The 134728-nt window shown below is 58.8% G+C and overlaps 7 protein-coding genes, 2 long non-coding RNA genes and 1 other non-coding gene across 30 annotated transcripts; 7 read left to right on the top strand and 3 right to left on the bottom strand.

Moving 5' to 3' along the window:
* Positions 1-11879: 11879 nt before the first annotated feature.
* On the top strand, positions 11880-26720 carry MAP1S (microtubule associated protein 1S). The gene is made up of 7 exons (XM_044773841.2): positions 11880-12036; positions 13087-13188; positions 14623-14705; positions 15468-15608; positions 16171-18526; positions 25372-25607; positions 26485-26720. The coding sequence occupies exons 1-7, from the start codon at positions 11919-11921 to the stop codon at positions 26638-26640; spliced, it is 3192 nt and encodes a 1063-aa protein (XP_044629776.1). The 5' UTR covers positions 11880-11918; the 3' UTR covers positions 26641-26720.
* Positions 26721-31963: 5243 nt separating this feature from the next.
* On the bottom strand, positions 31964-35420 carry LOC139046387 (uncharacterized). Its single transcript, XR_011506404.1, has 3 exons — positions 35283-35420; positions 34778-35019; positions 31964-33035 (listed from the first exon to the last, which is right to left on the bottom strand). It is a non-coding gene; the product is annotated as an uncharacterized lncRNA (long non-coding RNA).
* LOC139046388 (uncharacterized) lies at positions 34896-37483 on the top strand. Its single transcript, XR_011506405.1, has 4 exons — positions 34896-35023; positions 35332-35480; positions 36396-36505; positions 37146-37483. It is a non-coding gene; the product is annotated as an uncharacterized lncRNA (long non-coding RNA).
* Positions 37484-39164: 1681 nt separating this feature from the next.
* On the top strand, positions 39165-66564 carry FCHO1 (FCH and mu domain containing endocytic adaptor 1). 11 transcript variants are annotated; one of them, XM_070519420.1, is made up of 30 exons: positions 39190-39232; positions 42320-42405; positions 43900-43944; positions 44139-44221; positions 44660-44737; positions 49016-49107; positions 50225-50299; positions 51412-51553; positions 53608-53760; positions 53974-54078; positions 55099-55197; positions 55280-55376; positions 56405-56449; positions 56547-56625; positions 57170-57194; positions 57523-57580; positions 58060-58238; positions 58317-58341; positions 58693-58744; positions 59259-59359; positions 59677-59952; positions 61945-62057; positions 62161-62248; positions 62405-62513; positions 63228-63383; positions 63695-63827; positions 64599-64798; positions 65377-65432; positions 65770-65934; positions 66297-66564. In XM_070519420.1, the coding sequence occupies exons 5-30, from the start codon at positions 44711-44713 to the stop codon at positions 66317-66319; spliced, it is 2673 nt and encodes an 890-aa protein (XP_070375521.1). In that variant the 5' UTR covers positions 39190-39232; positions 42320-42405; positions 43900-43944; positions 44139-44221; positions 44660-44710; the 3' UTR covers positions 66320-66564. The 11 variants fall into 11 exon arrangements, with proteins under 11 accessions (XP_070375526.1, XP_070375523.1, XP_070375521.1 ...); XM_070519424.1 differs by lacking the exon at positions 44139-44221 and adding an exon at positions 48152-48281; XM_070519425.1 differs by lacking the exon at positions 42320-42405 and having other exon boundaries at positions 39165-39232.
* A 1393-nt stretch (positions 66565-67957) lies between these two features.
* B3GNT3 (UDP-GlcNAc:betaGal beta-1,3-N-acetylglucosaminyltransferase 3) lies at positions 67958-84278 on the top strand. Of its 7 annotated transcripts, none has more exons than XM_070519427.1 (5): positions 68216-69978; positions 71274-74529; positions 79667-79726; positions 80978-81569; positions 82726-84278. In XM_070519427.1, exons 2-5 carry the CDS (start codon positions 74378-74380, stop codon positions 83275-83277), a joined length of 1356 nt encoding a protein of 451 aa, XP_070375528.1. In that variant the 5' UTR covers positions 68216-69978; positions 71274-74377; the 3' UTR covers positions 83278-84278. The 7 variants fall into 7 exon arrangements, with proteins under 7 accessions (XP_044629766.2, XP_070375528.1, XP_070375530.1 ...); XM_070519429.1 differs by having other exon boundaries at positions 68216-69226; XM_070519431.1 differs by having other exon boundaries at positions 68225-69978; positions 71274-71408.
* A 2024-nt stretch (positions 84279-86302) lies between these two features.
* INSL3 (insulin like 3) lies at positions 86303-87544 on the bottom strand. Its single transcript, XM_014840697.3, has 2 exons — positions 87225-87544; positions 86303-86846 (listed from the first exon to the last, which is right to left on the bottom strand). Exons 1-2 carry the CDS (start codon positions 87418-87420, stop codon positions 86641-86643), a joined length of 402 nt encoding a protein of 133 aa, XP_014696183.2. The 5' UTR covers positions 87421-87544; the 3' UTR covers positions 86303-86640.
* Positions 87545-88938: 1394 nt separating this feature from the next.
* On the bottom strand, positions 88939-103776 carry JAK3 (Janus kinase 3). 5 transcript variants are annotated; one of them, XM_070519436.1, is made up of 25 exons: positions 103640-103726; positions 103499-103544; positions 101369-101565; positions 100812-100935; positions 100409-100520; positions 100088-100233; positions 99376-99670; positions 98941-99063; positions 98686-98843; positions 98166-98277; positions 97739-97925; positions 97041-97168; positions 96683-96814; positions 96012-96096; positions 95201-95328; positions 94321-94453; positions 94094-94245; positions 93802-93952; positions 93079-93218; positions 92818-93007; positions 92300-92424; positions 91904-92076; positions 91407-91524; positions 91114-91224; positions 88939-90225 (listed from the first exon to the last, which is right to left on the bottom strand). In XM_070519436.1, the coding sequence occupies exons 3-25, from the start codon at positions 101550-101552 to the stop codon at positions 90118-90120; spliced, it is 3315 nt and encodes a 1104-aa protein (XP_070375537.1). In that variant the 5' UTR covers positions 101553-101565; positions 103499-103544; positions 103640-103726; the 3' UTR covers positions 88939-90117. The 5 variants fall into 5 exon arrangements, with proteins under 5 accessions (XP_070375537.1, XP_070375536.1, XP_070375534.1 ...); XM_070519435.1 differs by having other exon boundaries at positions 101369-101561; positions 103640-103718; XM_070519433.1 differs by lacking the exon at positions 103499-103544 and having other exon boundaries at positions 103640-103776.
* Positions 103777-113806: 10030 nt separating this feature from the next.
* Positions 113807-117029, top strand: RPL18A (ribosomal protein L18a). Its single transcript, XM_014840826.3, has 5 exons — positions 113807-114000; positions 115182-115361; positions 115870-115999; positions 116580-116689; positions 116894-117029. The coding sequence occupies exons 1-5, from the start codon at positions 113983-113985 to the stop codon at positions 116984-116986; spliced, it is 531 nt and encodes a 176-aa protein (XP_014696312.1). The 5' UTR covers positions 113807-113982; the 3' UTR covers positions 116987-117029.
* On the top strand, positions 116320-116452 carry LOC123288384 (small nucleolar RNA SNORA68). The gene has a single exon (XR_006532057.1). It is a non-coding gene; the product is annotated as a small nucleolar RNA SNORA68 (small nucleolar RNA).
* A 5950-nt stretch (positions 117030-122979) lies between the features above and the next one.
* SLC5A5 (solute carrier family 5 member 5) lies at positions 122980-134216 on the top strand. Its single transcript, XM_070519438.1, has 15 exons — positions 122980-123482; positions 124241-124306; positions 124612-124663; positions 124828-124895; positions 125618-125772; positions 126240-126380; positions 126474-126603; positions 127487-127575; positions 128282-128394; positions 128467-128537; positions 128964-129050; positions 129122-129315; positions 131250-131374; positions 132129-132244; positions 133149-134216. The coding sequence occupies exons 1-15, from the start codon at positions 123126-123128 to the stop codon at positions 133311-133313; spliced, it is 1929 nt and encodes a 642-aa protein (XP_070375539.1). The 5' UTR covers positions 122980-123125; the 3' UTR covers positions 133314-134216.
* The last annotated feature ends 512 nt before the right edge of the window (positions 134217-134728 follow it).

The following is a 134728-nucleotide window of genomic DNA, read 5'->3' on the forward strand; positions in this document are numbered from 1 at the left end:
TTTCCTCATCAATGGGACGCCCATATAACTTTTCATCTTTGATCTGTTCGTGTGAGCTACATTCTCTCGATATGTTTGATATGCATTGGTCTCTCCCGTTCTCTGTCTCTCTTACCCACACCTCATCTCTCTTCTTCCACCAAAGCCCTTAATAAATTGATCACTCAGATCCACTTAATTTTTAAGCCCTGGCACCCCATTTCGCTCCCACCAACAGCTCAGCTCATTCCAAAGTTATTTATTTGAGCCATCTCATCTCTCCATTTGATTATGCTACGCTGCCTCCGTCTTTCTCCTGCCTTCTCTTCTCGGCGGCTCCCTCTTCTCCTGGCTCTCCGCACTATGCATCTACATTCGTGTCTTTTGCAAACTCTCTCAGACTCTCTCTCTCTCTCTGTCTTTCCACCTCTCTTCTCTCTTGGCTTCCTATGTCTTGCTCTCCCTCCACCATCCTATGAAATCCACAGGGAAAAATCATTGACAGAGAAGTGATGGGAAATGGTACACAACTGAGGAAAACCACACACACACACACACACACACACACACACACACACAGCAAATGCCACACACCCTTCCCAGTCATCTGAGCTCCTAACCATCCCCAGGGACGCTGCTTTTATCAAAACTTGCCCATCCCCCATGCCAAGAGCAGCTATGGAGACATCTGGGCTTTGGGTGACAAAGTGCTCCCTCTATAGCATCAGCTGAGCTCAGCTTTTTAATGGGGAATGAGCAGAAATTCCTCCAGAAGCCTCAACCCAGGGCAACCCTGCTTGGTCTTCAAATAAATTCCTAATCCTTACTGGGTACATCCTACATTTCTGGCACTGTGCAAAGCTCCACAGAAGGGACAGATATGAATCAGATGCCAATCAATTATTCCGCAAACATTTGTTGGCACCATCTGGATGTTGGCGACTACTCTTGTCACCAGGTTCCATCAAGTGACACGGTCTCTAGCACAAGAATTAGCAACAAACAAGTAAGCATGCCCGGAGGAAGTCAAGGAAAATGATGAAGAAACCAGGGAGGGTCCCCTGACAGAGAGGAATGGTGGAGGAGTGGGTAAGTGCCTCCTGGAGAAAGCAGCACGTGAGCTGAGACTCAAAGGAGGAGAAGAAGCCAGGCAGCGGGGTAGATGAGGGAGGGGCATTCAAGACAGATGGCAAGCAGGTGCAAAGGCCCTGAGGTGGGACCGTGCCTGGTGTGTTGGAGGAAGACTGAGGAGGTTGGTGTGGCTGGAGCAGAGTGAGAGAGGGGGTAGATGGGCGGGGGCTGTGAGGGGCCTGGGGGGTATGAGATAGAGAGAGAGAGAGAGAGACTGAGAGAGGGAGACTGTGAGTAAAAGGGAAAGATGGGGCCTCAACTCTTTGGAGCAGGACATGGGCCCAGCAGGACCTGAGGCTCCATGGGCATCTTGTGGCCTCTGAAGCCTTGCATGCATCCATTTCCCCCAACCCCCAGACCCCTCTCTGATGCTCCTACTGCACTGGTTGGCGGGTGGGGGGGGGGACTGCCCTGTGCCCTGTATGTCAGCACACAGTAGGTGCTTCATAAATGTGAATGAGTCAGTACATGTTGGAGTGAAAGAAGGATAGAGGAATGAGGACGTGAGCAGGCTGGCAGGGGTACAGACTACGTGGGGTCTCCTGGCCACAGAGAGGAGTATAGGTTTTACTTGAAGGGTGATGGGAGCCATGGGAGGGTCTTGAGCAGAGGAGGGACATGATCCGACTTACGATTTTAAGAATCCCTCTGAGGCTGCCCCGGGAGCAGGGAGGGCCAGGACAGGAGTATAAGTGGCAGGAGGCCAAGGCAGCATCCAGGCAGGAGATGGCAGGGCCCGCGGGAGTGCAGGAAGAGCTCAGGGTCACACTGGAGGCTGAGTCTATAAGACCTGCTGAAGGACTGGATAGACGGGGTAAGGAAAGACAAGTGACAAGAATGAGTCCAGGGCCTGGGGCCTGGGCAGCTGGGTGATGGTGGAGCCATCTGCCATGCCAATTGGAGAAGCGGCGGATCTCAGGGCAGGAAACCAAGAGCTGTGCTTTGGACTTGCTGAATTTGAAAGGCCTACAAGGCACCCAGTGGGAATGCCCAGAGCAGTTGGATATTTGAGCCTGAAGCTCTGGGGAGAGGTTGGGCTGGTGACACAAACGGGATAGATATCAACATGAGATGGAGTGTGGCCACATGGGACTGAGTGTAGACAGAGAGTAAAGGGCCATTTGGCTTTCAAGACCAAAACCAAGACTTCAAACCAAGGGGTCCATGCTCCACATGTTTGTCCATCCCCAACTCCTGTCCCTTTTGTCAGGGCAGCAGGTGACGGTAAGCGCAGGGAACATGGAACTCATATGCGTTCTTCTTCCCCGACACTTCTGTCGTCCGTGGCCTTGGGTACTGGGGCAGGGTAGGGGTGAGGGAGCACTTGAGGAGAGGTAGGACGTGAGTCCTGCGTTCAAGGATCTCATGATTGGAGAGGAGAAGAGTACTCACGTGGTTCCTGAAGGCCTACTGTGTGCTTGGCAATGTGCTGGGTGCCCCACATATGCTATTTCCCTTAATCCTTTACTACCCAAGGAGGGTGTGATATTGTGCTCATTACAGATGGGAAGACTGAGTTTCTGAGAGGTTGGAGAGGCAAGGCTGGGATATGAAGTGAGGTTGGCCCAACTCTCAGAATAGGCCGTTTCTGCGACACACATGTTCGTGTAATCATTCATTCATTCAGTGAACACAGCCTGGATCCATACCCATGTCCATGCCATGCCCAAGCTCAGGGGTCCTACTTGGAGTCTGGGAGGCGGGTGTGGGGCAACAGAACCCCATCTCTGAGGTCAGGACTGGGACACAGGAAGGGAGAGGGGCTAGCGGGGAAGGGGGCTCTTACTGGGATGTTAGGAAAAGTTTCCTGGAGGAGGGGAAGCTGGAGAGCAAGGAGGTCTCACCAGGCCCAGTGGGAAGCGGAGGAAGGGCATTCCTGGCAGAGGTCATGGCGAGGGCAACTGCTCTGAGGCTGGACCTCCTCTTGGACCTGGTTGTGACCCTCATGCCGGCGGCGACAAATAGAAATCGATCAGGGCAATCTTGGTTTATTGCCTATAAAACGAGGATAAAAAACAATTGTTTCCTAGAGAACTAATGGTATGAGGGCAGCGCTGACCCCTTGCAAGTTCCAGGTCCTGACCTGCAGACTGGAAAGCACAGCTTAACTGGAGGAAGCGAACGGATTGGATTGGCCTGGGAAGAGCGGATAATAAAAGACAGCAATTGGTCAAGAGGGTGAGATGAGGCGGGACATATAAGGGGGCAAAGGGATGGGACAGGTCCAGACAAAGTGGGGGGCAGGGCTCCAGGCTGGGAGCTGGGGGACTCAGCCTCAAGTCCCCGGAGTGACCAGCAGGGGCAGCACCGGGCCAATGGGCGATCCCAGGGCTGGCGGGCCTCCTGGAGCCTGGGACCCTCTGAAGGGAAGTTATTTTATTTAACAAGCGCCTGCAGTGTGCCAGGCGCTGGGCAGAACTCCACAAATGTGCGCTCATTTAATCCCCGTAAAGACTCTTACAGATGGGGAAGCTGAGAATGAAAACATGAAGTCAGGCACCCAAGGTCACACAGCAGGCAAGTATCTGAGCGGGGATTTGAACCCAGGCAGCCCAGCTGGGGCCCTCAACCCCTACACTCTACTGGCTCTCCTTCTGCCAAGTCCCCTAAAATGATGGTTTTAGAAAACGAAAAAGCAAGGGCTCTCTTTCAATAATTATTGAGCTCTTCCTGTGTACCCTACTCAGGCACCATCTCCCCAGGTGTGTATAATCATTTCCATTTTACAGCTGAGGAAACTGAGGCACGAAGGAGTGACGCTGGGAGCCAGGGTACTGCTATGCCCAACCTAAGAATCCCAGGAGCGTGGAAGACTCGTCCACCATCAGGCCTGGGTCCAGCTCAGGGGAAGGGCCAGCAGGAACCCTAAGACTCTGCCCTCTCCAGCCTCCAGGCCCCTGCTGCCACCACTGCCCCCAGCTAAGCCCCTCAACGTGCCCCAGCTCAGGGCTGCACCTTCATTCATGCCACCTCTCCACGCCCTGCTTCCCCACTCCAGACTGGCTGGAGACCCCTGGACTCGCATCCAGACCGGGTGGAGGGCTGGGAACGCTCCAAGCAGGGGCTTCAATGCTGTCACCTTTGACAACGAGGAAACGGCCAAGGCGTGTGCTCAGACTGCCCAGGCAGTGTGAGGCCAGCTGGGCTCGAACCCAGGGCTGCAGCCTCTAATGTCTCTAGGACTACCACAAAGGCGCTGTCATGCAGGGGTGTCTCTGATCCTTGGAGCCCCGGCCGGGGTCCCAAGCACGCCAGGGTCCTATGGAAATGTTTGAGACCAAGCTACATACACACTTTGGCTCCAGGATGCAAAAGGGGAATGCAAAGTCCATGTGAATTGATGCTTCATTACCTTCAGGAACAGGAGTCAGCTTTATTGGGGTTAAAGTCGGTGATTCCGAAAACAGGCCTGGGGGAGGATCTACCCTTCCTGGGAAGACCCCAGCCAAAACACAGTCAGCTGTCTACTCAAGAGAGCTACCCCAGGCCAGGGGGCCGCTGAAGCAACACGATAAATTGCGAGACTAACCGGGTGGGCGTCTAGCACGTGCCGGGGCTGCTTCTTGCTCTAGTGCTTTACTTGTTTAATCCCCATAGCGATCCTACTAGGTGGAGGCTGTTACTGCACAGGCTCAAGCGATGGGGAAACTGAGGCACAGCGAGGTCGCACACCTGGGGAGGGATACAGCTGGGATTTGAACCCCACCAGGCGTGGGGTCTGCGCCCTTAACCCCTGTGTTGTCCTTAACTTGTGTTTCACGGCCGGGACCTTAGTGGGATAGGGGATGTGTGTACAATGGTGACCGTCTGACTTGGTTCGGATCTGGTTGTCAGGACACAGCACTGCCTAGGAGTCCAGATCTGGACGGGGGTGGGAAACAGGGCCGGGACCCATCTGGGTCCCCTCCTACTCCCTCCCGCCCCCCACCCTCCTCCCACCCCTGGGAGCCGCCCAGACAGGTCGCCTCAGGCTCTGAACCTGGGTGCCAAAGACAGGTGCAGCTCCGCCCCTGACCACGCCCCTGTGACCGCCGCTGATTGGATCGGGGCGGGTGTAACCGCCTCGGCAGCCCTTCAAAGCACAGCTAGCGGCCAATGAGAGGCTCCGCCCACAAGGCCCTTCTTGCGCGGTGATTGGCCCCCGGGCCTCCCCATCTCCTGTCGCATCCTCCTCCTCTAGACTGGGCTTCCAGGGAAGCGTTTAATTCCTCCGACACACCTCGCCTGCTGGCCTTTGCACGCGCTGTTCCCACCGTCAGGAACATTCCTGCCTCTCTCTTCTCTTGGATAAGCTGCTTCCTCTCCCGTTCTCAGCTGAAATGCCCCCTCCTCCAGGAAACTTCTGACCCCCAAGGCTGGGTGGAGACCCCCTTTAGGCCCTTGGCACCTCGTGTCCCTCTTATCATACCAGCTTTGTCTGTTTCCCGATCCAGGCAGCAAGCTCCTTAGAAGACAGGAAGGGGTCTCAGAAGACATCGTCTCCCCATTACCTGGTGTATAGTAGGTGCTCAAGAAATAGATGCTCAGTGGAATAATTGAATGACTGAATCTGGTATCAAAGATTAGGGAGCTCTCGGCCCTCTTGAGAGCCCTGAGCTAGGAGGTCCTGAGCCCGCCGCTGGCCGGGCACAGAGTCTGCCACAGTGGGCGCTCAATACCTGTGTATGGAAGGGAGGATGGAAGGGACGCACGTCATTTCTGACAATGACGCGCTCAGTGGTGGCTCGTGGTACCATTTCGTGGGCCTCTGCAGCCCCCAGGGACCTAAAGCGGTCCAGGCTGTCGCCTCCCTCCGCTCTCGCTCTCCATCCGGGGCGAGGATGGGAGGGGAGGAGAGGAAGGGGCGGGAACTCTGTCCGAAGCCTCTATTGGGTGTGCGGAGCTCTGTCTCGTCCAATCCCCCGTGAGGGTGGAGCTTGGCCGGACCCTGAGCCTGTCCCGGGAGAGGGGAGGGAGTGGCCATTTCTGGGGGCGTCCTTGCACTAATTGGGGGATTGCGGAAGGGCCTGAGGGTTCCCAGAGGGGACTGGATTATAAACGAACAAAATGCAGCCTCCCTCCACTTACCCCCCTCACCGCATCCTTGCGAGTTTACGGAGTTAACTGATTGCAAGGGGGCGCCCAGGCTGCTCCCATCCCCCTTTCCTTTTTGCCCCATGGCGTGGTGTCTAAGAGCCCAGGCCCTAAAACTGAGGGCATCTGGGTTCAAATTCTGGGTTTGGCAAGTGCTGTCTGTGTGGTCCTGGGCACATAACTCACCCTCTCTAGTCCTCAGTTTCCCCACCTGTACAATGGGATGGATACGTGTTAATCTCGTAAAATGCTTGGCACCAGCTCGCTGTCATTTTTACAGTTCACTTTCTGTGTCCCCTCTGCTCCCCATGGCCCTCAGAGTAAAACCCACATCTCTTCCTGTGACTAGAAGGCCCTGCATGGCCCAACCCCCACCAACCTCCGTGGCCTCATCTCCTTGCCACACATCCAGCCACTGTGGTCTTCTTGTAGTCTTCGAACACACGCAGCCTATTGGGGCCCCAGGGCCTTTCCACATGCTGTCCCTCCTCCCCACGGGAGATGCTCTTCCTTCATGTCCTCCTCCTCTTGCTGTCCCACACTTCTGCTCAACTCCTCCTCCTCCCTCAAATCCTGACTCAAGCGCTGCTTCCCCCGGGAAGTCATCCTAGATCCCTCCAGGTCTGGTTGGGACACCCCTGTTCCATTCACAGGTTCCTGCTTGTCTCTAATGCATGGGCCTCCATCCACAGGCCACAGATTGAAATCCTTCTATCACTGCCACATCACCAAGGCCTGTGGGGAAGGGGCAATATGTTTTTCCTCCCATATATCTCACCTGGGGAAACCGAGGCTCTGATGTGGGGAGATGGTTTGGAGCAGGTCCAGGCATTTCTTTGAGGCCTCATGCAACCCAATCAATAGATTTCAAAGCAAAAACATTCAGCACCAGCTCCTTCCGCTCTGGGGGGCGAATTGGAGCCACAGCCTCCTCCCAGGAGACCCCCTGCTGGCCCCCTGAAGACCCCCATGTTCTTCCCTCTGGGGCACCTTCAGCTCCTACCTCTCCTTCCAGTTCTTCCACAACCCCTTGGGGAGTCTGTGTCTGGTTCTGTCTCCCCCCACCTGGCGACTCCTTGGGACCAGGCTGGGGTGAGGTCAGCACAGAGGATTTGGCTGGGGGGTATTTGTCGAATTAATGAATGTATCATCTGCCTAATGAACTCCTGTGCACTCTTCAAAAGCCCAGCCCTAATGTCCCTTTTTCCAGGATACATTTCCTGTCTTCCAAGACAGACCGCTCACTCCCAAGACAGCTCCAGGCCCCACCCTCTAGTCCAGGCCTGAGTCCACAGGGCTGGGGGGCATCTGTAGCCAGCTCTAAACTGAGGTCTCCTTGGGAAAAGGACTGAGACCTCTTGGGAGCTCCAGCAGCACCCAGCACAGGAAAGTTGTTAGGAAGTGTTTACCTAATGGGTGAGTGAACAAAGGAGCGAAGGAATGAATACCTGCTGCAGGACCTGGAGTCAGATGCCCGGGGGCGCTGGGCACTGCGTCTGTCCCACAGCCTTTCCGAACCTCACTTTCCCGTTTATTAAATGTTTGCTCAGAACCTGTGCCTCAAGTGGTTGCAAGGATGAGATGAACTAAGACATAAAGCATATGGCCCTGGGAGACCTCCGGCTGCCTCCTGTCCCCGACTGGAAGTGACTTGCACCCAAGACCAGCAGCTGTGTTTGCCTTCACAGCACTCAGAACAAGAGTGTTGTTAACACATGTGTTTAAGGAATATGGTGAGTTGGTGAGTCAGGCGGGGGAAGGAGGGGAAAAAGGCAAATATTAAAAGGGCTGAAACCTAAGTTGGTGAGGACATTGGGTGGCACAGCCTCCCTCTGAAGGCGCTGGGGAAACAGCCTTACCCCCACGATGCACCCAGTCCACCCCTGGGCATTTACTCAGGGAGAAAGGGGATATTCATCAAAAGACGTGGACGGAAAGGCTCGAAGCAGCTTTATCCAGAATAGCCGAAACCGGAAACAGCCCACATGCCCACCAACAGGTGAAATGAACAAATGGAGAAAAATTGGTACTCAGTGGTTATAATAAGAACAAAACCCCAAGCATTTGCAAGGATGTAGGATGTTAGAACCCTCATTCCCTGCCGGTGGGGAGGTAAGATGGTGCAGCCGCTGTGGAAAACAGTCTGGAAGTTCTTCAAAAAGCTAAACATAGAGTTACCATATGACCCAGCAACGCCACTCCTATGTGGAGACTCAAGAGAACCGAAAGCTGGTACTCAAGAAAAACCTCCGCTCCAATGTTCACAGCAGAACTGTTCACATCAATGACAAGTGGGAAGCAACCCAAACGTCTGCTGACAGAGGACTGGGTGAACACACTGTAGTCCACCCATACAAAGGAATGAGGTGCTCACCCCAATACAATGTGGAACCCGGAAAACATCATGCTGAGTGGAGGGAGCCAGACAGGAAGGGCCACACAGTGTGTGCAATGTCCAGAACAGGCAAATCCATAGGGACAGAAAGCAGAGGAGTGGCTGCCAGGGCTGGAGGGAGGGAGGGAGGCTGGGGAGTGACTGCTCTTGGGGACCCGGTCTCCTTTTAAGGGGATGAAAGTGTTCTGGAGCTAGATGTTAATGAGGGCTTCACAGCATTGTGAATGTACTAAATGTCACTGAATTACATACTTTAAAATGGTTAAAATGGTAAGTTATATATTATACATATTTTACCACAATATAAAAAGAAACAGTGGTGCCCAGGAATACTACACAGCCCTGACGAAGTGCAGATACCTGCTCCTTACCACAACATGAGGAGCATGAAAAGCGAGGTGTAAGAGCGAACACCTGTGTGATCCCATTTATATGAAGTTCAAACCCAGGCAAAAACTCACCTACAGCAACAGAGGTCAGGGCAGTGGTCGCCTTGGGGGACAGGAGAATCACCTGGAGTGTCCAACAACTGCCAGAGGCTGGGAATGTGCTAGATCCAGACTGGAAGGTCATCACCCTCATCAGCCTCTACTTGTGACGTTTGTGAACTTGACCATGCCTATGTTAATCTCAACAAAAATGCTAAAAAGAGAAAAGAATTGTCAGGTGAAGAAGATGAGAGCATCTGGCAGTCCTGAGGGCCGAGGGTTCCATTTTCCCCACAAACGCCATGGTCTGACCCCTCTGGGGACTGGCGACCTTGAAACAGGCATGGAGCTGGGGGTGGACGAAGGCAGGAGGATGGTGACCTGAATCCAACGCCTGGGATTTCAGAAATGCTCCCCAGATTCTTCTTCATCTCTGAGGAGATGCTCCCCACACTCCTCAGCCCAGGGGCCCCAGCTGGGGCACGCTATGGGACAGGAAAACCTCAGGGCTTCAGAACACTCAGAACATCAGCCCCCAGAGGCCTAAGGAGGGACCCTGCCCCCAGTCAGACCCCCTGGTGGAGACACATCATGAAACCCCAGGGCCCTTTATGGCCAGCTACAATTAATACCGACAATCATAACTCACAGCTTTGGGCAGAGGAAGATCATGGACTTCATTCAGAAGGGTCCTGGGTTCGAGTCCTGACCCAGTCAATAAATATACATGAAGGAATAAATGAATGAAAGAATGGCGGATGAATGGGCTTTTCACCTCCATTCTACGAGTCTTTATCATGCACTTCCTGGATGCCCAGCCTTGTCCTGCAAAGGCCAGGCCCCGGAGAGGCCTCTGCCGGGTCTGGCCTTCAACAAGCTCCCATCCTGAGGCGGGGGAGACAGTCTGACACAGATGCTCCCACTGTCATTATTGCTCAGAGCAGTAATACAAGAAACCACAGGCAGCCAGGACACAGGGAAGGCCGCCAAGGGGAAGGGACCAGGATAGAGGAAGGATGCCAGGCCCAAAAGAAAAAGAGGAAGTGGAGAGCCAGAACATTAGACAGCATGTGGCCAGAGACTGTTACACACTGACCAGGGAGGAAGTTGGGCTTGAACAACCCAAATACTGAAGAGTGGGCAGGCTGATCTGCATCAGACCTTTCCGATTCTGTCTTGATTTCTTTTGCATACCTCCAAAGATGGGGAGCTCACTCCCATGGGTGACAGTCCAGTCCTTCCTGGGCATGGGCAACTGTCAAAAAGTTTGATGGAATGTGATTTTTCTTGTAGTGGCTGCCATAGGTAAAAAGGCTGAATGAGATTCTTTGGGGCGGGAAGGGTATCCACGTGAGCCAGGCAGTCAGTCCTTCCACAGGCTGGATCTGGAATCAGACCCACCTGGGTGTTATCGAACACAAACACAGGCTTGCTACCCAATGCACAGGAAGGTCAGTTAACTGAAACGTCAGGCTTGTGGCAAGGAAAGAGGTTTATTATCAAAAGGCAGTCAGACGAGGAGATGGGAGCTAGAACTCAGATCCACCTCCTTGAAGGGAAAAAGGGAGGGGTTTTTATTTGGGGTTTTAGGTAGGGGAGGGGGAGCATGTGGCTGTGCTGGCTGGCGTCTTCAGCCTGTTTGGTCTTGAGCACTGAATCTCTCTTTTTCTTTATCTTCACTTTTCTGGCTAGTTTTCATCCTCAGCCTGCGTTTAGCTTTGTGAGGCTGAATCTCCTTTTTTTCTTCTTTTTTTTTCTTTTTTTTTTTTTTCAAGATTGGCACCTGAGCTAACAACTGTGGCCAATCTTCTTTTTTTTTCTTTCTGCTTTATCTCCCCAAAGCCCCCCAGTACATAGTTGTATATTTTAGTTGTGGGTCCTTCTGGTTGTGGCATGTGGGACGAGTGGCGTCATGTCCGCGCCCAGGATGCAAACCAGCGAAACCCTGGGCCACCGCAGCAGAGTGCGTGAACTTAACCACTCGGCCATGGGGCCGGCCTCTCCTTTTTCTTTTTTCTTGACGTCTGGACCTTGACATCCTGGGAAAGACAGCTCACTCCTATACTAAGGAGGGACAGAAAGACCTGGTTAGTTTTAAACAACAGTTGATTGTGCTGAGTATGCATACCTGCAGTTAGCAAATCTTATCTCATTTTTTTTCTTCTAGCCCAGGGAAGATTTTTAACTTCTTTGTTCTCAGTTTCATGGGTTTGAATCTCTGCTCTACCACTTATGGGCCTGGTGACTTCATCTCCTCAAGCCTTAGTTTCCTCTCCATTCCTCTGAGATGACTGTAATAACAGCGCCTACTTTATAGGTGTGTGCATGTATACAATGAGCTAATGGAGTAAAATGCCTGGCACACAGTAGGTGCAGAGTAAGTGTGTCGCCTTGCTCTAGACCCAGAGTGCTCCAGAACATGGCCCAAACATACATGTACTTTGCTATCTCTAAAACTTTGCACCTGCTCTAATTTCTGCCTCACATGCTCTTGCCCCACCACCCATACCTGGCAAACTCCTACACATCCCTCAAAGCCCTAGCTACAAGATGCCTTTCTTTTCTCTGTTCCAGCCCTGACCTAGGCAGCTGGGAGCATTTGGGAGCATCTGGGTCTGGTTCTGATTGGGCCCACTGTGCTGGGAGGTGAGCCCCCAGAGGGCAGGGATTGTGATCGGCCTGTGGGAGGCGTGTAGTCAAGCTTGTTGAATGAATGAACGGTCACTGGGAGGGCGGGCCCAAAGCAGAGACTCCGGCCTCCCACCCCTTGGGCGCCCGCGCCCCCAGCTCCCCGGTCCAGGGATCGGCAGGCCCGCGGAGGGGCTTCCGGCCGGGGTCTGCAGCCCTTCCGGTCCGGCCCTTTAAGGGGCGGGGCCTGCGGGGCGGCGCTCGGCGCGGCGGGGCGCGCGAAGATGGCGGCGGCGGCTGGGCGTCCGGCGGCCGGGGCGCCGAGCTCGCTGCTGCTCGTGGTGGGCGGCGAGTGCGCGGGCTCGGGGCTGCTGGCCTACGTGCTGGAGGAGCTCGAGCGAGGTCGGGCGGCGCGGCCGGGGCCGGGCCCGGGGCCGGGCCCGGGGCGGGCGGGGCTCGGGGCCTCGCTGTCAGGCGCCGGCGGAGGAGGCCGTCCGGGCCCTGGCGGGGCCGCGCCGCCCACCGGCTGCAGACCGGGGAGGGCCCCGGGCCCGGCCTTGGGCCCCCCGCGGTTGGGCAGGGTGGGCGCCGCCTCCGCGTCCCGCCCGCAGAGGGGAGGCCGGGTCGCCTGGAATCCCCGGGCCCGGGCAGCCGCATCTCCGGGGCGGGGAGCAGGGCTGGCGAGGCCGGGCCGCAGCCCCGGGGCCCACTTTCTGGTGCTCCGGGAGGAGCTGCTAAGTGGGGTGTGGGCGGGCCGGCCCGCGCCCGGGGGGTGAGTCATAGGTGCACCTGCGAGGTTCACCTGCCGCAGGTGGCGTGGCGGGACTGGCGGGCGTGGTGCACCCGCCGCCGCCACCGCGGTCGGAGGGCCTTCACCCTCCCGTCACAGACGGGCAGGGCCTGGGGTCCATCGCCTGGAAAGTCACCTGGTGGCACACACAGCTCGGCTCCCCTGCTTGGAGGATGCTCCCCCGCAGGCCCAGGCCTGCCCTCGCGAGGCCAACAGTCTGGCGGGGAGTGGACCCAAAGTCAGGGAGGAGATGCCGCAAGTTTTAAGCTGTCGGGAGTGCTCAGAAGGATGCAGAAGGCTGAGAGGACAGTGGGTCTTAGCACCTGAAGCGGGGAAAGGGCCTCAGGGCCGTGGGAACAGCGGGTGCAAAGGAGGAGAGGTGGGAAGGTGGCCGGCAGGGTGGAGGAGGTGATGGAGGGGACAAGATGACCATTGAGCGGGGGCGTTCTTGCTGGTGTCCTGAGTCTCTGTAAAATGCCAGGTTACGCTTTGGGTTCCTTGATACAGTGGGGTCAAGAGCACTCGGGTGGTCCTCAGTCTCCAGGCTGTCCTGGGCTGGGCGGCCCCCACCTGCCAGGTGCCAGTCATTGAAACATTCTGGGAGCTGGGGAGCCCAGCTGATTTCCCACCTCGCTTCCCTTGGCACCCCCACCCCCTGCCAGGCATCCGGTCCTGGGACGTTGACCCTGGCGTCTGCAGCCTTGATGAGCAGCTCAAGGTCTTCGTGTCCCGGCACTCGGCCACCTTCTCCAGCATCGTGAAAGGTGAGGCTGGGCACCCCGGTGCCCCCGCTGTTCCATGTACACTCATTCACTGGGCAAGTGTTCTCTGAGTGCCAGCTCTGTGCCAGGCCTGGGGTTGGGTACTGCTGTAGACAACAACAGTAATAGTACAGCGCGGTCTGCCGGGGGCGGAGCAGGGGTGAGCCCTGACGCAGCACTGACTTCCTCAGTCCTCAATAACCCACAAGGCAGGAACTTGTGGTTTTGTCCCCATTTTACAGATGAGGGGTGGGGGACAGGGAGCCCACCCAGGAGGGGGCATTTTGGATGAGAGCAGCTGTGGCTGAGGTGGCAGGTGGAGGGAAGGGCTCAGGCAAAGGGACAGGACACTGGGAAAGTAAGAGGCTGCCGAGGGGCCTGGAGAGTGGAGTGTGGGCCCCATGTGGCAGGAACCGTGTCTGGTTCGTGGCTGTGACCCCTGCACAGGACCAGGTAGACCGTAGGTGCTCAATAGATGGGGAGTTAAGAAAGGAACAAGATCAAGGAGGGGTGGGGATGCCTGGGCCAGCGGCACGTGGCCCATGGCTCCCTGGGGATTCTGGGCTGAGCCTGGGTAAGCCAAGCCCAGTGGCGCCCGCGCCTCCGCCGGCCTGTTGAGTCACCTCCCGGCTGCTGCAGGAGGGGAAGGAAGTGTCCATCACCTCATTGTCCCAGCGGTTCTGGGTGGCTTCCTGACCCCTCACAGGGTGGGGGGAGCTGGAAATCCCATTTGTTCTGTGTGACCTTGGTGGCCGCTAGCCCCCTCCATGCCTTGGTTTTCTCTCCTGAGTGCGGCAGTAGCCTGTGACAGGAGCGTGTGGTAAACTGATGAAGGCAGATCAGCACTGGAGGGCCCGGCCTTTAGCTCCAGGGCCTCGTGCGCCAGATTTGAAACACATCTGGGCTCTGGGGACAGACCACAGTTGGGATCCCGGAGTTAACCCCACTCCCCTCTCCGAGGTCCATGAGGCCTCCCTGTGCTCAGCTCCTCACGCCGCCCTCATTCCAGCCCCACCCACCACTTCCTGACCCTCAGGCACGCAGGGCCGAGGCCTGCGAGGCCGTGGCCTCTTCCTGGTGGACCCTCGTTGGCCTTCCCTGGGCCTTGCTTATGCAGTGGTGGTGGTGATGGTGTCCCCCATAGGGCTGACAGCTGCAAATCGGGCCCCGAAGGCAGTGGAGGCCCTGTTGTCACTGCTGTTTCCAGCGTGTGGCCTGCCAAGGCGGGTTTCCTGTTCTTGCCTCATCCAGGCCTGCAGCTGTGCCATGTGTCTGTTAACCCCCAGATGACCCCTGGCTGGGGTTCCCAGGAAATGGAGGCTTGGAGGGGCTTGGGGCTGCCTGGGGTCAACTCAGGGAGGCCCGGTTCAACCCCAGGACAGCCTGACCCCCTGCACGTGGCCCAGCCCCAAACTCACAGGGCCCAATTCCCCCCAGGCCAGCGGAGCCTGCACCACCGCGGAGACACCCTGGAGACGCTGGTCCTCCTAAACCCATCAGACAAGTCGCTGTGTGACGAGGTAGGGAAGAGCAGCTGCTGGAGGGAGCGGGCTACTGGAACCACGCCATCCCCGGCCTGACCTCCTGTGTCCCAGACTGTGCTGCCCGAAATCCTCTTCTCAACACCCAGCAGCAGCATCTCCTCCCCCGGGAAGCCTCCCCTGGTGGCTCCAGCCTCAAGTTATTCCCTCCTCAGGAGCGGCGATGAGAGGGTGGAGCAGAGGTGGGAGTTTGGGAGGAAAGAGTGGGCTAGGGGAGGTAGGACCTGAAGATGTTTGCGCTGAGCCAGCCCCGGGACTTGTCTGAATCGACTGCAGTGCTTCCGGCTTTTGGGCGTCTGCACCCTTCTCCCAGAGAAGGGCGCGTCCGTGAGGAAGACGAGAAAGAGAGAGCCCTGGGGCACCCCTCCAGAGACCTTGTGTCGTTGACTCCTCTCATCAAAAATACTCCCTTTTGCTCCCTCAAGGGGCTCTGAAGGAGCCAGAGCCAGACACAGATACCTCCTTCATGGCGTTGGGGCTGGGCCGGGAGAGTGGTGGACTTGAGGGGGCCCATCAAGGGTACGGAGGGCTTCCGGGAGGTGGGGGCACTGGAGCCAGGCTTTGTAGGATGAGCTGGGGTTTGTTGGGGGGAGGGGAGTGCCCAGAGGCTACCCTCCCAGCTTCTCTGGCCTGGCTGTGGGGTGGTTATACGTAGATTTGGGACTGGGGGCTGCCCCAGAGTGGGGTGCTGGCTATGTCACTGCACAGAATAAGGCCTTTAACAGTCTCCCCTCCCCTCAGCTCCGGGACCTTCTGCTGGACCCTTCCCCTCACAAGCTGCTGGTGCTGGCTGGGCCCTGCCTGGAGGAGACGGGGGAGCTGCTGCTCCAGACGGGGGGCTTCTCGTCCCGCCACTTCCTCCAGGTCCTGGGGGACAAAGAAGTAAGCCGCCACCTCCCTGGCTCTGAATCCCACCTCATCCTCATCAGGCTGCGTGGCCCTGGCCAACTGCTGTCCCCCTGGGCCCCATCCCCTCCCTCTCTGAGGAATGATGGTGCTGACACGTGTCCCTCCTTGCATGTTGTCGGGGCCCAGTCCCGTCATCCACTACAATGTGTAGTTCGAGGCAGGGGCTGTAGATCAGCAGATGTCCCAGAGGCCTCAAGTGGCACCCCAGATTCTGGGTCCCAGCTGGGAGAGAGCTAGACAGGTCCCTTATGGAGCGCCCTTAGACTGGGCGGGGCAAATGAGGAAAAACTCGCTCAGGCCAGGTGTTCACACTGTAGCGAGTGAGGGTGATGGAAGGGAGGGGGACCAGTGGTGAGGCAGGACCGTGGGCCCTCGAGGGCTGTGGGGAGGGTTGGGTTTTGTCCTGAGGGTGATGAGGGCAGGCGAACGACCCTCCCAGCCCCAGGAGGCAGGGCGGGGATATCCTTGCTCTTCTCCCAATGGGCTGGGTGTCCCCTGGCTCCAGGTGGCCCCTTAACTGCCTGCTCCTCTGCAGATCCTGGATCTCCTGGCCTCCGCACCCCCACACGCAGACCTGCCCAAGCTCACCATCATCTGCCCAACCTTTGGTGACTGGGCCGAGCTGGTCCCCGAGGTGCCCGGCCTCCAGGGCATGCTGCAGCTGCGGTTGAACCCTCCAGCACAGGGGCCGGCCTCTGAGGGCCTGCGTGAGTTTCTGGAGTACGTGGCCGAGGTGCTGGAGCCGCCATCCCCCTTTGAGCTGCTCGAGCCGCCGGCCTCCGTGGGCTTCCTCAGGCTTGCCCGGCCCTGCTGCTACATCTTCCCCGGTGGCCTCGGTGATGCTGCCTTCTTTGCCGTCAACGGCTTCACCGTGCTGGTCAACGGCGGCTCGAACCCAAAGTCGAGCTTCTGGAAGCTGGTGCGGCACCTGGACCGGGTGGACGCTGTGCTGGTGACCCACGCGGGCGCCGACAGCCTCCCCGGCCTCAACAGTCTGCTGCGGCGCAAGCTGGCCGAGCGCGACGAGGCAGTGGCCGGCGGGGGCTCCGGGGACGACAGGCTGCGCAGGCTCGTCTCGCCCAGCCTTGGGGTCGTCTTCTTCAACGCCCGGGTGGCTGCCTCGCGTCTGGTGCGTGGCGAGGATGAGGCAGAGCTGGCCCTGAGCCTCCTGGCCCGGCTTGGCATCACGCCCCTGCCTCTGACCCGCGGGCCGCTGCCCGCTGAGCCCACCGTGCTCTTCCAGAAGATGGGCGTGGGCCGGCTTGACATGTACGTGCTGCACCCGCCCTCGGCTGCTGCAGACCGACCGCCGGTCTCCGTGTGTGCCCTGCTGGTGTGGCACCCCGCGGGCCCCACTGAGAAAGTGGTGCGCGTGCTGTTCCCTGGCTGCACGCCGCCTGCCCGCCTCCTGGATGGCCTGGTCCGCCTGCAGCACTTGGGGTTCTTGCGGGAGCCTGTGGTGACCCCCCAGGACCTGGCAGGGCCTCGGCGAGCTGAGAGCAAGGAAAGTGTGGGCTCCCGGGACAGCTTGAGAAGAGAGAGCCGGATGACAACACCTGCCAGGCCTGCCCAGGAGCGCCCCGCGGTGGCCCGGAAGGAGCCCCCACGGGCTGAGGCCCCTCGCAGGGCTGAGAAGGAGGCCAGGCCCCCCCGGGAAGTGAAGAAGGACCCCAAGCTGAGCACCCCTCGGACCCAGCCGCGGGAGGTGCGCCGGGCAGCCTCTGCTGTGGTCAGTGTCAAGAAGACCGGTGCCCAGGCAGCCCCCAAGCCCCGCAGAGCACCCAACACCCCCCACCCAGCTGTGCCACCAGCGGAGAATGGGCCCCGCAGCCCCCCCAGCTTCCGGGGCCAAGAGGCCAGCCCACCCGCCGAGGCCTGCAGCTCCCCAGCCCCCGCACTGGCGGCAACACCCAGCCAGGAGAGCAGCCTGGAGCTGGGGCTGAGCCCAGCCGGGGAGGACGGCGGCAGCTTCGGGGAGAAGGCACTGGAGCTGCTGCTGGCCACCAGCACCCCCCAGCCATGCACACCCTCGCCCCCCGGAGCCCCCCAGGGCCCGACCGAGGGCAGCGGGCGGCTGTCCCTAAGCCCGCTGCGGGGCGGGGAGGCCGGGCCGGATGCCTCACCCACAGTGACCACGCCTTCGCTGCCTGCTGAGGTGGGCTCCCCACACTCCACAGAGGTGGACGAGTCCCTGTCCGTCTCCTTCGAGCAGGTGCTGCCACCGCCATCCGCCACCACGAGTGAGGCCGGGCTGAGCCTCCCGCTTCGAGGCCCGCGGGCACGGCGCTCGGCCTCCCCACATGACGTGGACCTGTGCCTGGTGTCGCCCTGCGAGTTTGAGCACCGCAAGGCCGTGCCCCTGCTGCCAGCCCCAGCATCCCCAGGCAGCTCCAACGACAGCAGCGCCCGGTCCCAGGAGCGGGCCAGTGCCCCAGGGGCCGAGGAGACACCACCCACGTCTGTCAGCGAGTCCTTGCCCACCTTGTCTGACTCAGACCCCCTGCCTGCCACCCCTGGCACTGCCGACTCTGACGAGGACACGGAGGGCTTTGGGGGCCCTCGCCGTGACCCCTTACCCGACCCCCTCAAATTCCCCCCACCGCTGCCCACCCCACCCAGCATCTGCATGGTGGACCCTGAGATGCTGCCCCCGGAGCAGGCCCGGCTGACAGATGGCCTCAGCCGTGCGCGGAAGTCCCTGGCCCGCCCCAGCCCTGGCACTGCTGCCCCCAAAGCCTCTCCACTGACCACTGCCAAGACCAAGGGGCTGGCTGGTGGGGACCGGGCCACTCGGCCACTCAGCGCCCGGAGCGAGCCCAGTGACAAGGGAGGTCGGGCACCCCTGTCTAGAAAGTCCTCGGTCCCCAAGACCACCAGTCGGGGCCCATCTGGTAAGTACCTGGGAGCTGGAGTCCTGCAGTGGGTTACCAGCCCAAGTCCTCTTATTCTCTGCTTGCTGTGTGGCCTCCGCCACTCCCGCCACCCTCTCTGGACCTCAGTTTCTCCTGTAAGACTGAAGCTCTGGCCTCACTGTTGGGGCACTTGTGGTTCCAGGGCGTGCAGGCAGTGTTGTCAGTGGAAACAGCACATGTGTGAGTGGGCTGCTTCTAGTAGCCGGGTCGGCAAGAGAAGTGGGCGGCACTAATGGCAGCGCTGTGCTTTCTTTAACCCGTTTGTGTTGAGGTTCCCGAGGCCACCTCCCGGTTTGTGGTTGGCAAGGAGAACTCAGGCGTTCGTCGTGCTCGTGGCTGAGGTGTATTAGAACAAGAGGATACAGCAGGAACGGCACAGGGGTGTGCCAGGGAAACCAGGCACAAGCTTCTAGAGCCTTCTCGCGGTGGAGTCGCACCGCGGGTGTAATTCCCCCATCAACAAGCTGCGATGACACGTGTGAAGTGTTGTCCACCCGGGATCTCCTTTGAGATCTCCCAGGGTCTCTGTCGGGGGCTGGTCAAGTCCCAGAATCGCGGACTCCGCAGGAGGGGCGGCGGGTCTTCAGCACGAGTCGCGCCGGCACCGTGCACCCCGACCCTTTCCGGAAGAGGGGGAACCCTTCTGAAGTCGGTTCCCAAACGCTAGCCAAGGGCCAGAGGGTGAGGCTTCTAAGGACAGAGTCTCAGGCCTGCTGTGCTTTTTTTCTCCAGTTTTCAAAAACTGGGATGAAATATACATAATATAAAAGTTACCACCTTGGCCATTTTTCAGCACACTGTTCAGTGGCATTCAGCACATCCCTTTCTTGTACAGCCGTCCCCACCATCCGTCTCCAGGACTCCCTTCATCTGTTGAGACTGAAACTGTCCCATTAAATGCCAACTCCTGGCCCTTGGTGCCCTCCCTTCCGCTTTCTGTCCCTGTGAGTCGGACTCCCCTAGGGACCTCGTCTGACGGAATCCCAGTGTTTGCCCTTCTGCATCGGGCTTATTTGACTGAGCGTCACTCGCTCGGGGCTCATCCATGCTGGAGCACGTGGCAGAATTCCCTTCCTTTTTTGGGCTGCTCAGTATTCCAGTGTGTGGATGGACTGCGCTTCGTTCATCCCTTGATGGACACGTGGGTTTCTTCCAGCTTGTGGACCGGGACGTTCAAACGCCTCTCAGTCCCTGCTCGCAGTTCTGTGGGGTTTATACCCCAAGTGGGATTGCTGGATCATAGGGTCATTCTATGTTGAATTTTTTTGAAGAACTGCCACAGTTTTCCACGTGGCCGCACCAGTTTACATTCTCACCACAGTGCACAGAGTTTCCAGTTTCTCCGAGTCCTCGCCAACACTTGTCTCATGGCTGTTTGATAGCGGCGTCCCGGTGGCGGTGAGCTGGTGCTGCCTTGAGGTTTGATCGGCATTTCCCTGGTGGACAGCGATGTGGAGTGTCTTTCCTGGGCCTGCCGGGCGTCTGTCTCTTTGGAGAGCGTTTAGCCACGTCTCTGCCCGTTTTGGAGTTGGGTTGTCTGTCTTTCTGTGGTCGGGTTATGAGAGTTCTCTACATATTCTGGATATTAATCCCTTATCAGATATATGATTTGCAAATATTTTGTCCATTCTGTGGGTGGTCTTTTTACTCTGTTGGTAGTGTCCTTTGATGCACAAAAGTTTTTAATTCTCATGGAGTCCAGTTTGTCTATTTTTCTTTTGTTGCCTGTGCTTTTGGTATTATATCCAGGAAATCATGGCTTAACCCAGTGTCAGGGAGCTTTTGCCATATGTTTTCTTCTAATAATTTTATAATTTTAGCTGTCACATTTTTCTCTTTGATTAATTTTAAATTAGTTTTGTACATGGTACTAAAGAAGCATCCAGCTTCATCACTGTGGTGTGGAGATCCAGTTTTCCAGCACCAGTGGCTGAAAAGACTGCACTTTCCCCATTGGAAGCTCTGGCACCCTTGTCAACAATCCTTTGACCATATATGCCAGGGTGTATTTCTGGGCTCCCTGTTCTGTTCCTTGGGTCTGTATGTCTGTCCTTGTGCCAGCACCACTCTGTCTCGGTACTGTTGCTTTGTGGTAAGCTTAGAAATCAGGAAATGTGAGTCCTCCAATTTTGTTCTTTTTCAAGATTGTCTTGGCTATTTGGGGTCCCTTGAGATTCCACGTGAATTTTAGAGTGTGTTTTTCTGTGTCTGCAGAAAACGTTATTGGGATTTTGACAGGGGTCTCATTGGCCCTGTAGATTGTTTTGTACGGTGCTGACATCTTAACGATGTGAAGTCTAAACGCGTGAACACGGGATGTCTTTCCATTAATTTATGTCTTTAATTTCTTTCAGCAATGTCTTGTAATTTTCACGTACCAATATTTTACCTCCTTGGTTAAGTTAATTCCTAAATATTTTATTCTTTTTAATACTATTGTAAGTGAAATTGTTTTCTTAGTTTCCTTTTTGAATTGCTCATTGTAGTGTGTAGAAACGCAGCTGATTTTTGTGTGTTGATTTTGCATCCAGCTGCTTTGCTGACTTCATCTATTAGTTTTAACAGGTTTCTTTTATGTGTGTGGAGCCTTTAGGATTTTCTGCATGTAAGATCGTGTCATCTGTGAACAGAGGTCACTTCCCTTCTCCCTTTCAGTGTGGAGGCCTTTTCTTTCTTTTTCTTGCCTGCTGCCCTGGCTAGGATTTCCAGCGCTGTCTTGAAGTGTGAGAGTGGCACCCTCGCCTCGTTCCTGGTCTCCAGAGGAGGAGCTTTCTGTCCCTCACCGTACAGTGTGACGTGAGCCGTGGGTGTCCACATGTGGTTGCTGTTATGTTACGGTGGTTTCCTTCCCTTCCTGATTTGTTGAGTGTGTTTATCATGGAATAGTGCTGGGTTTTATCAAGTGCCTTTTCCACATCACTTGAGATGATCCAGATGGGGTTTTTCCTTCATTCTTCCTACACTGGTTTTTCATATGTTGAACCATCCCTGCATCTCAGGAATAAATCCTGCTTGGTCATAGTGTGTAATCTTTTTAATATGCTGCTGAATTCGGTTTGCTGGTATTTTGTTGAGGCCTTTTGCGTCAGTGTTCCAAAGGGATGTTGGTCTGTAGTTTTCTCTCTTCGTGGTGTCTCTGCCTAACCTTGGTATAGGGTAATGCTGGCCTCGTAGAATGAGTTAGGAAGTGTTTCCTGCTCTTCGTTTTTTGGAACCGTTGAGAAGGATTGGTGTCAGTTCTTTAAATGTTTGCTTGAAGCCCAGAAGGCTTGTGATTACTGATCCAGTCTCCTTACCTAGTTAGAGGTCTGTTCAGATTTTCTATTTCTTTGTGATTCAGTCTTGGTGCGTTTCTTGTTTCTAGGAACTTGAACATTTCCTCGAGGTTACGTGCTTTGTTGGTGTGCAGCAGTCCGTTGTGCTCTCCTAATGCTAATTTCCATAGAACCAGCAGTCGCATCCCCGCTTTCATTTCTGATCTTACTCATTTGAGTCTTCTCTTTTTTTCCTTAGTCCATCCACTAAAGATTTGCCAATTTTGTTAATCTTTTCAAAGAACCAACTTTTGGTTTTGATGACTTTCTTCTGTGTTGTTTTTCTAGTCTCTCTTTCAGAATTTCTGCTCTAATCTGTATTGTTTCCTTGCTTCTCCTGTCTTTGAATTTCTTTGTTCTTCTTGTTCTGTTTCCTTGAGGTGTAATGTGAGGCGGCTGATTTGAGGGCCTCTTTTCAGTGTAAGCATCTACAGCTGTGGATTCCCCTTTCTCCTGCTCCTCCCGCAGGGCTGCTCCTCATCTTGTCTTCAGCAGCTTGACTAGAGTGGGTTTGGGCCGTGTGTCTCAGTCAGTGTGGGTCTGTTGGAGTTCGTCCTGCTTGGAGTGCATCGAGCTTCCTGGGTGTTTATATTCATGTCTTTCCTCAAATATGGGGAACTTTTGGCCATTATTTCTTCAAATGATCCTTCTGCCCTGTCTCTCCTCCTGAGACTCCTGTAATGTGTGTGTTGGTCCTTTTGAGGGTGTCCCACAGGTGCCTTTGGTTCTCTTCACTTTCTTCACTCATTTCTCTTTCTCTTCCTGGAACTCAGTTTCCATTGTCCTCTCATCAGGATTCCTGGTTCTTCTGCCTGTTCAGATCTTGAATGGAGTCCCTCTAGTGAATTTTCTTCATTTCAGTTATTGTGCTTTCTGGTGGCAGAATTTTTCATTTATTTTTTTGTTTTATGTTTCCTTATTTTTGTTTTGTTCATACATCATTCTCTTGGCTGTCTCCACGTCCTCGTTTAGTTCTTTGAGTCTCTTTCAGACCGTTGTTTTTAAAGTCTTTGTCTAGTAAGTCTGCCATCTGGATGGTTTCTTTGATTGATTTTTTCCCTTTGAATGGGCCTTACTGTCTTTCTTTGGGTGCCTTGTGATTTTTTTTGTTGCTGTTGAAAACTGGTCATTTGAATTTAATAATGTGGTAACTCTGGTGATCCAAATTTCATCTTTCCCCAGGGTTTGCTGTGGCTTTTTTGTTTAGCTGTAGTGGGCTGTCTCTGTGCTGGCCATCAGTCTGGGGTATGAATGTAAGGTCTTCTCAGATCTTTCCTGAGCCTGCACCTTTCCCTGGGCACGCATGGTGACTTTCTAAATTCCCGTATATATGCTGTTGCTTTTGAATGTCTAATCCTTAAATGTCTGGCTCCCAAAAGGGGAAAAAGAAAAAAAATGAAGGGGGGATGGGAAGAAGAATAAGAAATGCACAGTCTGGGGTCTGCCCAGTGGCACAGTGGTTAAATTTGTGTATTCTGCTTTGGTGGCCAGGGGTCCACAGGTTTGGATCCAGGGTGCAGACCTACTCCTCAAGCCATGCTGTGACACATCCCACCTACAAAAAATAGAGGAAGATTGGCAACAGATGTTGGCTCAGGGCCAATCTTCCTCACCCCCCCCCCCCAAAAAGGCACAGTCCTTTAAATTGCAGGTAGCTTGCTTCACCCTTACAGGGAGGGGCTGCCAGCACAGGAGACAGATTCCTGGTGCTTCTTACTGTGCCATCGTCCCAGAATCCTCTTGCTGTGTTCTTTCCTGCATACTACACCAAAGTGATATTTCAGTGTGTAATCAAGAGAAGAAATGACTCGATAGTTCCTCTTTCTCTTTCCCAGAGCACGTCTTGAGAGCCTGGAGTGCCCTCCCAGCTGGTCTTGGTCACACGTGCCATGTGGCAGTGCTTGCTGGCCACTGCGTTGGTCAGCGCAGGCCTAGAATTGCCTAGGGAGGGCTGGGGAGAGACCAGTGATGCTGGTGAAGGCAGCACCTCCAGCTCATGGTGCTGAGCGCTCGCCCTGGCCTGGGCCCTCTTCCAGTGCCTGGGGTGGGCCTGCCCTCAAGGAGCTGGTGGACGTCTCTGCTTCTCCCCCCTCGTGACCTGTCCTTGGCTCCTGGCTGCCCCGGGCTCTCGATTCTCTCCTAGCCTCAGCACCTGCTTGAGCTGCCACCTCTTGTCTTTCTTGGGCAGATTCCAAGGGAGGCACCTGATGGGCCCCTGGGACCTTCAGCAGGTCAGGGGTTCCCAGCACAGTGGGAGGGAGATGGTGGCCCCCAGGGCCCGTGGGCAAGGCTGGCCCTGGAGGGTGGGGGTCATCTAAAGTTCTGTTGTCTGGGGCATTTGGCCTCTTTCCAGAGAGGCCACGATCTTGGCCACTTGGGGTCTCCCATTCCCACCACCTCAGGTAAACTGACCCTCCATGCTGGTGTCAGCAGCCTGTCTTAAAGGGCCGGGGTAGACATTTTCAGCTTTGCAGGCCAGGTGGTCTCTGTCCCATATTCAGCTCTGCGGCTGTAGCACAGAAGCAGCTGGGTGAGTGCGTGCGCACTCCAGCAAAACTACTGACAAAGCAGGTGTCTGTCGTGTTTGGCCCATGGGCTATAGCTGCTGGGCTCCCCTCTACCCTGTCCTCCTACCCACGGTCCCCCTGTCTTCTCTCTGCCCTTCCGCCTCTGCCACTCCTGCCTCCCTCACGCCTTCCATGGCCCACGTGGCTTTTTCCTCCTGAGGCTCCACTCAGACCCTCGCTGCCACAGTCCCCAGTTTTGAGTGCGGGCGCCACTTGCCCAAAGCTGGGATTTCATTCATTGTGCACATGCCCTGGCTGCCCTCTGAGCTGGGCGCTCTTCATGGCTGTCAGGCGCCAGGCATCTGGCAGGCTTCCTGCGCCTGAGACCCAGCTGTGTCCTCAGTGAACTGATCCAGAGCGGTGGCCTCGTCCCCCTTGCACAGGCTCTGGATTCAGGGCTGTGGGCGAGGCCCTGAGAGTGGCTGCCCCATCCTGGCTGTCCCTCAGATAACTCTGTCCCTCCCACCCCAGCACTGGCTTTCCGTCGCCCTTGGGGCAGGGATTTTCTGTCTTGGTCGCTGCCGTGTCCCAGCACCCGGAGCCAGGAGGGCTTGGGAAACACAGCTGCACGGACGGGTGCTGCAGAAGCAACGGAGTGTTCCAGGCACCAGCTGCTTTCAGGGCTCAAGCTCCAAGACTGCCTCTTCCAAGAAGCGCTCTCTGATTGCCCCTTCCTTTCTTCCCGGGGATGTCTGTCTCCAGGGACTGGCCAGGGAGGGTCCAGGCGCTGAGGAGGTGGTCCAGGGTGTTTGCAGAGTTCACTGAGTAACTGCCCCTGCCAGGGAGGGCTTGTCAATCATCAAACGCTGAGATTAGGACTCCTGACAAGGAGGGAGCTGCTCGGAGAGGTGCAGGTGGAGCTGGGAGCCTCGTCCTGGGCTCTGGGTCTCGGCCCTTTCCCGGTCCTGGGAATCCACACTGACTCCTGCTCTCTTGCCCACAGGGTCAGCCGGCAGCCGGCCAGGTGCGTCAGCAGCTCCGCCCGGCTCCCCCATCTACCTCGATTTGGCCTACCTGCCGAGCGGGGGCAGCGCCCGCCTGGTGGACGAAGAGTTCTTCCGGCGAGTGCGGGCGCTCTGCTACGTCATCAGTGGCCAGGACCAGCGCAAGGAGGAGGGCATGCGGGCCGTCCTGGACGCGCTGCTGGCCGGCAAGCGGCAGTGGGACCGGGACCTCCAGGTGCGTGCCCCTCCAGGCCTCCAGCAGTCTGGGCGCAAAGCAGGGCCAGCACCTGCTGGTGTCTTCCTTTTGAACCCACACGGTCTCCTGAGTGATTCCCCCACCTCCCAGAGGAGGGCGCGGGGCTCAGAAAGAAGGCGCGTCCCCAAGGGCACACAGGAATGAGGGCAGACGCAGGAGCCCCCACTGTCAGGCCTCTGTTCCTGTCACGTCCACTGCCTCCTCAGTCTGCAGCAATCCCGGATGAGGACAAGGGTGGGGCTGGCTCGGTCACCCCCCGCCCCCCGACCCCGAGGATTGGTCCAGCTGGACTGGTGGGGCGTGCAGTGTCTGTGTGGCCGAGGCAGTTGAAAACTGTCCTTGAGAGTTAGGCTCGCTTGAGACCGTGAGATTGAAATGGAGGGTGAGGCAAGTTTGGGTGGAGAGGATCTTCCGGTCCCTGGCCCCCGCCCAGCCCTGCGCAGGGCGTGTGCCACCCCTGCTCTCGTGCGACTCTCATGCAGCTCGTCGAGCAGCTGCCAGGGAGTGTCCTGGCAGCAGGCACAGTAGGGGCAAAGGCCTAGAGGTGGGAGTAGGCTCGGCGCATTCAAGGAGGTGCAGGGAGGCCTGGGTGAGCAAAGAGGGAGACATGGCGGTGGGGAGGTTGGTGGGAAGCATGAGGGGGGATTCACAGAAGAGCGGCCTGGCCGCCTGGGCTGTAAGAGGGCCCTTTGGGTGCTAGAGGAAGAGAAGGGACTTCAGGGACAGGCGGGCCGCCAGCCGCAGACCTCCAGGCAAGAGAGAACGGGGGCAGAGAAGAGAGGCCTGGGCACGTGGAGCTGGGCCAGGAGGGCGGCGGGCGCTCCCCTCACCGTCGCTCCTTCTGTCCTGCCCGCAGGTGACCCTGATCCCCACCTTCGACTCGGTGGCCATGCATGAGTGGTATGAGGAGACGCATGCCCGGCACCAGGCACTGGGCATCACGGTGCTGGGCAGCAACAGCACTGTGTCCATGCAGGACGAGGCCTTCCCTGCCTGCAAGGTGGAGTTCTAGCTCTGCCCCGCCCCGCCCCGCCTGGGGGCTGCTGCGCTGTCCTGAGACTCACCTGCGTCAGAAATAAACCAGGTCCTCTACTTGGCTGTGGTCCCCGTTCCTTCTGTCAGGGCTGACTTGGCGGCGCCTGGGACGGTCATCGTCACCCCCGGGCCCCGGTCCTGGGGGGCAGCTCCCACGGAATCCCCAGTAGCCCCCAGGTCAGGCCTGCTCTGCCCTCCGTGTCGTAGATGGGAAAACCCAGGCCCAGGGGAGGCGGCGCCTTAGCGGTGGCCGCTCACACAGCCCTCCAGCCCCACTCGGTGACCACGAGTGGCGGTGTCACAGGCCGGAAGCTGGTGCCCCTGCAGGCAGCAGCCAGGCCCCCGCCACAGCCAGTCAGGGGCCGAGGGGGTGGTGAACCCCAGGCTCCGTGCTCCGCAGCCCTCTGTTCCCGGAGAGTCGGTGCTCATGGCAGGAGAGACACTGCAGAAAGGTCTTAAAGTGACATCTGAAGCCCAGAGTGACCAAGCTCCCTTCCCTGAAGAACCCCCACCCAACCTCTCTGTGTGGACGGAGGCCCCGAGATGGTGCCGGCTGCACCGCTGGCACCCTGGGTGCCTGGCAGCCCAGGACGCGTGCCCGAGGTGTGCCTTCCGGCACCCGTGACTGTGGCCAGGGCAGGATTGGGGTCTGCAGGTGTCATTAAAGGGGAGCTTGGAGATGAGACTGCCTGGATGGGCTCCAAATTCAGTGACATGTGTCCTTAGGAGAGACAGGAGGCACAGACGTGGAGGAGGGCCATGTGGAGATGGAGGCAGGGACTGTGGGGGGACACCACCACAAGCCAGGGAGCCCCAGAGCCTCCAGAAGCTGGGGGAGGCGAGGAGGGCCCTCCCTGGAGCCTCCTGAGGGACCGGCCCTGTCTGCCTCTCGGTCTCAGACCGCTGGCCTCCCGCGGGGAGAGGCAGCTCCTGTTTTAAGCCCCCGGTTTGCGGTTTGTGGTGGTGATGGTGGCCCCAGGACACTAACACGCCGTCATCTGTCCTAACTGGTCAGCACGCTGCTGTCTCCCCTGGAGGTAGTGGCCTGGATCAGTTGGCGGAGGGGTGCCCTTCTCCAGCTGTGTCGGACAGCACCTTGGAGCGTTCTGGTGGCTCCAACAGCACACGTTTCTTTCTCTCGGCGTGGGCGGGGGGCGTCCGGGGTCGGGCAGCCGGCAGGGCTGGTCTGGGGAGGGCTTGCTTCCTGGCTTGCCGACAGCTGCCTTCTGGCTGTGTCCTCTCGCGCTGGGAGGGAGAGCAAGCTCTCGAGTTCCTTCTCGTAGGAGCACTAACCCCATCGTGAGGGCCCCCCTCATGACCTCATCCAGCCCTGGGGACCTCTCAATGGCCCACTCCACAGCCCGTGCCGTCAGGAGCAGGGCTCCAGCACGGGGACTGAGTGCCGGACACAAGTCGGTCCACAGCAACCAGAGTCGGAGTCGCAGGGCCAGCGCGTGCTTGGAGAGCTCCACAAAGGGCTGGCTCTGGGGACCTGGCTGCTTCGGGTGGGGTGTCGGGGCTTGACTCTGAAGGCCAGGTAGTCGGGAAGGGCAGGTGGCCATCTAGGCGAGCCCATGCTGGACCCCGGAGAACAGAGGAACCATGAGGGCACCCTGGGTGATGCTAAGGAAGCCGGTGCCCTCAGTTGCCAGGCTCAGCGCACACCTGGCCCTGGGGACAGTGGAGCAGCAGCACCTGGAGCCTGGGGTGGCAGCCTCGCGCCACCCTCGTCCGCACACACTGCCCGCCACGCACGGGAAGTGGCGAGGACGGCTGGCCTGGGCTCGCACCAGCCGTGCATGTTGCCTGGAGACGCCGGCACTGGCCCCCCTGTCGGGCCCGCAGGCCATGGCCCGTTGCCCCTTTGCCTCTGGCTGCCGGGTCAGGATGGGCTTGGTCCGGGGTCTCAGGATGGTCTCTGGACCCACGAGGCCACATCGCCCCAAGTTTTTGTTTTGGCCAAACTGTCAAGTGGTGGGTGCTGTCTCCTGATCTCAATCATTTCGTTCACTACCAGGGAGGTTTTCTAGTATTTATCTATTTTTAATTAGCTGCTTTGATTGTTTATTAGATATTTGTCTTTTTCTCATTTATCCATCAAAATTCTTTTAAAAATTTCTTAAAATTTTTAATTGTAAAGCACACCTAACTGAACTAGAGAAAAAACAACAAATGAAGCCCAAAGTCAGCAGAAGGAGAGAAATAATAAAAATCAGAGCAGAAATAAATACTATTGAAACGAAAAAGGCAGTAGAAAGGATCAATGAGACAAAGAGCTGGTTTTTTGAGAAGATAAATAAAATGGACAAACCACTAGCCAGACTTACAAAGAAAAAAAGGGAGAAAGTCAAATAAACAAAATCGGAAATGAGCGAGGAGAAATAACAACAGACTCTGCAGAAATGCAACAGTTTATAAGAGAATACTACAAAAAACTATATGCCAACAGAATGGATAACCTAGAGGAAATGGATAAATTCTTGGACTCCTACAATCTCCCAAAGCTCACTCAAGAAGAGGCAGACAATTTGAACAGACCAATCACAAGGAAAGAGATTGAAACAGCAATCAAAAACATCCCAAAGAATAAAACCCCAGGATCGGATGGCTTTCCTGGGGAATTCTACCAAACTTTCAGAGAGGATTTAATACCTATCCTTTTCAAGCTATTCCAAAAAATTAGGGAAGATGGAACACTTCCTAACACATTCTATGAGGCCAACATCACGCTGATACCAAAGCCTGACAAGGACACCACAAAAAAAGAGAACTACAGGCCAATATCACTGATGAACATAGATGCAAAAATTCTAAACAAAATTTTGGCAACCAGAATTCAGCAATTCATCAAAAGAGTCATACATCAGGATCAGGTGGGATTCATACCAGGGACACAGGGATGGTTCAACATCCGCAAATCAATCAACGTGATACACCACATCAACAAACTGAGGAATAAAAACCACATGATCATCTCAACAGATGCAGAGAAGGCATTTGACAAGATCCAACAGCCATTTATGATAAAAACTCTGAACAAATGGGCATAGAAGGAAACTACCTCAACATAATAAAGGCCATATACGACAAACCTATAGCCAACATCATACTCAATGGGCAAAAACTGAACCCCATCCCCCTGAAAACAGGAACGAGACAAGGATGCCCTCTATCACCACTCTTATTTAACATAGTACTGGAGGTCCTGGCCAGAGCAATCAGGCAAGAAAAAGGAATAAAAGGAATCCAAATAGGGAGGGAAGAAGTGAAACTCTCGCTGTTTGCAGATGACATGATCTTATATATAGAAAACCCCAAAGAATCCATTGGCAAACTGTTAGAAGTAATCAACAACTACAGCAAAGTTGCAGGGTATAAAATCAATTTGCATAAATCAGTAGCATTTCTATACTCCAGTAATGAACTAACAGAAAAAGAACTCAAGAATACAATACCATTCACAATCTCAACAAAAAGAATAAAATACCTTGGGGTAAATTTAACTAAGGAAGTGAAGGATCTATATAATGAAAATTACAAGGCCTTTCTGAGAGAATTGGATGACGACGTAAGGAGATGGAAAGACATTCCATGTACATGGATTGGAAGAATAAACATAGTTAAAATGTCCATTCTACCTAAAGCAATCTACAGATTCAACGCCATCCCAATCAGAATCCCAATGACATTCTTTACAGAATTAGAACAAAGAATCCTAAAATTCATATGGGGCAACAAAAGACCCCGAATTTCTAAAGCAATCCTGAGAAAAAAAGAACAAAATGGGAGGCATCACAATCCCTGACTTCAAAACATACTACAAAGCTACAGTAATCAAAACAGCATGGTACTGGTACAAAAACAGGTGCACAGATCAATGGAACCGAATTGAAAGCCCAGAAATAAAACCACACATCTATGGACAGCTTATCTTTGACAAAGGAGCTGAGGGCATACAATGGAGAAAAGAAAGTCTTTTCAACAAATGGTGCTGGGAAAACTGGAAAGCCACATGTAAAAGAATGAAAATTGACCATTCTTTTCCACCATTCACCAAAATAAACTCAAAATGGATTAAAGACCTAAAGGTGAGACCTGAAACCATAAGGCTTCTGGAAGAAAACGTAGGCAGTACACTCTTTGACATCAGTATTAAAAGGATCTTTTCGGACACCATGTCTTCTCAGACAAGGGAAAAAATAGAAAGAATAAACAAATGGGACTTCATCAGATTAAAGAGCTTCTTCAAGGCAAATGAAAACAGGATTGAAACAAAAAACCAACCCACTAACTGGGAAAAAATATTTGCAAGTTATATATCTGACAAAGGCTTAATATCCATAATATATAAAGAACTCTCGCAACTCAACAACAAAACATCAAACAACCCAATCAAAAAATGGGCTGGAGACATGAACAGACATTTCTCCAAAGAAGATATACTGATGGCCAGTAGGCACATGAAAAGATGCTCATCATCGCTGATCATCAGGGAAATGCAAATCAAAACTACACTAAGATATCACCTTACACCAGTTAGAATGACAAAAATATCTAAAACTAATAGCAACAAATGTTGGAGAGGTTGCGGATAAAAAGGAACCCTCATACACTGCTGGTGGGAATGCAAACTGGTGCAGCCACTATGGAAAACAGTATGGAGATTCCTCAAAAAACTAAAAATAGAACTACCATACGATCCAGCCATCCCACTACTGGGTATTTATCCAAAGAGCCTGAAGTCAGCAATCCCAAAAGTCCTATGCACCCCAATGTTTATTGCAGCACTGTTTACAATAGCCAAGACGTGGAAGCAACCTAAGTGCCCATCAACAGATGAATGGATAAAGAAGATGTGGTACATATATACAATGGAATACTACTCAGCTGCAAAACAGAACAAAATCATTCCATTTGCAATAACGTGGATGGACCTTGAGAGAATTATGTTAAGTGAAATAAGCCAGCGAGAGAAAGATAATCTGTGTATGACTCCACTCATATGAGGAATTTAAAATTATGGACTAAGAACAGTTTAGCGGATACCAGGGGAAAGGTGGGGTGGGGGGTGGGCACAAAGGGTGAAGTGGTGCACCTACAACATGACTGACAAACATTAATGTACAACTGAAATTTCACAAGATTGTAACCTATCAATAACTCAATAAAAAAAATCTAAGTAAAAAAAAAAAAATTTTAATGGTGCTGAAAAACATAAAATTTATCCTCTTAACCATTAATAAGCTTTTGTGTTGTTTTTTCCCAAATTTACCTTTCAGTTTTGTTCATGAATAGTTTTGCTGTAAACATTTTATTTTTATGGTTTTCAAACCACAATCTTTAAATGTCTGTCTTTTGTGCCCTGAGAGGCCTTTCCCACAGTTGGCACAAATTCTCCCATGGTCTTTTCTTTCTGTTTATAATTTCAACTTTTATTTTTATCCATCTAGGACTTATTTTGGGATGGAGAGAGACGTGGAGATTGCCCCAACCCCAAGGGCCTGGCTGACGCTCCCTACCCCCGAGTGAGCGCCTGTGTGTGTTGGCATCTGTCTCTGAATCTGCTCTAATTCTGTTGCCAGCTCGACCATCCCCTTGCTGCTTTCACTGGTGTAACTTTGTGTCTTAATAGCACATCAGGCAGGTTTTTCTCCTTAATTTGCTGTGTTTCCTCCCTGAGCCCCTCTCGCGCGCTCACTCTCTGGGGGTTCCAGTCTGCGTGGACCAGGCTCTCCAGACTCGCGCATGGGAGACTGTCCACGTCTGCTGCTGGTCAGCAGTGGATCCCCAATGAAAACACCTACAACCGCTGGGCAAGATGGTTGTCGTGATTAATGGATCAGCAAGCAACCAGAAGATGAGCAAGAGAGGCCACAGGTCCATGCAGGCAGGGGCCCAGGAGGGAAGCAGCTTTCATGTCAGACGAGGCAGGTTTGGTCTCCCATTTTCACGGACCTTCAAGATGGTATGTCTGACAAGTCGAGACCTCGAAGGGTGAAGTAGAAACCAAAGTGAGATCTTCCCGGGAATGGACAGGAAACTTGGACACCTCCGACCCTGCCACTGGGAGCGGGAGGGGGAGAATCGAGTCTGTGCTCTGTGACCTCACGTGACTTTGCAACTCCGTTATCTGGGTGTCTGAAGCCACCAGTGGACAGCGTGGTTTAAAGCAGTGCAGGGTGGTGGTGACCCTGGGGGTCTGCTGGAAGAACCTTCAACTCGTGCCATAAGGAATTCCCCTAGTCGTCCCCTGGGAAGTGTGAGCCAGCATCGGAACTCACAACCCATCAACGGGAGTGGGAGCCAGCAGAGACACCAGCAGTTAAGACCTCCAGTGTTGGCATCGTCAGATCCAGAATTGGAGTGTTAATCCTGAAGTGTGAAGGAAAAGAAAGAGGCGGTAATGTTTGCAGAAGAGCTGAATAGAACTAAAAGAAATTAAAAGCTAATTGGGATTTCAGACACTGGATTGGGTTAACAGTGGATATGAGACAGCTGGAGAGAAAGCTGGTGAGCTGGAAGATGGAGGTGAGGGAATTTCCCAAACACTGGAAGAGAAGCGGGAGGTTAAGAGACGGGAGAGAGCAGAAGCCAAATTTGGAAGAGGATGAGGGTGGAGTTTTCCAGAACTGATGAAGGACATGGGTTCACCAGTATTCAAAAAGCCAGCCAAATCCCAAGCAAGATACACAAAAAGACAACTGACGGTGCGAAAAACCAAAGTTGACCAGAGAGTCAGGAGTGACAGCCCGAGAGCTGGCTCCTCAGTCCCAGAGCAGGGACACAGGACGCAGAGGGTACCATCTTCGAGGGGCTGAAAGAAAACAGCAGCCCAGAAATGTTCACCCAGCAAGACACCTGTGGAGGAGGAGGGAGCAATGAAGACTACTGGACAAAATTCTGAGAGAATTTTTCAGGCAGAAAGAAAAGGACCCAGGAATGAGGGCTGACATGCAGGAGGGACGAGGAGCACAAAAGTGGGAAATATGTGGGTTCAGCTAAAGAAACATCACCTCCATTAACAAGGATTATAATGTTCACTGTGTGTACGATTAAAACTAAATTTAAACAAGAATGGCAAATAAGAGCCGAGTGGAGTGAGGTTTTACCGCCTTTGTGTTGTTCGAGGGGAGGGTAACGTGTTACCTGGTTGAGCAGAGCAGGAATGTTAAGAGTTACAGTGAACACCAGGAGAATACAATTAGTCTATAACTTCCACTCTAATAGGAGGGGAAATTAGAATGAGTTATTTGGAAATAATCCCAAATAATCCTTCCATGGGGAAGCAAGTACAGATAGCCCAAAATAAGATGATGGAAATAAATAGAATTTGCCACCAGTAATTACAATAAATGTAAATGGACAAAAAACCTCCAGTTGAAAGACAAAAGAGTGTCAAGCTATATTTTAATTCAAGTTTTATGCTATTTACAAGAAACATCTAAACATAAAGCAGTTGAAAATTTGAAAGTAAAGGGTGAGAAAAAATAAACCTGGCAAATACTGAAGAAAAAAACCTGATATAACTATTAATATGGGTATATTTTTGGTATATTACTGGAAGTAAAGAATATCAAATCAGACTTTTAATTCACTAAGAAGCTGTAACAGTTCCAAACTTGTGTGCACCTGGTAATGGAGCCTCAAAATGCAGTGAAGAAGCACCGGGGGTCATAAGTTTACATTTTTTATGACCTGTTAATAGGTGTTCTGACATTGATTCATCCTCAGTTCCTAGAAAGAACTCCACTTTGATTGTATTTTTATTTGAATAGGTGGGGGTAGCTCTGGGCTCTTGCCCTAAGTCCCTGGTGCCTTTCCCCTGCCCTCAGATCTCGGGTGCTGCCAGGACCCGCGTCACCCTCGCTCAGCAGCCCAGCAGGACAGAACTTCCACCACCCGGAGTATCAGGTGACCAGATGGGAAGGGGACGTGGTGAATCAGGCACCAGCTCCTAAGGGCTTCCACCTGGAGGTGACATGCCACTTCTGTTGCTTCATGGACCAAAGCAGGTCCCGTGGCCCTGCCTAGTTCAGGAGCTGAGAGGCCCACCCTCCTTGGAACCTGGAGGGAGAAGTGGAAATAGTGGTGGAAATCAACTAATGCCTACTGACCTCCAGAGAGCGAGTTCTGTCCTGGGTGGGCAGGGTGGGCATGCTGTTTCCCCTGAGGAACTGGGCAGTGAATTGCTCTGGCGGTGTGAGCCGTGCAGTCTCTGTCCAGACCGCTCAGCGCTGCTGTGGCAGCTGAACGACGGAAATGGCTGCGTTCCATCAAACTCGGTTGACACAGAGGCTGTGGTTTGCCAACAGCGGTCCAGGGCATCCTCTGACTCTCCGACTCTCCCGTCTACGTGCTAAGTACAACAGTTTGGGACCCGGGGGCTCCCGCTCACTTCCCTTTTCTCCCTCTTTCCCCTCTGTCTCCCTCCCTCCCTCCCTCTCCTCCAGTCCCCCCTGACAGCTGTCTGGCCAGCCGCTGCCAAGCACGCACTAAAAATAGCTCAGCAGCAGCCGAGGCACCTGGGGCCCTGGAGCCTGGGCAGGAGCCTGGTGTGTGACCTTGTCGGGGCAGTGGCTCTGCGCCACCCGCGCATGGCAGCCCCGCCCCGATACTCACCCTGAGCCACAGCCGCCCCCTGATTTCTCTGTGTTGCTTCCACACCCAGATCAGCCTCCAGGCCTTTGCGCCACCGTGTCCTCCCCGTGGAGTGCCACATCCAGCCATTCATCAGTCAACAGATACTGGATGCTGCCTTCACAGGGCAGAAAGTGTCAAGTGAGGGAGCAGACCCAGGAGACGACGGCCCGCAGTCAGGTGCGGTGGGGCAGCACCAGGCGCCAGACGAGGCCCCCCACACCGCCTAGGAATGAGGGACAGCTTTGTGAGGATGCGAAGTTTTAAGCCATGTCAGGGAAGAGGGAGGGCACCCCAGGTCCGGCTGTGGGCCCCGCAGGCACAGAGGCTTGGTCTTTTTGAGGAACCGAGAAGAGACTGGTAACACTGAAGCTCCCGGAACAAGGGCCCTGCAGCTGCCTGGACACCCCACTGAGCAGCTGGGACTTCCTCTTCAGGGGCTGGGGGAGGGGCGGGGAGCTGCGAGCTGGCCAGGAGCAGGCCAGGTTTGGCACGTGGGGCTGGGAGAGATTCTCGAGGGGGAACGGAGGGGAGCTGGGGGGCCATCCCCAGCAGGAGTGGCGGGGAGCTTTTCTGGGAAGATGTGGGCTCTTGGGAGGTGGGGATGGAGGAGGGAGGGGTAGCCTCTCCCGGGAAGAACAGTGCAGTAAGCTGCCATCTTCCAAGCCCCGCCTGCTGGGGCGCCTCCCCCAGGAAGCCTTTCCTGCTCTCCCTCTGGTCCCCACCCCAGCCCAGGCCCTCCTGTGTCTCTTCCTGACCCACCCCCTTTAAGATAGCACCTTGTCCACCAACAAGTCAGCCTCTTGTGTTCCTTCTAGTCTGTGGCCTGGGTTGCTGCTGGGACAGGACACAGTCGGCACCTGCCTGCATACAGGCAGTATGTGCCTTTACCCACCCGGATGCAGTGGGTGCTCAGGAAATACTGGTTGTGCCCCAGCTTGGCAGTACTGCTGGGTGACCTTGGGAATGTTTCTTAACCTCTCTGGGCCTCCCCTCCCCACAATCTCAGAAAAAAGAGAATTGGCCTGAACTTCCAGGTGGCTTCGGGATGTACTGGCAGTGACTGGACCCCTGGGTTTCCTTCCCCGACCCCAGACAGGCTGGCTCCACATCCTGTCCTCCCATCCACACCGCGTCTTGGAATTCAAGGGCACGGCAGCGGAGAGCTTTGTTACCAGCGCACCTGGGTCAAGTCCTGCTCTGGTGTAACTTCGCTGTGGGACTTGGGAGTAGCCTCTTTTCTGCGAGCCTGGGTCCCCTGCCTGTCAAACATGAATCCACCTGCTCCCCACCTCGCCCCTGGCCCAGGCTGGGGGAGGCGGCGTGGGAAGCGTGAGCTCAGTTCAGACCCCACCTAGACGCAGTGGGTGCCCCCAGGGCCCCCCTGGGGGGTTGGCTCTGGGCGGGAAGGACCCGGGCTTCCAGGTGGGGACTGAGAGCTGCCTGACCAGTCAGATGAGCTGGGAGGGAACAATGCTGGCAAAGGCCCTGAGGTTCACTGGGATTGCATAGGCCTGGAGGCCGTGGGGCCTTGACTGAGGGCGCTGAGCACTGAGGGGAGGGTTGGGGCTGGAGAAGCAGGTGACCATTTTCTCTTTGAAAACCCCGCATGAGTGCGGTTAACATGCTGAAGCCGCTGTCCGGCTCCTTGCAATGGGACAGCTCAGCAAGTGGGGGGGGGGGGGGGTGCTGGTGGCAGCCAGGTTCCTCTCTGTTGGGCTGCTACAGACAGGCGGCGGGGAGGCTGGAAGGACCCATTTGGTCGTGGATTAGATGTGGAGACATCGCGTGAACTCATGTTTAACAGTGTAGAGAAAGTATTTCTCGATCTGTGCATATGCCCAGGTTCGCATGCACAAGTGCATCCTCTGCGTCCTCTGTCAGCGCGCGGGCCGGGAAGCAGCAGCACCCAGCACCCTGCCGCCCAGACCCGGTTGCTAACATTGTCTCCAGTGAGAGCCACCAGGGCTGCTGCCGGGAGAAAAGGCTGCGTAGGACTGGGGCAGGAGACGGAGAGACGGGCTTGGAAGGTTTCCAAGTGACAGAGTAAGGAAGTGCTCAAAGAAAAAGACCAAGGATGCGCCGGGGGCGTGTCAAAGGGACATGAAAGCCAGCTGAACCAGCTTCCAGTGGCCACAGCTGGAACAATTTGAGGAAGAAAATCAATAAAGTAGTATTGATGATAACCCAAAGTGTAAAATAAATATCCATGAGTCCATACTGATGTGAATGATTGAATAGATAATAAACGGGGAGAAGGGACGCATCTCCCACACAGAGGAATTCCAGATGACTTGTGCAGATGCTCCGCCCTTGAGGAGGAGCGTTGTGACCCCTGACCCCTTAGCTGTGGGCTGTACATAGTGACTTCCTTCCAAAGGGTACAGCATGGAAGGGGGGACAAGAGTCACTTTACACTGGAGACACCTGACAGATGCCACCTCAGCCAGGTGATCAAGGTCACGTCACAGGGAAGCTGTGTTGATGGCATGTGCCCTGGACACGGTATGACGGTATGACGAGAGGGGCACTTCACCTCTGTGCTCCTCCTCCCCAAACCCGTCCCCCAGTCTTACCACGAGAAAAACACCAAACAGATCCCAACTGGGGGCATCCTACAACATACCCGCCCAGTCCTCCTCAAAACTGTCAAGGTCATCAGAAACAAGAAAGTTCAAGAAACTGTCTCAGCCCAGAGGAGCCTAAAGACGTGATGACAAATGTCGTGTGGGATCCTGGGACAGAAAAAGGACACTGGGGGAAACTGAGGAGAGCCGAATAAGGTCGGGAGTTTAGTTAACAAAATGCCCCAATACGGGCTCACTAATTGTGATAAATGCACCATACAGAGTAAGATGTTAATAACAGAGCGAACTGGGTGCGGGGGCCTCAGGAACTCCGTCCGTACTATCTCCACAACGATTCTGTACACTGAAAACTGCTCTAAAACTAAACAGGGATTGCCTGGGCAGGAACGGAGGCGACCAGAGGCTCAAGTAGGGAGCTGAGGCAGCATCCAGACTGGAGAAGACTGGGCCTGGCCCCGGGCCACCACGGGGTCAGGAAAACGGGCAAAATGTCAGTGTTTCAGAGACAGGGGCCAGCAGGCTCACTGTGCTGAGGAAGGGAAGAGAAGGCCCTCGGGGCAGCCAGGCAGCTGGCCCGGTTCCTGGGCTGCCCCTGCGGACCCGGGGCGGAGAGAGCAGCCGGTGGTCAGCGCAGGCTTGAATGGGGGCCAGCAGGCGCTAAGACTCGTTTTATGAGGGCCCAGGTGAGGGGGACAGACGGGAAGCTTTCAGATTTGTGACGGGACAACATTCTTGGGGACGGTCTTCCCAGCCCCGGGACCAGATGCTGAAACTGCCCTCATAAGGTTGCAGACTGGCTGTATGGCCTCCAGGTAAGTCCTCGCCTTCTCTGAGCCTCAGTTTCCAGTTTGTGAAATGAGGATCAATAACGTCCTTCTCACAGGGTTGTGAAGGGCGTCAAATGAGCCCTGCTCAGTGCCTAGCACACAGTGGGCGCTCAATAAACTGTGGTCACCCCTTGCGCCTCCCAGTCTCAGGTGAAAGGAGCGGCGCCTGTGGCTTTAAATTATGCAAATGAACTGCGGGTGGTGGAAGGAGGGAGCTTCTTTTAAAAAAAGAGCCTCTTCTCCGGCTCAGCCAATCAACGCACTGGGCCCGCGGAGCCGGCCGCCCAACGGCCCAATGGCGGGCTGCGCCGACCCAGAGCCCGCCCAACCCCCGGGAGCCGTCGTGGGGGGGTGGGGCCTCTCTCGGCCACGCCCCGGGGGCGGGGCCAGCCTGCCGCCGCGCTGCAGCCGCGGAGGGAGGGAGGGAGGGAGCGGAGGGGCGGGGCGGGGCGGGCTCCGGTGTCAGCGGCTGAGTCGCAGGTGGCGGCGGGCACGGGGCTCGGCCCGAGCTCGGGAGGTGAGTGCGGTCTCCGGGACTCCCCCGAAACCCCCTGGCCCCGGAGCCCCCCGTGCACACCGCGCCCGGCAGCCCTGGTGGCCTCGGGGGGCAAAGGCGCGGCGGGGCGCTAGGGATGGCGAATAGGAGGTGGGGGCTGCGCGGCGGGCGCCCCGGCCGCCTCCCTGGTGATAATCGGGGGTCCGCGGAGCGAGATAGGGACCCGTCCCCAATTCCCCCGTCTCCTGACCTGGAACCAGAGCGTGCAGGGGCCGCCTAAGACGCGAGACCCCTCCCCAAATCCGTTTATTCTAAGCCTAAATCTGGGTCTAAGGTCGGGGCTGCAAAGATGGGGGCGCCGCTCCCTCTCCAGCCTGGGACCCAGGACAGTCGCAGTGGAGACCACCTCCAATTTTTCTGCTCCCATCTCTGGCCTGCAGACCCCAGGGGACCGAGATGAGGAACCCTCTTCCCGTTTTCTCCACTATAAACCCCAATCGAGGCCTGGTGAGGGAGCTGGGGGTCCCCTGACCCCTCCTCTAGACTGTCCTATCCCAGCCCCCTCCACAAGGATGGGGGTGCATTTCACTGGCACCCTCTGCAGGGACCCCAAGGTTGGAATTCTGAGGAGGGGGTCAGCGTGGGTCCCTTGCCTGGCAGGGACTGGCCAGGCCAGGTCTGGAAGGGCCTGGATCACGGACCTGGGGGTGGTCCCTGCCTCAGTGGGGGGTGGGCAGTGAGCATCTGTTCCCCGGGATTAAAATAAATTGAGGTAAATTAGGATCTTGCAGGCTGACTGCCAGTGGGGTGTGGAGGAGGGTTGGAGGGTGGGCAGCCCCTCCATCTGCCTTGGATCCTGAGAGTCGCCTGCCCCAGCCGCAGTGGGGACCAGGAGGTGGCTTCGAGTGGACCTGCCTCACTGGTGACCTTGGGCAGGTGACAGCACCTCCCTGAGCCTCGGTTCCCTCTTTTGAAAGTGGGGTTGGGGCGCAGAGCCTGTATCCCACAGATTCTGGAACCCACCCACCCCATCTTTTGACCATGTCTGACTCCACCCTTTTGCTTAAGATGTCGCTGGTTTGGGGGTGAGAGAGAAATGGATTTGGAGCCCCCCATATGCCTTGCTGGCCTCTGACCCTCAGTTTCCTGCACTGCAAAATGGGTTGCTGGTCAGTCACACGCTGGCCTTGCTAGAAGGGCTGCTCTGCCAGACAGTAAAGCATACTGCCAAGCTGCCATTGTGAGAACAGGGGCCCCGCCGCCCTGGTCGCAGCGGCGGGACTGCCCAGGGCACGCCCTGACCCACATACCGTCACCCACGCCAGGGGCGAGCCGGTTCCTGGGCAGGGTCCTGGGTGGGAGGAGGCGGGAGGTGCCCAGCCAGCCCGTTCCCTGCCCCTTGGAGCTTGTCCCTGTGGTGGGCTCAGGGCAGCCCTGGGCTGGGCGGCAGACACCTCCAGCTTCAAAGCCGGCGCCCTGCGTGTGGTTTGGCCCCCTGCGCCTTGGCCTGTTCTTCCGCGAAATGGGCTGAATCTCCCTTGGGAGCTCGGAGCTGACTGTGGGAGGGGGAGTGCTGTAAAGGCAGACGTGGTCATTATAACCCTAATTACAGTATTGGTGATCATAAACGGGTACACAGCTGGAGTCTGCAAGGGTGTTGCCTGCTGTGCCTCCAGAGGCGGGCAGTCAGGTACACAGTTGGTGCTCAATAGGTGTTTGCCAATGAAGCAATGAAGAGGGAGGGGCCCAGTGGGGAGGACTGAAAATTCCTGGGCTTGAGCTCAGGTGCCTGCTTGACTGCCCAGTTGCTGTGTAAGTGGAGCCTGTGCCCCAGTTTCCCTGTTGGGGTGATGGCTGGGATGAGACCCTGCCTCAAGGTGCTGTGGTGAGAATCAAGGCAGACAGTGCAAAGGGTCCCGGCCCTGGTGTCCAGGCGAGAGTGCAGGAAACACAGGACAGAGCTGCTCATGGAAACCTCGCAGCACCTGCACAGGCCAAGCGCCCGGTTCCTGAAAAGACAGAAAACCCCCCCAAACTGGCCCTACTGTGCGCAAACTGGAGTCCGGGGGCAGCAAAATGTCAGATCCTGTTTCACGGGCCCCTGGAGGCCCAGAGAGGTCAGGGGCAGCCCAAGGTCGCCCAGCAGGAGGTCAGGGGCTCCGGACGCCTGGCCAGGAGCACGAACGAGCCCTGCCTTCTTTGGCGGTTCCTGTCCTGTTGTATCTGTTCCCAGGCCTACTCGACCACTCAACCTGGCTCAGAGCCCTGGGTTTCTGGGAATGGGTGCTTGGGAGGCAGGATCTCCAGGCACTGCCCGGGGCTCATGTCAGACACCCTCGGGAGGACTCTGTTCCCTGCTTCCAGCACCCAGAGGATGGGGGCATCCAGGTCAGTCAAGAACCTGCTGTGTGACCTTGGGCAAGTCCCTGTTCATCTCTGGGCTTTGCCCTGGTGCTGCAGAGGCCAGGAGACCTGGGCCTGAGCAGGCTGACTTCTCCATCAGATGCGGTGACCACGGTGTCTCGGGTATAGTACTTTTAGGAGTCTATGAAGATATTTTAACTTCTTTTAAAATCAGAAGGAAACACATGAGCTTTGGGGTCAAAGAAAACATGTTAATATATGATATCAACATATTCACCTTTGTTCCAGTGCCGTTGTAAATATAGTTAAATTTCTTTTTTTAATGGAGGAAGAGACCCGAAGCAATAGTGCCTCGGGTCCATGAGCATCCTAATGCAGCCCTGGGTGGGCGTGTCGGTGCTGCCCTTCGCAGGCTGTGCAACCTCGGGCAAGTGGACTCCCCTCTCTGAGTCTTGGTTTCACCTCTGTGAAGCAGGCATCATTGGTCCACCTTGGGATGACGAGATGTGGAAAGCTTAGCCCAGGGTTGCGCTCAGTTTGTGGGTGCTATGATTTCACAATTGTTGTCACGATTGTCATTTGTTCGGTACTAATAGCCCCAGGCTGCGGACCTCACATCAGGGGCCTCTGTTTGCCCACGGCCCTCGCAGCTCCAGGGAGGTGCCAGGGGTGCCGGTCTGGGGGAGGCGAGGTGGCGGTTGGGCAGTGGGCGGGGCGGGCTGAGCTTCCTGTCCCCCAGCACAGGGGCCGCGCTCGTGCTGACGGAAGTGGCAGGCCGTGTGGCTCTCTCCTGTGCCCGCCGCGTCCGACGGCGCTCGCTGCCCTGTCTGGTGAGTTCGAGCTCCCGGGAGGCCCCCTTGCCCCTCCTCACCCCTCAGTGGCAGGAGGGAGGCCTCTCTGCCGGGCCCAGGTTTCAGGAGAAACAGCAGGTGTCACTTCCTGGGCCGGGCCTAGCTGTGCAGGCCACCCTGCGCCCCCGGGACGGCTCTGAGTTGTGGGGTGGGGTGCGGGCGGCAGAGGAGACGTGGAGACCCGGGGCCACATGTCATGGTTCAAACAGGAGTTCTTTGGCAGACAGGCCAGGGACACAATGACGGTGAGCTGGGGACCGTGAGTGACCTCTCTGGGCCTCAGTGTGCTCCTCTGTAAAGTGGGGCTGGGTCTCTGCCCGAGCAGGGGGCGCAGCGCCCAGCCTGGCTCCGTGGGGGAGGGGCGGGCCACCGGAGCCGGGAGCACAGTGGTGAGTCCTGGTGTCTGGGCCCCCAGGGTCCTCCAGAGCAGCACCCTGTGGCGGGACTTTCTGCATCTGTGCTGTGCAGCAGGACGGCCCCCAGCCCCATGCGCTGCTGCGCCCCGGAAGCAAGGCTGGCACAGCTGAGGGGCTGGGCGCTAATTGTGTTTGAGTTCACTTGGTTTAAAATTAAGTGGCCGCGTGGGGCAGGCGGTCCCACATGGGCCAGGGCAGCTCTGAGGGGTGTGGAGATGCTCAGGGTCTAGGTCGTGGCCAGAGACTGAGAAATGAGATGGAATTTCAGGTTCTCCCCCTCAGGATGTCGGCCCAGCATGCTCCCCTCCAGACTGGGTTTCCTCAGGGGCTGTGCTGGGGCCTGAAGTCGCTCAGGGGCCCCGGCACCACCCAGCAGCGGGTGATGGTGGGGAATGTTGGATGAGTCAAATAATATTTTGCTTGGTGAACTCCTATTCATACTTTAAATCCTCAGCTCCCATGTCCCCTACTTCAGTCCAGGCTCCTCCAGTCCTTGTTTCTCCATTTGACCCTGCCCTGACCCTGCAGGACCATGGGGTGTCTGTGTCCAGCACTGTTCCACTAGACTGGGGGCTCCTCAGGGACCAGGCCCAGGGCTGAATCAGCTCAGGGAGCCTCGCATTGTCCTGCCCAGAGTGGTCACGTGGTGGGTGCCGGGTGACTCATAGAAGTCAAGGGACTAGGGGCTAGAGGATAATGGGTCAAATTAAACTCACTTTCAAGATTAGGTAAACTGAGGCTCAGTTCCAGCAGCCTTGTCCAAGGTCCTTGCTCAGTCTTTTCCCGATGAGGCCCAGGGAGCTTTCCCGGCCTGCGCTCGCCATCCCATCCCGGCTGCCTCTGCGCCCTGGGCTCCCAGCTGCTGCTGAGCTGCCCGAGGGATCATGAATTATGGATGAGGCCTGGGGCTCCAGTGAAGGTGACGAGCCAGCCTCCAGAGCACGCCAAGGACACTGAGTGTCCTTCCCTCCCTGGGTGGCTCAGCCCAGCCCTCTCTGCATGGCGGCCTGGGGTGCCCCAGCAAGACCCCTTCGAGGTGTTCTGTCTTGTTTTGCAGATGGGGAAACTGAGGCACAGAGCTGGACAGTGACTCAGACACCAGGTGAACACTGGCTTCTGGGGAGCAGGGTTGGGTGTCAGCTGGGTCACCATGGTGAGGGGTGAGCTCTCCATCCCAGGAGTGTGCATGAGGCAGGCACTGTTGTGGAGGGATTCAGACACCCTGAGGGGCCCCGACCCCCAATGTGGCCTACCACTGCCCCAGTGTCCATCTCTCACCAGACCCTGTTCCCGCAGGAGCTGCCCAGCGTGGAGCTGAGTGCTCAGGTCTGGACTCAGCTGGCCCAGAGTACAAGTCACTTCCTGGCTGTCTGACCTTGGCAAGTGGCTTCCCCTCTGAGGGGTGGGACTCATACATGAGATGGCCCAGAGCTTTTCTGCCCGGGCAAGAGCTCATCCAGTAAACACCCCCCACCACCAAGTGAACTCCTATTCATACTTAAAAACCCAAACTCCCATGCCCCTTCCTCTAGTCTGGGCTCTCCCAGCCCCTATCCCTCCACCTAGTCCAGCTTTGACCCCACTGGACTAGGGGCATCTGTATCCAGCTCTGTCCCCCTAGACTGGGGGCTACTTGGAGGCGAGGCCTGGGGCTGAATCATCTCAGAGGCCCTGGCATACTTCTACACTTGGGGCTTTTGGTTCTTCCTCCATCCTTTCTCTCCCTCCTCCACAGAGAGGACAGTTGGAATTTCCCCTCCTCAGGCTCTCAGCTGGCCGTTACTCTGCAGCTCAAACTTGCCTCTCTCTCTGGACAGGCACCAGGCACTAGACAGAAGCCTGCAGGGGTCTCCACAGAGGCCATCGGGATGTCGTATTTTGGGGAGCATTTTTGGGTAAGTAAGACCCACTCTTATTTTGATGGGGGTTCCTGGCAGAGCTGTGGAGGCTTTTATGGAAATGGGGGAAGCTGGTGGCTTGTGGGCAGAGTCTTGGGCAGGTGGAGGGTCTGCAGGGCGTAGAAGTTAAAGTGTGAAGAGTCAGGCTGGGTTTGAATCTACACCCCCAGACCGCACAGGCCTTGTGACCTTGGGCAAGTCACACCTTGAACAACAGGGACCTGAGGTCCGGAGGACTCTCTCACCTGAAGTTGCAGGCAAGAGAGTGCAGTCAGGGCTGGGCGGGACCTCCGGGATCCGGCTCATTCCAGCTGGGAATTCCCACGTCTGCCTCGGCCCTGGAGAGTTGGGGGTTTTCTTGACTCCGTCTCTGGGGGCCCCTGCCCCTCTGCCCCCAGGTGGGGGACCGCATGCTGTGACCCCAGGGCACCCAGGGAGGGGGCCTTGTTCTCATTCCTCCCCTCCCTCTCCCCCTGCCACCACCAGCCCAAGCGCAGCCACCTCTGCAAGATGCTGGGGCTCCCTCCCGGCCCTGACCCCAAGGAGACCCCCAGTCGGGGGGACACAGTGCCAGCCAGACCCCGCCAGGCCTGCCTGCAGAGTCAGCCTGGAGCCAGCCTTAGGGCCCAGAGGAGGAGCCGGCTTCGAAGGCTGCCATGTTCAGGGATGGCAGAGAGCCATTCCAGGCAGGGGAACAGCCTGGGCAGAGGCCTGGAGGTGTGACACTCGGTGGCTAGTTGAGGGAACAAGGACTCCTCCTTCAGGGCCAGGCTAATGGGGAGCCACAGAGGATGTGTGACCAGGAGAGTCAGGGAAGGACCAGGGCAGAAAGCCCCTTCCCCAGTTGCAGGCCCTGAGCTTGCGAGAGGAAGCCCGTTGCTAGGCAACTGGTTGCCCCTGGCAACAGGCCGTCTCCCTCCCCAGCTGGGGCTCCTCTTACTGGCACTTGCTTTCTTAAAGGGGCCGCACCCCTTCCCACCTTTGGAGGGCCTGATCTCCACCTCCTCCCCAAGGGTCAGGGTCCCAGGCTTTGCCTCTGAATGGCTGTGTGACCCCGGTGAGGGGCTGCCCCTCTCTGAGCCTCTGTTGGTGCCTATGTGTAAGGGGGTTGACCATTTGAGGATCATTCATCGCCCACATTTTGGAACCCTGACAGCAGCACCTACATTTATTTTAAGTTTCTTTTAATGGCATGAGGCACCTACATTTATTTTAAATTCTTTTTAATTGCATGAGGCATGCAAGCTCGATGCAGCAAATTCAGATCAGCAAAGAGAAAATAGCAGCCACCCCCAGGCCGTCCCCAGCCAAAGATAGCCTGGTGCACAGTGGGATTTGAACTGGGCTCTGCTGGGATGACTTTGCATCTCAAGGCCTCAGTTTCCCCATCTGGGAAGGCAGAGACACTCTCACCTCCCCGGGACCCAGAGAGTGCCCCTGGAATATCTGTTTCTTTTAATCTATTGTTTGCATTGGTGGGTCTTTGCTGGATGACGCTGGGGCCCTGGCTGGCCTGAGAGAGGCTCATCAGGAAAGATCAAGCCAAACAGGGATGCCCCAGTCCTGTTGGGTCAAGGCAGGGCTGGAGGCATAGAGGACACTGGGGAGCCATGGGGGAAGTGTGAGCGGGAGAGAGACCTGATCAGGCTGTGTTAGAATGATCCCTCGGGGCTGGTGTGGGGGCGAGACTGGAGTCCAGAGGTTCCGATAGGAGACACAGGCCAGAGACAGCCCCTCCCAGGACCCTCGGCTGCCAGCCCAGCCCGAGGGAGGCAGACACTGCTGGGGGCTTTGCCAGGCCTGGGAAACGGGCCAGCGTTTGGCTCCAAGTCAGCCCCAGATGCTGGCCTGGGCGGCGGTGCCTGGTGCGGCCTCCCCCGAGGATCCCCTGGGCAGGGTGTGGGGCTGTGGGCTGTTTGCTGTGCAAGAGGCCCTGTGTCCGGCCCCGCCCCGGCCTCATCTCGCCAAGACCCATGGGAGTTGGGCGCTGTCATTGTCCCCATTTGTCAGATGAGGTAACCGAGGCCCAGAGAGGTGAAGTCACTGGCCTAAAGTGACCCAGTGCATAGAAGGAGGATTTGGCAGTGGAACCGTGGAAGTACAGCACTAGACTTGAGCAGAGAAAAAATATATTCCTGGGGCGCTGGCGGGATGGACAGTGGACACTCAGGGAAGTGGGGTGTGAGGAGGGTCTGAGAAGGTTCCTGAAGGAGGCGGGCCTGGCAGTCACCCTTGGGAGCTGGCCGGGTTTGGATGGGTGGGCAGCGGTGCGGGCTGGCAGCCGCGGACACCGGGAGGGCACAGCCTTCGCACTGTTTACTGTGTTGCTGGTGAGGCCAAGAGGAAGCCGCGAGATGAGGGGGGAAGGCAACTCCAGACGAAGGACTATGCATTTCAGCAGCTGGTGGGCAGTCGGGAGCCATTGATGGTTCTAGAATGAGCGACTGTGGGGAGGTGTGGGCTTGATGCTGTCCTGGGTCTGCGCGATCTTGCTGCGGTTGCTCCATTGGTGCAGCAGGACGGTTCCGGGGCTCCCTGGACGCAGGTCACCGCTGTCTGAGAGGAGCACTGCGGAGACCCTTCCCGAGCCAACGGGGAAAGTGAAGAAGCAGTTACCACTCATTTATATGGGACAAAAGTTTTGAGCCTTCTCAGACCCAAAACATCACCCGCCTAAATAAAGCGAGAAAAAGCCCAGCCGCTCGGGACGCGGCTCCAAGCCGGGTGGCCGCTGCCACCGTCTCGCCTCGCGGGGGCCGGGCCCACACGCTGAGCGCCGTTTGCGCTGTTCGTCTTTTTGGGTAAAAGCGAGAGTTCCCTGGGATTGTCCCGTTAGCAAGGACAGGCCCTGGGCTAGGTCCTTTGCAAAGGCCAAGTGGCGTGAGGGAAACTCGCGGACGGCGGGGAAAACCTGTCTCTGACGGGGACCTCTGACTGTCGCCTTCGGGCGTCCCCGTCCCGGAGGGGGACCCGCAGCTGGAGAAGGAGGGAGGAAACGGCCAGTGCAGAGGGCCTGCTGGAGCTGCGGGGCCGCCCCGGGGCCCGGGCGGGACTCAGCGCATCGCCTCCCTCCGGAGCCGCCGCCGTCAGCCCTAAGTGTGGGCCTCGTGCCCTGCCCGCGGCTGGTCTTCCCTGGGGACGGGACCTGGCCGGCGTCAAAACAGAGCTGGTGCCTTGTTTGTGCCCTCGCGGTGGCGCGGGGGCCGCTTTCCATTTGGAATAGTGGTAGGAGTGGCCCTTTTGAATCAATGTATGTAGAGAAGAAACATGGGTGAATTTAAAGGAAATGTTAACTAACACCGTGAGTTAGCAAAAATTAGAGGTGCCCGTGGGACCATGATGCGGCTCGTCTTGGTGTTTCCTTCATCCCCATGGGAGAGGTAGATGACTCCCTGCCCCCGTCCTAACCAGGAGCCACTAAAGGTTCACAGAGGGCCGGTGACTTGCGTGGATCGCAGTGCTGACGCCAGAACTGGGAGGAAAGAGGGTTTGTGAGGCAGCAGCAGGCACCCGGTAGCAGCTCTGTTCCCACCAGCACCAGGTAACAGCAGATTAACCCATTTGTTCACTTAGTCAACGAACTCAAATGGCCTTCCTGTGCTCTACCCTGTCCTGGACATTGCTGGTCATGAGAGAGGTGTCAGACCCAGACCCTACTCTGGGGGTCTCAGAGAGGGCGTTTCCACGTTGAAGAGAACAGAAAACACAACTACAGTTAGTTAAATAACCGGGGTTACAGCAACTCACAAAAGTTGAAAAGTTGTGGGATGGTGATGCTTCCAGGGTTAGTTTGATCCAGCAACCCGACTCAACACCGTTTTTTTATTCAGACTCTCTCGGGTTCAGCTTCTTTCCAAAGTTCATGGTTCCACTTGGCTTCCAATAGTTCCTGTGCCCACATAATTCCTCTTTTAAGGAAAGATGCAGACAGAGAAACACAGGGGAAGAGACTGATTGAGGCAGAAAAAAAGAGGCAGAGAGAAAGATGGAGACACAAAGACAGACACACTGAGACAACCAGCGAAAGAGAACGTCTCTCCCTCAACTATGGGACAAAAATTCCAAGCTTCTTTCTGATTCGACCAACTTATAGCCCATGAACCAATTCTTGTGAGCAGGGGGAAATGCAACGGGTTGATTGGCTCAGGCCTGAACTAACTACTACAGCCAAGGGGATGGACTTCTGCTGGTTGACTCCTGTCCACGCCCCTGTTGCTCGGCGACTCTGATGCCGTCTCCACCCCCTTCCTCAATCTCCACCCCCATCCCCTGCAGGGCGAGAAGAACCATGGCTTTGACGTCTTGTACCAAAGCCTGAAGCAGGGACCCGTCTCCACCAAGGAGCTGGCCGACTTCATCCGGGAGAGGTGAGGTCCCCGTGCCCCACCCACCCCGCGGCCCTGCCCTGGCCCCGCCCTCCTTCCCCTGCCCCGCCCACGTCAGGCCCCGCCCACAGCCCTGCAGCCACTGCCCTGCCCTGGCCCCGCCCTCCCTCCCCTGCCCCGCCCATGTCACGGCCACGCCCACAAACCTGCAGCCACGCCCCCTCACGGCCCTGCCCTGGCCCCGCCCACGTCACGGCCACGCCCTGCCCGGTCGGTCGGGATCCCAGCGGGCTGCGGGAAACCAGCGGTTCTCAGCACTGTCGGCCTCAGGCCCCCTGTAAGCAACACTCCCCGGGTTTCTAACGCCTCCTGCTAAAGAGACCATACCATGACCCACTTACGAGGGAATTTTGAAAACTCGATCTCGTGCCCTGAGGATGATAAAACACGTGTGTGATGAAATAATCTATATTTCAGCATGTAAATACATGCTCCGATGTCCGTGCCCCAGAAAACATGATAAACTCAAATTGCAAGACAGCCTCTGCTGCCCAGCACCCGGTTGCTGGAGACCCGTTCCTTCCGGGCGGTCCGCGTGTTCATCGCCAGCTTTTTCTCTTTGTGGCTGTCAGGCGGGCCGGCCGAGCCGTACAGGACGGGGCCACGCTTTCTGTCGTGGGCCTGGAGCACCTGGGTCCATCCGCTGTTACCCGTGGTACCCCATGGGCGCCTCTCCCAAAAAGTGCCCTCGTGGGTGATCGGCTGTAACTGGCACATTGCCGCCCCAAACAAAACTGAGGTTCTGTTAGTCAGGAGGAAACCGCGCGCGGTCAGCATTTAGCAGTGTCTGTCCAGAAGGAGAAAGGAAATATGGGTTTGTCTCCTGCAATTAGATGAGACAGAGCATATGAAGTATTGATAATATGTGCTCAAAAAATATTCCACCTGCTGCCGCGACCGCCGTTAGTGAATGCATTGCTTAAGGATGAAAACCTCTCCCATGCGTTTCTAAAACGCCGCCCCCTGCCTGAGGACTGTACCATCCTCCCTGAGAGCCACTGCTCAGACGTTTGAGATGGAGAAACTGAGGCCCAGGGGGGCGGGGCCTCTTCCAAGGTTGCCCGGAGCCTTCCCCATCTTTTCCCATCGTCCTACCCAGGGCCACCATAGAGGAGACCTACTCGAAGGCGATGGCAAAGCTTTCCAAGCTGGCCAGCAACGGGACCCCCATGGGGTGAGTAGGCCGTGGTGGGACCCTGGGGCGTCGGGAGCATGTGCCGGGGGGGGGGACATCTCCTCAGGTGCAATGTGTAGAACAGGGGCCGTCCTTCTACTTACGGGGCTAGCTGGACAGAGGACCGCATCTCGTCCGTTCTCTCAAAACTCATTCGTTCATTCATTCATTGAACGAATATTTACTGAGCATGTACTGTGGGCCAGGCACCGATCTAGGCACCAGAGGCCCAGTGCCAATTACAACAGATAAAACCCCTGGTCACTTTTATGCTGTGTACATCTGGTGTGTGTGGTAAGACAGATGTTAACCACACATGAGCAAAATCCTTCCTGGGGTGCACGTGCCAGGAAGGGAAGAGGAGCAGGAGAGACCGGGCTTCCTCTGTGAGGGGCCCTGCTTCGTCAGTTGAGACCTTAATGATGACAAGGAGTCAGCCACGGGTGTCCAAGGGACAGAGACCCACTCAGGCGGCTCAGCCAGTGCAAAGGCCCTGAGGCAGTAATGCACTTGGCATGTTCAAGGACGAGTCAAGAGGCTGGCACAACGGCAGGGCCTGGACAAGGTGGAGATGGGGGGTAGGGGATGGGGGGTGGGATGAAGGTGGACGGGGCCACGGGGCCCAACACACAGGTGACTTTCAGACAAGGATGTGATGTAGTTCCACTGGTATTTTGCAAAGTTCCCTGTGGCTGCTGTGGGGCAAAGATTCTGTCAGGCAGCAATGGAGGCAGCAGGGAGGGAAGGCAGCCCCTCCTGCTGAGGTGGGAAAGCCCCTCAAACTTGATTTGGGCGGGTTGGGTCTCAGCTGCCCACGAGTAGCAGGTGAGTCCTGTAGTCCAGTGAGGACTCCAGGGCCTCAGGGCCTGGATTTACATCCCAGCTCTGATGTTCATTTGCTGAGAGGCCTTGGGTGAGTTATGGAGCCTCCGTGCCTCAGTTTCCCTCTCTGTCATAGGCCTGCCTCGTGTGGTTGCAACAGGGATTAAATGAGATAATATGTGTCCACGCTTAACAGGGCCCAGTAGGTACCTGAGCCAATGCCGGCTGAGCTGTCTGGCCCTGGGGGGTTGGGCCTGCTGGGCCTTGGGTACAACTCCACCTGTTTCCAGGACCTTCGCCCCCCTCTGGGAGGTCTTCCGTGTCTCCTCGGACAAGCTGGCGCTCTGCCATCTGGAGCTGACGCGGAAGCTGCAGGACCTCATCAAGGACGTGCTCCGCTACGGGGAGGAACAGCTCAAGGCTCACAAGAAGGTGTGTGCCACTGTGCCGGCCAATGGGGGCTGCCCATGGCTCTCGGGATCCCAGGCCTCATGGGGCCTCAGGACCTCCGGCCCCTGTGCCTCTGAGAATTCGGTTAAGTCCACAGCATCAAACCCGCAATCTCACAGACCTGAGCAGTGCTGAGTTTCAGACTCTCAAAACTGTAGACCAGGGGTCTGCAAACTACGGCCCGAGGACCGGATGGATGCAGCCTGCCGCCCATGTTTGTACAGCCCCAGAGCAAAGAATGGTTTTTACATTTTTAAATGGTTGGGGAAAATATCAAAAGATGATTTCATGACACGTGAAAATTATGTGACACTCAGATTTCAGAGCCAGTAAATAAATTTTTATTGGTTCTGTCAGTTTAGAAAGCAAATTTAGCTATTTTATCTCACAATGAGTTTATTCACTAATAGCCAAAAGAATTGCAATTCTGGCTGTGCATGCTGTGGTGAACCACAGGCAAATCCAGGAAGAAAGGAGGGGAGCTGCTTTTTAGAGAAAAGGGGAGAGCCGGGAAGGGATGCTCTAGAGGAAAGTTCACTGGGAGAAAGTGACAGTTCACGGGGCAACGGCTTCTCATTCGTTGAGCTGTGGCGTTTCTCATGGCTGGGCTGTGGCGTTTCTCATTGGCTGAGCTGTGGGGTTTCTCATTGGCTGGGCTGTGGGGTTTCTCATTGGCTGGGCTGTGGCGTTTCTCATTGGCTGAGCTGTGGCGTTTCTCATTGGCTGGGCTGTGGGGTTTCTCATTGGCTGGGCTGTGGTGTTTCTCATTGGCTGGGCTGTGGCGTTTCTCATTGGCTGGGCTGTGGCGTTTCTCATTGGCTGGGCTGTGGCGTTTCTCATTGGCTGGGATGTGGGGTTTCTCATTGGCTGGGCTGTGGGGTTTCTCACTGGCTGAGCTGTGGTGTTTCTCATTGGCTGGGCTGTGGCGTTTCTCACTGGCTGGGCTGTGGCATTTCTTATTGGCTGGGCTGTGGGGTTTCTCATTGGCTGGGCTGTGGGGTTTCTCATTGGCTGGGCTGTGGCATTTCTCATTGGCTGGGCTGTTGCCGGGTGGGGAGAGAAGTCTTCCTTCAGTAGTAAAGTAGTTGTACTTCCTGTCTGAGGGTAAGTCCCTCTCTTCCTGTTTGCTGTAATTGATGATGTCTGAGGGGTGAGAGCGCCCCCTGCAGGCCTTCCCGGCTCCAGTTTGGTTAAGGTTCTTTTGCTAATTTCCACGTTTCATGGCCACGTCGCTTTGAGACCATGTTGTCTGTGGCTGTTTTCAAGCTGCAGTGAGTCGAGTGTGACAAGCCCAACACAGTTACTGTCTGTCCCTTTACAGAAAAAGTTTGCTGACCCCTGATCTTGAGCTACAGATCTTGTTATTTGACATTTCTGGCCTCTTGCAAACCTAGAATCTTGGAAGGTTTGAGCCTTAGACTCTCAGGATCCCAAGATGTTCGAAGCTTATAATTCTAGAGTCATAGATGCTTTGCATTTCCAGAGCCTGAGAGCCTGCAATTTTTAACCTCATTAACAAAGGGAGTTGGTAGTACTTAATGCCACTGAACTGTAGGCTTAAAATGGTTAAGATGGTAAATTTTATGTTATGTGTATTTAGCCGCAATTTTTTTTAAAGTTGGGGGACAGTGAAGTTTTCTGCGGGCTGATACGCAACCGTATGGGGAGCGGACTATTAGGTGCGAGTTAAGCAGCAGGGGCTGCTGTCGCTGGTCATACAGAAGGGGCGGACCGGGACATTTGACTGTGCACGGACGGTGATTTCTGGAGAAGTTTTCAAGGCATGATGGGGGCTCCTAGGCAGGGCCTGGGAGGCTGGGGATCAGCGGCGGGAGGTCAAAACTGAAAACTTTCTGAAATATGAGTTATGTGTAAATATAAAAAGCTTATGTTTAAAAAGTTAAAAATTTTGAAAATGATAGAATCCTCAGAAAAAGTCCTCTTGGACTCGCACAGAGCGTTTGGGAGGCTGGGAGTTTCGCAGGGTGCCCCCGAGGTGCGCTCGGCACCCACCGCCCCGCTGGCCGCCCCTGCAGTGCAAGGAGGAAGCCGTGGGCACGCTGGACGCCGTGCAGGTCCTCGCGGGCGTCAGCCAGCTCCTGCCCAAGTCCCGCGAGAACTACCTGAACCGCTGCATGGACCAGGAGCGGCTGCGGAGGGAGAGCACCAACCAGAAGGAGATGGACAAGGTGGGCCCGTGGCCGCAGGGTCCCCGGAGTCGGCCGAGCGGCAGCGGGGCTGCCTGGTGGGGGCGGGAAAATGTGTCACAGAGCGATGGACATTGACCCCGCGTGTGTCCACCACACCCGGGCGCCCCAAGGAGTCTCCCTGCCGGGAGCTGCGGCCACGCGGAACCGCCCCGAGTGTCCCCTCCCGACGCCGCCGCCTCCTTCGCCTCCTAGGCCGAGACCAAGACCAAGAAGGCGGCGGAGAGCCTGCGGCGCTCGGTGGAAAAGTACAATTCGGCCCGCGCCGACTTTGAGCAGAAGATGCTGGACTCGGCTCTGGTAAGACCGGGCATCCGGACCTCGGAGAGCGACGCGTTCCTGGGCCCAGCACAATGTGGCCTCCGGAACGCTCGACCCCCAGGAGGCTTAGAATCACAGGCCTAAAGCGGTAGAACCCGAGAGCCGGTTGGCTGTCGTTCTGTTGTTGACGCTGTCATTATTTCAAAAGCCAAATAATTTTTGTGCCTCGGTTTCCCTGTCTGTAAAATGGGGACAGTAACAGCACCTGCCTCATCGCTGCTGTGAAGATTTAATGTCACTATATGGAAAGTTTTCAGACTAGTATGCCGTGCATAGAAACCACTCTATAAGGTATTATTATGTTATTATTTCTATTATTGTTGAGGAGGTTTTTGAACAAGACAGGGCAGGGTTGAGAAGCTTAGAGTCTCCTGACATTTCTTGGTGGCTAAAAGGCCTGGATTCTGGTCCAGCCTCCATTCCTCACCAGCTGTGCAACCTTTAGCAAGGCATTGCAACTCTCTGGGTCTCTGTCCACCCGAATGTATGAAAAGCAGATTGCAATCTCAGGATTAGGAATCAGCTTTTTCCCTCCTGATTTTGCAAGTGATAAAAACCTTCATTCAAGCTGACAAGGAAGATTATAGGCTCAGGGAACTGAAAAGTTTGAGAGGAGAGCTTCAGGCATGGCTGGATCCAGGTGCTTAAATGGTGTTGGCAGGAAGTTGTGCCTCTCTGCTTTTCAAGTCTGTTTTCCTCCCTGGGGGGCTTCACTCCCAAGCAGACATGCCCTCCTGGGTGTGTGTTTATATGTGTATGTGTGCAGCAAAGTGGCCCCCATTGGCTCCCACATGCATCCCACCAACTCATTGACTCAGGGTGTGAAAGTGCCTGTTTTCCCATAGTTCCAGCAAAAGTCACAGGGCAGACTCTCATTGGCTTTTCCCCAAACCTATCACTGATGACAGGAGGTTGGAACGTTCTGATTGGTCAGGCTGGGTCACATGGCCACTCCTCCCGGCCTCCACTTTCCTGTCTGCCCCTCCCCTCCTGCCTTAGCGCTTCCAAGCCCTGGAGGAGACGCACCTGCGGCACATGAAGGCGCTGCTGGGCTCCTATGCCCACTCGGTGGAGAACACCCACGTGCAGATCGGGCAGGTGAGTCGGCGCGCGGGATGGGCCCGGGCTGCTGGGCAAGGGGGCCCAGCCTCGCCTGGTCACGCCGGCCGCCCCCACCCAGGTGCACGAGGAGTTTAAGCAGAACATAGAGAACGTCAGCGTGGAGATGCTGCTGCGCAAGTTCGCGGAGAGCAAGGGCACGGGCCGCGAGAAGCCTGGTGAGCCAGGAGCTGGTGAGGTCAGGCTGCGGGCCTGGCTGCAGGGAGGGCACAGGACTCAGGAGGCAGGAGAGTCAACCTCGCTGGGCCTCGGTCTCATCATCAGGAAAATGGGCTGATGGCAGATCTAACTCCACAGCCCAACAGGAAGAGGGTCTGATGCCTGATCTTGTGTGTGAATCTCTTGCAACCAGATACCAGAAGGGCCTTGAATGCCAGGCTCAGCTGTTCTGGCTCTACCCCAATGGCCCAAGGGAGCCATTGAGGGTTGTTGAGCAGATGGCCCATTTGAAAAGGCCTACATGCAGGGTCTGGGAAGAGTTGAGAACAAGTTTGGGGTCACATCTTGGTTTGTGTCTTTTCTTCATCTCTCACTGTGTGACCTTGGACATCTGTCTTGACTTCTCTGAGCCCCAGGTTCCTCATCTGTAAAGTAGGGGTGATAATGATCCCCACCTAATGGTGTTGTGAACATTCAGTCATTTGATGCAGGTAAAGGGCAAAGTGTGTGCCTGGCACATAGTAGGCACTCATTAAATGCTAGCACGTGGCTTATATCCCCAAGTCTAGTCAACCACGGAAGTCTGTCCTTTCTCTCTCCTGTCTCTATAGTTCAGCCCCGGCTCAGGCCACCTCTCCTTGTGTGGGCCTCCTCTCTTGTGCTCCTCGGGCTCCAGATCACCTTCCATGGCTCCCCATTGCCCTTAGGAGAGAGTCCCAGCTCCTCACCCTGGCACTTGAGGCGCAGCCCAGTGCACAGACTCGTGGTCCAGCCCCTGACCCACCCAGCTTCCACCCAGAAATGCTGGAATGCCTGGAAGCGACTCAGGCATCACCCGTTTTAGTCCATCCCCAGGTGGCACCACCTGGCCAGGGCCAGAACCCTTGGCCCGTGCCCCTCAGGACCATCGCAGGGACTGGTTTGGCATCTGGGCTTGCGCAGCAGACGCTGTCCAGCGGCCAGGGGTGCATGCTGCCCCTCCCGGCCGGCCTGCCCCGGCTGAGCCGCCCCGTCTCATTTGTCCCAGGCCCCCTGGACTTCGAGGCGTACAGCACAGCAGCCCTGCAGGAAGGCAAGTACGTCTGGGCCGGCCGCCCAGGCTGCGCGGCGGCGGGCGGGGGGCGGCCTGAGCGCGAGGGCGCCCGGCTCAGCGCCCCCTCTGTCCTCAGCTATGAAGCGGCTGCGGGCCGCCAAGGCCTTTCGCCTCCCGGGACTGAGCCGGCGCGAGCGGGAGCCACCTGCAGCTGCGTGAGAAGCCCCCACCCGGCCCCGGCCCAGGCTAGCCCGGGACCCCCCCTGCCCAGGCTAGCCCAGAAGTCCCCTGCTTAGGGTAGCCCAGGAGTACCTCTGTCCCAGGCTAGCTCAATAGTACCACTGTCCGAGCTAGTCCAGAATTCTTCCTTTTGCCAAGGCTAGACCAGGGGCTGCCTTTCCCAGACAGCATCAGGATGACCCCTGCCCTGGCTAGCCCAGGATGCTTCTCTTTGCCGAGGCTAGCCCCATAATTCCCATGCCAAGCCTCACCCCTGCGTTCCCTACCTTCTCAGGACAGCCGTTCAGACTAGCTCCAGGGGTCCTCCCCGTCCAAGCTGTTTGAGAACACCCCCTGCTCACCAACTCCAGATTCACTGCCCCCGCCCAAGCGAGCTCCAGGGTCCCACTGCCTACAGGGCTAGCTCAGGACAATGTCGCAGCAGGGGCCACCCCCAGGGGCCACGGCCAGAGTCAGGGCTGAGGAAGGGACCAGGTGAGGTGGGCAGGCCAACACCAACATCTGTCTCTCCATCCCCAGAGACGCCCTGGAGCCCGGGTCAGGGGTGAGTGCAGGGGGAGGGCCGCGGGGCTGCCAGCGGGAGGGGTCAGCCCCCACTGCCCCAGCTCCAGGGGGCCAGGGCCTGGGTCACATCCCTTCTTGGCTGTAACCTCCCGTGGACCACGTGGGAGGACTGACGTCCCCACTTGGCCTCAATCCCGCCCCGCAGCACGGGCAGGGGCATGGTCTGTGCCCCAGGAACCCCCAGCCCGGGGAAGGGCATTATTGCCATTGGGCTGGTTTTCAGTCAGAGTCAGGGCCCCGGGGGCACGTGGCAGCGCGGGATGGGGGAGGCTCAGCCAGGAAGCCTGACTACCGCCTTGTCCCCCCAGACGTGTGCAGAGGTGGACGAAGAAGGTTTCACTGTCCGGCCTGATGTGACCCAGAACAATATCCTGGCGCCCCCTGGGGGCAGTTGTTGGCACAGCAAGGACAAAGCTCTGTCCACAGTGATTCCCTCCACCATTAGCAATTCTGTGTACACCATGGGGGAGCCTCCAGTGTGGATGAAGCAGATCCAAATGCAGATCCCTCCCACATGGGACCTGGGCTGGGAAAGAGGGAGAGAGAGGAGCTGGGATACCCCAGAGGGGGAGCCAAGAGGGCTTCCTGGAGGAGAGGGCACCAGTGTTAGAGTTTAGCAGCTGGATAGGAGTTCACTAGTTCGGGCAGGGTGTGCTTGTGCAAAGCCTTGGGTGGGAGTGGGAGTTGGGGTTGAAAAACATGGTGTCAGGGCCGAGGGGGCCAGAGGGGAGGGGTGGGGCTGTGCAGGGCCTTGAAGGGTTTGAGCGGGAGGGGATGTGGTCCATTGAGGGCCTCCCAGTAGGAGCCCCAGGCTGGCATCTGCTTGGCCCTTGACCGCAGCGCAGGCACAGCCGAGCCCTCCCGCTGCTCGTCCAGCGACTCCGACTTCGACGACGACGAGCCCCGCAAGTTCTACGTGCACATCAAGCCGGTCCCGGCCCGGGCGCCGGCCTGCAGCCCCGAGGCGGCCACCGCGCAGCTCCGGGCCACGGCGGGCAGCCTCATCCTCCCTCCCGGCCCAGGGGTGAGGCGGGCGAGGGGCGCTCCAGGTAGGGCTGGGCGGGGTGGACGCGCCGGCCTGATGCCCCCTCTTTGTCCACAGGGCACCATGAAACGCCACTCCTCACGTGAGTAGCCTGTTAAGGGTCCTTCAGTCTGGGGAGGAGCAGGCGGAGGAGGGGCGGGGCCTGGAGTGTGGGTGTGGCGTCAAATCCCAGCTCTGCCCTGTGACTTGGGGCAGGCTGCCGACCCGCTCGGACCCTCAGTCTCCTATTCTGTAAAATGGGGTCATTATGAACATTAAAGGGGAGCTGAAAGGGGCAGTTGGGGCCAAGAACGAAGCCCAGCCTGGGGGCAGGCTGCCTCGGGTTTGAGCCCCCCTCTGCCTGGTCGGTCACCTCGAGCAGCTGGCCGGGCGGCCTGTGCAGCGGGGGCCCTACAGGCGGGGCGGCGGGAAGGCTCAGGGGTGTCTCTCGTAGGTGACGCTGCTGGGAAACCACAGAGGCCTCGATCCGCCCCGAGGACTGGCAGGTGGGCTCCGTGGGGTGGGCCATGGGCTCACGCGAGGCCAGGTGGCAGCCGTCCCTTCCCCCCTCCGCCTGCCCTGCTGCCTGCCCACGTCTGCCGCCCCTTCAGCCTCGCCCTGGGGGACTGAGCCCTTAGTCACCGTGCCGTGGCATTGGGGAGCACCTGCTATGTACTTGTGCTGTTCTGGGCTCTGGGGCCATGTGACCAAGACCCCTTCCCAGAGTCGCGTTCTGGTGGCTCAGATTTTAAGAATAGCAAGTAAGTTCGAGGATACCAACACTTCTGAGTGCTGTGAAAAGCTAAAGCAGGCGATGTGAGGAAGGACAGGGCTGGGCAACTTTAGTTGGGGCAGTGGTAGAGGGCCTTTCAGGGGGAGATTTGAACAGGGGCAGGAGGTGGCCACAGGGAGAGCCGAGAGGGCCGAGCTCCAGACCTAGAGCAGCGTGTGCAAAGGCCCCGAGGTGGGAGGAGGCCTGGAAACAACGGGACTCTCCCCTCTCGTCCCCTCCGGCCCCAGCTGTGCAGAGAAGCTGCAGTCGGATGAGCAAGTTTCCAAGAACCTCTTTGGGCCGCCCCTAGAGGCGGCCTTTGACCACGAAGATTTTACAGGTGAAGGAGGTAGGGGCTGGGGGCGTGGGCGTGGCCAACGGGAGAATGGGTGGGGCCTTGCAAGGGCAGGCGGCCGGGCCAGGCTGGAGGGAGGATGGGGAGTCCTTTGCTTTGGGGGTCAGTGGGAAGGTAGACGGGTCGGTGTGAGGCTGGGCGGGGCCTTGCGGGAGCGGGGGTGGCTGTGGGTGGATGGGCGGTGTCGGCGGAGATGCAGGCGACCAGAGGGCGCGGCTGGGGGCGGGCCCTCCCTCGGCGTGGGCGTGGCCTCGGAGGCGAGGGGGTTGCGTGTGGGCGGGGTCTGGAGCTGGCCGCCCGCTCTCCTCCAGGCTCCAGCAGCCTCGGCTTCACCTCCAGCCCCTCGCCTTTCTCGTCCTCGTCGCCCGAGAACGTGGAGGACTCCGGCCTGGACTCGCCGTCCCACGCGGCGCCCGGCCCCTCCCCGGATTCCTGGGCCCCCTGCCCGGGCACCCCGCAGAGCCCTGCTGGCTGTAGGGCACCGCCCCCGGAGTCGAGGGGGACACGGCCCGTGCAACCGTCGGACTCGCCCCAGCCCCTCGCGCCATCCCCGGGCCCCTGGGGGCTGGAGGCTGTGGCCGGAGGAGGTGAGTCCAGCGCCCGAGTTATCCGAGCCCTGGGGGGAGGATTGAGCGCCTGCTGTGACCAGCGCCCCAACTGGGGCGCTCAGCAGGGACTGAGGTGGCAGAAACCCCGACCCTCGCAGGGACAATAATGAGAGGGATATTGAACAAGGCAGGAGGTGGCAGGTTCTGGGCAAGGACTTGGAAAGGTAGGGCCTCTCTAAGGAAGGAACATCTGAGCTGAGATTTGATGGAGATGAGGACGTTCCCAGAAGAGGGCACAGCCCATGCAAAGGCCCTGGGGTGGGACCAGGCTTGAGGAACTGCCAGGTGACCTGTGTGGCTAGAACAGAGTGATGAGAGGGAGAAGGTGACGGGCTGTCAGCAGGGCCTGGTCGTCCCTGGGAGAGATGTGTCTTACCCCCAGCAAGGTAGGAGCCATGGGAGGGAGAGCTGTGAGCAGCTGAGGGGCCCTGGCTCAGGTTGCCCGTCGTGCCTTCTGCCGGCATGGGGGTGAGGGCAGGAGCTGGAGCCCAGGGAGGTGAGTCTAGGCAGGTGGTGATGGGGTCACTGTGGGGAAAGACAGATTCGGGGTGAGAGCACAGAGGAATCAGGGTGCACAGCCCGAGGGCAGCCGGCAGGACCCGGGAGGGACAGGGAGGGTAGGGAGGAAGAAGCTGGGGGGGCATGTCGAGGCAGGGCCTTTCCCTGTCACGTGGACCGTGGACACCGAGTTCCGGGAGGCCAGGCTGAGGCCCCCGTGGGCAGCTGCATGAGGAGGTCATCAGAGCTGAGGGGAGAGGAGAGGGCCCAGCGCGGCGTGGGGGAGCGGCCCAGCGGGGCAGTGGGCTCCTGGGGCCTGAGGCAGAGGGAACGTGGGCTGTGACCACGAGATCCCAGCGCTGGTGACAGGGTGCTTGGCGCTCTCCATGGTTAAAGAAAACCCCGGCTGGAGCCAGGTCAAGGGAGGTTCAGGGGGAGTGAGTGTAGACCACGAGTGTGGACAAGTCGAGTCGTCGAGCTTCACTGTACAACAGGGATTCTCGGGGACGACCCGGTGGCACAGCCGTTAAGTGCACACGTTCGGCTTCGGCGGGCTGGGATTCGCCAGTTCGGATCCCAGGTGCGGACATGGCACCGCTTGGCACGCCATGCTGTGGTAGGAGTCCCACATATAAAGTAGAGGAAGATGGGCACGGATGTTAGCTCAGGGCGAGTCTTCCTCAAAAAAAAAAAAAGATTAAAAAATAATAATAAAATTAAAAAAAGAACAGGGATTCTCAGCTGGGCTGATTCTGCCCCCCAGGGGACACTTGGTAACATCACCACTGATACTCGATGGTCCTCACTGGGGGGGTGGGGGGGGCGGCGGTGCTACTGGCCTCTGGTGGGGGGAGGCCAGGGATGCTGCTCCCCACCTTCACACACACAGCAGCCCCCCTGCAGAAGGGACCCCGAGTGTCAGCTGGGCTGTTGGGAGGCCCTGGCTGGAGGGCAGCACAGCCTGGCCTGTAGGTGGGACGGAGGTGGGTGAGCCCGCGGAGGTGGATGGGGCAGAGCAGACGACCCAGGGAAGCGGAGCGGGCGGGCCTTGGGTGTTATACCACGATTAGTTAACTTAGAGGAGTGAGACTCAGACATGGGCCCGGGTAGGAGGCCACGCTCATACTCTCAGAGCACGAAGGTCACAAAATTGCCTGATACTGGATAAAAACCCTCTGCCAAATTGCCCTGTAGCATGCCTGCCTCTGAAGCATCCAATCCTTGCTTGCATACCTCCAGGGACAGGGAGCTCACCCCTCATTGGGCCACCAGTCTGGTGTCTGGGCGGTTCAGGGTTGTGGATGGCATCTGCGGTCCTGTCTGACACCTCTGAAGCCCCAGGACTTCAGACCAGCAGGAGGTCTCCCGAAAATAAGCCCAACTCCCAGCTTTTGGCTGAGTCCCTCCCCTGGGGAGGCTCAGGAGGCACAGGGCAGTGTCTCAGCCATGTCTGTTCTCACACTCACTCCCCAGACCTGATGCCTGCGCCTGGCGAGCTCACAGCCAGGGACGGCCTGGCAGCGCCACCCCGGAGAGCCCGCTCCAGGAAGGTGTCCTGCCCCCTCGCGCGCAGCAGCGGGGACCTGGTAGGGTGTGGGGCGTGGCAGGAGCCGGGCTGGGGTTGCCCCGGGCCAGCATCAGCACTGCTCCTGGGGGGTTCACAGCCCAGTCTGTCTCCTTCCCTTCCAGTCTCGGTCCCTCAGCCCCTCGCCACTGGGCTCCTCGGCCCCCAGCACAGTTCCAGAACGGCCCAGCTTCTCCTCCCAGACAGGCCACGGTGCGTGACCCTCTCAGGGCTCGGTTTCCCCTTTCTGCTCTGGGTGGGTGGCTGAGAGGTATGACGGAGGCCCCACTGGCAGAGGGCGGGTTCCGGGGCCTCATCCTTGTGCTCACGCCGTCTGTCTGTCCCCCATTTCCTCCCCACCACACCCAGGAGTCTCCCGGGGCCCAAGCCCTGTGGTCCTGGGCTCCCAGGATGCCCTGCCCGTGGCCACTGCCTTCACCGAGTATGTCCACGCCTACTTCCGGGGCCACAGCCCCAGGTACGCAGTAAAGGGGGATGGTGCAGACAGTGACAGGGCAGACAGAGCTCCCGGAGGGCTATGCGTCTGGGTTCCACCAGGAGCAACCTTTCGGTGTGCTTCATGACCTCCTTTCCCGTGGGAGGGCCTCGAATACTGAGCAGAGCAACCAGGTCCCTGCCCCAAGGGCAGTGGAAGCCATGGAGTGCATGTGAGCAGGGCTAGGCATCGTTGTCACAGTTTAGAGGAACTCCTCTCAGGTCCCTGTGGGCATTGAACTGAAGGGAGCAAGACCACAGGGCAGACCCATGGAGGGGGCAGGTTAGGGGTGAATTGAGGGGCCACGGATCATCTGGGGGTGGCACCCAGCAGCAAAGACCTTAAAATCAAACCACAAAGAGGAGGAGAGTATTAGACATGAAACCCAAGTTGAGGACAGTTACAAGACTAAATGTTTTGCTTTGAGTTTCCTGGTGGCCTAGGGGAAAAGAGAACTAGGGAAGGAGGAGTTCCTGCCTCCTTCAGCCAGTGTGGATTTTTCCTGGTGCCTGGATTGCTGTCCAGCCAGGGAAACAAGGGGAGGAGGTTGGGGATGAGGGTGTTGGGCATGGTCATGACCTTGCTGCTTCTGAGGGGCTGGGGAGCCACAGGCTGCAGTGGAGCTGCGAGAAAGGGTAGGCTGAGGTGCCAGGCAGAGCCCTGAGCCAACACTCCGTCCCCTCACCCCCACCCCAGCTGCCTGGCTCGGGTAACTGGGGAGCTGACCATGACCTTCCCTGCCGGCATCGTGCGTGTGTTCAGTGGGACCCCACCCCCGCCGGTCCTCAGCTTCCGCCTCGTGCACACGACCCGCATTGAGCACTTCCAGCCCAATGCTGAGCTGCTCTTCAGGTACAGCGGGAGGAAGAGAGGCAGGGGCAGAGGGTCCCAGAAACTGGTGGAGGCTAGGAGCTCCCCAGCTCTGAATTCCTGCTCTGCTTTTTGGGATTTGCTGTGTAGCCCTGGACAAGTCGCTCTTCCTCTCTGAACCTTCCTTCCCTTCCCTCCTTTGCTCCCCACCCTGTCCCTTCTCCGGGGTCATGCTTTGCTGGGCCCAAGCGTGGGAATCCACATCCTTAGGAAGCCCCTGGGGTAGCCGGCTGCTGGGGGCCCTGGGAAAGCATCTCCTGAGGGTTGGAGTGAATGATTTCTGGTCTCTGCAGTGACCCCTCCCAGAGCGACCCTGAGACCAAAGACTTCTGGCTCAACATGGCGGCTCTGACGGACGCCCTGCAGCGCCAGGCAGAGCAGAACCCGGCTGCCTCCTACTACAATGTGGTGCTCCTACGATACCAGGTGGGATTCCGAGTGGGCCCGGCCGGCCGGGGCGGGGCAGAGGCGGGGCGGGGCGGGTTGGAGGAGCTGAGGCGAGGCGGAGTGGAGGAGCGGGGGCGGAGCGGGGGGGCGGGGCAGAGGCGGGGCGGGGGCGGGGCGGAGGAGCGGGGGGCGGAGGGGCGGGGGGCGGGGGGCGGAGGGGCGGGGGCGGGGCGGAGGAGCGGGGGGCGGAGGAGCGGGGGCGGGGCGGGGGCGGGGCGGGGGCGGGGCGAGGGCGGGGCGGGGTGGAGGAGCTGAGGCGAGGCGGAGTGGAGGAGCGGGGGCGGAGCGGGGGGGGCGGGGCAGAGGCGGGGCGGGGGCGGGGCGGGGGCGGAGCGGGGGGGCGGGGCGGGGCGGGGGGCGGGGCGGGGGCGGGGCGGGGCGGGGCGGGGGCGGGGCGAGCCGCAGCAGGGAGAGGCCGGCGGCTCGGGGCGGCAGGCGGCTGGGCAGGGAGGTGGCGGTGGGGGCCGGGCCGCCTCCTGCGAGGGCGCCGTCGTGCCCAGCCTGCCCGGCGCGGGGCCGCGGGCCCTTGTTAGGGGAGGCCCCGCCCTGCTGTCTGCCGGAAACGCGGGGCGATGCAGGCTGTGAACGGCAGCGCCGCCGGACGGAGCAGGGGAAGGGCCCTGGGGGCGGTGCCTGCGGGGCAGAGTTCGGTCGGCTGCAGGGCGGCGAGCCCGCGTCGCGGTGTGGAATAGTGCCTGTGGCGGGACGGCATGGCGCTAGCCGCGTGCTCCCCCCGTTCTCGCCCCCCAGTTCTCGCGCCCGGGGCCGCAGGCCGTGCCCCTGCAGCTGAGCGCGCACTGGCAGTGCGGGGCGGCCCTCACTCAGGTCTCGGTGGAGTACAGCTACCGGCCTGGGGCCACGGCCGTGCCCACGCCGCTCACCAACGTCCAGATCCTGCTGCCTGTGGGGGAGCCGGTGACCAACGTGCGCCTGCAGCCGGCCGCCACTTGGTGAGGGTGTGCGGGAGGCCAAGGGAGGCTCGGCAGTGCGGCCAGGGCCCCTTGGAGCAGCAGCTGGGGTCTGCCCTAGGCCTGCCTGCCCAGAGCTCTCACGGCTTACGTGAGGGTGCTGTTCCTGACAATGAGAATGTCCCGCACCGAGAGCTCCAGGGTGTCCCGCGTGTGGTACACGCTCTGCCTGCGGGCCCTTAGTGGTCCCTCCCCTACGGAGGCTGAGGCCTAGGAGGCTGGGCGCTGGCTCAGGCTGCCCAGGGCTGCCTCCCACGCGGGGCTCGCGGCCGCGGCTCTTCCTCCCAGTGTACCGTTCCCCTTGTTTTGTGCAAAGGGCAGAACCTGCCACGAAGGCAGACTTATAGGTCCAAAGGCATCACCTAAAGATGCTTCGAGGGTGCAGGTCCCTCAAGTGCCAGCTGTGCCTTAACCCACCCCCATTTCACAGATGGAGAGACTGAGGCAAGGGGGGGGACCTGGTTTGCTCAGGTCGTGTAGCCAAGAGGTGATGGAGCTGGGACCCCGGGCTCCCAGTGTTCTCTCCAGGGGAGACCTGACCAAGCTTCTCTTGATGCCAGGAACCTGGAGGAGAAGCGACTCCTATGGAAGCTTCCAGATGTGTCCGAGGCAGGGGGTGAGTTAGGGTTGTGCTGAGGGCTCAGGTGGAGGAGCTTATATACACTGAGGGAGAATTGGGGATGTACCAGGAGTGGGGCAGTGTGGGCATCCAGACAGGCTTGACAGGGTTCTGACAACATTGTGGGACAGGGCATGCTGGGGGCAGGCAGGTGCAAAGACCCTGAGGCAGGACCTCTTTGCAAACCACACACAGCCCCATGGGACCAAAGGAAAAGGGTGCGGGGGTACAGAGGCCACAGATCGACAGGCTTGGGTGTCAGGTGGAGGAGGAGCCCAGGTCACAGCGGGACCAGAGCTGGGGGATGGGCCCCACTGACCTCAGGCTTCCCCAGGCTCCGGCTGCCTGTCTGCCAGCTGGGAGCCGTGCTCAGGGCCCAGCACACCCAGCCCCGTGGCCGCTCAGTTCACCAGTGAGGGGGCCACTCTGTCGGGCGTGGACCTGGAGCTGGTGGGCAGCGGCTACCGCATGTCGCTAGTAAAGAGGAGGTTCGCCACAGGTATTTGCCCGCCCTGTGGCCACGCCGGGCCTGAGCGCCGCCCTGTGCTCCTGAGGGCTGCGGCGGGGGAGGCATTTGGGGTGCTTGGGCAGGAGAGGCAGTGTTGGGGCCTGGAGACCCAGGATGGGGGGCACGGGTGGGGAGGGGTGGTCAGGGCCCCACTGGGAGGATCAGGAGGGGCTGTCCCCTGGGGGGAACAAGAAGCCCCACTGCCACCCCACCCCCACCCCATTCTCCTGCCCTCACAAGGGGCCACCCGGGCCTGGGGCTGTGGGAACAGTGAGTCAGGGGTGATGTGAGGAGAGTTGGGGGACCCCAGGGAGGGGCAGGGGACCCGCTCCCCTCACTGCCCCGCCCCACAGGGATGTACCTGGTGAGCTGCTGAGCCCACAGAGGCCCTGGCGGCTGCTCTGCGCTGTGTCCTGGTGCTCGCCCACAGCTCCCTGCCCTCCGCGGACCCTGGGGCCCCTGACTCCGCCGACGCCCCGCCTCCCTGGAGAGGCGCCCGCGGCCAGCCTGGCTGGGCCTGAGATTCACTCCTGCTCACGCCAGCGCCCACACAGGTCCTTGGACTTTTATGTTCTTTGAATAAACACTTTATTTTCTAATAAAATAAACGACAAGCCTTTTCCTGCTTCAGGAAGTTTCTTTCATGTCGTCAGAGAGGAGAGGAAGATCACGGGTGGGTGGGGATATTTAATATTCCCAACTTCCCCCCGCCTCCCCACCCTGAACCTGTGTGCAGTGATACCGAGGGAGAGAAGCCAGACCAGGGCACTCCCAGCCCCATGGACCCCTCCAGTCCTGTGGCTCGGAGCTGGGCCATGGAAGGGATGGAGACTAGAGGAACCCAGAGTGGGCATTGGAAGACTTCCTAAGGAGGGGACATTATAAATGGGGCTTTGAGGTATGAGCAGGAGTTTGTAAAATGAGGTTGGGCATCCAGGCAGAGAAATGGTGAGTTGTGGGTTCCATGAGGAAGCAATTAGTCAAGCCACAGGTGTTGACTGAGCACCTGCTGTGTGCCAGGCAATTAGAGACACGGCTGTGAGCACAACAAAGCTCTCGGAAGCCATGAAGGTGTGAAGCCAAAAGGCCTGGGTTAGAACCTGCTTGGCCCCTGTGGCTGTGTGACTTTGAGCAAGCAACTTGAGCTTCCGGGCCTCAGTTTCCTCATCTGTAACCCACTCACCCGGTGGCTGCGTGGGTCACACCCTTGAAGAGAACCTGGTACAGAGGAGACTCCCCTGCAGTGCTGGCATGTTTATGGTGTTGGGGACCCAGGGTGGAGCGTGGGCCCCAATGCAGGTGGGCAAGGGATGGCCTGAGTGGGGCCCAGGACAGGTGGGGTGACCAGCATACTGTGGTGAGGAGCAGGGCTGAGCTCGGGGCACAGTGCTGGGTCCTGGTGGACATGTGGGGACCCTGGGGCCCTGACCCTGAGGCCGTGCAGATCCCAGGGAGCAAGCCGGGCCAGATGGAGCTCAGCGGCAGCAGCAGGATTCAACCTGGCCTCTCTGACCCTCCTGCCCTGTCTGGCGAAGGGGTCTGCTGGGCCTCTGTTTCCTGTCTGGGAAGTGGGGGTCCTCCAGCTGGGAGAGGTCTGGGAGCCTCCTCAGCTCTGTGCATGAGGGGTGGCATCCAACGGGGCCTTCAGGCAGTGACAGCCCCAGCACACGCACCGCCTGCCTCGGGCGGGGGTCAGCGGCGGAGGCCAGCAGCAGGCCGCTGCAAGTTCACAGCCCATAGCCCCATGTGGCCCTGAGCTCGAGGACCCCGTCAAGGAGCCTAAATCAAACATCCGATCCTGAGGGAGGGTCCCCTCCATCCTAAGTCTTTGCACACACGTGTGCATGCGTGCACGCTCAGTGGCTTTGGTCCTTCCCGGACTGCCCCTTTGCCGGTCCCACGTGGCTGAGTGGCTCGAGTGCCATCTCCATGCTGTGGCCACTCCCTGCGGGTCAGGGTGTGTTGCTGCCACCCTGGGCTGCGGTGTCGTCTGGCATGGGTTCTCATCCTCCTGATCAGTGGCAGGGAAATGGAACCTCTAGTGGGCTATTTTCTTGTCACAAGTGAGGCTGGGCAACGTCTAACCACAGAGGCACATCCTGGGCGGGGCCTCCCGACCCCAGGGCCTTGGCTTCCCAAGCTGCTGCGACGTGTGCCAACCTGCGGAGGGTGAGTCCGGGGGCACCCGTGTAACGGTCAGGGGGCTGTCATAAGGCGGTTTACGATACCATGGTCTCCTGCATCGGGGAGGCCCCAAAATCTCAGTGTGGGGCACAAAGCCATTAGATCACCTGCCAGAGGCCACCCCCAGTTGGTGAGTGACCAGGTCAGGAATTTTTTTTAATCGAGGTGAAATTAACATTACAAAAAATTAACCATGTAAAGTGCACAATTCAGTAGCATTTAGTGCATTCACAATGTTGAGCAACCATCATCTCTATCTAGTTCCAGAACATTCCATCACCCCAAAAGGAGACCCCTGAGCAGTCCCTCCCCATCCCCCTCCCCCAGCCCCCCGGCACCCATCGATCTGCCTTCCGTCTCTGTGGATCTGCCTGTTCTGGACTTTTCACATAAATGGGATTGCACGCTGTGTGGCTCGTGTGTCAGCTTCTCTCACTCAGCGAGAGGTTTCCGTGGTCCCTCCTTGCTGGAGCATGTCTCAGGGCTTCAGTCCTGTCTGTGGCTGAGCTCTGGGCCCTTGTGTGGCTGGAGTGCATTCTGTCCAGGCATCATCCGCTGATGGACGCTTGGCCTGTTTCCTCTTTCGGCGGCTGTGAGCAGTGCTGCTGTGAACGCCCGTGTCCGAGTCCTCCGGGGAGATACCCCGGAGTGGAAGTGCTGGGTCAAGCGATGATTCTAGCGTGGATGTGAACCCGGCAGGCACCAGAATCCACCCTGGAAGCTTTTGGAGCCACCCCGGGGCCTCTGCGCCTCCGACTGTTGAGCCAGCAGGCCTCAGTTTCCCAGCAGCAGGCTGGGCGTGCCCTGAGCTCACTCACTCCACCGGGCAGGCCCCTTCTAGCACCCAGAGATCCGGATTCGTGTGCAAGTTTACAGTTTCCGGGGCGACGACTCAGGAAGGGGCCCTGGCGGGCGTGAGGATGGGCGGGCCCCATCCGGTAGAGCCGGCCTGATTCCGGCCCTGCCGGCGGCCCGTGAACTCAGGGAACCCGCAGGCCCCACGGGGACTTGAGGGTCTTGAACATCAGCCGGGGCGCTGGCCCTCGCAGGGGGGAGGCGGCTTCAACACGCTCCAAAGTCGGAGCGTTTATGGCGGCAGGTGGGTGCGTGCGCGGGGGCCACCGCGGCCTCAAGTGCCCCCATCGATGCGCCCCCATCCGATGCAGTCGCCCTCCACACGGGCGGGGCAGAGCCTGGCTCCGCGCTGACCTTGCTCCCCAGACCTCTCCCAGCGAGAGGAGCCGGGACTGAGTGCCTCCATTTGACAGATGAGGACACTGAGGCACAGCAGGACCCGCCTCTTTTTCTTCCTCGGGAAGAAATAGGGATGGAGGAGGAAGTGGGGTGGCTCGAGCCACTGCCTGGCTCACCCCTGTGGACTGGATCGCCCCCACCCCGGAGCTGCCGACCCCAACGCGTCAAGGCTGGAAATTTCTAAAGTCAGACGCAGCACAGGGCAGGGTTCGAATCTTCACCAACTCCAAGAGTCTTCAAATCTGCCTTGCAACTCCAGAGCCTTTCCGGATGCCAGCCCGCGGCCTCCGCCGGCTGTGGGCTCAGGACACGTTTTCGGGTTCTGGAATCTTCGAACGCCCTGCAGAGACCCGAAGAGCCGCTGGGTTCAATCTGCCCTCTGCCCCCTCGTCATTTCTCGGTGGAACACACGCTGGCCCGGCGCCGCGCGGGGCCGAACCTCCGGGCGGGAGGGCTCGGGAGCCGGGGCCGGCGGCGGGGGGCGCGGGCGGGAGGGGAAAGAGGCGGGGCCGGGGCGGGGCGGGCGCGCAGGTGAAGCCGCCCGGGGCCGGGCTGGGGAGCGCAGACTGGGCTCGGAGGCCGGACAGTTGTCTGCGGGTGAGTGTCGGGGGCCCCTGGGGACCCGGCGGCCCGGTAGTCGGGGGGAGTCGGGGCTCTAGGGAAGGCCCGGCAGGTCCCTGGGGTCGGTCTCCGCCGCGTTTACCCAGGAGATGCCGGGGATCCTGGCGCCCGGGTCTCGCTCACCGCGCTGCCCCCACCCATCGGTGATGGTAGTAGCCAGCGTGTCCGAGGCCGGCCGGGGCGGCCTGGCGGGGAAGGAAACAAGGAAGCCCCCCTCCCCTCGCCTGGAGGGCGGGCGGTGACCGAGGCGGCCCCGGCTCTGGCCTCCCTGACCCCGGCTCTGTCCCGGCGCAACGGGGCGAGGCCCGGGGTCCCCGCTGTCCTCCCAGGAAACGGCGGGACCGGCACCGGGGAATTGAGGTGCTCTGGCCGCGCTGGCCATTACTATTACTGTTGTCGTTATTGTTGAGATTATTAGCCGACTGATTGGAAGGGTCTGGGCAGGAGCAGCACACGGCTTCCCAGGTTGGGTTTATTATTGTTTCTTAGCGGGAACCACAGCTGACTCGCACCTCGCCCTGTTGCCGGCAGCCCTGCCAGGCGCTGGGCCATGTGTGCGCCTAAGGACCCAGCTCCTGACCCCCCTCCCCGTGCAGGTCTAGCGCCGGCTGTGTGGCTCGGGCAGGTCGCTCCTGGTCTCTGAGCACCTCAGTTTCCCCTCCCTGAGGTAGGACAACACCCGGCTTCTGTGAGGCAGCCTGAGGTGTTCGTCCAGTGGAAGCTGTTATGCTGGGGGGCTTCTGGCCACTGGGGGATCTTGAGCGAGGGCCGTTAGATCTCTGAGCCTCAGTTTCTCTGTATGTCAAGCGGGGCTCGGGGTGCAGGACTGTGGTGAAGGTGAGGGAGCTGAGAACCGCTGCCGCCTCTCCGGGGGCTCCCAGGGGACGGCAGTGTCACCACAACTGTATCAATAATAGTAATCATCGCCATCACAATTCTGTCGTCAGCCACTTTTCCAGGCTCCTGACCAGCTTTCTCTCCGGTTCAGAAGTTTTTCGTGGCCACTTTTCAGATGTGGAAACTGAGCCCCGCCCCACATGTCCTGTAGTCCAGATCTGGGATTCAGGGCCCAGGGGGAGCTGGCCAGATTTGGGGCCAGCCCTGTGGCAACCGATTCCTCTCACGCCCTGTCATTTCCCAAGGCTGCTGCCACACCAGATGGGGCTGAGGAGTCCAAGGAAGAGGTGTGGCCCCTGCACCAGGCAGGGGGGCCGCTGGCCTGGGGGAGCAGCTCATGTTCCTTCCCCATGTGCCCCCTCCCTTCTCCCCAGGCTGCAGTGATTCCTGCCCGGTACTCTGGGTGTGGGGGAACCAAGAAGACACCTTGGAGCGTCTCTGCTCCAGGCCAGAGCTCTGGGAATCCAGACAAGCCGGCTTGGCCCAGGGACTCAGCCCAGGAGGGGGAGGTAAGGTGTCACCAGCCCAACTGCTCTTCCTGCCACAGGGCTCTAGGCCCAGAGTAGGACAGCGCCTGCCCCCATCCCCTGTGAGCCAAGGAGAATGCTCATTGTGGGCCCTTCTCCTGATGGAAGTCTGGCCCAGCTTGATTGCCCCCCCATGATGGGGATCTCACTACCAACATAGTAGACGAAAGGAAGCCCCACCAGGTGGTAGTTAAAGGCAGGGACGAGGCTCCCACTTGACCTTCCTTGAATGAGTTCCTTGCTCTATCTATGCCTCAGTTTCCCTATCTATAAAAGTGCAGGTGTGGAGTGTTAACAGCAGATGATGGAAAGGCCGCAGGCAGGACCTGGCAGGTTAACACTCATGCCCACTGTGCAGCTCGTGTTCTCATTCGTGACACACTCCTTTGTGTGAGAGAAATGATGTCGTGAAGACTGCAGGGCTCTCAGTCCAGGGGCTGGAGGACGGCCCTGACCAGCTGGAAGGGGTGGGGGCCCTCGGGGAGGCCTCAGTTCCCCCATGCGCCCTGGATCACGGGAGGAGCGGGAGGTCGAATGGAACGTACGGTCTGCCTGCCCTAGCCTCAGTTTCCCCATCTAGGAAAGGAGGCCAGATATGTCCTTTGACACTTGGCTGGGGCAGGGCTGGCGTGTCACCAGCTACCTGTGTGCAGCCTCAGATCCTTCCTGGATGGGCAGTTTTTGTGGCAGTTTTGCTGGCTCATCGTGAGTCATCGTGATCGCCCTGGGACCTGGATGCAGAGGATAGGAAGGTCTAAAGGGTAGCGCCACTGGCCGCGTCCCACCCGCTGTCCACACCCAGCCTCACCTAGGTGAATACTGGGTGGAAGTTTGCCTAAAGTCCTCTCGCATATGGCGCACTAAGCAGGGTCTGGCCCTCACGAACCTTTCTGAGGATTATCTTTATGGGGCTTTTTCTTCTTTTTTTTCTATTTACAAGCAACTTACACTTCCTGTAAAGAGACTAGCTTCTCAATCTTGGGAGCCCAAGCTGGTATAAACCGGAGCGGTCCAGCAGGTCAGGCTTGAAATCCCACCAACCCTCCTCAGCCTTGCTTGGCTGTGTGACCTCTGGTAGGTGGATGCCCTCTCTGTGCGCAGCTCGCCCATGTGAGAACTGGAACCTAGGGCCCCCCCAGGTGGCTCAGTGAGAGTCGCAGGGGCTCACACCCTCTCGTGCAGGCGCCCCTGACTCCTATGCCAGACCTCGCTCTTTCCCCCAAAATTGTCTGCTTCCCTGTCTCTCTGTCCCCCATTAGTGTGTCGGCTCCACGGGCAGGGGAGTTTCTCTCTGTCACCTTGGTTGTGTGCCCAGAGCCTAGGCCAGGGCATGGCACCCACTGGGTGCTCGGCCCTCGCTCGGAACAGCCACAAGTGTGCAGCCAATAACGGTAGCAGCTGCTGATGCTTTGACTATCATCGTTGTCGGCGCTGCGTAAATGTGTAACTTGGTGATAAGACCACTGCCGGCCCAGCCATTCTCAGGACCCAGGTCGTTATGCACACAAATGGGTGTGCTTTCTGCTGTCACCCCCACCTCTCACCCTGCCTTATGGCAGCCCCAGCATGTTCCAAGCCCCCATTCGATCCCAGCCGAGGGTTGAGGGGCGTGCCGGAGCCATGAGGCCGCAGTGATGCTCATGTTCAGCCCCTGCCGCCATCCAGCTTTGCGGACGCGGATGCTGAGGCCGGGGCCAGGCCCTGATTTGGAAATAGACCCAGCGTCGGGCGCCCAGGCCTGCGGTTCCCGGAGCTGGGGATGGAGGAGGCCTGGGGAGGGCTCCAGGACTCACTGTCTCTGGGCCTCAGTTTCCTCATCTGGGAAGTGGGAGCGTTGATGTGAGGGGGCCTCCAGGTCAGGGGCAGGCAGGCCCGCAAGTCTTGAAATAGAGCGGGGTGGGGGCGGGGCCGGGCCCTGAGAGGCCCTGAGATCGCCCGGGCTGCCTGACATCCTGAGCCCCGCTGTGTCTCAGCCTCTCTGCCTTGCTGGTCTCCCCCGGGACGGTGACAAGAACAGGGTGAGGAGGACGGTACCTGCAGCCACGTGTGCCTGGGGTCTTGCCAGGCCTTGGCTGTCACCTGAGGGTGTAGGCAGAGGATGTGGTGCCAGAATTCTGTCACCAATGGGGGCCCCAAGTTAATTCTGCTGAGCGGTCAGCCTTTCTGTACATCTTGTGCCTCATTAAAAGTCAAAGGTCACTAATATTTAGGCCCACGTATATGCGACGAATCGTGAATATCCAGGGACCTGTCTCAGTGCCTTGGGACTATTTAGTAGCTTGTTCATATTTGTTGTGATAATATTCATTCATGCCTCGCGAATGTGCTGCAGCCATTGATTGTCACCTCACAACTGTCACGCTGTGGATACTAGGCGGCCACATGTTTAGCGGCTCATTAATATTCAGAGCCTCAGTGACGCCGGCTGCTCGCTGGCAGCGCTGCTCTGCTGCTCGAGTGTCCCGGTGCCATGGGCGTGCGGCTCTTCAGCACGTGGGGAGCTGCTGGCTCACTGCCCCTTGGTGCCCCCCAGGCTCCCCCAGGTGCTTGCTGGCCGAGCAGCCACATCCTCCAAGGGGCCTGGGGGCTGCCGCCTCTGGTGGGGCTGGGCTGAAGGGAGGCACGAGGAATGGCCGATATGTGGGTCATCGTTAGTGTTTCCCTCATGCAGCAGACACCTGTGAGTGTCACGTGGGGCCACAGCTGTCGGGGACAGGACACCCAGCCCGCCTCTGGGGCCCAGCACGTTGGGAGCTGCGGAGGAAAGCAGAGCCGGGGTCTCCCTCAGGAGGGGACCTTGGGCTGTGCGTGGGGATCAGGGAGGAAGAGGAGTCCTGGGGTGGGGGACAGGGCCGAGCTGGGGTTCACAGCACTGGGATGGCTGGGGTGGCCAGGGCTTTGGGAGCCACACCCGGCGGCCATGCCGGGAGGAGGCTGTTGGGTCTCTGCCAATGGAAACAAGTGACTTCCTTGTGCGCTGGAGGAGGTGGGCGCTGGTGACGACTGTGAGCGGAAGGCAAACAGCCCCGGGCAGGACCTGTGCAGGCGCTAGGGAGGGTCCCGGGAGTCGCTTGCCCGGTCGTTGCTCTGACTCTCCACCGAGGTGAGATGTCCCATCTGAGGTGCGATGTCCTGTCTGAGGGGAGGAGCACAGAAGAGGCGCTGCCGCCCCCTCCCCCCCCAGAGCGCTGGGCAGATGTGCTGGTCCGCCCCATGCAGGTCGGCCTCCCTGGCTTACACACCATGGTAAACAAAGGCTGCCACCCAGTCTCCAACTGGGTGACCTGCTGCCCCAGAACGTCCCCATGGGAAAGGCTCAGGGGCTTCTCACATTCTGTTCCCTCAGTCCTTCCTTTTCCATCCGCCACATCCGGGCTCTAACCATCAACAACTCCCTCTACCATATTCTTCTGAACTCACTCACTGCACTCTCCTGGGCGGCCCTTGTCCGCACCCCAGATTCTTCCACCTGGTTGCTGCCTGGCCTTTCCTCCTCCCTGATTGGCCCTCCTCCCTCAGTGGCCACAGAGGAGCTCTTAAAAGTCTAAGTCAATTTGTCCCTCCCCTGCTCACACACCCTCCATGGCTCCCCATTGCTCCTCACTGCAATGTTAGAGGGTCTCCATGGTTTGCCCCATGTCCTCCCACTCCCCCGGCATGTCTGCCCACCCTGCCATCATCCCTCTCCTCTCCCTCTGCTCCAGCCACGCTGGCCTCCTCTCTCTGCCTTCAGCTCCCTCCACTTGTGTCTACCTCAGGCCCTTTGCACTTGCTGTGCCCTCTGCTGAGAAGGCCGTTCGCCCCCTGGCTCTGCCCAGGTGATTTCCCATCATCCTTTAGGATGTCCCCAGGCTGGTTGGGTCCCCCCATGGACACTTCTTTCTAAAACAGCATTTGTCTCAGTTGTCATTAAACAAATCACTTCTTCATGTGTTAATATGGTCAGAGAGGGGCTGGAGTGGTTGTGGCTGCATCCCCAGCGCCCTCCATACAGCAGGTGCTCAGTAAACACTCTATGGCCCCCGGGTCAGTGCAACAGGTGAAAGGATTGGACTCAGCACAGCCTGGACCCCCTTGCCCGCCTGCATTGGGGGTGGCCCGGCAGTGGGATGCTGGCCACCTGGGCCCCGGGTCTCCAGCTTCCGCCAGATGTTTGGTGAAGTTCCTTGTGACAGGTTCTGGAAGGCTCAGGGTCTGGACGGGAGGGCTCCCAGTGACTCCACACGGTCGGGAGTATGGGGTGGGCGGAGCCCGCCCATCAGAGTCCTGGGTTCCAATCCTGCTTTCGCTGAGCCTCAGTACCCCCCATCTGCCAGCGGGGGCTCTTGGGGCCCCGAAGGAGCCAGGACGATGAGTCAAGGCCACCGAGTGTCACCGCACAGCCGGTGTGCCAAGGCTTTGACACAGGTGACCCCGTTGTGTGTGGGCGTGTGGGGTTCTCAGTCCTTGGGGGACCTGAAAGGAGACAGACTTGGAAGAGGGAGCACCTCGCCCGTTCAACTCAGGGCAAAGGGCGCCACTGGATGAGGAGTCTGACCGCTCTGCCCCTGAGTAGCCCCCGGCCCCCAGGGCACAGCACACCCCTCAGCCTGGTGCTCAGTCTTTACAGGGTTTGGCCCCACCCTCTAGCCTCAGAAATCAGCCCCTCTCCACAGTCCTTTTCAGCAAAATAAACCACGTGCGACTCCTCTCATAGGTCTTGTTTTCCTTCCCTTCCATGCTTTTGCATGTGCTCTTTCTTCCATCTGAACTCCCCTTGGTAAACTCTTATGCATGTGTCAAAGCCTCAGCTTCAATATCGTGGTTCCTTCTTCCAGCTCAGCCCTCATCCCACGGATGGCTGCCTCTCTCTTGCCCACCTCCCTGAGCTCAGCTTCCCCATCTAGAAGATGGGAGTGGTGATTCCCCCAGACTTATTCAGACCCCAGGGGTTTTAGAGTGACCAGCTCTCTGGGCTTCACAAAGCCCAGTCATCCCATTTATGATGAGACTGGGAGGTGTCCAGCAGGATCTCAGGTGGGGTCAGGAAATCGGTTTGGGGCCCCCCAGCCCCTGCAGCAAAAGCCTAGAGTTGCTCCTCTGTCACCTGGAGAAGGTCCAAGACAGCGAGAGGTGTGCCCTCCTTGGCAAGGCCGAGCCCGAGCCCAGCGTCTCCCACGCAAGTGTGGGGCCAGCCCTTCGGACAGCGGGACCCGTAAGGACAGGTTGGCGACTCCCCGTGGCAGAGTCCACAGGGGCGCCCAGCAAGCTCTGTTGGGCCACTGAGTCCTCGGGCCCCCTCGGGCTTGCTAATGGGGAGCCTGGGGTTCTTTCTCATGACAATCAGCGGATGTGGGACATTGTGAGGATGGCAACATTTCCTGCTTGAGGTTTTAAGGGGTCACGAGTCAGCCGGGCCTTGGTGGATGGAAAAGGGAAGGAGATCTTGGAGGCCTTGATAGAGGGCTAGAGGAGGAGGGGAAGCTAGCCTCCGGCCCACACCCAGCTCCAGCCCAGACCCCAGGCAGGGGCCGCCTGCGGCTGGGAGGGGCTGGGAGGGTGAAGGAGCCGTGGGGCCCCTCCCTTTAGAGAGACTACAGACCGGAGGAGAAGCTGGGAATGCAGGCAGAAGACAAAGGGTGTTTCATATGCAAAGGGTTCTTGCAAATAAACAAGAAAGGAAAACAAGGAAAAGAATAGGGATGAATGGAATTGATTAAAACCAAATGGCCACCCCCAGAGGCTGTATTTTGTCCTGACACCCTGATCCCAGGCCTGTGAGCCTGTAGTCGGTTAGTGGTTAGCCGCCTCTCCTCATGCCCTCCCTCCCCCTACGGCCCGGGTTTGGCTGAGCTGTAAACACTCCTATTTGCTGAAGTATCTTCCTTAGCGTTGGAGCCCTTGTTTGGAACTTACAAAACACATTCCCGGAGAACGGACCCTTGGCCATTTGGGTTTAATTTTCCATTTAATAAATGTATAATAAATATATAAATAATAAATCTCATCAATACGCCGTGTGATGAGTTTGCATGACCCTGTGCAGGGAGGGGGACGACCCCCTGCCCTCTGAGTCCTGATTGGTCCAAGAACTAAATTGACGGGAGACAGGTTACCAGGAGAAGGTCACAGCTGAACAACGTATACGTGGGGGAGACCCAGGAAAACTGAGTAACTCACCAAAATGCTGACACCGCCGCCTTAGATCCCATCTCCAGCTGAGGACAAAGGAGGAAGCGGGGAGGCAATGCAGGGGGAGACGGAAACGCCAAGGTTTGGCCAACAAACGTTCGCTGGCCGCCCGTCGGGTCGGTGGGGCATAGACTGTGTGCTGAGAGACAGCTTGGGTGCAGCTGTCACCGTGGGCACCCCCGGCGAGCACCTTCCAGAGCAGGCCTTCTGCCTGAGACTCTTAGGCAGTAAGAGACACGTTTTCGGGGGGCCGATGCTGACGCCCATACCCAGATGGAGGCGCCGTCCTCGCCCGACTCTCCTCTCCCAGCCCCTTCCAGTCCCCCGTCCAGGGTCTGCGGTTTAGAGCGGGATTCTCCACCTTGATGCTGTTGACACAGGCTTGTTGTCTTCTGAGGTGGCCCCTCCGGTGGCCCGCAGCATATTCCTCTGTGGCCTCCCCCACGCAGTGCTGTTAGCGGCCCCGAGTGTCCACCCCTCCGGCATCTGACACCAGAAATCTCTGCAGACTCGGGGCGTCCCCTGGGGCGGGGGCACACGTGAAAGCCCTGCTGGCGCCACACTGCACCCGGGCGGGGGTGGAGGGCCCTCTGGGTGTGGCAGGATGACAGTGCTCTGGCCCCGCTGGGTCCCCAGGCGCTGCAGGAGAGGCGGCGGCCCCTCTGGTCGCACCGTCTTTGTGAGGACTTGCTCTGTCCATGGCAGCTCAGAGCCTTCATGCATCCTCAGGGCTCCGGATCTGCCTGGCCTGCCGGGAGCGCCCCTTTCTCGCCGCTCACCCTGGGTTCAGCCTCTCTGCAGCTCAGGAGGGTGTCCTTCTAGGAGTCAGGTCCTCCCCGCATCATATTTGTCAGTTCACAGTCTCATCCTGAGACGACTGGCCTTTCTGTCTCCCTGACCTGCCCTCCTGAACCCCAGGCTGGGGATGCCTCAGGCTCTGTGGCCACAGGCAGGTCCCGCAGTTGCTCAGGTTCTGCCGGTTCATTCCCACCTCAGGGCCTTTGCACCTGCTTTTCCCGCCCCTGCAACATTTCCCCTCGACCTCCTCCATGCCGGCTCCTCCATGCCACTCACATCCCATCCAGACCCCCTTCCTCCCATGGCTTTCATCACCTTGCATCATTTCTTGAGGTTTCTGTTTAACGTTTGTTCCCCTTTGAGAGTGTGGGTTCCACATTGGCAGGGATGTTTGGCACCCTGTGCCGTTCACCCTGCGTCCCCAGCTCCCAGGAGATGCCTGGCGCACAGGAGAAGCATGGTCAATCCTGGCTTCAGTGAGTGGATGTATGAATTCATTCCAAGTCAAAGTGTTTTCAGACACTGTGGCAACCCCGCAGTCATTCACTCATCGTTCACTCAACACGCATGCATTGCGCAGCCTGCTGTGCACCCAGCGTAGTGCCAGGCCAGAAAAAATGGGGAACGACACTGGCCACCTGGGGCTCGCGCTCTGGTGGGTGGAGGGTGAGAAACAACACTTTTAAAAGTTCCATCGTGTACTTGAGGAAGTGAAAAATGCTGTGGAAGGAAGGAAAAATAGAACACGGTGGGAGTCCCAGCTGCCAACGAGATGGTGTGTCCCGAGGCGGCCTCCCTGAGAATGGACATCTGAGCAAGAACAGGAGGGAGCGAGGGAGGGAGCTGCATGGAAATGTGGGGACTCAGGCAGAGGAAACCGACCATGCAAAGGTCCTGAGGCAGGACTGTGCCCAGCGTGATCGAGGTTAAAATCCCCACAACAACACTCTTAGGGTTATTGCCTCCACTTTAGATTGAGACTCAGAGAGGTTGAGCTTCTTTCCCAAGGTCACACAGTGGAACGTGTGGGGTGGGATCCAAGCCCTCTTTAAGGGAGACATCTGGCTGGAGAGGCCTTGGCCAGGTGGTGTGCAGAGACAGGGACAGGCATGTTGCAGAGAGGGCCTCCTGGACCTCGGAACGGGGCCCTGTGCTGGCTCTAGGTGGACATGGGAAGCCACTCTCTTCCTCGTTCCCGGGCAGCAGCTGGGTGGGGTCACTCGTGGCTGGAGGGGCCTACAAAACACACTGACTGCCACACACTGTTCCAGGTGCCGTTGTGGAGACCAGGGAGACCCCAGACCAGCACAGTCACCCCGCGGGGGCCTGAGGTAAGTGCAGAGGTCCACATATTCATTCAACTAACACTCCTTGAGTGCCCACCAGGCGCCAGGTGCTGGGAGCTCCCTGCCTGCCTGCACAGCCCTGTGAGGGGAAGAATGCTCAGATGCCCCTTTCCTTTATAGCTCAGGAAGCGGAGGCCCAGGGTCTGGAGGGCACACAGCCAGGAAGGGGTGGAATTGGGACTTAAACCCAGGAGTTGGGCTCCAGAGTCTGCAGCTCTATAGGGTGAGCCAGTAAGTGTGTGCCGAATGAGTAAGTCCTGCCTTGAGTCTAATCCAGCACTTTCATTCTGCACTCAAAAATAGATCCTCAAGTTCAGGGCTGGAAAACAGCACAGATGCCACCTTTCCAGATAAACGGACGTTGAAGGAGTCCAGGGAAGCCTGAGAAAGGGATCTGGACAGAGACTAAGGGTTCTGCCTAGATATAGAGGAGGAAAGCTTCCAGGAGGAGGGGATGTTAGAGCTGGGGTTTTGAAGGATGAATAAGAGTTTGCCAGAGAGAAACTTAATGAGTTTATTTTTATTCATAAATTTATTTATTCAAATACTCCCTGCTTCCCTCATGCATCTCCCTCAAGCTCAGTGCCTCCAGTCTTCTTGGGAGGACAAAGTCAGACTCAGACACCCCTGTAGGATCAGGACCAGGCCAGAAGGGGAGATAGGGCAAGAGGTGCCAAACAGGGAACCACGACTCTTCCTGAGGAGCCAAAGAGGGCTTCTCAGAGAATGGATCATTTGAGATGGGTTTTAAAGGACGAATAGGAGTTTGCCAAGGAAGATAGCTTTGTTTGAGACATGCTGGGCCTGAGAGGTCTGTGAGACGCCAGGTGCTGTGCTCTGGTCACAGGACCAGTAAAAATAGTCAAGAAGAATAGGTGATGATTGCATCAGAATCCCAGCTCAGAGTTTCCTGGAGGTGCAGGTGAAAAGGGACGCAGGAGGAATCCCAGCAGCTCTCAGCTGATCAAAAGGGAGCTCCCTGCCTCCTTCAGGGAGGCTCCTGGGCCGTCTCTGAGGCAGGGTCGGGAGGAGGGCCAGTTTGGATGCGGGGCCGGGTTCTGAGCACACTCAGAGTCGGGGGTCACGTTGGCACCTGTGGGCGACTGTCAGAGCCAACGTGGGGTGCTGAGGCGGGGCGGGGGATCCCGACATTCCACCCGCCCGAGCAGCGCCTGGCCACCGCCAGGAGGGGGACAGGCGGCCCAGCCGGGGCGTCAGGGAGCGTTCTCTCCGCAGGAGCCGCCCGGGGTCCCCAGTCCGCCCCAGCCCGGCGACCAGGATGAGGCTGCGGACCGAGGTGGCCCTGGCCGCGGGCCTGGGCGCCTTCGGCCTCCTGGTGCTCTGGAGTCTGCGCGCGCCGTCGCCGCCCTGCCGGAGCCCGCAGCCCACCCCGGGCCCGCCCGCGCCCCCCGCGCCCCGCGCCCCCGGCGCCCCCCGCGCCCCCTGCCGCGCCAACGCCTCGGCTGCCGCGCAGCCCGACTTCGCGGGGCAGCCGCAGCAGGTGCGCGACTTCCTGCTGTACCGCCACTGCCGCGACTTCGCGCTGCTGCAGGACGCGCCGGCCAAGTGCGCGGAGCCCGTGTTCCTGCTGCTCGCCATCAAGTCGTCGCCCGCCAACTACGAGCGCCGCGAGCTGCTGCGCCGCACGTGGGCCCGCGAGCGCCGGGTGCGGGGCGCGCCGCTGCGCCGCCTCTTCCTGCTCGGCACCGCCGCCGACCCGCGGGAGGCGCGCAAGGTCGACCGCCTGCTGGCCCTGGAGGCGCGCGCGCACGGCGACATCCTGCAGTGGGACTTCCACGACTCCTTCTTCAACCTCACGCTCAAGCAGGTGGGCCAGCCGGGCGGACCGGGCCCCTCCGCTGTCCTCAGGGTCTGCGGCCTTCTTCCCCTGGGGCCGGGGAGCTGGGCAGGGGGGCCTGAGCTCCCAAGCCGCGGTCGAATCCAGGCTCCCTTCCCTGCTCCCTGCTTGCTGTTCACCCTTGTTGATCGTTCACCCCTTTGTGCCTCCATTTCCTCGTCAGGGAAATGGGATAAGAATGGGACCCCCGCCTCTGAGGGCTGCTGTGAGGGTCCCAGAGCTGGCGTGGCTGGGCCCAGCCAACCACAGCAGTTGGGAGAGGGTGGAGGCACAGGACCCATCTTGTCTGTCTGATCCGGCTTGTCTCCCTGTGAGGCCTGGGTCGGTGCAGCAGGTACTCAGGAACAGCCTTCTTGATGCACACGTGGTGGGAGGTAGGGAGACTCTGCCCCTGTGGGAGGATTGGAGGCTCGAGAGCCCCTCTGGTCGGGTGGGGCAGCTGGGTGGAGCCTGAGGGGAAGGAGCCCGGGTGGCCCCCTCATCGCTGGCACAGACTGGTCTGGACTCAAGACCTGGTCCCCCCTTCTCTGTTTGTGACCTTGCTCAAGGCACTGTCTCTGGACAGCCTCCATTTTCTCCCCTGTAAACGGGGTTGAAGACCACACCTGCCTCCTAAGGTCGCCTTAGGGACTCAAGGCGAGTGCCACCTGGCAGGGGCGGGAGTTACTGTGGCGCATCCTGGAGCTGAGGCCGCGCGGGGCCGGGCGCCCAAGTTCAGAACGCAGGGCACAAAGGCATGCCGTAAAGGGCGCTCGAGGAGCCAGAGTGGCACCTGTGAGGCCGAGACCCCACCCTGGGGGCTGTGGAGATGGCCCTGGAGACAGACACAGTCCCCACCCTGTGACCCGGAGTCTGGGGGCGGGGTAGACGTTAGGTCACAGGCACACGAGTAATTGTTTCCTGCAGATGTGACCGTTTTCCAGCGCTTCTCGGTGCCGCACAGCGCGTGGTCTCTGCCGACCCGCAGCGTTCCCGCAGGCAGGGCTGGGAGGCTGGGAACTGAGGCGGAGAGAGGGCCAGCGGGCTGCTGAGGCCCCCGGCAGTGTGGGGCTGCGGCCTCGCCCGGGCCGGCTGCGCTGGGCGGCCGGCGGGGACCCCAGGTGACGCCCGCTCCGCTCGCCTGCAGGTTCTCTTCCTCCAGTGGCAGCAGACGCGGTGCGCCAACGCCAGCTTCATGCTCAACGGGGACGATGACGTCTTTGCGCACACGGACAACATGGTGTCCTACCTGCAGGACCACAGCCCCGACCGCCACCTCTTCGTGGGGCAACTGATTCGCAACGTGGGCCCCATCCGGGTCCCCTGGAGCAAGTACTACGTACCGAAGATCGTGACGCCCGACGATCACTACCCGCCCTACTGCGGCGGCGGCGGCTTCCTGCTGTCCCGCTTCACTGCGGCCGCCCTGCACCGTGCCTCCCAAGGCCTGGAGCTCTTCCCCATCGACGACGTCTTCCTGGGCATGTGCCTGAGGCGGGAGGGCCTGGAGCCCGCCTCGCACAGTGGCATCCGCACCAGCGGCGTCGGGGCCCCCTCAGCAAGCATGTCCTCCTTTGACCCCTGTTTCTACCGGGAGCTGCTGCTCGTGCACCGCTTCTTGCCCTACGAGATGCTGCTTATGTGGGAGGCGCTGAGCCAGCCCAACCTCACCTGCGGCAAGCAGACCCAGGTCTTCTGAGGCAGCATCGGGGCCCCCAGCCTCTCGGCTCCTGCCTCCACCCACCTAGGAAGAAGGAGCATCTTCCTCCCAGGAGGCTGAGACCTTTGTCCTCCTGAGGGGGCCAGGCATACGGGAGTTCCAGGGAGGGTTTGACGAGTGAATAGTCTGGCTGGCGAACTCCTACACATCCTTCAAAACCCACCTGGTACTGCTTAGACCAAGTCCCATCATCCTCCCTAGACTCAGCTGGAGGGACCATCTCTTTCCCTGCAGCCAAGGGCAGAAGCACTTCTGCTAGGGTTCCAGCTGCTATTGCTACATCTGTCCCATTTGAATCAAGGCCCCCCCCTCCCAGCTCCAACCTTGGTCTGACCCATGGCCAGCCTCTCCACGGTAGTGAAGCTGCAGTGGTTGAATGGAGGGTGAGTCCTGGCCATGGTTCAAGGCCACTTGGGAACTCCTGGGTCCGCATGCCGCTGGAGCGAGAAGCGTTTTTCAGCCAGAGAAAGAGGGGTTCCATCCTCGACCCCTCCCCTGGCTTTGGACTCTCAGATGGTGGGAGGGCCAGAGAGGCCATGAGCGGCTCTGTGCGCCCTGCTCGTGGTGTCACTCGAGTGGCGGGAGTGGCGGGAGCGGGGCCTCTGGCTGCTTCAAGCTCTGGCAGCTCCAGGTCCCTGGCAGGGCCCGGCACCCACACCTGTGCCCCCAAGAATCCAGGCAACAGCCCGGGGCCAGAAGGCTCTGCACGCACCCCAGGCCAGCACACACACTCCCCCAGTGCCTGGAGAAGTGGGCGGTCAGGCCTTGGGTGGCCCTCAGCTCTCGGGACCCAGGACTGTCCCCCCCATCGCGTCTTTCCGATTGGGGAGATCCAAGCGAACTGGTGGCCCCAGCCCTGCTGGGTTCAGGCGGTGTCTGGGGCTGGGCTTCACAGGCGTTGGGGCGGTGGTGGGGGGACCTCAGATGGCGAGGTGAGGACTGGGGAGTGGGTCCTCAGGGAATAAAATGTTTTGTGAAGATCTGGAGGTCTGTCTGTCTTTTTTAAAAAGTCATTTACAAGTTGTAACTCAGATGGGTCCACATCCACCTGTAAAGGTTTCCTTTCCAGTAGGAGATATACCCCAGTAAGAAGAGCATGGACGCAGTGGGGGCCGCAGGAGTTTCTATCAGGCAGATCTGACCTCATCCTGCTCCTGCTCACACACCCTCCGTGGCTCCCTATTGCCCTGGGTCATATCCCCCAGGACTGATTCTCACTGCTAGCTGGACAGCAGACTCAGGAGGGAGGCCCGGGGGGACAGCTCCTGGCTGCACGGCCTCCTCAGCCTCCTGGGCCTCCTTCCAAATCCACCCTTGCCGCCCGCAGCCACCCTCGCCTCGCCAGCTCTGCTGTCCTCTGGGCGCCTCCTTCCCTGCCTTCTTCAGGGATTTCTTGTGCGTTTACCGTGTGCTGTGTGCTCACCCTGGACTTCTCCTCCCAGCCCCACGGGAAAGGTCGGGGGAGACTGACCCACCTCAGAGGGAGGAAACCAACCCATGGACAGTCACATAGGAAGGTACTGGAAGGGGTCAGAGCTGAGAAGAATTGAAACAAGGTGGCTGGACACACGGCGAGGGGATGAGCATTCACCAGCAGGTCAGTGCACTGGGACTGCAGAGGTGACATTGGAGTGGGGGCGTGAAGGAGGAGGATGTGGCCTTGGGAAGACCTGGGAGAAGGGTGTTCCAGGCAGAAGGCACAGCATGTGTAAAGGCCCTGAGGTGGGATGATTTGAGAGCATTTGAGTTGCAGTGAAGAGGCTATGGCTGGAGCTGGGTGAGTAAAGAGGATATGGAGGAAGAAGGGACATGAGGTCACAGATGCTGGCCACACAGGGATTTGTGGGTGGGGGTGATAAGAGATGGTATAATTTTGAGGGTGATGGCTCCTTTGGAGCAAGGACATGACATGATTGACTTTGAGGTCTTAAGAAGCCCTGTGGCTGCCGCAGGTACTGCTGGGAAGGGAGGTGGAGGCCGGGGCGGTGTCCCAGCAAGAGAAGGCGGGCCTGATGAATTGAGGCGGCAGGGGGTTCTAGCCAGTGGATCTGACCTCATCCTGCCCCTGCTCACATGCCTTCCATGGCTCCCTGTCACCCTCGGGAGAGAGTGCTGCTCCCCTGCTGTTCTGGACCGAGTAGTGTCCCTCACAAGTTCGTGTCCACCTGGACTCCCTGAACACGGCCTTATTTGGAAGTGGAGTCTTTGCAGGCGTAATTAAGGTGGGGACGGGGCTGAGCTGTGCCTGGCTCGGGGGGTCCGGGGCCAGCGGAGCGTCCTGGTGAGAGACAGAAACGAACACACGGAGACACAGAGAAGAGGCCACGTGGAGAGGGAGGGAGCGACTGGAGGGACACAGTCACAGGCCACAAAGTGCCAAGGATCGCCAGCAGCCACCAAAGGCTGGAGGGGGCAGGCGCGGATTTTCCCTCACAGCCTCTCAAAAAGACCCTGCCCTGGCAACCCCTTGGTTTCTGACTTCTGGCCTCTAGAACTGAGGGGGAGTTGAGCTTTGCCCTCTTAAGCCGCTCAGTTTAGGCTCATTTGCTATGACAGCCAGAGGAAACTGACATATGTGAACGGATCACATAGTAAAATGCTTATCATTTTTATGAGGCGGTCATTTCATACAATCCCCATCTCAGGGTGAAGGGAGGATGTAAGTGAGAATAGTCAGAATTGGATCAATAAACGTCCTCTGTGACTCATCCAGACATCTGTGTGTGTGTCCACTGTAAGTGGAGCTTAGGTGAGGTTCCGGCCCCCACGGGCCTCAACACAGACCTGGGTTCAATCCTGCACCTGGCCATTCCCTTCCTGGCTCACCTTGGCAACCCGCCATCTCCCTAGGCCTCTGTTTCCCCACTTTGTCTGGTGATGACTCTCGAATTGTTATCAAGTTCCTGGAAGCGTTGGCAGGGTCACAGCTGCCAGGGGACAATCCCACAGGAAGGCTGACCCAAAGCTTGTCCCCTTTCCTTGAGAAAATGAAAAAAGCTGCTTCGGATTCTGCAGTATCTTATTTATTCACTATGGGGAGACAGCAACAAGGGGCAGAGCACATGCAGGGAGGGTGGTGCCCAGGGCTCCGTGGAGAGGGGCACACTCGACCCTCAGGGTCTGGCATCTCCGCAAAACTGAGGATCCTCCAGGCCAGGGAGGGGTGTGGTTTTTACCCGAGTTGGCCCCACCGAGGACAGATGGCCTGGGAGAGGTGGTGAGCTCCCTGTTCCAGGCGGTAATCAACAACATCCCCCCAGACGTGGGGCTTTACAGTGCTGTGTGACTTCAGGAGCTTGCCAGACCAGACCCCCCCCACCCCAGGCCACGCCCCAGGAGGGTTCAATGGGGACAGAGGGTCAGCAGGTCCTGTCGGGTGCAGCCGCTGAGGCAGCAGTGGTGGGCAGGGTTGGCGGCAGCTGCCCGGCGGTGGTGGTGGTGGCGAGAGGCCTGGGGCAGCAGCTGTGGGGCGAGTAGCAGCAAGGGGTCCCCATCGGCCGCCAGCCCGTGGCGGAGACCGCGTCCTTCCAGCCACTGCAGCAGCTCACCTGGGGACAGAGGGGAACTCAGCATGGATGGGGGGACCCAGAGACCCCCCCGTGCTGTGTGCACCCGTCTGATGTGCCTGCACAATTTAAAGGGGCGCCCCAAAACCCAACAATCAAGATCAATCACATTTTAATGCAATATTTTTAAAAATCAAAAATTCATGAAGATCAAAATCCGGAAATTGAAAATAAAGGCGCGACCTGACGGCGCACTTGCAAGACCGCCTCGCTCGCCCGGCACCCATTTCTGGGCACGGCCGCACCCTCCGCGGGCTCGTACACACCCGCGCCGCCAGCCGGTGGCCCTGGCCCTGCCCCGGGCGCGCCCCCACCCCACCCGGGGACCACAGGGCGCAGTCCTCGCCCGCCCCCACTCACGGTCGCCGCCAGCCACGGGCCGCCCGTCCTCGGGGGACCAGCGCGGGCCCCCGCACACCCGCACCAGCGCCCGCACGAAGTGGTGGCCGCACAGCTTCTCGGGCGCCCCCGGGGCGGCCGCGCCCCCCTGCGCCAGCGCGAGCGCCAGGCCCGCGCCCAGCAGCGCCAGCGCCCAGGTGCACCCGCGGGGTTCCATGGCGGCGGGAGGCGCCCGGCCCCGGCTGGGACCCCACTTATAGGCGCCCAGCCCGGCCCAGCTGGGGGCCTTGGAGGGGGAACACAGCGTCCCGCAGGACGTCCCGGGACAGGGTCAAGGGCCGGGTCAGGGCGAGCGTGGTGCAAGCCGACACCCGCTTTTTCTCGTTCTTGGACGCAAGTGCCTGGCTGAGGTTTGAAAGCCAAGCAAGGCTGCGCTTCAGAGGCCCGGGCTCGACCCATCGCGCCGCCCCGGGACACGGCGCCCGCCAGACCCTCTGTCCCCGAGAGCATGGGCGACTCCAGTACGACGGCTGGGGCGCGAGCTTGCTCTCCCCGCGCTGAGAAGCCCGTTCTTGTCGCGCTCCCCAGGAGAGCCGGCGGGCCGCGGAGCCCCCATGTGCACGGCCCGCGCTCCACTACCTCACCGCGGGATCCCAGGGGTGCCCTGTGTCCCCAGGGGTGCCGTGTGTTCCCCGATCCTGTGAGTAATAAACTTTGGTTTTCAGGGTTCCCTGGTGGCTCCAGGTGAAGGGCGTCTTGTAGTCGTAGCGCCTCAAGGGCTGGTCCCACAACACTGAGGGGGCACAGAGCAGCGAGGGTGTCTGTGCCCGGCCGGGACCTTGGACGTACCTCCCCCAGGGGTAGCACTGGCCGAGGAGTCTGTATTTTTTAAAACCATTTTGAAGAGGTGAAATATGTAAACCGAGACAGAACCATTCCAGGAGGTGTGAGCGTACCCAGCCAAGGGAGACCAGGGACATCCAGACCAGTTGTCCTTATTCCTGTACAAAGAAGGAAACTGAGGCTTCAAGAGGACCCCATGCTTGCCCAAGGCCCCAGGACACGAGGCGGGGGCGGGGGGTGGCTGGCACTGTCTCTCCCACATCAGGGTCTCCTGGGCTGGCCTGCTGGAGCGCAGAGAATAAAGCTGGCGCGATCGCCCAGCATCTCCTTAGGCCAGCCTGGTGCCCAGGAGGCCTTTCGACCCCATTTTAGCAAGGAGGGAAACTAAGGCAGAGAGCAAGGAAGACGCGCGGCCCAGGGCCGGGCGCCTGAGCTGAAAGCCTGCCTGCGGAGCCTGGGGTGGCCCCGAGTCCCCACCAGATGCACGCTCTCCTGACTGTCGGCGCCCGACGCGGGCCTCCCCTGCTCGCCGTCGCTCTGCAGCCCGCGCCCACAGCCCTGAGGCGCACGCAGGGCACTCGCGCCCCCATGTTGGACCCCTGCCCACAGCCCAGACCTCCCACCCAGCCTTGCCCTCTGACCCCACAGAGCAGCCTGTTCCCTCCAGCCACGCGGAGCCTGTAATCAGCTCCCCAGGACAGAGCCAAGGCCAGCAGCTGCGGGCGGGAAGGCTGCCGTCCTCCAGGGCCCGGGCCAGTGCCCCGCCCTGCTGTCCGGCCTCCCCAGGCTGCCCCCAGACCCCACTGTGGCCCCCATGGGTCCCTACCTACATTCCTCCCCAGCTCACCCCCCCAAGGTTCCCCAACACCCAAGTCCAGCACAAACCATTCTTTCCACTTAACTCCTTTATTCAGTCATCAAACGCTCCAAGTCCCCTCTGTGTCCACCCCAGCCCAGTCCCCAAGAGCCTCCAGGTCAGAGGAGACAAAGCTGGACACAGACATCACCCGAGACCTAGGATCAGAGGGAAGAACAGGGCTGGTGGGGAGCGGTGAGAGCATGCCAGGGAAGGCTGCAGGGAGGTGAGAGCTGGCGTTTTGAGAGATGAATAAGAGTTTTCCAGGAAGGCAAAAGCGGCAGCAAAGCCTTGCAGGCAGGTGAGTGAGTGATGGGGGCTCAGCCTGCACAAGGCACCTTCTCACAAGCCCCAGAAGTTGACTCTGCACAGCATTGTTGCTCTGCCCCTTGTACACGGGACAGAACTGAGGCCCAGAGAGGGGAAGCAACTCGCCCACTGTCACTCAGCAAATAAGTGACAGAACCATGCGCTCTGACACGTGGGCTTTTAACCTCTATACTCTGAAGCTCCTCACTCTTGCCATGCTGTTCCCTCTGCCAAGAATGCCTTTCCTTCCCTCCACTGCTGAAAAGCTCTTGTCAGGCTCCAGTGTCATCAATTGAGTGACTCTCAAGTCAGGACAGAAAGGGCGCCAGGGGACGGGCGGGGAAACTGCAGTCCCACAACACAGGCACAGTTAGGGTGTGCCGGGACCCCAGCCTCCCCCAGCCCCGTGCACGGCCCCAAACCGTCACACAGTCTCTCCCAAAAGCTAGTTTCCGACCAGGCAGCTGGTCTTGCCCTTGGCTTCCTCCAGCGAGTGGGGCGGGGGGCGGGGGCCTGAGAGGAGACACAATCTGTGGGACGTCCCCACCGGAAAAGAGGCAGGAAGCTCCAGAGGCCTGGGGAGGAGGCGCAGACGGGAGTTTCAGTTCGCGGTCTCCATTCCGGGGGGGCGGGCTCAGCGGGCCCCACCGGTGCATGTGTCTTGAATCTTTACAAGCTCCAAAGGCCACAAGGCTGCTGTTGTTCCCCAAGCCAGGGGTGACCCCCAAATGCAATGTCACTTGCCGCATGGGGGTCTCTATGAAGCGGAGGCCCAGAGAGGGGCAGCTCCCTGCCCAAGGTCACACAGCCAGTCCATGGATACCAGAACCCGGAGGTCTATGTGCAGGAGATAGGAAATGACAGTGAGCCGGCTTCTCCCCCAACAAGCAGGGAAGGCTACGGCTGCTACCCCCGGCTCCCGCTCCACAGCGCCTCCAGCTGGGGGCCCAGGGCACTGAACGGCGGCCGGTCTTGTGGGCTGGGGGCCCAGCACAGCTTCATGAGCTCATGAACCTGAAGGGGTGAGAGGAGACAACAGGGTCACCTATGAGTAGTGGGAAGGACATGACTCCTGTTCACAGTTTTAAAATATAAATTAGACTGTCTCTCCCCTGCTCCAGAGCCTCCCGTGGCTGACTCAGAACTAAACCTCGTCCCATCCTCTGCCTCCCTCCCTCCATCACCTCCTGCTTGTCCCAGGCAGCCACATCTGCTCCCATCTCGTTATTCAAATACACCAAGCTCATTCCCACCTCAGGGCCTTTGCACCCGCCGTGCCCTCCACTGAAAATGCCCTCTCCTAGCTTTCCTCATGGGTGGGTTCCTCCTCCTCCAGACATCAAACCCTCTGAGATGCCCTCCCTGACCCTCCCATCATCTCTTCCTGGTCATCTTTGCAGACAGTGATCACCACCAGCATGCTCTCGTTAGCCTCTGTTGATTACCAGGACAGAGTAGTGTCTGTTCTGTCTCCTCAGAGCCTGGCACACAGTTGGCGCTCAATACGTGTTTGTGGCCTGAGCAAATTAACTGATGAATAACCAACCACATGTTAGACACCTCCGCAAAAGTTGTGATGATAAACCGGAAGAGCCAGCACCACACAGTGAATGCCGACGGTGTGCGGGGCTGGGAGCCCAGCACCGGGTAGGCGTTAGCTCTTCCGGCCCCTGCACCGGTAAGGCACTCTTATCCCCGTTTTGGAGGTAGGCAAACCGAGGCTCTGAAAGCGTGTGTGACTTGCCGTACAACGAAAGAGCAGCAAGGCAGAGGCCAGGCCCCTCGGGCCTCGGGCCCCCGCTCATGCTCTCCAGCAAGAGGCCCAGAGGGCCCAGCTCGCTTGGCCAAGACCCAAGGGGAACCTACAGCGTGGGAAACTGAGGCTGACCCCGCAGCGCTCACCTCGGCGGGGCAGGCAGGAGGCGCGGGCAGCCTCTGGCCCTCGGCCAGCAGCTCCAGGAGGCGGCACAGGGCCGGGGCGTCTCGCTCACAGCCCATCATGCGCAGGAACTCCTGCGGAGGGAGCGCGCGGTGGGCAGGGGTCAGCCTCGGCAAGCGGACCCTCCCCACTGGGGCCTATGATGCTGGGACCAGGGCACCCTCAGCAAAGCGGGGCCGCGGGCACTGGCCGGGCGGGGACTGGCCACGAAAAGGGCGGGGGAGGAGGGTGCTGGGCCCCGGGGGCGCCGACTCACGGCCGAGGGGCTGCAGCTCTTGTCGCTGTACGTGAAGAGCTCGTACAGGACCACCCCGAAGCTCCAGACGTCCGACTGGCGCGAGAAGATGTTGTCGGAGAGCGACTCTGGGGCGTACCTGGAGGGCCAGGCAGGCCTTGGGATGCGAGGGCGGGGCAGAGGGCGGGGAAGGGGCAGCCTCCGGCTGGGGGCGCTGGTCAGGGTGGGCGGGGGCTGTGAGGTCGGCCCAGCTGCTGGGTCTCAGCTTCCCTGACTGTGGGACGAGGGGATTCTCCAACCCTGCGGCGGGCGAGGGCGCGACCCCGGCGGGGTCAGGGTGGAGCCGTGGCTGGGGGCGGGGCCAGACTCGGGGTGGGCGGAGCCAGCGCACCGGGAGGCGGGGCGTGGCCTGGAGAGGCCGGGGCCGTGGGAGGGGCAGGGCCGGGGGGCGGGGCCAGGACAGTGCGGAGGAGGGGCCCGGGGTGGGGAGGGGCGCGGGGCCGAGGCGGCGTCCCCACCAGAAAATGGGGCTCTGGCCGGGCTCGCGGACCACGTAGTAGTCTTTGTCGAGCGGCAGCAACTTGGCGAGGCCGAAGTCGGCGATCTTGACGTGCGTCTCGCTCTCCACCAGGATGTTCCGAGCTGCCAGGTCGCGGTGCACGCAGCGTTGAGAGCCCAGGTACTCCATGCCCTGCGGGCGGGCATGGGGACGGACCCCAGGATAACTGGGCAGGGGCCCCAAGCCTGACCTGGAGTCCACCTCCACCCCCACCGAGACCCCAAGCCTAAGCCTAACCCTGTCCTGAGGCATGCTGCTCCGCGGTCCTGACCTTCGCCCACTCAGCCCCACCTCCGACCCGACCTGCAGCCCAGACTGCAGCCCTCAGCCGCCCGCGCTGCCCGCGGCCCCGCACCTTGCAGATCTGCGAGGCGTAGAGGAGCAGACGGCCGGCGTGGAGGCGCGCGCGGTGCCGCTGCAGGAAGTCGCGCAGGCAGCCGCTGGGCAGGTACTCCATGACCAGCCGCAGGCTCTGGCGGCCTGCGGGAGGCGGGAGGCGGCAGGAGTCACCGCGGCCGCTCTGTCTCCTCCGCCTCCCCATCCTTCCGCGGCCCTCCGAGGGGACCTTGGGCCCGCCCGCCTCAGTAATTGCTGTCTATGAAATGGGAAGGCAACAGGGACCCTTACCGCTAAGGTCTCTAGACTCCAGAATGGCTCATGTTTCAGGTGCGGAAATTGACGCTCAGAGAGGTTAAATTGCCTGCCCGAGGTCACCCAGCTGCTAAGGGACAGAGCTGGAACCCTACCCCCGCGCCCTGGATCTGGATAAGCCGGAGCGCCCCGAGCGCCCCCGCTGGTGTTCCCAGCGCCCTGAAATGGCCCTGCAGGAGGACGAGGATGCGGCATGTGAGGGCAGGCCCTCGGGAGGCTCGCCTGGGCCGTAGCTGACGCCGCGGTACTTGACGATGAAGTCGCTGTGCAGGGCTCGCAGGATCTGGACCTCCCGCTGGAAGTCCCTCTGCTGCTCTGGCCCGCTGTGCTGCAGCTGCTTCACAGCCACCAGGGCGCCTGTGTTGTCACCCAGCGGGTCATAGCGGCACAGCTCCACGCTGCCGAAGTTGCCCTGGGGGACAGCGGGGCTGGTGTTCACGTGCACGGGTGCCGCCCCGCCGCGCCCCCCTGGGCCCCCCTCACCTTGCCCAGCTGCGAGATGTACTTGAGGTGCCTCTCCTCATAGATGGTAGGGTCCTGGCAGGCATAGAGCTGGGCGCCATTCCACAGCCCGTCACGGGGCGCCAGGGCACCAGGAGTGGGGTCCGAGAGGAGCTCGTAATCTGGGGAGCCCAGGCAGTGAGCAAGCCCTGCATTGGCCCTGGGCCCAGCTCCTAGGCTGACTTGCTGTGTGGCCTCGATCTGCATGCTTACCCTTTCTGTGCATTGTGGCAAGGCCACTGCAAGTCAAAAAGTACTTTATGGAGACAGAAGGGCATTTTCCAGACTCCACTGCTGTGAGATGTGGTCACTCACGTGACTGAGCTCAGGCTGATGGGGAGACCTGCCAGGGGCACCTTCAGGCGTGGCCCATGGAAACCTAGCTTGGGACCCACACTCTCTCTCCTGTCTGCAAAGGATCCCACAGGCACCTGAGGCCACGGGGTGGGTGGAGCCACAAAGGGAGAGCTGCCCGCTGACCTGGATGCCCTCATCAAATGAGAACTAAACATCCGTCATGCTCAACCTGGAGCTGTGGGGCCCGTTTGTCACAGCAGCTGTCGGGCTCATGCTGACCGTCACAGTCTCCAACCGCCCCAACCTTGCCAGGCGCAAGGGGCAGGCTCTGTGTGCGGCCGTGGCCTTCTCCCCCGGGACCCCGTGTGACGGGCCAGCCCTGCCCACCCCGTCCGGCCCAGCAGGCACCTGAGGTGATGAGGCTGTTCAGGTCACGGATGATGCCGCGGAAGGAGGGCCTGTGGCCCCGCTCGTAGGCCATGCACTGCTGGATCAGCAGCGCCAGCTCCGTCCACTTGGGGGCTGGCAGCTGCTGCCGTTCCTGGTAAAACTGGAGCTTCTGAGGGCGGGAGGAGGGCTGGTCAGCCCCAGGGTACCCTCAGGAGGCCCCCCAGACCCACCCGCCCAGCCTCCCCCAGCTGGACTTCAGCCCACCCTTCTGGCAGATGGGGGCTCCAGAGGCCCCTGCTGGTGCTCTGACCTTGGCGGGGTCCAGCATGCTGATGGGCATCGTGACACCGCTGAACACCTCCCAGACTGTAGCACCGAAGCCCCACTTGTCAGCCTCCAAGCCAAGTGTGTGTGCCTCCTGGAGACACTCAGGGGCCACCCAGGGGATCCTGTCGGTGAGCACTGGGGCGGGGGATGCGGTCAGGGATCTGCATCCTTGCCCCACCAGGCTCCTCCCTCCTGCACCCCCACACTTACTCTCCAGGCTTAGCACAGCAGGGCTGACCCCAGGGTCACTCAGCTTGATGAAGGGCGGGCTCCCATCAGCCCCCTCCCGAGCCAGGAGCACCTTCCGGGCTGAGACATTGCCATGGGGAAGGCCTTTGTCTTCCTAAGAAGGCCAGGCACAGGGAAATGCCAGGGAGGGTTTGATGAATGAGTATTCTGGCTGGCAAACTCCTACACATACTTCAAAGCCCACCTGGTAGCACTCAGACATACGCCAGCATCTTCCCTAGACCACTGGCAGCCTGTCTTGCCTCCTCTAGTCCACCCCCTATGCTGACCTGACCCTGTCCATCCCCTTCTTAAACAGTGCTCCCCACACCGTGGCTCTCCACGGCCTTCAGGTCCTCAGCCTGGCATTCAAGGCCCTTTGAGATCCAGCCCTTGCTCACTCTTCCCATGAGCTTCTCTCTTCCCTTCTCTTGTGCCCCACCCTGGTCTCCTGCCCACTGAGCTGCCTGATGCACCCCAGAGCACGTGACACACCTCTAAGCCACGGACCTTTGCCCAGGCTGTTTCCTCAGCCTGACATGCCCTCCTTTCTTTCTCCTCCTGATGAACTCCTGCTCAACCTTTATGGCCCCAGCTCCAATACTCCTCTTCTGAGAAGCTTTGCCCAGCCTCCTTGCTCCCAACTCCCCCTGAGACCTGTGGACAACCTTTCTTCTGATGATGAATGTGGCTGTTCCTTTCTTCTGCTCTTATACCTCTGAACCTGTACCTATGCTGTTGCCTCCGTCTAAAATGCCCTCCACTTGCACCCTTGCCAAACTCCTATCCATACTACAGAGCCCCATCCCAATTACCCATCCTCTGTGTAAATGGAGGGTGGAGCAGGCAGAGGAGCACTCACCAGATAGTTGAGGGCATAGGCCAGCTGTTTGATCACCTGCAGCTTCCAGCTGGCCGGCACCAGGTGGCCGCACTTGCGCAGATATGTGTCCAGCGCCCCCAGGCTGACAAATTCCTGCACCATGATGCCTGGTGGCAGCAAGGAGGGTGGGGTTGGGAGGCAGGACTGCTCTCTGCTCATCAGGCTCCATCCCCGCCACCCCTCAGGGGTCCCTCCAATTCCACTCTGACTGCTCGCTCCCTGCTCCTCCTCCTGCCCTACTTGCCTCTCCTCCCCCTGCCCCTCTTGGGACCATTTGCCTGAAATAATGCCCAGGAGGGGCCGAGCACGCTCCAAAGCCATGTCCTGCCCTCTGCATGTCCTGTGTCTTCTGCTCCAACCTCCCTCTGCCCTCTCTTCCCTAACTCCTACTCATCCTGCCTTCCCAGGGTGAGTGCCCGGCCACCCAGCTGGGCCAGCGGCCTCCGACCCCACCCCCGACCCCCGAGCCCTGCGCTGCCCCCACGCGAGCCTCTGTCAGCCTGTCCAGGCGGCCCGGGTGGTGCTCTGGGCTCCTGAGCTGAGCTGATGGAACCGAGGCTTGGCGAGTGACGCAGCCCTTGCCGCGGTGCAGGCGGCACACAGCCAAGCAGGACTGGAACCTGGGTCTGTCTGACTGAGACAAGTCTGGAGGGCTGGGTACCAGGGCAGCCTGGAGCTGCTGCCCAAGGAGTGGCGCTTGAGGAACAGGGGCGCAGGGCACGGGAGCCTGGTGGATGCGGGTTGCTAATGCTGCACAGACGGGCAGGGCAGGGCGGGGCGGGGCGCTCACTGTCTCCAGCCATGCACACGCCATGCAGGAACACGAGGTGCTGGTATGACACTTGGCTCATCAAGCTCGCTGCTTCCAGGAACGACTGGGAGCGGGAGAAGGGAGAGAAGAGGCGTGGGCCCCTCCCACTCCGTGCTCAGACCAAGAACCCCAGCCCTGCTGCTCACAAGGCTTCCTGAGGAGGAGACCTGCCCACAGCCTGCTGTGGCCCTGGAGTTCACCACTAGTACCCGCCACACTGTCTCATGATGTCCCGATGGGGCTGCAAGTCCCCGCTGTAGTTTACTTTGAGTCTCTCACGGAAGCGGGAGATTTGGGGTTTGAGATGGGCTGCAGACTTCCCCTGGGGGGTCCCTGCTGGTGACCCCTCCACATCACTCCCCTCTCTCTTTGCTCCCTCCTCTCTGGCCACTGGCCTCCTCGCTGTTCCTTAAACATGCCAAGCTCGGCCCTGCCTCAGGACCTTTGCACTGGCTGTTCCCTCTCTCTGGTGTACTCTTTCTATTTGCATCTAAATTCCCCAACCCTTCCAAATTTCATGGTTTGGAAATGCTGTGGCTACAATTCTGTTGTTTTAAGACCTTGTGTGGTTTTAAATTTCCCTGAATCCATGACCCTCTCTCCAACCAACCCTGACCCCAGAGGCCTGCCCCCGACCCCACCCCACTCACCTCCATGCAGTTCTTGTGCTTGGCATCCATCACTTTCAGCAGCACCTCTGTCTCCCGGGCCTCCCCGTCCACGGCCTCGTGGCGATGACCCCGGTAAATCTTGGTGAAGGACCCATGACCCAGGTTCTCGTGCTGGAGGGTGAGGGGGCAGCAGGAGAGGTGAAGAAGGGGTCTCCCGCAGGGTCCCAGCCCCTGAGCTGGCCCGCACAAGCACAGGCGCTGGCCCCATCTTACAGATGGGGAACCAGGAGCACAGGGATGTTACGTCACATGTCTGAGGCCACACAGCAGATGTGGATGTAGACTAGGTCTCTGAACCCCAACTATGGTCCCGCCCCCATTTCCTGGGGCTTCTTACCCACTCCAGGCTGTCAGCTGGGATCTTGTGAAACGTCATCTGACTCAGCTGGCAGCGGGATGGGGGTTGAACCAGGGATGGCGTGGGTGGGGTGCACCCTCTCCGGACCACAATCAGATTGGACTTTTCTACAGGGAGGGAGTGGAGGAAGAAGGCCAGAGGTCAGAGGTGAAAGGTTATCAAAGGGTTGCTGGCTCCCTAGCCTAGTTTGGGGGTCTCCCCCAGAAGCCAACCTTGGGCTGAGGACTCAAGGGGACATGGTTTACTTGACAGGAGACTCCAGGAAGCCACAGTGGGTGGGAGGGGAATGAGACAGAGGGAAAGAACCCTGAAGGGGGCGCCAATGAGCAGGCAATGCTGTGGGCAACCCGGTGTCAGTCCTGCTAGGGATTGTGGGGGACTCTGGAGAACTCACACCTCAGAGTCGTTCCCAGGGGTTTGTCTGAAAGTGAAATTCACCCAAGAAGAGGCAAGAGCTCGAGAGAGATTAAGTGCTAGTGACATCACTTGGCTCCAGCTGTGCCTGGATCTAGCCATGCCTGAAGGCAGCCTCTATCTGATAAGCAAACAAGTCACCTTTCCTTCCCCAAACCACCTTGGCCTGCAGTCTCCACCACTTGCCACAGAAAAGCTATGCCACACACAGAAAGGCAAGGCCCCAGATCGATCGCTCAGCTTAGGGGAGAGGGCAAGCTCACCTTTGGGTTTAGGGGTGCAGCAGGAGGTGAGGTTCAGCGCGACTCCGTCCACATGCAGGCCACCATCCCAGCAGGCTGCCAGGAGTTCTCGAAGACTGCTATGGGGACGCCCGAGGCCAGCCAGGGAGAAGGTTCCCGTGGGGTCGCACCGGATGAGGCAGCCCTTGTAATCAGGGCCCAGGGGGGTCTGCAAGGAGGAGTGACCCCTGAGAGGGTGAGGGCAGCACCCTGTCTTCACTACCTCTTCCTCAAGCACCACAGGCTCTTCTGACCTCCAAGCCTTTGCATATGCTGTTCCCTCCACCGGGAACGCCTTTTCCCTCCCCTTCTTCAGGGAGCAAATGCCTACATCTTTCAGGTCTCAGCTCCAATGTCACCTCCTCCAGGAAGCCCTCCCTGCCCCCCAGGTCTGTGGTGGTGGACCGACCTGGACACAGACAGTGAGGAGGAAGCTGTCAAAATCCTGGGGACTGCGGCGGAGAACGTAGGAGCCAGGAAGTGAGCCCCCAGTCTTGAGCTTGTTAACTGCAAAATCCAGGCTGTGGGGAAAGGTGAGAGAGACAGAGAGACGGAGGCAGAGTCACCCAGCCGGGCCTGGGTCTAATCCTGGTCTCTCTGAGGCCTGGGACCCTCCCCAGGTGCCATTCCCTCCCTCCTCCCCACTTATGAAGTGAGCTGGAAGTCGGGGCTTCTGCCCGGGGATCAAACTAGAGGCTGCAGGTGAAGCCGGCGCCGAGCATCCCCAGGAAACGCCCTGGGGCCCCGCGGGGTCGGAGAGAGGGACGCGGCGGCCCTGCCGCACTGCGCGCCGCCTCTGCACCAGGCGCCGGTCAAGACCCTGCCCTTCGTCCAGGGAGGCGAGGACACGGAGGCGCCACGCGGGGAGGCACCGCGATTCGGACCGGGTGGGTCGGCCGCGGAGGGCGGGCCTGGGGGCGCGTCCTCACGTGATGGGGCCGTGGCACTGCTCGGCCACCTCCTCGAGCAGCCGCGGGGGCGCCACCTCCTTGCAGAAGAAGTGCCGGGAGTCGGCGGTCAGCCGGAAGTAGCCGTCCACGAGCGCCACGAAGGACAAGGCCGCGGGCAGCCCCGGGAACTCGGCCTCCTGCGAGGACCCGCGTCAGCGCCCGCTGCGGCCCCGGGGCGCCGGTCCCGCGTCCCCGCCCTCGGGGTCAGGCGGGAGGGGAGGGTCCAGCACCCACCAGGATCTGGTTGTCTGTCCTGGTGACGGTGACCAGGCGGTGCTCCCCGGCTGGGCCAACGCGCGGGGCCTGCTTGATGCTGATGTCCACGATTTCTGGAAAGTCGCAGAAGGGCTGGAGGGCCTGGGGAGGAGGGGGACGGCTGAGGTTGGGGGTCCCGCCCCCTCCGAGCCCCCAATGCTTTTCGCAAGCCTAGACGCCACTAACCCACACCCACGAGCCCCGCCCCTCTCAGCCCCGCCCCGCCCCTTCTTTCAGTCCCCTCCCCCGCCCATCCCCAAATATCTCCCAGCAGCTCCCGCCTCCTCCCTCGACCCCCAGTGAGCTCCGCCCCCGCCCCGCCGGGCCCTCGCGGAGCCCCCCACAGCCTCGCCCCTCCTTCGTCCCCGCCTCCTCGCAGCCCCGCCCCTCGGCCCGCCCAGCGGCCGCCCGCACCTCGTCTCCGCCCGGGCTCCAGGCAATGCCGCTGCCACCAGCCACGCGGAGCAGCCCGGGCGCGTCCTGACCACCAGCAGCCCCGGGGAGGCCCACGAGGAAGGTCTCGGCGGCCCCGGCCGGGTCCAGCCGCTCCAGGTCCATGATGTACTTGGCCATGAGCGAGTGCCTGTCAGCCTGGCAGGCGACCACGCGGCGCAGGGCCCGGCGCACGGTCCTCCGGATACGCTTCCGAGTCACGAAGCTCAGGCCCTGGATCAGATCGCGCAGGCCGGGGGGCAGGCAGGCCTTGTAGCTGCGAGTGGGGTAGCGGGCCCTTAGTGCGGGGAGGGGCCTCCTCAGGGCCGGACGAGGACACACAACCCAGGCTTTAGTTGAGGGGCTTGGGTGTGGCCTCAGTGTGGGGGCAGGAGACGCACATGGAGACACACTAGGGGGCACACATGCGGGAAGGACCTCAGTGTGGGGAGGGTCACTGGGGCCCACAGGACAGACAGGGAACACACAGGCCTTTTAGCTGCGCCTTTTAGCTGCAGGAGGCGGGGCACTGGAGTCTCCCCGGGGGTGGGTGGTGGGGGAGGGGGGCTGGGTCACGAGGACGCACTGCAGGCTCCAGGCTCGTAGGTGGGGAGCCCCTACATGGGGGGCCTGGTGGAGCCACGTTCGCTCACTCCCAGGTGGAGGCTGGGCGCCACAGCCTGGAAGCCCTCACCTGACGGTCTTCAGCAGCTCTTCAGGCCGCTGCGCCTGCTCACGGGCCATCCGGGCCAGGTCCAGCACGGCCAGGCTGAGACACTCGCCCTGTTCCTTGAGGCCAAGGCCCACGGGGAGGCGGCCGCTCAGCAGATCGTTGCGGTGCTGGGGGCCAGTCACAGCCCAACATGAGCCCTGATGTCACCCTGCAAACCCCTGCCCCGGGCCAAGGCCCCACTCCTGGGCTGCCGCAGGGAGGATCAGCTGAGACTGCCCAACCGGGAGCCCTGATGTTGCCCTGCGGACCCCACCCCTGGGCTGAGCCCCACGCAGCCCCTACCTGCGCGAAGAGGTGCTCCAGGACTGGCAGGTCAAGGATGGCGCTGGCCAAGTCCTTTCGTAGCCCGAAGCGGTGGCACTTCTCTAGCCCAAACCAGTTGGGAAAGTAAAAGCTGTGGGGAGAGGGGAGATCCCTGGAGTAGGGGCATGGGGAGGGAGAGGACTGTGGCAAGACCTCGCTGAGCCCAGGTTGTGACCTTGAGTTGTTGTGTGACCTTGGGCAGGCAACCCATCGTCTCTGGCCTCAGTTTCTCATCTGTGAAATGGGCAGTGCCCCCCAGACACCCACTAAGAGGTGCGGGGAGATCACAGGGTTTCAGGGTCCCTGTGGTTTTCCACGCCCACTTCTTAAGCCCCCAGCAAAAGGCGACCCACCTCTGTGTCACGGGGAGGGTCGTTCCTACCGGAGTCTGTAGACAAGGACCTGGGTGCCCGCATCCTCCACAGAGAAGATGTGGCTTGGGGGGAACCAGCAGGACAGGTCCTCGGTGGCCAGAGCAAAGAGGGAGTGGTACACGGGCAGGATGGCTGAGGGAACACCCCCGTCAGCTCCCCGTCAGCTCCCCGTCAGCTCCCCGTCCGGTCCCCCCATGCAGCCCCGCAGGCTCTTTCTCACCTGCAGCTCTGACACCATGTCCCACCCCTGCTCACACACACTCTGGGGCTCCCCATTGCCCTTAGGAGAGAAGACATGCACTCAGCCTACTTCTCAGGGTCCCTGCCCCTCTCCCTGGAGCATCTCTTTCCACTGCACATTTGGCCCCGAGCGATAACCACCGTTTCCGCTGATAAGCCGTGCCACCTCTGAGACTCCGCATGTGCCATTCCCTGCGCTCCCTCCTCCTTTACCAAACTCCTACGCCCTCTCAGAGCCCCAGCTCCGATGCCGGCTTCACTTAGCAGCTATTCCCTCTCCCAACCTGAGCCCTCCTTCTGGCCAGCCTTCTAGGGAGATACTCACCACTGGCCTTAGCAGCCCGAACACACAGCTCTTCAGCTGAATGGTCCCCAAAGGAGAAGGATAGGCGCTGCGGGGGCCCAGGGCCCCGAGGGGGCAGCAGCACATGCAAAGCACCGGCCTCTGAAGACGAGAGGCTGCAGGAGCGCTGAGCGATCAGGGGCGTCTCCTCGCTTGGTGGCTCCATGAGCACAGCCTGCCTGGACACACAGAGGCCACCTTCAGTTCTGCCAGAGGGGTCAAGGCTACACAGCTCGGGGTGGGGGGCAGAGCAGGTGCCAGGTGGGGTAGAGATGGTGCCAGAAAAAGAGGGAGGAGAGAAGGACAGAGACATGCAGAGAGAAAAAAACAGAGATGGAGAGAGGAAGCTGAGTGTGCAAGGTGGGTGAGGAGCCATAAACCCCAGGTGAGGGCTGGGCTTGGGACCGGAAGATATTCTGCACCCAAATTTGAGTGAGCTCACACCCCACAATCTCATCTGCGCCCAGGGCAGACATCTCCAGTCAATCTGCAGCCTCCACACATCCCTGCTTCCAGCCCCTGAACCCAGGCAGGCGTGAACAATCAATCACAGGGGTACAAATGGGTACCAGCTCCTGGGCATGGTGGCTAGTCACTCCCTGTGGGTCGGTCTGGAAGCTTCTGCACCCAGTGTGAGGTGTGCGCAGGGGCAGATCCAGACTGATGACTTAGTCAACAACGGTCTCTGTGTCTGTCGCCCCCACCCCTCCCATCTCTGTCCCCTCGGTCGCTGCCGCCACCTAGGCCCCCACAGCAGGAAGCCCTCTGTAGGATGGGCCCAGGGGGAAGCTGCCCCTCTTCCTCCCAGGAGTTTGACTCCTGCCAACCGCCAGCTCTCTCCCACCCTGGGGGACTCCGGAGCTCGGGACCCCTGGCTAGGCAGAAGAAGGGTTGGGTTTGTTCCAGCCCGGTGAGGAAAAGAGGGCAGATGGACAAGATCCACTTAAATTGACCTGAATGAAGAAGATACAAAGCGGGTGTTGGGTAAAATCTTTGCTCCAAGATAACAGTAGGGGGTGGAGGGTGCAGTATTAATGAGGTTTCAACACACCCAGATTATAACGCGGGGCCTGGGGGTTGGTGAAGAGCGCAGGCTCTGGATTTAGACCCCAGCGCCCCCATATCCCGGCCGCGGGACCCCGGCTGCGGACGGGCTGACTCCCTTCGCTCCTGGGCGACACGGCTCGCTGAGCCCAGCCTGAGGCGTCCCTGCCTTTAGTGCGCAGTAACTGGCACCGTCCTTGAGACTCGCCCCCCAGCGCTGGACAGACGCCGCTAAAGCAGACAGGAAGTGCCCTTGGCGCGGAGTGGCGGCCACCGGGGCGGCGGCGCGGGCAGAGGGCTGCCCTCCGGGGACACCCCGGTATCCCCAGTTCCCCGCCCAGGAGTGGAAACACCCGCAGCCCTGGGGGCCCTGTCACTGCCCACAGAGGTGACCACTGTCCTATTGCTAACAGCCGGGCTCAAGTTGATAAGTTAATAACCGTCTTCGCGCTTGATCTAAACAGAATCACCGCGCGTGTCTTCCGTTCAAAATAAATCTTAAAGAAATAGGATTTTTAAAAAACTATCGAAAGTGAAAAAAAAGAAAGTCAGAGGTGGTGTTCGGGGCCCAGAAAAATGCCCACGTTGGGGCAGCCGACGGCGCAGCGGCTAGGTTCTCGCCTCCTTCGGAGGCCTGGGGTTCACGGGTTCGGATCTCGGGCGCGGACATACACATCGCGCGTCACACGCCGCTGTGGCGGCGTCCCGATACGGGATACAGGAAGATGGGCCCGGGTGCTAGCTCGGGGACAATCTTCCTCACACAAAAAAAAAAGAAAGAAAAAAATAGAAAATGCCCGCGTTTTAACACCAAAATTCCCACATCCCTGGATGGCTGGTCACCCCACGCTCCGGCCTGGGGGCTGGGAGGGTGGGGCGGGAGCTGTCTGCTCAGGCCCCCCCCCCCCCCCCCCCCCCCCGGCCTCCCCGCGAGCTCCCGGACATGCGCAATGATTCATTCAGGGCCGGATTGCTGGGAATGGGAGGCCTCTTTTTAGCCGGACAAAGTGGGAGCCCAGAGAGGGGAGCGGTTTGCCAGAGGCCACACAGCCAGCCGCGCCAGCTCACGTCCGTCTGGCAGCTTTCCGTTCGTCTGGCAGCTTTCCTCGGAGGCCTGGAAGGTGAACCGGCCTTTGTCCGCAGCCTCGACCTTCCCTGTGGCCCCCACCCCGCGCCCCCGCCCGGCCCGGCCCGGCCAGCAGCTCTTACCTGGAGGCTGGGCACCTGGCCGAGGACGGCTGGGCAGAGCCCCGCGGCAGCCGGAGGAAAGTCCCACTCGGCTCCTTCCTGTGTGGGGCCCCTCGGCTTCCTGAACCGCTGTCACTTATTGAAAGTCATGGCCATGTGGGCGACGGGGGTGGGGAGGCGAGACGCAGAAAGTTCCGGAAGCCTCTGCAGCACTGGCCCTGCTCAGCTAGGCGGCTGGAGACCCTAGACGGAAGGCAGGGCGTGCCAGCACCGAGAAGGGCCCGGGTCACACGGGGGCTCAGCAGGCTCCAGACTCAACGCCCCAGTTCCTCCAGCCTCAGTTTACCCATCTGTGGCATACGTGGGTTGGGCACCCAACAGAACGAATTTTGCACCCAGGGAAGGGAATTGGGCTGGATCTGCCCAGGAAGGAGGGGAGGAAGTTGCCCCAGACAAAGGTCAAGTTCCCCTTCGAGGTATTCCTGCGAGAGACCCTTCTCTCGGGGGGTGACGGCCCCTCTGTGCTCACTGCCCGCGCCCAGCTCCAGAGACCCTGTGCAGACCAGGCAGCAGCGAGCTGGGGTCTGAAGCAGGCCGGGGAAGCAGCGCAGCGGGGGAGGCTCCGCAGGGCAGAGGCGGTGAGGGAGGACTGAGCTCAGCGGTTCTGGAGCAGAGAGGAGGCGCGCACGGCGGGAAGAGGCGAGGAGGGAAGGGACGCAGTGCGGCCAGGGGCCGGGGCTGCCTGGTGGTCTTCTTAATGCTCTGGAGGCTGTCGTGAGTGGAGGAGGCAGGAGGCCGGGCCAGCGTCCGGGTGAGACCTGGGACAATGTCCTTAGTGGGATACGGACGCCAGAAAGCAGAGCCCTGGGGCTAGATTTTAGAGGGCTCTTTCATCTCTGTAACCCATCACAAGTCCTGGCACAAAAATGGCTCTGGTCTGTATTTTGTTGACTTTAATTCAATCACCCACAGACACTTATTGGGCACCTCCCGTGTGCAGGGCATTGGAGGCACAGGAGCAGACAGAGCTGACCTGGTCTCTGTCTGGTGGAGCTGACAGTCTAGTGGGGGGCATGAGGGTAAACAGACTATTACCCATTCACTGTTTCAGTGGCATTTCGGGCCAGGCTGCTAGGAGGGCTTCCTGGAGGAAGTGACTTGGGTACTGAAATCTAAGGACAGGTGAGATTAGCCGGACAGTGATCTGGAGGTGTGGGGACTTCTGGCAGAGGGTGCAGCCCAGGCAAAGGCTGGGAGGCTGGACAAGGTCAGAGTGTCCTAAGGGGCAGGCTGGCAGGGACTGCTGAGCTGAGAGTCATGTGGGGCAGCAGTAGGGCTTCATGCGTGGGGGAGGGACACGGGCCACGTCTTCAGCACAGCAGACGCTGCATCCACTTGTGGCAGGAAGTGCTGCCTGGAGGCGTAGCCTAATCTTCTCTTCTTCCTGGGCTGCTTCCGCAGAGAGGGATGTATCCCTGGCCTGGAGACAGAAGCTCCTGCCCTCCAGGAAGGACGGCCAGTCTCCAGGCCCCGGAAAACCCCAGGCTATGATCACCATGGTATGCTGAGAATACCAAGAGGAACAGGGTCAGGACCAAGGTGGACCCTCAGCCCAGAGCCAGGTGTGTCAAGGCACCACAAGGAGGCTCCGGGGTCAGAGCCAGAACCTGTCCAGGAAGGAAGTGGAAACTCCAGTGATGCAAACATCCCACTTTTCTACCAGCAAAAACCCATAAATACAAAGAATAAACAAATGAAACTGGAAATGCAGGTGAATGCATGTCGTGGATAAAATATCTTCATTATATAAGCAACTCCTGGAAAGCAATAAGAAAATGCCAATAACTTAGCAGGACATGAACCCAGAAATCACAAAAAATGAAGTACAGATGGCTCTTAAACCCAGAAAAAGATGCTCAGCCTCACTCATAATAGGAGAAATGCAAATTTAAAGTACAGTGAAAGCATACAATCATTTCAATGAATACAGGAGAGATCTGACAAAATTCAACACCTATTCATGATGAAAAGCAAAAAACCTTTTAGCAAACCAGGTATAAATGGACACTTCCTCACACTGATAACGGGCATCCACAAAAAAATCTACAGGTAACATAACATTTAATGGGAAAGACTGAAGTGTTTCCTCCTGAGACTGGGAACGAGATAAGGATGTCTGTTCTCACCACCTCTGTTCAACATGGTTCTGGAGGCCAGAGCCATTGCAATAAGGCAAGAAAAATAAATACAAGTCATGAAGATTGGAAAGGAGGAAGTGAGACTCTCCCTATTTGCAGATGACATGATTGTTTATGTAAAAAATCCAAGGGAATCCATGACAACTGCTAAAACTAAGGAGTGCATTTAGCAAGTTCACAGGTTTAAAAGTTAATATATAAAATCCAATTGAATTCTATACTCGCAGCAAACAATTGGAAAATGAAAAATTTGTTTTAATCCCATTTGCAGCAGTACCAAATAAGGTAGAAAGCCTAGGGATAAATCTAACGAATGAAGTCTAGGACCTTACTGTTTAAGAGCTGCAGATACTGCCGAGGGGATTCATGACCTAAACAAATGGAAAGATGCACCCCGTTCACGGACTGGGAGAGTCGGTGTTGTCAAGATGTCAGTTCTCCCCAAACTGATCTGCAGAGTCAGTGCAGTTCGAATCTGAACGCAGCAGGATTTTTTTAAGGAAGTGGCACTGACTTTGAAATTCATATAGAATTACAAAAGACCTGGAATAACCAAAGTGTTTTGAAAAAGAAGATAAAAGTTAGAGGACTTCTTCTACCTGATTTCCAGACTTATTGAGCTGCAGTGCAGTAATCAAGACAATTTGGTACTGGTGAAAAGATAGACTCTTAGATCAATAAAACATAATAGAGAGTGATACCTGTATAAATACAGGCAGTTGACTTTTGACAGATACTAAGGCAATTAAATGGAGGAAAGGGATGTCTTTTCAACAAATGTTGTTGGGACAACCAGAAATTACACAGAAGGCAGTTAACACCAACCCTTACCTCACACCACACACAAAATTATCTCAAAACGGATCATAGGCCTGAATGTGAAACCTAAAACTATAAGACTTCTAGAAAAAACACAGGAGAAATTCCTTGCAAATTTGGGGCAGGCAAAGTTTTCTTAGCTAGAAAAAAATGATAAATTAGATTTCATCATTTTGCTCTTCAGAAGACCCAACTGAGAACACAGAACAGCAAGATGCACATCCGGAGAAAATACTTGCAATGCATTTATTAAACAAAACACTTCTATCCAGAATAAATAAATAGGTCTTACAACTCAATCATAAGAGACGAACAACTCAAAATGGAAATGGGCAAAGGATTTGAAAAGGCACTTCGCCAAAAAGGATAGATGAATGGCCGATAGGCACATGAAAAGATGCCCAACATCCTTAGCCATCAGGGAAATGCAAATCAAGACCACACTGGGATGCCCCCTTACACTCACTCGAATGGGCAAAGTTAAAAAGACAGACAATAACCATGTTACGATGCACCACCGATGGGAATGCAGAATGGTGCAGACGCCGCAGAAAACGGCTTGACAGTTTCTGAAAGTTAAACAGTTACCATATGACCCAGATCCACTCCTAGGCATTTAGAGAACTGAAGTGGGCATCCACACGAGGACTTGTAAACCAACATTTACAGCAGCTTTGTTTGCAGCAGTTGTAAACTGAAGACAACCCTAGTGTCCGTCAGCAGGTGGCCAGCCTGTGGTGCAGCCACACGGTGGAACAGGACTCGGCAGTAAAGGGGATGAACCGTCGGGCCACAGAGCAGCACGGACCACCCCCGCAGCATCACGCTGAGTGAAAGGAGCCCAGCGCAAAGCTCCCGTAGCGAGTTCTGGAACCCGCAAAGTACTCTGAGTGACAGCAGATCAGGGCTGTCTGGGAATGAAGGTGGAGAGAGGGAGGCACAGTGCGGGGGCGCAGGACTCGTGGGCGGTGATGGATATGTTCATGATCTTCATTGTAGTCGGGCTTCACAGATTCACACACTTTTCGAAACTGTGAAAAATGTGCATTTAAAATGTGTGCAATTTAGTATGCTCCCATCGTACTTCAATAAAGTTGAAAAGATGGCAGAGGCGGGGAGGAAGGAAAACAAGGGGTCATTTCCCCCATCAGACTGATACAGATGGAAAGTGTGAGCACTCAGGGTGTTCTCAAGGGTCTGCAGGAGCGCATCCCCATCTGTTGCTGTTAGAAGTGGAAATGGCCCAGCCCCATGGAGAGCGCCAGGTGGGAGCTGAAGAAATGGCCCTGGGGCCCAGCGAGCCTCCTAGCAAGTGAACCCCCCAGGAGTGAGGCCTGCCCGGGGCTCTTCATCCACAGTAGTGCTCTGTGTCGGCAGCTGGCAGGGAACAACCTAAAGGCCCAGCCACGGGGCGTTCACTGAGTAAGCTGTGGTCTTGCTCAGCCTGGAACATTATGCGGCTGCACAGAAGAATAACGCAGCACAATACAGACGATGTGCGAAGACTTCCAGACACTTTGTGAAGGAAAAAGCAAGGCGCGAACCCGCCAGGGCAGAAGCTTTGGTGTATGGAGGATGAGAAGAGACAAGAGGGTTTCCTCAGACCTGCGTAGACTCTCTCCACAGGGGAACATAAGTAACTTGTTCCCTTGGTGGCCACTGAGGGGAACTGGGGAGCCATGGTGGGTGAAGGAGGGAGACAGTTTATGTCATTGACCTTTCGTGCCTGTTGAATCTTGTATTTGTTAATAGTTTGTAAAAGGTAAGTGTTTGATCAAAAAAGGAAACCTGTTTAATGGCATGGGATGGGAGAGGAAAACGGAGTTACTGGAGCTGCTGTTCAGAGGTTGACCATGAACCAAAACAACCAGACTGATAATGAGAACAGTGAACACACGTGAGTGCCAGGGCGCCAGGCGCCCACCCGGCTTTGTACACTCAGCAGCTTAGTCCTCAAGACAATCTCGGAGGTGTGGACTGTGATCCCCATGCACAGAGAGGGAAACAGGCTCCAGGAGGTCAAGTGACAGGAAGGAAGAGGCGCCAGCGGGCTCTGCTTCCCCTTCTCACAGCCCCGGGCCTCCCCCACCCCGTTAGGCTGAGGAAAGGGAGAAGGGGGTCTGGCTCCTGACTGGGGGGCTGCCCGGAGACCACAGAGACCCTTCCTCACTTTATGTCTCTCTCCCCAGCACACAGCACGCTCTGCCGCGGCACATTTTTTTCTGATCAATCTTTTTTGTCCATTTCCCCTATTAGTATGTTACCTCCCCCGGGGCTGGAGTTGTTGGTTGTCCCCGTCACAGCTATGTTTCCAGCGCCTGGCACACAGTAGGTACTCATGAATGAATGAATTCTGAGGAACAGCCTTAGGAGGGTCAGGAGGAGCGACAATCAGGGACAGGAGAGGAGGGGGCAGGAGACCAGGCCCGGGGGGCGTGGCATCTGGGTGCAAGGGAGTGGGTGGCTGGGAGCATCTTGTGGACAAAGGGACAGGAGCAGAATCTCGGGCGACTCGGGGTCTTTGGCAGAGCGCTGGGAGGACGCAGGTGCCGGAGCAGGACGGGCGGAGCTGCGGAGGTGCCAGCGGCCTGAGCTCTTGCGCCGACCCAAGCTGGGGCGCGGCCGCGCAGCCCGGACGAACGACCGGGCGCCTTCACGGTCTCGCGGAGGAAGGAAGACGGGGAGGCCGGGGACGCCCGGGAGGCCTGACTGAGCGCTGGGGACCCGGGTCGCGATCGGATCCCCGCGCGGCAGGGGCTGGGCGGGGCCGAGGCGGCACCGGGCGGGGCCGAAAAGTCAAAACGCCCCAGCTTTTTAACAAACTTTAGGCGGAACACACACGCCCCCGCGGTCCCTCCTCTGTCGCTGCGGGAGTCGCCCCGACCCCGGCCTCGGGGACAAAGGCGCCAGGCCCCAGGGCGGGGGCTGCGCCTGGGACTGTCCCTGTCCCCTCCCGCCCCTCCTCTCTCCTTTCCGTCCTCCTGCTCTCCCAGGACTCGATTTGTGCCCCAGGTCCTGCCCTGCGTTTTCCAGGACCTCTTTCCACCCGCCCTTTCCCTCCGCGCAACCTAGGGAAACTGAGGCCCAGGGCAGTGAGTTCACGCAGGGCCCCTGCCTCCCCAGTCCAAACAATTATACGCCGTATAAACCTCACAATCCTACAAGCTGGGGACTATTATTAGCCTCATTTTACGGAGGGGGAAACTGAGGCCCAAAGCGGCGATGCGCCAGGAAACTATCGGTGGGATCCGAACCTGTGTCCTCCCCACACCAGCGCCCCGACTGTTGGCCTCGGCCGGGCAGAGCCAGGCAAGGGCTCTGCTCCCACCTAGTGGACACTCGCGGCACCGCCGTTCGCATGGAGTCGCCTCTCGCCTGGCGCCCCGCCCGGGAGGAGGCCTGGGCCAGAAGGCGGCAGGCCCGGTCCCTCCGTCACGCTCCTCTCCCGCCAGCTTCCCGACTTCACAACCCAAGCGTCCACCAGGAAGGCGCTGGCTAACTAATCTCCTCCTGCCCTGTTGGCCTCGGGACTTTAGTGCAAACAGAGCTCGTTAATTCCAGCTCACCCAGAAAACCACAGACCACAGATAAGGTAATTCTGTAATTATAAAAGACAGCGTACATGCAGACTGCTCCTCCTTCTGTCTCCCCTGCTTTAGGAATGCAACATATTTGACACGAACAGCACAACAAAGGTGGGGGGCACAGCTGTCTTGGAATAAGCAGATGACACCAGGTGACAACTCTAATCCACAAACACAGGTGAAGAGAAGCAGAAATGGGAAAGGAGAAAATTAATATAACAAACTCCGTAAATATATACTTGCTCTCCTTTATTTTCTCAGATTCTTTAACAGACATACCATTGCATGGAGTAGTAACGTAACAATGTACTGTAGGGTTAGACATATGTAGCTGTAACATGTATAACGATTATAGCACAACAATAACAACAATCGGACAAAAAGCTGGAGAGGAAAGGAGCTATAGAGAAATACCGTCTCTGTATCTCCAGAGAATTAAGGCAGCATAAATCCGATGGAGATTCTAAGTCGAGATGTACCTTCAGCCCTAGAGGCACCACTAAGGAAATAACTCAGAAATATAGTGAAAAACTCATTAAAGGAATTAAAATGTTACACTAGAAAATAGTCATTTCATGCAATAGGAAGCAGTAAAGGAAGGATGGGAAAAACAGCACAAAAGACGGGAGACACAGAGGAAACAAAGACGAAATGGCAGATGTCACATGAAGATGCCAGTGCTCCCCAAAGCCATCTACAGGTTCAACACCATCCCGGTCAGAATCCCAGCTGGCTTCTGTGCAGAAACTGACAAGCTGATCCTAAAATTCCCATGGAAATTCCGGGCACCTGGAATAGCCTTTTTGATCTTGAAAAAGAAAGTCAAAATTGGAGAATTCACACTTCCCAATCCAAAACTTACTACAAAGCCACAGTAATCAAAACAACGTGGCAGTGGCAGAAAGACGGACATACAGATAAAGGGAACACAATAGGAACTCAGAAATCAACCATTTGTTTTCGACAAGACAGTTCAAAGGGGAAAGAAGAGTCTTTTCAACAAATGGTGCTGGAACAACTGGATCTCCACATGCAAGAGAATGAAGTCGAACCCTGTCTGATACTATATACAAAATTAACTCCAAGTGATCAAAGACCTAAATGTAAGAGCTAAAACCGTAAAATTCTTAGAAGAAAACATAGACATAAGCTTCATAACCTTGAATTAGACAATAGTTTCTTAGATATGACACCCAAAGCACAAGCAACAAAAGAAAAAATGATAAATTGGACTTTATCAAAATGAAAAAGTTTTGTGCCTCAAAGGACTGCATCAAGAAAGGGAAAAGTAACCCGCAAATGACAAAATTTGCAAATCATATATAGGTAAGGAACTATATATCTATAGAAAGTGTGAAGAATTCTTACAACTAATAATTTTTTTAAAAACCTCACTTTAAAAATGGGCAAAGAAGATATACAAATGCCTAATAAGCACATGAAAAGGTGCCCAACACCATTAGCCATCGGGGAAAGCAAATCAAAACCACAACGAGATACCACTTCGCACCCACTGGGATGGATATAATACAAAGTGGTGGTGAGGATGTGGAGAAGGTGGAACCTTCATACACTGCTGATGGGAATGTAAAATGCTTCAGGCTTTTTAGAAAATAGTCCAGCAGTTCCTCAAAAGGTTAAACATAGAATTACCACATGACCGAGCAATTCCACTCCTAGCTATATACCCAAGAGAAATGAAAACATACAGTGACACAAATGGCACATGCAAATGTCATTATCTCCGTATTCACAATAGCCAAAAAGCGGCAACAACCCCAATGTCGATCACTGATGAATGGGTAAGTATAGCCATGCAATGGAATATTATTTAGCAGTAAAAAGAAATGAAGTCCTGAGCCCCGGTACAAGGTGCACGAGCCTTGGAAACACTATGCTAAGTGAAAGAAGCCAGTGACAAAGACCTCATTTTGTGTAATTCCAATTATGTGAAACGTCTAGAATAGGCAAGTCCATAGAGGCAGAAAGTAGATTCCTAGTTGCCTAGGGCTGGGGGAGGTGGAGGCAACGGGAAGTGACTACTAACTAAGGGGCTTCCTTTGGGGATGACGCGAATGTTCTAAATTTTATGTTGACAGTTGCACAATTGTGCACATACTAAATACATATGTACGTGTGTCTGTCAACGTACACAGTTGAATTGTACCGTTTAAATGGTGACTTGTATGGTATGTGAACTATATCTCAAGGAAGCTGTTATTAATTTTTTTTTGAAAGATTAGCATCTCAGCTAACAACTGTTGCCAATCTTTTTTTTTTTCTGCTTTTTCTCCCCAAATCCCCCAGTATATAGTTGTATATCTTAGTTGCAGGTCCTTCTAGTTGTGGCATGTGGGACGCCGCCTCAGCGTGGCTTGACGAGCCGGGCCATGTCCACGCCCAGGATTCGAACCAGCGAAACCCTGGGCCGCCTAAGAGAAGCGCGCGAACTTAACCACTCAGCTATGGGGCTGGCCCCTACTTTTTTTAATTAAAAAAAGAAAAGTGCTATTTGGACTTAGGTGTCACCTCACCCAAGCGCCCTCCCGCGTGAAATAAACCCTCCGCTTTATCCTCTTTCCTCTTTGTTTCTCTTCACAGCCTGACATCTGAGTTGTTTCTGGTTCTTTCCTTTCCATCATCGGTCTCCCCTCCAAGACAACCTCTTTTTTTTTTTTTGTATAGATTTTCTCTATTGACATTTTGCATACAATGAAATGAACAAATTAAGAGTACATTTGCTGAGTTTTTTGATAAATGTGTGTATCCACATAACCCTTATTAAGATGTGGCACATTATCATCAGCCCAGCAAGTTCCTCCGTCAGTTGATCCCTGACTCTACCCTTTCAGAGGCGACCACTGTTGTTTTTTTTGCTGAGGAAGATTCACCCTGAGCTAACATCTGTTGCCAGTTCTCTCTCTCTCTCTTTTTTTGGTGAAGAAGATCAGCCCTGAGCTAACAGCTCTTGCCAGTCTTCCTCTTCTTGCTCGAGGAAGATTAAGACAACCTCTTTTTGCCCCAGCAAATTGCTAAGCCCGAAGCCCCTCAAAGGTGGGGGCTGCACCTTGATCAGTTCCAGCGCCCCACTCCCACCCCGTGCTGCTCCAGGATGGGGTTTGAATCAGACCCCCATCGCAATAAGAAGTAACATTCCAGCGCCTAATGAAGGTTAGCGCTCGTTAATTGTTGACTGCTCTGTGCCCGGCGTTTCACATGGGTCATCTCATCTAATTATTGTAACATTTCTAGGGGAAAACATTAGTATTATTCCCAGTTTACAGATAACTCTCAGGTCCGTGGCCTGAGACCTCCCTAACACACCTCTGGGGAAGAAGAGGCCTCGAGTGGGGAGAAGCGGCGCGATCTCATCATTAGCATCGCGGCCACTCGAAGCTCGGTTCTAGGCATAAGCGTCCGGGAGAAGCAGAATGTTCCAATCGGCCGCCGACACCTCCCTGAGTGCCTACGACTCCCGGCGTGCCGCGCGCGCAGACGCCCCCAAACGGCCGCGGCGGAACAGAAGGGGCTAGCCGCGCTGCCTCTTGGGAGTTGTAGTCTTCCCGTGAAGCGAGGCGAGGTTGCGAGAGGTTGGTGGATCCGGAGCCGAATGAAGAAGCAGATCTTGTTGAGCGCGGGGTCGAGAAGCCAATGGGCGCGCAGCTTCGGGAGGGAGGGACCTCCGGCAGAGAAGTCGTGGTGAGCGGCTGCGCGAGGGCAGCTACTTCCTTTTGGGGGTGGTGGCGAGCGTGGACAGGGCGCCATGAAGGCTTCGGGCACGGTAAGATGAGTGCGGCGGGGCCGGGGGCCCGGCGACGCGGCGCCGGCCGCATGAGGGCCCCCGGGAGGTTGCCGCGGGCCGCGTCGGGGGAGCGCGCTCCCAGCTGGGTCCCGCGCGGCCGCGCGCCGCCGCCCCGGCTGCAGCCAACATGGCGGGCGCCGCGTGGGGAGGCCGGTGCGTGGCCGGCCGGCTCGGGGATCGCGGGGGCGAGGGAGGCCGGGCCACCTTTCCAGGGCCAGGGGCAGGTTCCCGCGGCGGGGAGGCTCGCGCTGCGGGACCTTGTCGAGCCTCTGAGCCTCAGTTTCCCCATTTGCAAAGCGGACCAGGGCGAGGGCGGCAATAGTATTCCCTTCTCTGAGAATGGCTGTGAGAAGTAGGAGGGAATTATAGACCTGAGCTCACGCGGGGAGTGCGAACCTGATCTTTGCAAGTGCTGGGTGAGACCAGGGAGCGTGACGACGCAGAGGTGGAAGAGCAGATCCTGGGGAGGAACAGGGCGAGCGGGTCATGGACAGCTCGCCAGCCTCAGTTTCCACGCTGGGAAAGAGGCCGATGAGTCTCGTTGAGAGGTGTAGGTAAGAGCCCAGTGTACCATATTTGCGGCTGTCTTCTATTAGTGTTAGTGAATTGGTGGCGAGTCATTTCCGGAGGTGGCTTTTTCCAGCCGTGTCACAGGCCTTGGGCTGCAGCAGGGGAAACTGAGGCAGCCGCGAGCTGAGGGCAGCAGTCCCGGGAGCCCAGGGCGCGGGAGGGGAGCTGGATTCTTGTCCTGGTTGTGCCTGGAGTGGGCCGGGGGGTCCCTGTCTCTGGATGCCAGAGTGAAAGAGGATGCTGGCGAGATGTGAGCTGCGAAGGTGCTCTGGAGGAAGGAGTCTGCCTGGCTGTTCTGGGCCTGAGGCGGCAGGTCTAGGGCTCAGCTTTTCTCCCAAGTAAAACGTGGGGCAGGGCAGCAGGGTTGACAGCCCCCAGCCTTCATGAGCCAGGGCAGAGGGTGCCCGGGCATCTCGGTGAACCCTCCCCGCCGGCACTCCCTTTTACAGAGAAGGCTCGGGCGGTGGCGTGACCCACAGTCACTTGAATTCCACACGGAGGCCCTGAGATGGGATTCCCTTCTCAGTCCCCTGATCCAGCAGTCACCAGGTTCGCGTGCTGGCCTCGCCTCACCTGTGTTTCTGTTTCAGCTGCGAGAGTACAAGGTGGTGGGGCGCTGCCTGCCCACCCCCAAATGCCACACGCCCCCGCTCTACCGCATGCGAATCTTCGCCCCGAATCATGTCGTCGCCAAGTCCCGCTTCTGGTACTTTGTGTCTCAGCTGAAGAAGATGAAGAAATCTTCAGGGGAGATTGTCTACTGCGGACAGGTAGGGGTGTCAGAGACGGTGTGGTCCGCAGTGCATTCACACCTTCCCACGGGGCATACCTCAGCTTGTAGGCTCACCAGACTTCTCAGTGACTGGTCCCGTTCATGGTGCTGGTCCGCTGTTCAGGCCCAGGGAGGGCGTGGCTGGTGTGCTGGGCCACCTTGGCTGAGGCTGCGGCCCTCCCTGGGCTTCGTCAGTGAGGTGGGAGAGGTGCTGTCCCCGGACACATTGTGTTGATGTGCTCTGGGCACCACGAGGCTGCGCTGGGCAGCCACTGGTTTGCAGCCCAGACAGACCCAGGACAGTTGTGTCTGGGAGGGGCCTGGAGCTGTGCTGGTCGCCATGGGGGCAGCAGCCAGGCCTGGACTGCTTTGCACCCCTTGCTGTCACCGTGCCATTCCCTGTGGACAGCAGGTTCCCTCCGATGCCTGAGGTGCGGGGCCTGGGGGTGGACAGCGGGGGCAGGGCCCGCCTGCTCCCACCTCAGCCGGTCTCCTTGTTCTGGCAGGTGTTCGAGAAATCCCCACTGCGGGTGAAGAACTTCGGCATCTGGCTGCGCTATGACTCCCGCAGCGGCACCCACAACATGTACCGCGAGTACCGGGACCTGACCACCGCAGGCGCCGTCACCCAGTGCTGTAAGCCGCCTGCCCCAGCGGGGTCCCTCTGTTAGCCTCATGTCGCAGGCATCTGCAGCTCAATTTGACACACGCACTCAGGCAGGACAAATGCAAGAGGCTTCTGGGGTGGTGGCGTGAGGCGCAGGAGAGGTGTTTGCTTGGGGTGGGGAGCAGAGAGCAGGCCACAGGCCACCTTTTCCTGGCACCTGCAGCATGGGATGCAGGGGCCTGCAGTCCACCACCTCAGAGTGTGGACCCTCCCTCGTGGGTTGTGGCTGGGGCCTGGTGCTGGCCGCCCCACGTGCTCCCGGGGTGGCGTGCCTGCCAGACCCAAAACCCAGGCACCTAAACCCAAGAACTGCTGTTTCTTGTAGCAGCGGTTTAAACACAGGTGCTAACAGCAAGCGGATCCTGTCGCCTTTGAGGGGCTGTGGCTGTGCCCCTCAAAGTGAATTTGGAGATTCTACACCTCTGGTGGCCAGAGGCTGCGGCTCCCCTGTCCTCAAGTTGGGGCCCCCAGGTGGACACATGGTGGCAGTTTTGGGGAATGCCCAGACCCCAAGCGCACAGTCACCCAGTACACTCCTGCTTCCTGCAGACCGAGACATGGGCGCCCGGCACCGCGCCCGGGCCCACTCCATCCAGGTGATGAAAGTGGAGGAGATCGCAGCCAGCAAGTGCCGCCGACCAGCCGTCAAGCAGTTCCACGTGAGTGCCCCTGGGCCCTGCTGGGTGGGCTGGGCTGAGGGGCCGCCCTGGAGCGCTGCGCTGGCCTGGCTGCCCCCCAAGCCTTAGGAGACGCACAGGCACCAGGTCTGACGCAGGAGCCCAGTGGGGCGGCCGCGCCTCGGTGGGCCCGGAGGACGCGTTGAGAGGCCTCCCTACCCTCACTCGGCTCCTTGTCTGTGACAGGACTCCAAGATCAAGTTCCCGCTGCCCCACCGGGTCCTGCGTCGCCAGCACAAGCCCCGCTTCACCACTAAGAGGCCCAACACCTTTTTCTAGTTGGGTCTCCTCGGGTCTGGTAAATAAACTCCTTGGAAGCCTGCGTGCTTGGACACCTGTGTTCTGTCCGTGCCCTGCAGAACTCAAGAGGGCGCGGCCGCGCTGTGAGTGCTCTGCTCCGGGAGAGCTGCCCGCTTCACGTGGGGCCGGACACCTGGGTCCAGAAGGGGAGCCCCAGGAACAGCGAGGGCCCCTCCCCAGCTCCATCCTGCGGGCACGGCTCTCCGGGCTTTGTCTGGTGAGGGCTCTCACGGGCGGGTCCTGGAGCCAGGAGGCTCCAGTTTCAGAGCCGTCACACTCTGCTGTGAGTTTTGGGGTACTCCACAGGTCTGGCCCGCACATCTGTCCTACCCGCCTGGGACACAGGCCCCAGCTGCCCACAATGCTGCTGGTGGGGAGACAGCGGTAGTCAGACACCGGGGGGCAGGGTGACAGGGTTGGTTCCTTCCACCTGGGGCCTCTCCCCCGGCCTAGAACCCCCGTCTTTGGTTCCAAGATCCTCAGAGCAGACATGGGGATGCCCAAGAGGGCTATGGGTCTGCTGTGCTGGGTTCTCTTGTGTCCACCGGCTGGAGGCCCCCTGATCGATCCCAGGGTGTCCAGGGCTCCCGTGGGGGCCGGTCTCCAGGGAACCGCTGGAGGCTGGGAATTCCAGGCACAAAGCTAATCCCACCTGGGGGGCCGCCCTGGCCGAGGCCCAGCTGGGAGCTCAGGCCTGTGCAGCCCTGGCCCCCTGAGCCTTCGTGTCCTTGTCAGAAGGTCAAGTACGTGCCACATTGACTCAGTTGACAATACTTGGAGGCAGCACTGTGCCTGCACCGGGAGCCCAGGTCAGTCAGGACTCGCCTCGTGTTCAGAGGCCACCCTGGGCTCGGGCAGGAGTTGAGGCACAAAAAGGCAGTGGGATGGGGCCTGGAAAGCCCCGGGCAGGAGCACAGCCCCCCATCCCCAGTCACCATTAGCCTGGGCTTGATCCGTTTCCAGGAAACCAGGTCACGTAACACCCCCCGCCCGTGCTTGGAGGGGTTCCCGGAGGGAGGCCTGGGGCAGGCTCGGGCCCAGCTCCCTGCCCACCGGCAGCTCTGCCTGCTGTTAACCACCCCTGCCCAGCGCCCTGCATGGACTGCTCTGCGGATTGGCACTGGGTCGGCCTCACGTTGGCAGCCCACACCTCTGTTCATGTGATTTGATTGGTTCTCTGTCACACTGCGTCCCCAGGAGGGGTTCAATAAGTGTGCAACCCAGAAAAGGGCAGTGATGGCCCCTGAACACCCCTCCACCTGTGTCTGCACCACGTGGGGTGACATATGGACTCGTGGGCCTGGCCTTGCTGCCAAGGCTGGGATGCGGGCCTCCGCATATCACTCTCCCGGCAGCCTCCAGTAAGATGGCCTGTTTTCCTGCGGCCTTGACCGCACCGTGAGTGAGCAAGCTGGAGTTGGCAGCTGAAGAGAATCCCCTTTGTGGGTTTCAGTTTTTTGTTTCTCATGGAGGCACTTCCCTGGTTTAAAAATAATTTGAAAGAGGTTTGCCCATTTCTCTGCCAGGCTGCTGGTGGTTTTTTGTTTTGCGAAAGCTCTTTAGTGGGGCGAAAACCTGAAAATCTCCCTGTGTGTGTTCCAAATTGTTTTTTTCGGGGCACTGTTTGATGTTTAAGGTGTATTTAGGGAGTGAGGCTAAAACTTGTTTAATTTGTGCCTACTTGGTTTCATTAATCATCTGATTTCTGGTAGAAACTCCTAATTGCCCCAAGTATTTCTTCTCTCCTTCAGTAGTAGAATTCCCATATTTAGATGCCACCCGGAAAAAAGTTTCCCAGCCTCCCTTTTGGTTAGTGGTGGCTGTATGATAGTGACATGCCATTTCCAGCAACTGTCCATCAGGCTGGAATGTAGCCCCAGTGGCTAGTGCTCCAGCAGCCATCTTGGCCGTGAGGAAGCCATACAAGAGCAGCAAGGCAGGGGCCGCCCCGTGGCCAAGTGGTTAAGGCCACACGCTCCACTGCGGTGGCCCGGGGTTTCACTGGTTTGGATCCTGGGCGCAGACATGGCACTGCTCATCAGGCCATGCTGAGATGGCATCCCACGTACCATGAGTACAAGGACCCGCAACTAAAAATACACAACTATGTACCAGGGGTCTTTGGGGGAGAAAAAGAAGAAAATCTTTGAAAGAAAAAAGCAACAAGGCAGAAAGAGCTTGGGTACCCGACCTGTGTCTGGGAGTAGACCAGGAGGGAGGAGGACCCCGAGGCCCGCTTAAGCCAGGCAGGTCCTGTCACTCCTGACTTGGCCTGGAGTCTGGGCCCTGCTGGCTGAGCCTGGGGCAGTGACTGCCCACTCTGAGCCATAGTTTCTTGCTCCGTAAAGTGGGGGTGGTGACCCCTTAGGTCTGGGGATGGGAGGTCTTAAGATGAGCTAAAGGTTGAGAGGCCAGGAGGCTCATGTGGGAGGAGGCACCACCAGGAACGCCGAAGGCCAGAGCCCCAACAAGGCCCTCTGTGTCACCGCGAGCCCGCCTCGGGCTCCACCAAGGCTCCTTTACAGCCTGGGAGCCAGCTGGGAGAGCTCTGCCACAACCAGCTGAGAGATGGGGTCACTCGTTAGTGAGGGGCTCTTGAACCAAGGACAAGTGAGCCCTCAGCTCCCTAACCAACTGCTCATGCACCCACCTGCCATCTCTGCAACGTGTGTGCCCACAGACGCTTCTACATAACCAGCCACCTGGCAGTTCCCGCAACCCCTGCTCAGAGCGGCTGTCAGGATGCGGGCTGGAGGATGCTGGCTGGAGGCGAGGACCACGGAGCTGAGCCCTCACTCTCCAGAGGGAGCTGAGGGGCTGGGAGGGAACGGGCCTTCCCAGGTGGGGCCCACCACTTGGATTGCTGACAGCTCTGGTTGGCTGGAGCCCAGAGAGGAACAGGTGCTACCCAGGCTCACCCAGCCAGCCCAGTGGTGACAGGGCAGGAGTCCAGAACCCGCAGGGCTCCTGTAGCCCTCTCCCACGTTGTTGGGTGCAGAGGCACTCCCAGGTCCTGTCCCTGGGCTGGCCCGGGGCCAGGTGTCACGCTCTGGGGTGCAGACCTGGAGAGCTGCCTCCCCGCACCTGCCCCTGAGTCGGGACTGTGGGGGCAAGGGCAGGTGCCACGGCAAGAGGAGATGAGCTGGGGCCAGGAGACCCGAGCCGGATCCTGAAACCGAGAGACTGTGTGGTGGAATGTCACGGACATCGACAGCGCCAGTAATAACGGTTTGGGGTGATTGAGTGCAGGGTGGAAGTTTAAGCACAGATCCCCTGCAGTTCATGGTGGAGCCAGACAAAGGCACTACCTCTCACCCCTGCCCCAGGCCCGTCTCCAGGGAGACACAGGGCACGGTGGTGCCCAGGCAGGGGCTGGGCAGCAGATTCCCTCGCAGCCCCTGACACTCCTGCCCCTTCTGCTGGGACTGCAGCTGCTGGGCCCCAGGCATGGCTCTAGCCCTCCGCCCCACCGAGGTGGGTACACAGGGCCTGTGCAGCGTGTGTGTGGTGGTCCTGCCTGCCCCTCCCATCCCACAATGGGAGCTGTACACTCGGGGAAGCTGCGACTGCTCCTCCCGCACCCCGCTCCCTGCCCCGTCTGTGCCGCTGCCTCAGCCCCCCACCCCAGGGCTCCCAGCTCTGGGCCTCCTCTTACGTTCTGGGATTCCAGAATGTGTTGCGAATCCACCCATTTTGCCCCACCCCACAGCTCCCACCTGCGGCATGGTGGGCTTTTTTCAGAACCTAGAAATCTCCAGGTCCCTCATTTGCTCTAAACTCTCCAGTGGCCACCCAGCACCGTCAGAATAAAATCCACACCTCTACCCTGTGGCCCTCCCCCTCCTCACTCACCTCTCCACTCACTCTGCTCCTTCCCACCCCAGGGCCTTTGCACTGGCGGTTCCCCCTGCCTGGAAGGCCTTTCCCCAGCTCTCTCCAGGCCCAACTCATTCGCTTCCTGCAGGTCCACGCCCCTCCTCAGAGTTCCCCTCCCAGAGGCCCCACATAAAGTTGCTCCCCAGGCTTCTCCATCTCTGACCTTGCTTCGCTTTCATCATCCATCGGCTTCTGAAATGGGTGTTCATCTGCTCGCTTGGTCAGTGCCGTGAGCCCGTGCACAAGGTGGGTCCACCTGGATCCTGCTGTGTCCCCAGTGCCTGGCACAGGGCCCTGCACACAGTAAGCATGCGACGAACAGGTCTCAGTCCCTGCGTCAGTCTGCAGCCGGGACCCACCCCACCTCCCAATGGTAGGGGAAGGGGGAGCTGGCAGGGGCCGGTAACCCCTCCTGGGACCTCTCTGTGGACATAGGGCCGGTTTGCCTGGTTTTTTGCACAATTTGTATATATTTGCATTCGTTTGCATGGCTTTACAGGAAGGGTTCTCCGCCTGGATTTCCCCTTCCCACCCGGGGGATGCAGAGCAGCCCAGCCTGGAAAAATGACGGAGGAGGAACTCGGTGTCCTCCCTACCTGCGCCACGGGCGGGCGGAGGGTGCGTGCCAGCGGGCAACAGATGACCGTGTGGCGGCCGCGGTCTTGCAGCCCCAGGGGAGGGGCAGGCCTGCCCTGGACAGCACGGGGAGAGGGAGAGAGAAGACAGTCCCAGGGACACACGGGGGACTCTGCACCCAGCTGGAGAGGCCTATGTAGGGCAGAGGAAGCCGCCAGAGGGTGGCAGAGGCTGGGGAGGACTCCAGTGTCCTAGCGTTTCACCCGGCAGATCCTTAGATCTACCCGGCTTGTGGAGGCTGAGTCAGGACTCGAACTCAGAGCTCAGAGCCTCCGGAGTCCAAAGTCCTTCCCAGCTGACCAAAGGAAAACCCCAAGATGACCTGGTCTGGGTCCCTTGATGGCGTGACCCCAGGCAAGGGACTTCCCCTGCCCGGACCTCGGTCTCCTCGTTTGTGCGATAGGGACGTGCAGACACCGCCCCCCCCCCCCCCCCCAGGTAGTTGTGCGTCTGCATTGATTCGGTGCGTGGCCACTGACAGCCCCTCCCCGAACGCCGGTAGACGCTGGGCGCCCGGCACGGGGCTGGCGCTCCGCGCGTTCGCGGGAGGAACCCACGAAGGACGAAGAACAAACGAACGAGCTGCAGACTCTGCGCCAGGCTGCTGTTACGCTGGTCCCGTTCATCCCTCAGAGGCTGGGGCTGTTCTAGCCCTGTGTACAGAGGGGAAACTGAGGCCCGGAGAGAAGTAAAGACTTCTTTGAGTATGTTCACACTCGGGACTCGAACCCCGATGACTCCGGCTCAGCCTGGCCTGAGGGCCGTGACGCCCCCCCAGTCCCACCCCCCGCTAGGCTCTAGAGAAAAGGCTGGGTCCCGGGGCCGGCTTGGGGAGTGGTTCACGCAGAGCCCGTTGTCCTTATGGGACGATACAACCCTGAAAGCGAACCCAGTCCTGCGGGAGAGGGGGCTCTCCACAGCCCAAGGTGCAAAAGCAAAGCGAGGACTTGAATGCTGAAGCCACCGCTCCTGGCTATGTGGCCTGGGGTGAGTGACATGCCATCTCCGAGCCTCAGTTTCCCCACCTGTCGACGGGGGAAACTAACAGCCCATGGTCAGGGAAAAGTGCCCCGGGAAGCAAGGGGGCATTTGGAGCCTCCCCGCCCCCACCCCCAGCAGCCACTCACGTGGCCTGTCCCGACCTGCCTGACCCGGTCCCGGGCGGAAAGGGTGCGGGTCCTGCCCGCCCCCAAGCCGGGGGCGGAGCTTCGCTGACCCGGGAGCACAATAAATCCGCAGCCCGCCGCTGCGAACTGCCCTTTTGAGCCCCACCGAGACCTGCAGTTGTCAGCGCTGAGCACGGCTCCCCGGGAGACAGACAGACAGACAGACGGCAGGGGCACGGCTGCAGGGGCCGCCGGACGAGTTGGGGGGAGGTGGACGGGCAGACGGAGAGGCAGACGCGTAGACGAAGAGGAGAGACAGGGAGGCGGACGAGCGCGGCGGGGATCCAAAGGTTCCGGGCGCGGGAGCCCCGGCCGAGCCCCCGTCACGGCCTCCTGCAGGGGCCCGAAGGGGACAGGCGTAGGCCTCGCCGCGGAGGCCGAGACCCCCCGCCTCCCCGCAGTCGTGCGTCCCGGGGCAGCGGGGCGACCGCACCTGCCCCATGGCCGCCGTCGAGGCCGGGGCGCCGGCCGTGTTCGGAGCCTGGGACTACGGCGTCTTCGCGCTCATGCTGCTGGTGTCCACGGGCATCGGGCTGTGGGTCGGGCTGGCGGGGGGCGGGCAGCGCAGCGCCGAGGACTTCTTCACGGGCGGCCGGCGCCTGGCGGCCCTGCCCGTCGGCCTCTCGCTGTCCGCCAGCTTCATGTCGGCCGTGCAGGTGCTGGGCGTGCCGGCCGAGGCCTACCGCTACGGCCTCAAGTTCCTCTGGATGTGTCTGGGCCAGCTGCTCAACTCCCTGCTCACCGCCGCCTTCTTCCTGCCCGTCTTCTACCGCCTGGGCCTCACCAGCACCTACCAGGTACCGCGGGGCCGCGGGCCGGCTCCTCGGGGCTCTGCTGGAGGCCGCCGGGCGCACCGGTGGGGAGGGTTCCGGGAAGAGGCCGCAGGCGGTGGGGCGACGGGCAGGAAGGAGGAAGAGGAGCCGGGGGCCTGGCTGTCTTCCGCGGAAGCCCGCGGGGGCGAGGCCCTCACGTGTGGACCGGTGCACTCTGCCCCCCACATGCCTGGGCGTGCGTGCACCCCTGTGCTCCCCGGACGGCAGGCTCGGGGCGAAACCCACTTCTCCGATTCCTCCTGCTTTGAGCAAGGGGCATGCCTCTCTGCTCGGGTTTCCTAAATGTCAAACCAGGCTAACTACAGGACCTCCAGGGCAGTGAGTAAAAGGATTAAAATTGTGACCGGTACGCAGTAGGCGCCCAATAACAGCTGGCTACGGGCACTGTCTGCTCCCTGAGCATGTTGACAGTCCGAGTACTTAGAGCGGCGGCCGCCCCGGGGCCATCAGCCCCGAGCGCGGAGAGGGGGCGACGTGTGCACACTCGATGGACCGTCCTCCCTGGCACACGCCGTGTGCACAGGCGTGAGGATGGCGCGTGTGCACAGGTGTGTGCGGACAGGTCGGAGTGTGAGCGCTCGGCGGGGCCTCCACGAGCAACAGCACGGTTGGCTGCCTGAGGGAGGGCAGAAGCCAAGAGGGTGGGTGCGGGACCCCAGAGGCCTCCAGCCCCTGGCTAGGACCCGTCCAGGTGACCACGAGCCCTCGGCTCCTCCTTGCAGTACCTGGAGCTGCGCTTCAGCCGCGCCGTGCGGCTCTGCGGGACCCTGCAGTACCTGCTGGCCACAGTGAGTGGCCTCGGCCCCGCCCACAGCCGCCTCCATCCTTCACGACCCAGTCGCGTGGGTCCCGCCCCCACCCCGCCGGGCCCCGCCCACGCCGCTGGCCCCGCCCCCTGCGCCCCCCAGTCTACGGGTTTGGCCCGGAGGCCTCTCAGATTCGCTCGACCTGGCCCCGCCCATCCGCCCCCTTCCCCTCCCCCAAGCCCCGCTTCCCCCGCCTCCTCTGGAGCCCCTCCCCGCCCAGAGCCGCCACCGCGCCACCGTCCCCCGCCCGCCCTCCCTCCCTCACCGCGCGCGCCGTCCACCTGCAGATGCTGTACACCGGCATCGTGATCTACGCCCCCGCGCTCATCCTCAACCAAGGTGTGACTCTGGGAGACCCGGGGAGGGTGACCCGGCGGGCCGAAGGCTAGAGACCAGGTGGAAGAGTGGGGAAGGAGGAGCTCCCCTGGAGACAGGAGGGCCCAGGCCACTGGGGGCCAAGTTTGCACCTGCCCAGCAGCCTAATGGGGGGTCTCCTTTCCCAGTGACTGGGCTGGACATCTGGGCGTCGCTCCTGTCCACCGGAGCCATCTGCACCTTCTACACGACTGTGGTGAGTACCCCCCACCCGACATGGGGGCTCCGTGCTCACTGAGAGGGGGAGACCCTGGGCCCGTCTGTCCATTCTCTACCTTCCCTTCCTCCCAAGGAAGCCTGTGTCCCAGCTGGGCCTGTTTCCTCATCCTTATGATAAAAGGTGATTTGAAAGACTTTTTGCTGAATGTCGAGGGATAATCTAGTTTCAGGGATGGCTGGATCCAGGGGCTACTCTCCCATCTCTAGGGACCCCATCAACTTCAGGCTTCTGCGCCTTTGGGCTTCCGTCTGGCAGAAAGGGAGCTCCTGTTTCAGGATGGGCTGGCTGGTGCCTCAGGAGGGCTGTCTGGCTGCCTCTGGCCTTGTGTGCAGGATGAGCCACTCACAGAAGTTTGGGGGGCTGAGGTGTCCCTGACTGGCTGTTCCTGGAGCTGGGAGGGGATTGGCCTCATCTGAAGGGCCCTCCCTCAAGGTGGGGAGGGGCTTCTGCACAGGAAAATCCAGGGGCTGCCATGGAGGGTAAAACAGCAGCTCACGATAATGGCAGTGGTGACCAGCTCTCTCATGCACAGAACATGCGTGCATGCCAGGCTCTGTTCCAGGCATTTCTCTCCCAACCTCACCCACAGGGAGGTACTGTTATCAACCCCATTTTACAGATGAGGAAACTGAGGCAGAGGTGGGCATCTGCCCAGCCGGGTCCCTGTCTGACCCCACCCTCTCGGTCACATCTTGCAGGGCGGCATGAAGGCTGTGATCTGGACTGACGTGTTCCAGGTCGTGGTGATGCTGGCTGGCTTCTGGGTTGTCCTGGCCCGTGGGACTGTGCTCATGGGTGGCCCCAGGCACTTGCTCCAGCTGGCCCAGAACCACTCCCGGGTCAACCTGATGGAGTGAGTGGAAATGCAGAGGAAGAAACTGCTAAGTGAGGGAGCTGCCCTCCCTCTGCCCTGGGAGAAGCCAGCCAATGTCTCCTGCTCTAGGAAGCCCTCCCTGCTCCCCTCCCCAGACTCCTCACAGATAGCACTCTGGTTCTCCCTCTCTGTACTCCCCTAGCCCCCATTCCTCCATCTGGCCCAGACCTCTGCACCACCCCAGCCCCCAGCCCAGACCGTGGACTGATGGCTTTCTGAGGTTCCTGCTGGGCACAGAAAAAATGGTTTTGGAATGCATACATGGAAGACTCAGTAAACAAATAAATGAATTTTCAAGCTATCTGGCAAACTCCTACTCACACTTCAAAACCCACCCCAAATATCCCCTTAAGGCCCATGAGTTCCAGAATGACCATCTGGGGACCTAGGGAGGATGAAGTCAGTGTGGCATCCCCATACGGCTGACTTGCTCTGCCCTCATCTAGCTTCAACCTGGACCCACGGAGTCGCTACACATTCTGGACTTTTGTGGTGGGCGGCACGTTGGTATGGCTCTCAATGTACGGTGTGAACCAAGCACAGGTGCAGCGCTATGTGGCCTGCCGCACAGAGAAGCAGGCCAAGCTGTGAGTGTTTAGAAGGGGCGGGGGGGGGGGGGGTGGGGAGAGGTTCTGGGACGTGCTGCTCCCTCCCCAGCCTGAGGCTGCCACTCCCCCCAGGGCCCTGCTCATCAACCAGCTGGGCTTGTTCCTGATCGTGTGCAGCGCTGCTAGCTGTGGTATCGTCATGTTCACGTTCTATATTGACTGTGACCCTCTCCTCACGGGGCGCATCTCTGCCCCGGACCAGGTGAGTCTGGCCCAGGCTCCTAGGCTGCTCCCAGCCCCCTTACCCACACTGTGAACCTCTGTGTGGATGAATTTCTGGAGGCGAGGGTGGAAGAGCATTCCTAGCAGCGAGAACAGTCTGTGCAAAGGTCCAGAGGCAGGAAAGAGCTTGGCTCAGAGGAGGATCTGAGAGGAGTGAGGAAGATGAGGCTGGGAGGTGATGGGGAGCCATGCGTGGGTGAGCAGGGCAGGGGCACATGCCGACCTGGAGTCGAAGACGCCCTGAGGGATGTCAGGGAGGAGAGGCCCAGACCCAGCATGAAGTAACAGTGTTGAGATTAACAATAATGACCAGCTCCGGTGTCGCAAGCACCTGCTCTGCCTCATGCTGTTCCCTTCAACACACGATGAGGTCAAGATTGTCGTGGCCCCCACTTTACAGATAAGGAAACTGAGGCTGGAGAGGTGGGAAGCAACTGCCTGAGGCCCACAGGCAAGTCAGGGTCAGTGCCAGGCCCAGGAGCCATGCCCAGGTCACACCCCGGCTGGAGCTCTTGCCACGGGGCTCAGAGTTGGCAGAGGCTGCGTGGGCACCCCATCCCTGTCTCCCGCGGGCTCAGCGCCTGGAGCACCTGCCTGCGCAACCTTGGGCGCGGATGGCCCCTCTCAGCCTTGCTGTCTTCGTCAGTAGAGAGGGGATGACAGGAGGGGGCCTCACCAGGATCCCAGGGCTCTGGGCACGGTGGGGCTGTGACAGTCCTCCGGGGCACACAGTCACTCAACAAACACACACCAAGTGCCCACGGTGAGCCCTGTCTGTCCTGGGTGCTAGGGACAGGGAGTGGGGGCCAGACAGAAGCCAGGCCTCGGGGTGCTGCTGTCTGAAGGCCTCCCTGCCTCCCCAGTACATGCCCCTGCTGGTGCTGGATATCTTCAAGGACCTGCCTGGGGTGCCGGGGCTCTTCCTGGCCTGTGCCTACAGCGGCACCCTCAGGTGAGCGGCCACAGCCAGGCCCCTCAGGCCTCCTCGTCCCAAGGGCCACCCCTGCAGGAGAGAATGTCCCGGGCACATCGCTCATTTACAGTCCCTGCTCGGTCCCCAGCGGGCAGCTCATGGGCTCCGGCAGAAGGCATGCCCTGAGCACAGGGACCCCAGCCGCGGGGTCTCCACCATCTCATCACCTGGGAGGGCACACCTGCCTGCCCCCTCCCATCCTTGGTCCGGCAAACAAGGGTTTCTTGACCACCTCCTATGTAGCAGGTACGGCTGTTCCAAATCTGGGCACGGCTGTGACCAAGTGGTCCCCTACTCCTGTCCCCAGGGCCTCACATTCTGGTGGTTTCAAATTCTCCATGACCTCTGGCCTCAGCCCTGATCCAGCTGTGACCAGTGTCCCATGTGGCAGTTCTCTGTCCCATTATTGCTCTGTGATGAGAACTTGTGTTATTCCTGTCCTTGGTCATGGGGTCCTTGCTCCCGTGGGGATGTCTCAGGTTTGCAGGGTGGGGGTGGGGGTGGACATCTCCTCCACTCTTGAGGGATTCTGTCATCCACACCTCTGACCTTGGGCTGGGTGGGGTCCTGGCAGTTCAGATGGAAGGGGCAGCTGCGGGCCCCCCCTGCAGGCGGGCCGCAGAGGAGGTATGGCCAGTCCCTTGGTGGGGCCTGATGACCCAGCTCCCCCGCCTTGCGCCCCCAGCACCGCCTCCACGAGCATCAACGCCATGGCTGCCGTCACCGTGGAGGACCTCATCAAACCTCGGCTGCCGAGCCTGGCGCCCCAGAGACTCATACTCATCTCCAAGGGGCTCTGTGAGTTGGGGGGACCTGGGTGGGGGCCAGGGGGGTCTCTCCCGCTGACCGTGCCACCCCCATCCGCTACAGCACTCATCTACGGCTCAGCCTGCCTCACCGTGGCGGCTCTGTCCTCGCTGCTGGGGGGCGGCGTCCTCCAGGTGAGCCCCCTCGCCCACCCGCCCTGTCTCCGCCCAGAGCTGGGGCATCGTCCGCACTCAACTGAGGCTGAGAGAGAGTTAGACTGTCAGTGGCAGAACCGAGTTCTCTCTGATGCCACCGGATACTTCCTGCAGCCAGCTGGCTGGGCGGCGAGGGGGGGACGGGACGGCGGCCTGGGGTCAGGGAGGGCCTGCCTGGCTTGGAGGTGGGACCGCACTAGTCAGGAGAGAGAGTCAGCATCTTTGCCTCCAACACAGGGAGGAGAGGCAGGGATAGGAAGTCCCCTCCCCTTTAGGGAAACTGAGGCACAGAGGAGCCTCAAGGCCCTCAGTGGAATTCCTCAGGTCTAGCTTTCCCAGCGGGTAAACTGAGGCCAGGAGAGGTGGGACGGCTCTGCCCTCAGCCCCGGCCTCTCGCTCCCCCAGGGCTCCTTCACCGTCATGGGAGTCGTCAGCGGCCCCCTCCTCGGAACCTTCATCCTGGGAATGCTCCTCCCCGCCTGCAACACGCGGGTGAGCGCGGAGGGCGGGAGGGGCTGGGGTCGCCCGGTGGAGCCCGCCCCTGACGCCCGCCCCGCCCCCAGGGCGTGCTCAGCGGGCTGGCCGCGGGCCTGGCGCTGTCGCTGTGGGTGGCGGTGGGCGCCGCCCTCTACCCGCCCAGCGCGCAGTCCATGGGGGTCCTGAAGTCATCGGCCGCCGGCTGCGGTGAGCCCCCCGCCAACGCCTCCGGCCTCCTGGGCCCGCTCCTCGCCGCCAACGCCTCCGGTGGGGCCCCCAGGTGAGCGGGCTGGGTGGGGGGGCGTGGCCTGAGAGGTGCGGTCAGCGGAGGACCCTCAAACTGAATCCCGAAGAAGGAAGAGTGTGGCTTGGGAAGGGGCGAGGAAAGGGCGTTCCCAGCGGAGGGAATGGAAGGTGCCAAGGCCCTGAGGCCGGGTTCAGTTGAGTGCATATTCCAACTCTGGGGACGTTGCATGGATTCAATGGGAGGAGAAAGGATGGGAGAAGAGGTCCAGCCAGAGGAATGTGGTCTGATTCTTTCTTCTTTTTAATTGAGATGCAATTCACAGACCATAAAATTAACCATCTAAAAGTGATTTTTACTATATTCACACGGTTATACAACTGTCACCACTATCTAACTCAAGAACGTTTGCAGCACCTCAAAAAGAAGCCCCATGTCCGTCAGCGCTCCCTCCCCCAGCCCCTGGCACCCGCTGATCCACTTTCTGTCTCTCTGGATTTGCCGGTTCTGGATGTTTCGTGTAAATGGGATCATGCACCGTGTGGCCTCTGTCAGCTTCTCTCACTCAGCGTGAGGTTTTCGAGGTTCACCCACGTTGTGGTGCGCGTCAGGGCTGCCTCTCTTTCTATGGCTGAGTAATAGTCCACTGTGTGGATGGACCACGTTTTGTTTATCCATCATCCGTTGATGGACATTTGGGTCGTTTCCACTTTTTGGTGATTGTGACTAGTGTGCTATGAGCGTTTGTGTACAAGTTTTGCTGTGGACATAGGTTTTCATTTTTCTTGGGTCTATATCTAGGAGTGGAATTGCTGGATCATATGATAATTCTTTGTTTAGCTTTTTTTGTTGTCGTTAAATATTGGCACCTGCGCTAACATCCGTTGCCAGTCTTTTTTTTTCTTTTTCTCCCCAAATCCCCCCAGTACATGGTTGTATATTTTAGTTCTGGGTCCTTCTATTTGTGGCATGTGGGACGCTGCCCCAGCGTGGCCTGACCAGCGGTGCCATGTCCATGCCCAGGATCCGTACCAGCAAAATCCTGGGCCGCCGAAACAGAGCGCGCGGAGTCAACCACTTGGCCCTGGGGCAGCCGTATGTTTAACTTTTGGAGGAGCCACCAGGCTGTGTTCCCCAGTGGCGGCATCGTTTTGCAACCCCACCTGCAGCGTGTGAGGGTTTCAGTTCTTCCACATTCTCGCCAACATCGTTCTTGCTGTTTTCCCTCCGTGTGTGTGTGTGTGTCTGACCATCCTAGTGGGCGTGAGGTGGGTTCCCACTCTGGTTTTGATTTGCATTTCCTGATGGCTAATGATGTTGACCATCTTTTCATACACTTATTGGCCACATTTATGTCTCCTTTGGAGAAATATCTGTTCAGATCTTTTGCCCATTTTTAAATTGGGTCATTATCTTTTGATTTATTTAAGTACTTTATGTAATTTATGTATTCCTTGTATCTTTATGCATTCTGAATACTAGATCCTTATCAGACAAATGATTTGCAAATATTTTCTCCCATTCTGTGGATTGTCTTTTCATTTTTTTCACAGTGTCTTTTGACACACAACACTTTTTAATTTTGCTGAAGTCCAGTTTATCTGCTTCCTTTGGTTGCTTGTGCTTTTGGTGTCATGTTTAAGAAACTGCTGCCAAATCCAAGGTCATAAAGCTTTACACGTGTGTTTTCTCCTGAGAGTTTAATTTGGTTTGATTCTGAGGGCAGTAGGGAGCCACGGAGGGTGATGAGCAGTGGCAGGAGGCGATCTGAGTTACATTTTAGTAACACTCCCCCGGCTGTGGGTGGCGAGTGCCCGGGATGGGACAGCAGGAGGGAGAGAAAATTGGCTGCCGCATATGTCCGGGTGAGGACCCGTGGAGGACTGGGCTAGTCTGTGGCAGTGGAGACAGGGACAAGCGAACGGATTGGGAGTGACTTTTGGACTCATGCCCACCTCTCCCGCCCCCAGCCCCGGAATGGACCCTGGTCGACCTGCCTTAGCTGACAGTTTCTACGCCATTTCCTATCTTTATTATGGTGCCCTGGGCACGCTGAGCACTGTGCTATGTGGAGCCCTCGTCAGCTGCCTGACAGGTGAGCAGGGCGTATGACAGGTAAGACCCTCAGACAGAGGTCTCCCTGTCCGTCCCTCTGCTTCCAGGAACCACTGGGCAGGGAGAGGAGGCAGGCTCCTTGGGCAAGAGGCCACTGCGTGCTGGACGCATCTACACCCTTTTCGCTTCGTCACCTTCAGGACAGGACAACCTGGCTCCCCACAGGCCTTGTCCGATTTTGCAAAGGCAGAAACTGAGGCCCGGCTGCCGCCTCTCTAGTGCCTCCTGCACCCCAGGGACGAGGGACGGAGTCCTCGCTGGAGGCTGCGGAGCGGGGCCCGCGGCGCTGTCCCTGGTGCTGAAATGTTTCCCGCCAGGACCTTGGCCGCTCCCTGCCCCTCGGGCACTCGGCACCCCGCGGAGAGGCGGAGAGCGCGCGAGAGAACTCAGTCGTGATAACAGCGCCTGTCCCTGCTTCCTGAGCCTCGGCCTCCACACTCGCCAGGCCTCCACTGAGTCCTTCTCCGTACCAGGCTCTATTCTAGACGCTGGGCACACGGCAGTGAGCGGAACCACACGCTAGACCCTCCCAGACACCCACTGATGTTGTATTATGACCCCCACTGCGTAGATGAGCAAACTGAAGCCCAGAGAGGGCAGAGGCTTGCCAGGGCCCCCCAGGGGGTCACTGTCGCACCTGGGATTGGAAACCATCAGAGCTCTCTCTCTCTCCCCCCAGGGCCTCCAGTTCCCCCACGCCTCACCACAAGCCCCTGTTTCTCTCTGCCCCTCAGGCCCCACCAAGCGCAGTGCCCTGGGTCCTGGACTGCTGTGGTGGGACCTCACACGGCAGACAGCATCGGTGGCCCCCAAGGAAGAAGTGGCCACCCTGGACGACACTTTGGTGAAGGTAGGTCTCAGGGCTGGGCTTCCAGAGTGGGGGCTGGGCCAGTGAAGTGGCTTCAGGGGCTCTGGGCATGGCCGTCATCCAGGGCAGTGACATGGTGAGTGACTGTCTTCCTCACCCTCGTGTTACACCCAGTGGAAAGGCGCAGCGGGCAGCTGGTGTGTCTTCAACGCTTTATCATTGCCTTTCACAAGGAGTGGGCAGAATTTCCTGCTGTGCATCATATCTGTTGTTACAATTACTCCAATCTATGTCAGGTGAAACTGGTTTGCCTTTAGGGTATTGATATAAAATGTCATCTCAAAATAAAATGACTTACTTCAAAAGTGAGTTAACTTAGAGAAACTCTTACATAAGAGCACAGCGGTGGGTGGACTGACTTTGGCCAAAGCTGCGTGGTTGCCATGTGAATGCCCTGAGTTTGGCAAACGTTGTCCCTGGGGGCCTGATCCAGGCCTGCCCTGGTTTGGATTCCCTGTTTCATTTCCTCATTTATTAAGCATTTGCTGTGTACCCTGCCCTGCTCTGGGCTGGAGTTCGAGCCCACTGTCTCGCAGGGGAGATGAAAGCTAACATGAGAAATTAGTAGGACCTCAGCAGGCGATGAGTATTAGGAAGACAAAAAAGCAGGTTTCTAGGATGGAGGTGGCCTCTTGGAAGAGGTAACATTGACAGAGCCCAGAATGAAGAGGAGCCAGCCATAGGGAGATGGAGAGGAAGGGCATTCTCAGTAGAGGGCACAGCAGGTGCAAAGGCCCTGAGGCCAGAGCAGGCTTGACAAGGGGATGGTTGGGGAGGGAAGGGATCTTGCTGGTATTTTAAAGCTCTCTCCAGCTGCTGTGGGGAAAGATTTTCTTGAAGCAGAAATGGGGTCTCTGATGGGGTCTGTATTCTCTCCTCCCCCCAGGGTGCTGAGGAACTGCCACCTGGAGCCAAGAGGCCTCCTGACTTCCTGCCTACTGATGAGGACCATCTGCTCTTCCTGGAGCAGAAGGAGGGGAATGGAGCTGGCTCCTGGACCCCTGGCAGTGGACATGATGGTGGTGGTGACCTGCGGGAAACTGACCTCTGAGCCAGCCGGGGACTGCCACCTGGGATGGAACCTCAGGGTGGGCCAATCCAAGGCCACGGGCCAATGACCTTGGGCTCTGATTGGCTGGACTGTGATGTATGTAAATGAGCTTGGAACAGCAGGTCCCGCCCTGTGGGAAGAGGTGAAGCCCCGCCTCCAGGAGGTCATCTATCCAGCCCCCAGCTTCCAGCCAGCCCCTAGTCTTAGATGCTGCACCCCTGCCTGCTTGCCGAAAACGAGGCCGAATATTTCTCTACCTACAATAGAAAGAGGTTGGAGTCTCCTCTGGACAACATGGGAAACCCCCAGGCCCAGCACGAGGGTCTAAGGAAGTCCCCAGCTCTCCCCCGGGAGGTGTCTGAACCTCAGCAAGGATTTTGGAGGTCCTCAGGCCCGACTCCCTGCACCCCGCATCACAGGCGGGGAAACTAAGGCCTGGAGAGGAGCAGCCATTTGGCCAAGGTCACAGAGCAAACCAGAGACTCGTGGAGGGTTGGACCCCAGCCCTCCCTCCTCACCCCTTCCTGCTTCCCTCCTCTTGGTGTGCAGACGTCATGGGACCTTGGGAGCAGGAGGGGAGAGGGAGGAGGAAGTAATGCTCACATCTTCCTCCTGGGCCTGGACACTTTCCTCGTCTCATCCTGAGGACCGCGAACCCACTTTACAGAGGGAGAAACTGAGGATCAGCGAGGTTGCCTGAGGTCACACAGCGAGTCGGGTCTGGGTGGGGACAGGCCTGGGTGCTGCGTGATTAGGAGGCTCTGTTACCTTATGTCACTGGCGACCAGGGTCAGCTGGGCCAGGCAAGCTCTCGTCCCTGGGCCCCGCCTGACCCTTGGCTGGAGACTTCATCCATGCATGTGAAATAAATGGATTCTGGGGCTTGATGCTCTGTGTTCTCTGGAAAAGTCATTCTGGCCATTGCCTCAGATCTGCTCAGTCAGATCCGAGTGTGAATCTCTGTGTCTCCTGCCCCAAGCCTGTGAGCGAATAACCCTGAGTATTTAAAGCATCGGAGTGAGGTGAGCGTTCCCACCCCGGGGTGCATTGTGCCACCCTCCCTCACACACAGGTTCTCCCCTCCTGACTAGCCCCCCCCAGCAGGCCCCCCTGCTCCCCTTTGCACCCAGACCCTGCAGGCCTGTGTGCTGGCCCTGCACCAGCCCCTGGGGTCTTTGTGACCCTGAGAGCTGGCTGCACCTCCCTCTGCCCACACGCCTGCCCTGGCTCCTGTGGCCCCCAGGAGAGTGTCCGCTGCTCACCTGACAGTCGAGGCCCCTGCACTGGGTTCACCAGGGTCCCCCCGAAATTCCTGTTCACCTGGAGCCACAGAACGTGAGCTTATTTGAAAATAGGGTCTTGACAGATGCGCTTAGTTAAATTAAGGTAAGCTCATACTGGATTAGTGCGGGCCC

The sequence above is a fragment of the Equus asinus genome, chromosome 10, assembly GCF_041296235.1.
Source record: "Equus asinus isolate D_3611 breed Donkey chromosome 10, EquAss-T2T_v2, whole genome shotgun sequence".
NCBI classification, from domain to species: Eukaryota; Metazoa; Chordata; class Mammalia; order Perissodactyla; family Equidae; genus Equus; species Equus asinus.

What these genes read in the sequence shown, in the direction of transcription:
- MAP1S (XM_044773841.2), top strand. Translation starts at nt 11,919, where the DNA reads ATGGCGGCGGCGGCTGGGCGTCCGGCGGCCGGGGCGCCGAGCTCGCTG. An exon ending in GCTGGAGGAGCTCGAGCGAG is followed by an intron (nt 12,037 to 13,086) that starts GTCGGGCGGCGC and finishes ACCCCCTGCCAG; the next exon opens with GCATCCGGTCCTGGGACGTT. An exon ending in ACAAGTCGCTGTGTGACGAG is followed by an intron (nt 14,706 to 15,467) that starts GTAGGGAAGAGC and finishes CCCTCCCCTCAG; the next exon opens with CTCCGGGACCTTCTGCTGGA.
- FCHO1 (XM_070519416.1), top strand. Translation starts at nt 42,623, where the DNA reads ATGGTTCAAACAGGAGTTCTTTGGCAGACAGGCCAGGGACACAATGAC. An exon ending in CACGGGCCGCGAGAAGCCTG is followed by an intron (nt 55,377 to 56,404) that starts GTGAGCCAGGAG and finishes CATTTGTCCCAG; the next exon opens with GCCCCCTGGACTTCGAGGCG. An exon ending in CACAGCAGCCCTGCAGGAAG is followed by an intron (nt 56,450 to 56,546) that starts GCAAGTACGTCT and finishes CTCTGTCCTCAG; the next exon opens with CTATGAAGCGGCTGCGGGCC.
- B3GNT3 (XM_070519427.1), top strand. Translation starts at nt 74,378, where the DNA reads ATGGAAACAAGTGACTTCCTTGTGCGCTGGAGGAGGTGGGCGCTGGTG. An exon ending in TGCTCTGACTCTCCACCGAG is followed by an intron (nt 74,530 to 79,666) that starts GTGAGATGTCCC and finishes ACACTGTTCCAG; the next exon opens with GTGCCGTTGTGGAGACCAGG. An exon ending in TCAACCTCACGCTCAAGCAG is followed by an intron (nt 81,570 to 82,725) that starts GTGGGCCAGCCG and finishes GCTCGCCTGCAG; the next exon opens with GTTCTCTTCCTCCAGTGGCA.
- INSL3 (XM_014840697.3), bottom strand. Translation starts at nt 87,420, where the DNA reads ATGGAACCCCGCGGGTGCACCTGGGCGCTGGCGCTGCTGGGCGCGGGC. An exon ending in GCCCGTGGCTGGCGGCGACC is followed by an intron (nt 86,847 to 87,224) that starts GTGAGTGGGGGC and finishes CTCTGTCCCCAG; the next exon opens with GTGAGCTGCTGCAGTGGCTG.
- JAK3 (XM_070519433.1), bottom strand. Translation starts at nt 101,552, where the DNA reads ATGGAGCCACCAAGCGAGGAGACGCCCCTGATCGCTCAGCGCTCCTGC. An exon ending in CAGCTGACAGCCTGGAGTGG is followed by an intron (nt 96,815 to 97,040) that starts GTAAGAAGCCCC and finishes CTCACCCTCCAG; the next exon opens with CACGAGAACCTGGGTCATGG. An exon ending in AGCACAAGAACTGCATGGAG is followed by an intron (nt 96,097 to 96,682) that starts GTGAGTGGGGTG and finishes TCCCGCTCCCAG; the next exon opens with TCGTTCCTGGAAGCAGCGAG.
- RPL18A (XM_014840826.3), top strand. An exon ending in AGATTGTCTACTGCGGACAG is followed by an intron (nt 115,362 to 115,869) that starts GTAGGGGTGTCA and finishes TTGTTCTGGCAG; the next exon opens with GTGTTCGAGAAATCCCCACT. An exon ending in CAGCCGTCAAGCAGTTCCAC is followed by an intron (nt 116,690 to 116,893) that starts GTGAGTGCCCCT and finishes TGTCTGTGACAG; the next exon opens with GACTCCAAGATCAAGTTCCC.
- SLC5A5 (XM_070519438.1), top strand. Translation starts at nt 123,126, where the DNA reads ATGGCCGCCGTCGAGGCCGGGGCGCCGGCCGTGTTCGGAGCCTGGGAC. An exon ending in GCATCTCTGCCCCGGACCAG is followed by an intron (nt 126,604 to 127,486) that starts GTGAGTCTGGCC and finishes CTGCCTCCCCAG; the next exon opens with TACATGCCCCTGCTGGTGCT. An exon ending in TGGGGGGCGGCGTCCTCCAG is followed by an intron (nt 128,538 to 128,963) that starts GTGAGCCCCCTC and finishes TCGCTCCCCCAG; the next exon opens with GGCTCCTTCACCGTCATGGG.